Source organism: Carettochelys insculpta, chromosome 13, assembly GCF_033958435.1.
Source record: "Carettochelys insculpta isolate YL-2023 chromosome 13, ASM3395843v1, whole genome shotgun sequence".
Classification (NCBI taxonomy): Eukaryota; Metazoa; Chordata; order Testudines; family Carettochelyidae; genus Carettochelys; species Carettochelys insculpta.
Window position 1 is genome coordinate 33,603,973 of NC_134149.1, and position 144,179 is coordinate 33,748,151.

Below are 144,179 nucleotides of genomic sequence, written 5' to 3' on the forward strand. Positions count from 1 at the left end.
CCGGAGGGCCAGGAGTGAGAGGGGGGTGGGGTGCACCTTCTCACAAGACCCGGTGCAGGTAGATGTGAGCAGTGGGTGGCAAGGCGGCCTTCACCTCCTTGAGTACGTGCCGGGGAGAATGTAGGTTGGAGAGCCCCATGCGCCAGGCGAGCGGCGGGGACTCCATCCAGTCTCCCTGGTCGTAGTCCAGGAGGTCTCCAACCCTGGTGATTCTACCGAGGACCAGCCTCCTGCACACTGTGGGGGACTCCGCCGCCTGCACACAGAGGTACGGGTTGTGTAGCAGGGGCTCCACGAGGAGGTCTTCCCCTGCAGTGGCCCCTAGAGACCTGGAGACTGAGAGCAGCTGCCAGGTGTGGAAGAGGTCCTGTTGGAAGGCCGGCAGCTCCGAGAGATCTCGCAGATGGCCTCTTAAAGGCAAATAAAGGAGCTGCTGGTCGTATCGGAGCCCTCGGAAGCGATGGAGGAAAGCACGTGCCAGGGTGCTCCATGCCGGACTATCTGCACTATTGCTGTTAAGGAGTCCCTGCAGGGCCCAGAGGTGGAAAACATGGACCTGAGTGCGTAGGCAGGTCAGGCCCTGCCCTCCCTCCTCCGGGGGGAGATGAAGAACCCCTGCAGGGACCCAACGCAGTCCTGGCCAAAAGAACTCCAGAACTACCTTCTAGAGGTTGGCCAGGAAACCCGGGGGTGGGACAAGGGTGTTGAGACGGTGCCAGAGCATGGACAGGACTAGTTGGTTAAGCACCAGTGCCCTCCCCTGTAGGGTGAGGCACTGGAGCAGCCCCGCCCACCTCCGCAACTGCTTAGCCATCCTACCCTCTAAACCCTGCCAGTTTTCTGGTGGAGAGAGATGCGTGGCAGATAGAAAGACGCCTAGATAGGATAGTGGACCCGCACTCCACCGAAAGGCCTGAAGCGCGGGTGGGAGGTGGCCTGCCTGTCACCTAGCCCCAGCCACCAGGCCAGAGCTCTTGACCCAGTTCACCTGGGCAGAGGAGGCTGCCAAGTAAATGGCTTGGCAGGCCTCCAACCACACCAGGTCACCTGGGTCCTGGACTACGAGAAGTACGTTGTCAGTGTATGCTGACAGAACCAGCTGCTGCTCTGGCTCATGGAGCACCCACCCTGTCAACCTTCATCAGAGGAGAAGGAGGAAGGGCTCGATGGGCAGAGCGTTGAGCTGGCCTGACAGCGGGCAGCCTTGACGCACCCCTCACCCAAAGCTGACTGGAGCGGTCAGGATCCAGTTGAGCTTGAGCAGACACTCTAAGGCAGTGTACAGCACCCGGAGAAACCCGATAAAATGGGGTCTGAAGCCGAAGGCCTGCAGAGTGCCTAGGAGATACCCGTGGTCCACCCTGTCGAATGTCTTCTCCTGATCCAGGGACAGGAGGGCGAACGACAGACCATCCCTACATCCGAGCTCCAAGAGATCCCGGACCAGATAGAGGTTGTCAAAGATGGTGCGGCCTGGGACAGTGTAGGTCTGGTCGGGGTGGACCACGTCCTGCAGCACGAACCCCAAGCATGACAGGAGATGGCTTTAGCGATAATTTTGTAGGCCGTGCTGAGGAGCGAGATGGGACGCCAGTTCCGAAGGTCACGGAGGTCCCCCTTTTGGGGCAGCAGGGTGAGGATGGCCTGCCTGCATGACAGGGGTAGGACCCCGCTTTGCAAGGACTCGGCCCAGACGCTGAGCAGGTCTGGACCGAGGACGTCCCAAAACACGCGGTAGAACTCCATGGTCAGCCCGTCCATGCCTGGGGATTTCTTGGTGGGTATGAGACGGAGGGCTTCCGAGAGCTCAGCCAGAGTGAGAGGAAGTTCTAGCTGGTCCCGGTCGCCAGTGCTGACTGAAGGGAGTTGGTCCCAAAGCACTCTGCAGGCATCAGCGTCGGTCGGATCCGGGGAGAAAAGGGTGGCGTAGAAGGCGCGAGCCCTCTCGCGCATCTCCGCTGGATCCGTAAGAGGGGTGCCATCCTCCGCAAGGAGGCAGAGGATATTTTTCTTGGCACCCCTCTTTTTCTCCAGGGCGTAGAAGAAGCAGGAGCTGTGGTCCATCTCCCGAAGGAGCTAGATCCGCGACCTCACAAAGGCCCTCTGTGCCCGAAGGGTGTCAAGGGCCCTGAGCTTGTCCTGCTTCTCCCGGTACATGCTGCAGAGGGATGGATCTCTGGGGCTGGCGGCCAGATTCCTCTCCAGCTCAAGAATCTCCCGCTCCAGCTGTCCTATCAATGCATCCCGCCGCTGGCTGGCCCCCCGGGTATAGTCACGGCAGAAGAGCCGCCCGCACACCTTTCCCAGATCCCACCACCGCTGCGCCGAGGGAAAGGCACACTGTTGCCCACGCCAGGCCAGCCAGAACTCCCGGAAGGATGTCACGAAACCCACATCCTCCAGAAGCTTGTTATTAAAATGCAAGTAGGCCAACCCCCACTTTCCCGGCGAGAGGGAAGCCTTCACGGCCACTAAGTGGTGGTCCGAGAAGGGGGCCGGCTGCACGCTGGAGGAGTGGGCCCGTGAGAAATGGTGGTGAGGGATGTAGATACGGTCCAACTGGGAGTGCATGGGTTTGTGGCCCACCACCCGGACGTAGGCAAGGACGGTGTCCTCAGCCGGGTGGTGGCTGCACCAGATGTCCACCAGGGAGCGATGATTGATAAGCTTCCTGAGGATGTCCGCAGTGGCTGGGCACTGCTCTGTCCCCATACGGTCCCGTTCCTTGAGGGTGCAGTCGAAATCCCCACTGTGGACCAGGCACTCACGAGGATCAATGGAGTCAAGGAAGGCCACCGCCTGCTGGAAGAAGGATGTTCTCTCTGGGCCGTATGTTGGGGCGTAGATGTTGACGAGGTGGAGGGGCAGCCCCTCCACCCGTACCTGGAGAGACAGCAGGTGGCCTGGCATGACCTCAACATTCCCCAGCACCTCAGGCTGCAGGGCTGGGGAGAACAGGGTAACCACCCCGGCCCGGTGGGCCGAGAGGTGACTAAGGTGGACCCCGTCTCCCCACTCCAGCCACCAGCTGGCTTTGGCGGCTGGAATAGTGTGGGTCTCCTGGAGGAAGGTGACCGCTTACACCCCCTCTCAGAGGAAGGAGAGCACCCAGCACCTGCGGAGACCCGACCCGCAGCCCCTGGTGTTCAAGGTGGCAAAGATGATCGGCGGCATTTAGAGGGCTGGGGAGGATCCTCGCTGGAGGGAATGCCAGCGGTCCCTGTGGGGCCACGCAGCAAGCCGTGGCCGACGCGATAGGTTATTAGGGCATCACAGAAGTCACGGGCCCGTTGGTAGGCCATGGAGTCCCTCCTCCCGGTCCCCTTGCCCTCCTTCAGAAGGGCCCTCACGGACTCAAGGATGAGATGGAAGTCACCCCAGCGCTGGAGGGCAAGAACTACTTTGTTCTTGGAGCTGCGAACATCCTCCAAGAACTCGCGCATCTTGTCCGCCAGTGCGTGGGGTGCTGAGGCCTTGGGGTCCTGAGTGCCCCTCGGCCTCGTATCCTTTTGGGCTCCGCAGCCAGCAGGGAAGGTCATGCAGTGGCTGGGGCTTGGTTTTTGGGAGGGCTAGGGGTGGCGGAGGGAGAGCAGCCCCAGAGGTGCTGGGAAAGGGCGAGACAAAGGGGGCCTCCCAAGGGATTGCGGCCTTGGGAGCAGTTATGAGCAGACGAGGGTCGAGGGGAGGTACAGGAAGAATAGGGATGGGGACAAAGGTGATGAATGTATTGGGGGGAGGGTGAGTGTCGTGGAGAGAAGGGGGAGGGGGTGGGGGAGAGAGAGGAGGAGGAGGGTCTGGAGGGGGTTGGGGCGCAGTTTCTGGGATGGGACTTTGACTGGAAGAGGGGGTGGAAGTGGGGGTATGAGTAAGAGGGGTGTGGGGAGGGGGGCTTTTCCAGGCGGCATGAGGGGAGGGGGGGATAAGGGCGAGGTGCCATTGCATCTAACAGCAGGCACCAATAAGGTGGAGGGGTCGGCGTTGGGGTTTTCGATACCCGGGGGGCAGGGTACGAGGGGAACACAAATCCTTCCAGGATATCTGGGGGCAGGACAGCTACAGCCGGGAGGTGATCCTTAGATGAGGTGGGGTGGTGGTTGCACCCTGTGACATCCCAGAAAAATGGAGGCTAATGGTTGGGGGATCGCTGGCAGGTGGGGAGAGAGAAGGTGAGGGGGGCGGCTGGGAGTGGGTGGCTGGCCCACAGGCCTCTAGCAGCAGACCCTCTACATCCAGAGCAGCTGGTGTAAGGTCTAGGGCCTCAACTTCCTGCGAGAGGAGGGCGAGGCCGAGGCTCATCTCCTCCAGACACCCCGCAACAGTGGTCTGGGCAGCTGCTGGAGGGCTGTCGGAGGAGGGCACAGGCTCAGGACAAGCCCCCTCTGCCCCTTTGGGCTTGGGCTCCAGGACAGGAGGGGCGATATTCTCCATTGCCGTCACGGCGGCCTCAGTCACCCCCAGCAGATGGTCAGTAGCCAGGGGTTCAGCAGATGGATCAGGGCTGGCAGCTCTCTTTCATGCTTTGTGTGGCACATCCACCCCGTCCTCTGATAGGGTGGAGTGTCAGGTGCGTGCGCTTCTTTTCTTGCGCTTCCCCCTTACCAATACCCAGTCCTCCAGATAGGTGGGCTCAGTGGTGGAGGAGGAAGGACCAGGGGATGGAGGCAACGAGGAGGGAGGGAAGGAGAAGGAGGACAGGACAGCATGGGAAAGGGATGCCCCCCCCGGGGTGGGCCCTGTCTGGGTCCTGCCACCGGCCCTGCCTCCCTCTCCTCCACAGACCTGGCTTGAATGTCCGCTTGGGCGCTGGCGCCTGCTTCTTCTTGCCCCTCACCATGTGCCTGGACATCCTCTGACACCCGAGCAGCGATGGTTCCTTCTGGGGTGGGAAAAGGAGGGGCAGTTCCAGGGCCTGTCACGGTCGGGGTGTCACTGGTCGTGTGGCTGGCAAAAGGGTGGGGCTCTGTGAGTCTCTGAGTCAGCACAGATCCGCCAGGAAGCGCAGGGTCCCACAGAGGCTGACAAGGGACTTTGTCACAATATATACACATCTATCTGAGTGAGCACATGTGCATTCTTGCAAAAGGCATTACTCTGAAGCCTGACTTAGTATTTTTGTAATTACATGTGCAAACAGGAAGCTATGAAATGTGGGGAGGGTTGGCATCTCTTCATGGGCATCTTTTTGCATTTCTCATTTTGAAAGCTATGGTAATGTGTGCATTTTTGATGTGCATCAGAACAACCATCTGCTGATTTTTCTTAACATCTTGGGCCTAGCTAACATGTTTGAGACTTTTAGAAATTCTTCACTAAAAAGCACAAGAGGAAGATAGAAAACATGTCTCAGATTACAACAAGAAGTCCTGTGGCACCTTATAGACTAACAGATATTCTGGAGCATAAGCTTTCCTGAGCTTTGGGTCTTTGTCCACGGAGGCTTATACTCCAAAATATCTGTTAGTCTATAAGGTGTCACAGGACTTTTTGTTGTTTTTGCAGATACAGACTAACACAGCTATCACTCTGATACATGTCTGAGATACACACCTCGGACTAGCTAATAGTCCAGTGGTCAAGGCATATCCCTGGTGTGTGGGAAATCAAGATCCAAATTACATGTCACACATACTTTTTTATGACAAATGAATTACATAATAATAAAAAAACCTTTACCTAAAGCAAAATAGGTAAAATAGGTATTCTTTTCACACATAGGAGGTAGCTTTGCTGAATGCTACTATTCAGGAAGGTTTTCAATTTACTCTTTAAATCAGATTCCAACATGCGAGATTCTAAATGCTTTCTGACTAAACAAGCTGTCTTTCTCTTTCCTCTTAACAGAATATTTTTCCTTAAAATTGTTATTGAATGGGATAGCCCAAACTGTTATTTCTGTATCCAGGGAAAGGTGTCACCATGGTTGTTGTACTTCCATGGTCAGTACAAACTAGTTTATCAATGTCTTTCTCTTATCATAATAGAATTTCATTGTCCTGTCACGTGTCTCTTTGTCCCTGGCCCCCCAGCCATAAATAAAAATAAACCTGACCTACATGAATAATTGAGTTTGACACCACTGTCCTAGTCCATTACATTAACATTGCATTCGTGGGCAAAAGGGAGCTTTGTTCAGATAGTGCACAATCTCACCAGGCCTCTATACATATTAGATACATTTTACTCATAAAATGTGCATATTTTAGGGCTTTTTTAAAAAGTCTCCAAGTCTTTTTGTTCCTGAACTTGTAATTACTATTGTTCTGTTTTTTCCAAAAATTCAGTAAGAACACCTCATAATCCAGGCACCTGTAATGTGCCCAATACATTTGTTATATATTATTATTTCAGGATGGCTACACTTAACTGAGCAGCCTAGATATTAGCTACTTGTTCAACATATGACTGTTTTTAAAAACACCTAGGTAAATCTAAGACTACTAGTCCCTTTTTGAAAATATCCTTAATGTATTATTTTGGTCAAATGATCCTGCCCAACTTGTGTCACGTATAGATTCATGGAGGCTTTGAAGAGCACAGGGATAGCCTGCAACCAGTTTGCTCCTACAGCTTCCATTAACCATGCCCTGTTTTTTCTCTCCCCAATAACTCTGTAGAGCCTACCAATGCTCTGGAACTGAGGCACTTCCATGCGGTGATATGTGAGGTAGAGGGAGGAGGACAGTGACAGAGGTGGTCAATCAGCCATCCCCTACAAATCAGTGAAGTTTGTGGAAGGTTTGGGATTATGGGAGGGTTTGTTGACCTCCAGACACTGTGTCCTGTGAGGGCCAGTATTACTTTGGAACTGTACTTTTAGCTACATCTTGTGTGGGGAGAAAGGTCCATCAGCCCTCCTCATTGTCTCCTGAGCTGAGCTTGCTCCACTATTTCCCCGCTATTTCTCTGTTCCCAGTTTCCATATCACCGCTATCTCTCTCCCTTTCTCTGTATAAATATAGATCTGGAGAGAGAGACTCCTGTATCTCTTACTTCTCTTCATCTGCTTTCTCATCCCCCTCATCCCCTGTCATATTTTAATATCCATTGTGTACCTCACATCAACATCCATGGCTCTTCAACAGTCTCTTGTTCACATCTCTCTTCTTTCAGCTGTGTCAAGACTTGTGACTATTCACTTTAAATAATTCAAATTAAACTGGTGCTAAAGACTCATCTATTTCCTCCTTTGGTTCTTTGTCTTTGTAGTAACTGCTAAAATCTTTGGCAGGCACAATGATTAGAGAGATGAATGTGAAGGGTAGAAATTGACCTCACAGGATATTAAAATAATACCAAAAAAAAAAAAAAATATATATATATACATAGTCTACCAAGGTCAACTGATTTATTATTTCCTGAACAACCCAAAAAATGAATTTGAACTTGGGTTTCCTACCTCCTAACAGATCTCCCTAAACAACAGGCTATTGGCTTCTTTATAGCATTTAGGATCTGCATGTTTTTATGACAAAATTTCAATAGGTCACTGTTTTATCTCAATGCAGAATGGGAAGATTTTTGAAACATGATTTTTTATGGGAGCACAAAATTGTTTCCAAACCAGCTTTAAGTAATAGTTTAACTAAGTAGAGTCCTTGCTATTTGGTGTTCAAATATTTATGAGTGAGAGAGAGCCAAGAACTTACAACATTTAGACTTTATAGCTTCCTCCAAATATGCTGCTGTGTCTCATCAAGAACTTCCACTGCCTCACTGGGAAGCATATTCCAGAATGTAATAATTTCAGTGTCGGGAAGTTTTTTCCTATTATCATACCTGAATCTCCTTTGCTGAAGATTGTCAATTACTTTTTCTCCCGTCTTTGGTGTATATGAAGAAAAACTCATCACTATTCTCTTAACGTAGGGGTGGTGAAACTTTATTTTGGGTTGGGAGCCACTGACCCACAGACAAAGCAGATGAAGGCCACAAATGAGTGAGAAGAAAAAAATCCCTCTCACTGATCTGACTCTCAAGTGAGAAGGATGTGGCCCCTGTCTGAATCAGGCAGAAAAAACACTCTCACCTCTCTTCCCTCAGTCTCCAGCCCTATGGGTAGTGGAGAAGAAGGGGAAGGGAGGCACTAATGCTCAAGACTTACTCCAGGGGCCAGATTAACTGTTCTTGGGGCCAGGGGCAAGTGGACTTTTTGATGTGGGGCTAACATAAGGGGTTCACTGTGCAGGAGGGGCTACTGGGAGTGGGCTGAGGGGTAACAATATGGGGTCTGGTTGAGAGGAAGGATGTAGAAGTGGGGAGGTCTGGGCAGGTGGTAAGGTGCAGGAGCAGATGGGAGTGAGGGTGCAGGATCTGAGTGGGATGTAGGGTGCAGGAGAGAGCTTTGGGTTAAGGGCAGGAGAAGGGTATGGATGTGGGCACCTACCTGGTACCGCTCCGGAGGGCATCTCTGCTCACCGCTGTTTTGCAGCCAGTGGGATTGGTGGGAGACAGTAACTGCATGGAACACTGTCCTACAGTATGCTTGAGCCATTTCCTCCCCTCACCAGGCAGAACCTGTGGGTCACATCCAGCCCCTGCTAGCTTTGATCAGCCTGCATAGTATGGGGCTCTCCCCTCCACCACTGCAGGGAGCCAGCACCAGCTTTCCTGCCACACAGCCACCTGCATGGCTGGAACACCGGCTTATCCCACTGCAGGGGTTGTGGGGCTGAATCTCAAGCCTCGAAGGCCAAATCAAGGCAAGCGCGGGACTGGATCTGTCCTGTGGGTTGTAAATTTTCCACCTCTGTCTTAACATATTTAAGTATTGTTACCGAGACCTTTCTCCAGTTTTCTTTTCTCAAGATTAAACAAGTCCAGGTTTTTAACCTTCCCTTACAGGTCAGGTTTTCTAAATCTCCCTTCCCCATTGTTGTTGCTTTCTGCTGGACTGTTCAAGCTGTCCGCACCTTTCAAAGTTTATCTCCAAGATTTGGGCTCAGTACTCCAACTGAGGCCTCATGGTACACATGGTACAGTAGGACAAAGTCTCTGTCTTACTTAAAATTTCTGTTAGGAGACCCCAGAATGATGTTAGTCTTTTTTCCACAACTACATCATAGTGTTCACTCACAATCAGTTAGTGATTCACTGTTACCCTCACATCAATTTCAGCAGTAGTACCTATCATCCAGTTATTCCTCATTTTATTGTTGTGCATTTGAGTTTTCCTTTGGAACTCTATTTTAACTTGCTGATTTCAGACAAATTCTCCAACTTTTCAAATTTGTTTTGAACTCTAATCCAGTCATACATAGTGCTCGTACGCCCTCCCAATATTGTGTCATCTTCAGACTTTTTAAGTACACTCTCAACTCCATTATCCAAATCTCTGAAGAAAATATCATCAGGGGCTAACCCCTGTGGGATTCCAATATACACACTCCCTCTTTGACACTGAAATAATAAAGATTAATTAAAACTTATCTGGTAGTTGGAAATGTCCATAGTAATATACTTGAGACTAATCTGCCATCCAACCATCAGGTACCTATCTCCACCCACGTATTTCAAATAGCACCAGGGGACATTTTCTCCTTGGTATATATAGGAGAAATTTTTCATGGGCGGAAAACATGCTTGCATAAATCTCACACACCTGCTAATAAAATAGGATTCTACTAGCATACCAAACATTTACCATACTGGAAAGGCCAAAATGACCCCTCTTCTCCCACTGTTCTGACTTTAGTCATAATATCTTTAAAGGCTCAGGCTATTTTGATGAAATTAGTTTTGAAGTAACCAAACTATCCTTTTAAGCAGCAAGTAGATGAACTTACTATCAGTTTTCAGAGATACAGAGTCATTTATTTGATCCATACATTTTAGCCAGGCTTTCCTTGTGATGAATGGATTCATGCTCTACATTTTCTACTACGCAATAGATGGCCTATGATGGCCTGCATGTAGGGTGTCCATTATCTGACCACTACAACAACAAAATACATCCATCGAGAAAAAGTGACAGACTGAAAACAAGGGATTCATTGGGCAAATGTACCAGAGAGTCATCAGTATTTGGACAACCTTCCTTAAAAATTACATAATGTTTTGCCTCTATCAAATCTGTTCTTCTTTAAAAAGATCAGCTCTTTATTTTAAAGGACACACATCCTGAATTTCCTTGTTTATATCTCTGGTTATGTCTGCAAGCAGCAGTTGGTTTACACAGTTACTACCTGATTTCTGTTTTCTAGTATCAACTACAGTACACAGACAGCAGTATGCAGAAGGACATTTGTTACATTTATGTCAGTTTTCATCTGAAAAGACATCTGTGCACTCACAGTATTTACTACCAATGTTGGTCCTTTGTTCAGAAGAGGCAGAGTAGGTGGAAGTTACTTTATGCTGTTCCATTAAGGAAGTACGGATTGGATACATGGATTATAAAATGCATAAAAAGCTTGCTTGGCAGTCGGGTCCAATGGGTAATGGTGAATGGCTCCATATCTGGATGGCGGTTGGTTTCAAGTGAAGTGCCACAAGCCTTGGTTCTGGGGCTGGTGTTCCTCAACATCTTTATTAATGACCTGGATGAGGGACTGGAAGTAGACAGTTGGAGGGTAGAGATAGGATCCAGAACAACCTGGATATATTGCAGGATTCAGCCAAAAGATATCTGATGCAGTTCAACAAGGAGAAGTGTAGAGTCCTACACATGAGATGGAAGAATCCCAAGCATTGTTATAGGCTGGGGACCGACTGGCTCAGCAGCAGTACATTGGAAAGGGACCTAGGGGTTAAGGTAGATGAAAAGCTGGATATGAGTAAACAGTGTGCCCTTGTAGCCAAGAAGGCCAATGGTATACAGGGGTGCATTAGGAGGAGCATTTCAAGCACATCTAGAGAGGTTATTGTTCCCCTCTATTTGGCACTGGTGAGGCCACATCTGGGGTATTGTGTCCAGTTTTGGGCACCCCAGTATAGAAAGGATGTGGATGTGCTGGAACGGGTTCAGTGGAGGGCAACAAAAATGATTAAGGGGCTGGAGCACATAACCTATGAGGAGAGGCTGAGGGATTGGGCTTATTTAGTTCTCAGAAGAGAAGACTGAGGTATGATCTAATAGCAGCCTTCAACTTCATGAAGTGGTGCTCTGAAAAGGATGGAGAGAATTGTTCTCAGTGGTGACAGAAAGCAGAAGAATGGGTAATGGTCTGAAGTTACAGAAGGAGAGGAGTAGGTTGGATATTAGGAAAAATACTTCACCTGGAGGATGGTGAAGCACTGGAATGAGTTGATTACGGAGGTGGTAGAATCTCCATCCCTGGAGGTTTTTAAGTCCTGGCTTGACATAGTCATGGTTGGGATGACTTAGTTGGGGTTGATCCTGCTTGGGGCAGGGGATGGACTCAATGACTTCTTGAGATCCCTTCCAGCTCTGTGTTTCTATGGTTCTATGACATCCCATAAGAAGGACAGATCATCTGGCCACTTCATTATCTGGCGGCTCAGGGCTCTTCAGGTGGCTTGTGAGTGAGGAAAGACATTCAAAGACTTGCCACTGATGGGCAAGAGAAATGACTGGTGGTGAAGTGAGGATCACAAGCTCCCAAGCTGTTTCAACAAAGGCCGCCTAAAAAGTGAGAAGCAGGACTGGACAGAAACTATCATGAGTATTCCTATGGGGAGTGACTCAGAACTAAGATCATAGAAGAGACATCTTTCTTAATAGCTCCCTACTTCCTACACAGCAGATTTATCAATTCTCTCTCAGGCTGCTTTCTTCTGATAGTAATAAAAATCTTGGCTACGTCTACACTAGGACACTACGGCTACGTCTACACGTGCACCCAACTTCGAAATAGCTTATTTCGATGTTGCGACATCGAAATAGGCTATTTCGATGAATAACGTCTACACGTCCTCCAGGGCTGGCAACGTCGATGTTCAACTTCGACGTTGCTCAGCCCAACATCGAAATAGGCACAACGAGGGAACGTCTACACGGCAAAGTAGCACACATCGAAATAAGGGAGCCAGGCACAGCTGCAGACAGGGTCACGGGGCGGACTCAACAGCAAGCCGCTCCCTTAAAGGGCCCCTCCCAGACACACTTTCATTAAACAGTGCAAGATACACAGAGCCAACAACTAGTTGCAGACCCTGTATATGCAGCACGGACCCCCAGCTGCAGCAGCAGCAGCCAGAAGCCCTGGGCTAAGGGCTGCTGCCCACGGTGACCACAGAGCCCCGCAAGGGCTGGAGAGAGAGTATCTCTCAACCCCCCAGCTGATGGCCGCCATGGAGGACCCCGCTATTTCGATGTTGCGGGACGCGGATCGTCTACACGTCCCTACTTCGATGTTGAACGTCGAAGTAGGGCGCTATTCCCATCCGCTCATGGGGTTAGCGACTTCGACGTCTCGCCGCCTAACGTCGATTTCAACTTCGAAATAGCGCCCAACACGTGTAGACGTGACGGGCGCTATTTCGAAGTTACTGCCGCTACTTCGAAGTAGCGTGCACGTGTAGACGCAGCCTATGTCGAAGTAGCCTATTTCGAAGTAAGAACATTGAAATATGCTACTTCAACGATTATCGTCTACACGTCCTCCAGGGCTGGTGACATCAATGTTCAACATCTAAGTAGCGCCGGGCAAAGTTGAAAGGAACCGCCCTGGAAGGAAATGCAGAGCGTGAACACACACAAGCCCCCTCTTTCTAAATAAGGGCCCAAGAAAGCCCACGGATGGGGTCACAGAGCAGACTAGCCCTTCCAGGGCAGCTGCAAGCTGCTCCCTTAAAGGGCCCCTCCCGGCCTGCACTGCACAAGCAGCCCTGCATTAGTGATACAAGCCTTACAGACCTCGAGCCCACAGACATGGATGTCCAGCAGCAGCAGGAAGCCCTCCAAGCTGCCTCCCAAGGAGCAGGAGCCCTGCTAGATGCTGCCTGGGCAGTCGCCCAGCAGCTTCTGGAATGGGAGCCCTCCCCAAGGGCACCAGGAGACGCCCCAGACCATCGGGCCCTCCTGCCCCACCCCCGCCAGGTGCCCCGCAGACTCTGGAGCTACCCCCCCAGCACTGAGTGGTAGGAGCCCCTGGTTATGGGGGAATGGAATGATGAACAGTGACTGCAGAACTTCCTCACGAGCCAGCAGACCTTCATGGAGCTCTGCCAGTGGCTCACCCCCGCACTGAGGCACCACCACACTCGGATGCGGCGTGCTCTCCCCGTTGAGAAGAGGGTCGCAATAGCTGGCCACTTCAGACAGCTTCCACTCAGTGGGCCAGCAGTTTGGAGTGGGAAGGGCCACAGTCGGGGCTATCCTCATGGAGGTAAGGAGGTCTGGGTCTGAACCGCCTGGGGAGGGAGGCCTGAGAAGGGGATCCTGGGTGAGGGGGGCCCTGGTGAGGGGGGGCCTGGGTGAGAAGGGCTTGAGGAGGGGTGCCTGGGTGAGGGGGAGCCTGAGGAGGGGGACTGTGGTGAGGGGGACCTGAGGAGGGGGGCCTGGGTGAGGGGGTCACACTCTGCAAACCCTCGCAGGCACCCATGTTCCCTCTCCACAGGTGGTGCGTGCACTCAATGCCCTGCTGCTGAAGAGGGTCATCCGAGTTGGGGACGTGGACGCAGCCGTCGAGGGATTCGCTGCCATGGGATTCCCCAACTGCTTTGGAGCCCTCAATGGGACCCACATCCCCATCTGTGCCCCAGACCACAGTGGTGGCCGCTATATCAACAGGAAGGGCTACCAATCTGTGGTCCTGCAGGCCATAGTGGACAGCTGTGGCCACTTCCAGGATGTATACTTGGGCTGGCCCGGCTGTACCCATGACGCACGTGTTTTCTGGAATTCGGGACTATGCCGCCAACTGCAGGCAGAGACCTACATCCCCCAGAGGGAGATCCCTCTGGGGGATACCACCACCATACCCCTCTGCATTGTGGGGGATGTGGCTTACCACCTCCAGCCCTGGTTTATGCGTCCCTATACAGGCCACCTTAATGCTAGCCAGGAGGACTACAATGCCCGACTCAACCATGCCCACCAAGTGGTCGAGCGGGCCTTCAGGCGCCTGAAGAGCGGCTGGCGTTGCCTCCTGGCACGCCTAGATCTGGGCCTCCAGAGCATCCCCAAGGTTGCGGGTGCCTGCTGCACGCTCCACAACCTGGTGGAAAGCAAAGGGGAGGCCTTCGTGCAGGGCTGGGCACTGGAGGCTGAAACAGCCTACCCCCAGCCAGCCACTGCCCTGAGCCGCCAGGCCCACCAGGATGGGGTCTGGGTCCGGGAGGCCCTGAGGGAACACTTTGACCAGGGGGCCTAGTGAGCGACACCCAGGCCATCCCTGCACCCCGCCCCAGCACCGAAACCCCACCCTCACCAAAAGCACATGGGACACAGTTTTTTTTGAAAAATAAAACTGTCATTATTTACATAACCAAAAATTTCACCTCTTTTCGGCATATATAAACCAAATAAAACAGAATAATTGAAAATAACTATATACAGGTGGGGACATCTATAATAAACTATGTCAACTATAAATAACTATATACAAGGGCAGGGACAACTATATACAGGGGCAGACGAGGGCAGGCCACACAGCGGCCCATCATTCCGGGTCGGGGGTGGAAGGATGCGACCCCGGCGCATTCGGGTGGCCAGTCCCCCCGAGTCGGGGTCCCCAGCGAGGCTGGCTGGGAGCTGGGAGGATGGGGAGGTATGGTCAAGGCAGGTCATCAGCCGGGTCATTGGCCCCGGGTGGCTCCTGCCCTGAGGAGCTGGTGGGTAGGGCAACAGACGGGACAGTGGGTGGGGTGGCAGGAGGGGAAGCAGGTGGGACATCAGGTGGGGCAGCAGGCGGGACAGCGGGGAGGGCAGCACGGAGGTCATCGGGGGGAGGTGGCCAAACAGGCCACCAGCTCCTCAAAAGTGTCGGCCACCCAGTTGAAGGTGACCATAAACTCCCACCAGGCCTCCCGGTGCCAGGTGGCCTCCTGCTCCTCAAATTGGAGTCTCCGCTCCATGATGTCTGCTTGGCACTGGGTGGCAGCAGCCACCTCCACATAATGTGTGCTGCGGGGGTGGGACCGTCCCGGTGCAGGCAGCGACCCTGGGCGTTGGTGGTCTGGTGGTCTCGGGGGGCTGTCTGGGACCACAGATGGTGTGGCTGCAGAAATAGGGGGAAGGCAGGCTGTGAGTACCCAGCCCTGACGCATGGCCCACCCCCCACCCCCCAAGGGCCTGTGGTCCCCCCCATTCCCCATTGGTGCGTGCAGTGATCCTGTGGGTGGCCCCTTCTAGTGGTCCACCCCCTCACCTCCCACCAGGGGTGGGGCACAGCATTGTCCATGGGTGGAGGTGCTGCTGGACACTGGTGGCTGTGGCGTTATCCCTGGGCCGTGGTCTGCCCAGGCCATGGCAGGCTGGGGTCTTATGGGGATGTGGAGGGCCCCCAATCAAGTGGTGCCCCTGCTCCATGCTCAAAGGGTCTGTGCCCTGTGGAGTATGTACCCAACAGTGCACTGCCAGGATCAGGAGAGGCCCATCTAGCAGACACCCAGCTGGAGCTGCGGGATGGTATGTCCAGCATGAGCTCCCCCTCCTAGCTGGACCACTTGGTGGCCAGGGTGGAGGGTCCCGGCTCTAGCCCGGGGGGTGCAGGGCTGGCCTCCAGACCCAACTCTGGCTCCGAGGCCTGCTGGGGCTCGTCGGCTGTGGTGTCAAGGGTGGCTGGGGTGAGGAGGTGCCCCAGGGGCCCAGGATAGCCCTGAGTTCCCGGTAATAGGGGCAAGTGGTGGGGGCAGCCCCAGACCAGCTGGCCAAGTCCCAGGCCTGGGCGTAACCCTGCTGCAACTCATTGACCTTACTCCTGACATGGTCAGGAGTGCGGGCAGGGTGACCCCAGACAGCCAGGCCCTTGGCCAGCTGGGTGAACACTTCTGCATTCCACCGCTTGCTCCTCATGATATGCAGCACCTCCTCCTCACCCCAGAGCCCCAGCAGGTGACGGAGTTCAGCGTCAGTCCAGGAGGGACACCACTTCCTAACCCACCAGCTGGAGGACTGGGAGCCCTGGGATGGCCCGGAGGGGAAGCTCTGGGGGAGCTCGGGAGGCTGGCTCACTGCCATGATGGTGTCCGTCTGGCCTGTGCAGGGGCACCTCGTGGCACAGCTGCTGCCTGCACAGTGTCAGCTTCCTGCCACGGGGTTTCTGGGTCCATGCAGCTTTAAGAACCACTGGGTGCAGAGATCATAGAGCCCTGCAGGGGCTGGACAGCATGTCTCTGCCTAACAGCTGATTGCCGCCATGATGGACCCCGCTATTTTGAAGTAGCGGTACATGGATTGTCTACAGATACCCTACTTCGATGTTGAACATCGAAGTAGGGCTCTATTCCCATCTTCGGATGGGAATAGCAATTTTGACATCTCGCTGCTTAACGTCGATTTGAACATTGAACTAGCACACGGTGTGTGTAGACGTGACGTGTGCTATTTTTGACATTGTGCTGGCTACTTCGAAGTAGCTGGCTAATGTAAACGCACCCCTTGTGTTGTGGTTATTTGCTCTTCAAATGTCACCAAATTTGCTCTTCAGATTCTACTCCCATTTCCAGTTTTCCTTTTACTTCCCTACTTTATGTTCCTTTATATCATATTAACTTAGATTACATTTCAACTTGTCTGAAGCACATGGTTTTGGGACCACAGTTTTTCCAGTATCTCGTTTGTTTCAGGATATACAGAGACTGTAACTCTTTTATGGAATGTTTTTGTAACAGCTATTTTGAATCTCAGGTTTTCAATTTCTTGCCTTTTGATGTTAGAATACTTTTAATTAGCTCCATTGTTATTTTTTAAATCCTTCCTTCTCAGGTTTAATGTCACAGTGTTAATTTTTTGCCTTAATCCCTCTTCTGCAGATAATAAACTAGATGTTGGTTATTTAAAACACAGTCTGATTTTGTTTTGTTCTGTTTTGCTTTTTTTATTTTCTTTTAAATGTTTGTGGGGAAAGCAGTGGGAAGAAATGCCTGAAATAATACATATTGTTCTTTGAGAGTAAAGTGAAAGAACAAAAACAGATGTGTGTGTGTGTGTGTAACCCACTTTTTTTAGAGTTCTCTAATATATCTTAATGATTTAAAATAGTTTATATTATTCTACAGTGTGTTCTTGGAATACCAAACCATTTGCGCAATAGGCTTTGAAATAAATACATGTGTGCTGACATAACTGTAACAAAATGAGTAAGGAAACACAATCTTACTTAACCTCTTGAAGTACAAAATGCCACTGATATTCTGCAGCTATTGCAGAGTTTATTCAGCCTAGGGTATGTCTACACTAGTGTAATATTGGAATTTTTTCCAGGCACTTCTGAGAGAGCCAAATCAGAGCTGACACGACGTGCTGCCTTTTGGACGGTGATGGTAGGATTTAAATGAGGATAGGTGGTTGGAAGGGTGTGTCGCCGAGGACCGAAGCCCTCGGGGTCCGAGGACCCGCCAAACCCAACTGCGACCCCATGTGCGGTGTTAGGCGAGAGCGCCGCCCTGGGAAGAAGCACCTGACCCTGCCCAAAGGGGCCACCCAGGGGGATGGAACTGACAGAGACGGAGAGAGCGAAAGTGAATGGAAGAGTCCAAGACAATGGGTTGCTAGGGCAAACAAACTTACTATGTTATTAAATATAACTTTCTATTAATACTAATATATTTATATATATTACATTATAATATATTATATTATAGTGTATTCAAACTACTTTAACCTATTATACTATACCCCTATATACATATATACGTCGATTAAGTAGAGTGGGTAATGGAGATGGGTGTTCAGATTCTCAAGCCACAGGTGGCTGGGAGTGGGGGCTGCCGGCAATTTCATCCAAAGTCAGCCCCTTTGAACCCCAGCCCTTTCCTGAGGGGTCTTTGCCCCCACCGGGTGAAATATAAAGAAACTCCAAAATAATAAATAATAAATAACTAAAAATTCCACGGGTAGGGGCGCTACTCCCTGCCTGCTATAGTAGCAAGGGAACTTGAACAACAAGGTTAGGACAGGGTAATCAATAGTACTTATCTATATATTAATTAGCTATACTAATTATCTATATCCTAATTACTTAACCATAATACTAATAATGCTACTTAATATAAACATTAATATTTATAATTATATTACAGAAAGGAACCTGGCCTGGGCCTTTAGGCCCAGCCTATATACAGGTAAGTAAAAGATGTCAAGTCTGGTAGTCTTTATTTAGGGAAAATGGTCAAGTCCAGTAGTCAATTTAGGTAAATGGTCTAGTCCAGTGTTTGGAATAGTTAATAATGACGTGGCTGGTGGTCAGTCAGGTAAGTTAGAATGGCGGAGGTGGTGTTACCGCAGATGAGATGGTCTGGATAGGTATGGCAGGAGCTGAGGCTGGGGAGCGCTGATGCTATGGTCCGAGCGGCGATGGTGGTGTAAGGTGGCAGACCCCTGGTTGCGCCGCCGGGCACGCAGTACCCCCTACCGAGGTGGGGAGCCAGTTTGCCACCCGGCGGCCTGGCCAAAGGATCTGCTTGCTGCTCCTAGACGTAAGCGCAGGGCTAGAGAGCGTTGAGGCGCTTGGGCGATGGCGCCGCTTCACGGCTTAGCTGCCCTTGAGGCGAGCTGCGCTGCAGTGTTCAGCTCTGAGCGGTGCCACCCAAAGGGCAGGCGCTGCAGTGAGAGCAGCTCTTCGCTCTTTATTGAGCTAGCCTCAGGATCAGCGGACGCTTTTCAGCCAGCGCTCTCCCGTGTAGGGTCTGTAGAATCCTTGTCTCAATACCCCACAGCTGCAGACTGAGCTGTCAGCCCAGAATTTATAGAGAGTCCTCATGATTATGTATGAGCTCATTATAATATTCATGATTCTATGCTGGGGTTTTCAACCAGGTCCTCCTTTCGGCCGAAGGTTCTGGAAACCCTTCCTCCTCGGCCAATCGGAGGACTCCATTTTGAACCTGGCTTCATGGATCATTCATGAGTTCAGGTTACCGGGAAAACCAACTGACTCGGAGTGACCGTTGCAGGGGGCTGCTAAATGGCAGCCTATGTGACTTTAGATTTTTCATGTGCCTGCATTGATGTCTAATGGCAAAAGGCTTGCTTCCCCTGACCCACGGGGGCAATGATGCCTAAGGGATAGATGGAAACATCCCTGACAAGAGCAAATTGCTTAAAGCAGGGCTACTTACAGCCCAAGACTGGGGGTCCTGCACAATAAGGTACAACAAACCATTCATGAAGAGCACTTCTTTTGCCAAACTGGCCAGCAAGAAATCACACAGTCAATTCTCTTGCATACTCTGGCTTCTCTTGTGCCACAACTAGGATCCCTACTTACACAGATGAGAGATTATGTAATACAATCTCACCAAATCTGAACAGGTTCTTTCAGTCCCAAAGGCCAAGCTACCTTCCCAGGTCTACATGATATACCTCAGATCCTACCCAAAAGAACATGCTGTGCCAATCCTTCAGAATCTAAAATCTAATGCTTTATTAATAAACAAGAAAGACAGAATAGGGTGGATATAATATTATTAAAGCAAACAAATTAAATACATCAGTCACAAAGTTCTTGATGCAGGCCTGCAGCAGTGGTGCAATAAGCTGCTATCTTAAACTTCTCTAGCATAAATCCTTTGTTAGGATGGGTCAGAAATCTTCTGGGCTCAGTTCCTAGCAGGTATATTCCTGAAATGATGAGGTGGACGGAAGACAAAGATGGAAGAGCTCTCAGGGTCCTCTTGTTCATGTGAAGGAAATTCTATTGGTCCTATTTGTGTGAAAGCATGTCTGAGAAGAAGACTGTCACATAAGCAGGTCACTTGTCTTTGTCCTGTTCAGGCAACTTACCAGCGCCTGTCTCCTGGGTTACACGTCCACCACCAAAATCCTCAGATGTGGATTGGATGCATGTACTGAAACCATAAAATAGTATCCACTGATGTGGTCTTGTGAAGTTTGGACCATGGTTGGTCAGGGGCCTTGCCTTGCACGTAACAGGGGATTCTACCCGCACTATAAAAGCACTGAATATCCCTAGAGAGCAATACCATCATGTCAAGTATCTTGAGTATCGGGTGATGATCTACATCTGAAGTGCTATTATAGCCATTTGAGAAATCATGTCTTATTTTTGATAAACATTTGTTTAATATTTGTGAGAACAGTGCAAATTATGAAAGTACCTGACTGAACCAAACTAAACCCATCAACCCTGTTTATTTTATTGATAGAATGGGAGAGGAAGATGTGAGAAAGTGAAGAAGCTACATTTACCTCCCGGTGCTGTTCCAGCAAAACCAAGGATTTTTATTTAGGCTTCTCAACTTGTATCCATCCAACAAAAAGTGAGGAAAAAAAACCAAACAAAAAACCAGTCTCTAAGTTTCCAGGTCCTTGTAGCTCCCTGTAACTTAAAATTTGAGCAGACTCTCTCAATGGGCCTTACTCTTTTGTATCCTTCCCTTTTTCAACATACCCAGACCCCTGGAAGAACCAATGAGCCTTACAACATGTCCTGAAATTTAGGAGGCTCGTTAATTAATGGAAGATGGGGATTCCTGGTCTAAGTTTTGTTGTATGAACTGAATACGCATTTATTTGTGCTTCTGTGGGCACATAGAGGCTGCAACCTTGACGAAATCCCCCTTGAACTCACAGGCACAATGATATTTATTGGTCAAAGAATGTGGGTGTTCAATAGCTTTTGCAATGGGAAGCAGCCTTTATACAATATGCAACCAAAGCTAAAAAAAAGCCCTTCAAAACTGTATTAGATATCAGTTAAATACAATAGCTGACTTTAAGTTTACATGCTGGGAAAATGTCCATTTCTTGCTTGTGCATTCACATAAAGTCTTCTTAGCAGAATTTTTCTTATGTTTTGCTGGTAATGTCACATATCTACCATGAGGGAGAGGAAATTTTTGTTAAATTGGTCCTACTATTAGGACAGAGATAAAAAAATATGGTACACAGAGGAAAAGAAAAAATACAAAAGAATAGGGGGCGCATGGACAGTTATATCATGACACCTCTGGATCTTCTCTCACTACCGGGGGTTGTGTTTGCAGCTGGCTGACTTGCTTTGGTTTCTTCCCCGCTGAATTTCTCTGTCACCAGAAGGCCGCTGCTCATGCTGCTCCATCCTGCCTTCCCAATTACAACAAGTGTATAAGAAAGTTGAATCAGTTCCAAAACTGGCCAGGCTTTCTTGCTGCTGGTTATACAGAAGGATAAAAGGCTGGGAGAGAGACTAAGGGTGAAGTGGTATGTTAAGGAAGAGATGGCACTGTAAACTCTTTCATATCTAGCTTTGTATTACCAAGAATTCTGAAATAACTGGTATTTTAATCATAAATAAATTTTAGTTACTTTTTCCATAAATTCAGTATAGTGAACATAAATATAAACAAAGACAGCAAATAAAGGAGAAGTTTACAGTTATACTACTGTTGTTGGTAAATAAAGTACTCTGCATACTTTTTTGTTTGTTACTTACAATCTAATTTTATTTTTTTCAGTATGCATTGCTAGGTATAACTTTCCATCATCCAGAATATTTGAATATCCAGCAACACTTCCGCTCACCCCACCCATGCCTGTCCCAGGGCTGCTGGACATGAAAGAGGTTGCAGTAATAATGTTACAGCTTATTTCCTAGATATCATTTGAGACTCACCAACCTAGGAAATGGTGGCGTAATTTTTCAGGTACAATAAAAACTCTTCATAGTGAAAAAATACTTGTCTGCAACAGGAAAGCAGAAGCAAGAATTCAACAAGCCTATGAGATAAGCAAAGATGTCAGGGGATAATTTCCTGGTATATGATAAGATTTCATATGCCCTTTACATTACAGTTGATCAGATCCAGATTAATGCTGCTGCTACTGATTCCTTAGCTGTCTTACCTCATCAATCGCAGGTCCCTGTAATAAAAGGAGACTTCATGGACAAAGCCACGGAACTGTCTTGAGGGCCACCATATATCAATATATCTTGGCAAAAATTCCTCATTCTATCATACAAGGTCAGAGGCAGCATAGTCCATTGGCTGTAAAATAATTTCCTGAGAGCTGTCTGAAATCCATCTAGTTCCATTAATCTCTGAGGGTGGCTCATCCTATCCCTTCCTCTGCACTGACAGGAGAGCTGAACCCTGACACTGAGACATCTGCCAGTGTGACAGATGATGGTTCTAGTGAGGACAAAGCTTTTTTTCCCCTTTAATATGCACATAAAGCACCACAATGCATTTCTATATCCTGCTTGTTTACTAGCTGGTTTACGAGAGCTTGTTTTGAGGGGAGCTGGACAAAGCTCTAGCAGGTCATCCATACAACAAGGGGGTAGAAGAAGTGTCTGGTTGCACATACACTCCTAATTATAAGAGAACTTTTTCTCATTGTTCGCTACGTACCTAGGAGATGTACTTCTTGGGTGGGCAGAGCAGCAAAGAGAGAACTGCACTTTTTAAGATTTTCTTCTGGCTGTGTCTACACTTGCACATGCTTGAAAAATCAACCACCATCTCAGCTTTGCACCAAATTTTGTGCCAAGTGAGGTGTGAATTGAAACCTTGTAGTTTGCTGAATCTGTTTATACTGCGCATATGTGTGTATCATTTCATATGTTGAGTTACAAGTATTGGGTCTATGCTGCTGGTTCAAATTTTAGTTTCTGGGATACAACAAGAGGGGCAGCATGGCAAACTATTGTTCCAAGTCAAGTGAAGAGGTACTTGACAGAAAAAGGTCCTTTGCCAGTGGTGGCAAGAGAAACCCTCTGAGATTCAGGGCTTCATAGACCAGGGTGACTTGAGAAGCTCCCTTCAAGCAATAAAAGCTATATATAGGCCAAGTTTCCAAGGCCCAACCCCTTCGTGTTCCCAGGATGGCTCCAACCTTCTCAAAGCGTCATTAAACGAGGCTGGAAGGAGAACTTTGAAAGCCTACTAAATCACAAATCCACAGCCTCTGAAGATCCCATTGAATTTATTCTACAATGCTCAGCAGTGGAACTTTTTGATGATTGCCCATTTTCTTAGGAAGACCAATGTGCCTCAATTCAGGCAAAACAATGCACGACTGCAGGCCCAGACAGCATCCCAGCTGAAGGCTTTTTAAACTATCAGAATATTGCTCCAGCTAAAATTTTGCCAACTCCCCAGCAAAAGCTAGACCTTGAAAAAAAAATCCATCTGACTTCAAGAACACCAATGTTGTTATAATATTCAGGAAATAGGATAAATCTTTGTATGGGAACTATAGAGATCTTGCTTTCCTTTCCATCACAGGGAAGATTCTTGCCTGGATCCTATTAAACCACTGGGGGCATGTAGGCCTGACACATCCCTCCTGAAGCAAGCACTCCTCTCTCAGTAAAGTTAAGGAAGAAGGGCTCTCAGAAGGGTAGTGGAAGCATTTCAAAGACATACTGAAAGAACCCCTTATAAAGGAAAACATCAGCCCAACAAACTGGGAGGTGCTGTGAACAAAACATATTGGTGCCACACCATACACCAAGTCACGGCTCAGCTGTGAGGAGAAAAGACATGCTTATGAGATTGAGAAGTGACAAAGGAGGAAAGAGAGGGCACAATATCCAAGCCAACTACTATGCCACCTCTAAGATTACATTTGTCACTTCTGTGGGAAAAGCTTCAGAGGCGCTTAAAAACTCATTGGTGAATTCTTTGTTAGATATCATCCTCATATTGAGGGATAGGGAAAGAAAGAAAGAATTGAGAATTTTACTATAGTCATTCACAGTGCCTTTATTTGTTTAAAAGAAAAGTGGTGCTGGTTCCCAGCCAGCTCCAAATCCCTCCTGTTCAGACAATGCCATGGCTGGGGGCTGCCGAGGTGCCAGTACCAAGTACTGTCATAAAAAATGCACAAATCATTCAGCTTTAAATGGGAGTGTCACATATGCAATGTAGTGCAAAAAGCAAAAAGAAAATCACTTTAATCACTGAATTGACAACGCTCAGTTTTGGCCTTGTTCTGGTGACTACATAATAGTGTAAAAACTCCTCCTCCTCCCCAGATCAGAGATAGAGGGGTAGAGATTTTTATATATAACTCTTTGTCTCGATAGATTTTCGAACACTGCATGTGAAATATCCTGTCTGCAATTGAACAAAGGGGCTTTCACAAACCTCTTCAAAGTAATTCTCCTTTTGGGGAGCTACTTAATGTTCCTCATTGCATGCATGAGTCCTTGGAACGTCTTTCCATCTGACTCTATGTTGCTCTCCATGGCTACGTCTACACGTGCCCCAAACTTCGAAATACCCACGCAAATGGCCATTTCGAAGTTTGGAGCACGTGTAGACACAGCCCATATGCGGCATTAAGACTAACTGTAGGTACTTATGGCACAAAAATATGGCGATGTGTTAAACTAAATAGAGCATCCATGTTACATGCTGGGTCATGTCACTAGGCATAACCTTCATCTGCTTCCTGAAATTGCTGGTTTACATGATTTAGTTGTGCCCAGGTAGTAGCCATTATCCTTTCAGTCTTCAGGCTGTGACTGTATCATCTATTGAGTGCACTAGTCCTGTTTTTCTCAGCTTCCCTCCTTTTAAAATTGTAGCTTTTAACAATATGAAGGTAATAGTCATTCAAGAGGTACTCCGAGAGAAGTTATTGCAGCAAACACAATGGATTAGTAAGCTCTGAGATTGCTCTGCAGCCTAACAATAAGGTCAAAAGATTGGAAGATGAGTTCTATTTGCCATAGATTCCAACACAAAGTCAATTTTCTTGGGGAGGAGAATTTAACTTGATAACTCTTTAACTACGTGTATTTAACAACTGTACTTTGCCAGATGTAAGATACTGCAGCATATCTGCATGTCCTGAGTCCACTGTCATCCAAATGCTTCCATTTCATTAAAAACTTCCCCCTTAAAAAGCTGTGAGCTAAGGAGTTAAAAATAACAACCCTTATTGAGAGTCCAGCAATGACATTCATTCATTGTGCATCACAATTAACAAACCTGGTATTGCTACAGTGAGGGACATGATAAAGTAGAGCTGGGCTAGCAAGGACAGGTAAATGCAACAGTGCAGACAGTTTGCCATTTTAGACGCATGATCAATGTAGAAAAATCATAAGATCTAGGAAAAAATAAGTATGACCACTCCCACAGCTAGCTTCTAACCAAACATTTCAACAGTGTTCAAACTGGATACACTTGAGCATGTTCCTAGTACCCGCTACTGTTTTCCATCCCTTCTGATGCACTTCAGAACCCCCTCTCCTTTTTTTTTTTTGGTCAAATGGTTGGACGCTCTGTAAGCAAGTGCAGCATTTGCATACTCTCCTTAGAGGCAGAATTCCAACCCTTCCCTTTCTGCAAAATAAGCACTCATCCTCCTCAACTATTCAAATCTTGTGGTCCCACCTGAATCTCAATGAACAGTAATCCAAGTCACCTCTTGGAATGACTTCTCCCCACATCCACTCCATACTAGGAAAAGCTTCCTTACCTCAGATCCCATCTATCATTAAAAACATCTCTAAGTTCTCTTGGGAGTGCACATTGTACCTTGTACACAAGCTATAGAAAGCTCAGAATGTGCACACAATTGTGGAAGTCTGGGGTCACAGTTAGGAGAATGGACTAACCAATAAGAATGGTGAGGTTAATTGCATCAGATCTGGAGTGAACAGACTAGTTTCACATACCAGACTATATAAAGATGATTGCATTGTTAAACTTCCACTCTGAACAGAGCAGAGATCTTGCATTATGAATAAAAACATATGACCTAGTCTATCCAACTAAATTTATCGTTGTACAATTTACATATTTAGAATGTAACCTACATTATACAGACGATAAAGGAAATTATTTGAAATAACATGTTCCATACAAACACTAGAAGTGTTAACAATCTGCTTTACAATTATGACTGTGGTACTCTATTATTTATTTTAAAAACAATTTCTTAATTCATCTTATTTATCCCATTTACTTATATTATAGTTTATTATGTGGCATAAGTAATAAATGATGTAATTCTTCCAGAGTTAATATTTTCTTCCTTGTGTACTATAGTCTTAGAGAACCACAGGATTATTACAAATGACAAGACCTTAACTAGCTCCATTATCTATACTGTTTTCTGTGAAAAATATGATAGCATTTTGCATTTTGGAATGTTTCTACTGTCTAACCCTATCCATACATTCTAATGTATTGGATTTTGTTACTGAATAATGGGATTTAGAATTAAAAGCAGCAGTGATACAAGGGTTTTTATATATAAACATTTTGCAAATTATAGTCTCTTTGAAATTAATACCGTATCAGCTAAAAACCAGTAGACTAGAGAGCAGAAAGAAAGAATGCAGTGCACTGCAAAAACCATAATAGAAGTACACAAAATAATGCATAAATTGAGTGCTCCAATTTATCCTCTTTTATAAGACAAATGCAATGATAAATAGAACTGATTTCAATTTCAAACCAATTCAAATACATCCATCGAACTCATCAGAAGACCTCATTGAGTCCAAGAGCTCAATGTGATAGATAGTAAGATTTTACCCCACACCCACCTCATCCACAGTTTCACAGAATCATAGGGTTGGGAATGATCTCCAGAGGTCATCAAGCCCAGCCCCCTGCTGAAAGCAGGACCAGTCCTAACTAAATGAACCCAGCCAGGATGTTATCAAGACAAGACATTAAAACCTTTAGGGATGGAAATTCTACCATCTCCCTAGGTAACCCATTCCAGATCTTTACCACTCTCCTAGTGAAACAGTTTTATTTCCCTAATATCCAGCCTCAATTTCCCCCACTGCAACTTAAGACCATTGGCCATGTCTACCCTGAAACAAAACTTCGAAATGGCCATGCAAATGGCTATTTCAAAGATTATTAATGAGGCACTGAAATGCATATTCAGTGCCTCATTAGCATGCCGCCAGCCACGGCTCATCAAAATTTCTGTGTTTCACTGCTGTGCATCTCAACCAGACGGGGGTCCTTTTCGAAAGGACCCCGCCAACTTCAAAATCTCCTTATTCCCATCTACTGATAGGAATAAGTGGATTTCGAAGTTCCCAGGGTCTTTTTGAAAAGGACCCCTGTCTGGACGAGCAGCACGGCAGTGAAACGTGGCAATTTCACAGTCAGCAGCATGCTAATGAGGTGTTGAATATGCCTTTCAGCACCTCATCAGTAATCTTCAAAATGCATGGCCATTTTGAAGTTTTGTTTCTGTGTAGACATAGTCATTGTGTCTTTTTCTGAAGTCTGTCTCTACTGACATCAGCCTCTGTCAATCCTCTTTGGAACCTCCCTTGATGTAGTTAAAGGCTGCTATCATATCTCCCATCACTTTTCTCTTCTGCAAACAAAATGAGCTCTAATCCCTCAGCCTCTCCTCATAGGTCACCTGTTCCAGCCCCCTAATAATTTTTTGTTGACCTCCATTGGATCCACTCCAATGCATTCACATCCTTTCTGTAGTAGGGGGTGGGGGCAGAATTGGCTGCAATGCTCCAGATGTGGCCTCACCAATGCTGAATAAAAATAAATAATCACATCCCTAGATATGCTGAAAATGCTCCTACCAATGCACCCCAGCATACTGTCAAGCTTTTTGACTACAGTGGCACAGTGCTTGGTGTACAACATAGCATTGCTTAGTATTCATATGCTCTAAGTGTAGGATTCTTCACTTGTCCTTATTGAACCTAATCAGATTTATTTTGGTCCAGTCCTCCAATTTGTCTGTCTCCCTGGACTACCATTACTTTCCAACATCTCAACCTCTCCCCCAGTTTAGTTTCATACACAGACTTGCTGAGGGTGCAATCTATCCTCTCTTCCAGGTCATTAAAGAAGATGTTGAACAAGATTGGCCCGAGGACTGACCCTTAGGGTGCCTGGCTTGATACCAGTTGCCAACCAGACATCAAGCTGCTGATCACAACCCACTGAGCCCAAAGATCTAACCAGCTTTTTATCCACTTTTCAGCCCATGTATCCAATCTGTACTCCTTTAACATGCTGGCAAGGATACTATGGAAGACTGTAGCTTTATCAGGTATTATGAAAATAATTCCATTAATATAAACTCATGCCTCAAGGCAAAAGCCAAACACTAACTGACATGAGGGAACTTCACTGTGAGCAAGCTTTCCCATATCAGTCCCATGTGAGGTATTGGCATCTAGTAGACAGTATGTGTAACCAGATCAATCAATAGCGAACTGGAGTATCCTATCTGTGTGAAGTTAAAAAACATTTAAATGAGAGCTACAGTGATCCAAAAGTTCTTGTGCTTATCAGCTGTCATGGGAATATGTGGAATTGTTCACGTCAGCATGCTCGTCATTTAACTACACTCCCAAGTAAGGCACTTTTGATAGTTACAATAAAACCATTCCAAGAAAGGATTTCCCTGTCTTTGATATTTACCCTTGTCACTAGATCAGATTAGATGGGTGTGTAACATCTGCAATCCAAATGTATGCTAATACCACCCCACTCCTTGCCAGGGCCATAAAGCAAGGCCTCTGGCAACTGTACAGCTAGATTGCAGCACTTACAGACACAGTAAGAAGGGCATGGCCCTATAAGCCTTGGGCTGCTAGAATGGTCCCTTGGGCTACTAGCAGCTGTTCTGATTTGTCTAAGCAGCCACCTGGCATATAGGTGCCTCAGGATCAGGGGAACAGAAACCCACTTCTGCTCCTGCCCCTCCTGAACTAACACATACTGCCTAGCTACAGGAAAGAATCAGGGACACAGAGCCAATAGCCAAGGCCATGTGACCACAACCAAGTAACCCAGCTCACAATTAAAAAAGAAAAAAAGAGAGAATGGAAAATTGTCATCTGATTACTCCTTTCCTCTGCCCTCCACCACACCCACACACACACACACATATGCAAACATGCAAAGGTGCAGTAGGAAAACTCAGAAACTTACAGTTTCACACATTTGTTTCAGTTTCATAAACTTCTTATGATGACCAGAATGCACTATTGTGAGAAACCATGAATTGAATATGCACTATCTGCAACTTCTCAGGATAGACACTATATCCATTCATCACCATGTTCAATGTGTTAACATTTGTACAGCACCTAGCCCAGTTGTGTTCAGGCTTATGTCTGGCTTCTATGCAATATGAGAATACACATAATAATGACTCTATTTATGTGCCTTTTAGACTGAAAGGTCTCGAGGACAGAACCTTTCTAATTTTCTGTGTTAATGCGGTGCCCACTACGAGGCTCTGATATGTAGACCTGTAATATAAAATGTAAAACAAACAATAATATAAAATAAAATAAAATATTTGCAAATTCCTAACCTCAAATGCAGACATAATAAAATATCTGATTATAATTATTATAATCAAAACTAATCTAGAACTAAATTTAAATTGATGTCCATTTCCAAAGCTTTTTGTGAAAGTAAAATTCACAATGAAAATATGATTTTAGATAATATACTATTTGTACCACAAAAGTTAATTTCCCAGTTAATATACCTCTGAGGTATAAAAGGGAAAGAAATTAAACTTTCTAAACAAAAAAGCTATGTCTACACTGGGATGCTACATTGACATAGTTTATTTTGATGTAGCAAAATTGAAATAAGCTATTTCGACGAATAGCATCCACACATCCTCCACGGCTGGTGCCATCAACGTTCAACGTCGACGTTGGACAGCACTACATCAAAATAGGCACTGCAGGGGAGCGTCTACACACAAAAGCGGCCCAAATCAAAATAAGGGTGCCAGGAACAGCTGCAGACAGGGTCACAGGGCGGACTAGCACTTCCGGGGCAACAGCAAGCCGCTCCCTTAAAGGGCCCCTCCCAGACACACTCAGCCTTCACAGCATGCAGTCTGCAGAGCCACAAGCACACACACCCCATGAAGCACCATGGACCCCCAGCAGCAGCAGCAGCGGCAGCCAGAGGCCCACACACCCGCCCCTGGAGGACCAGTGGCTGCCCTGCTCAGTGCCATGCAGGAGGCAGCTGACCATCTTTTATTTGAGGAAGATGAGCTGCCCCCAGGGGATAAGGAAGCAACCCCAGACCTTGCTGCCCTCCCAGCTCCCCCCGCCGCACATGCCGCCTGCTGTGGAGATACCCCACGAGCACGGACTGGTGGGAGCAGCTGGTGCTCGGCGAGTGGGACAATGACCGCTGGCTCCAGAACTTCTGAATGAGCTGGCAGACATTCCTGGAGCCCTGCCAGTGGCTCACCCCTGCCTTACGGCACCAGGACACCCCCATGCGACGTGCCCTCACTGTAGAGAAACGGATCGGCATTGATGTCTGGAAGCTGGCCACTCCAGACAGCCACCGATCCGTAGGGAAGCAGTTCAGGGTGGGCAAGGCCACCGTCGGGGCTGTGCTCATGGAGGTAAGAGGACCCGGGGTGGAGCCCTGGGGGGAGGGGGGGAGCCCTGGGGGGGAGGGCCAGACACACCCTGCACACCCCTCACCGGTGCTCTCTCATGTCCTTCCCCTGCAGGTCATCCACGCAATCAATGCCCTGCTCCTCCACAGGCTCATGCGGCTTGGGGACCTGGATGCTGCCATCGCAGGGTTTGCTCGCCTGGACTTCCCAAATTGCTTTGGGGCTCTAGATGGGACCCATATCCCCATCCATGCCCCAGAGCATAGAGGAGGATGCTTCCTGAATAGGAAGGGATACCATTCCGTGGTCCTCCAGGCCTTGGTGGACAGCCGGGGCCGCCTCTTGGACATTTATGTTGGCTGGCCTGGCAGCACCCACTATGCCTGGGTGTTCAGAAATTCGGGCCTGTGCCGCCGGTTGGAGGTGGGGACCTACATCCCCCAGCGGGAGACACCACCATGCCCTTCTGCCTCATTGCAGACATGGCGTACACCCTCTGGCCCTGGCTCATGCACCCCTACACAGGCCATGTCACAGCCAGCCAGGAGTGGTTCAACACGCACTTGAACCATGCGCGCCAGGTGGTTGAGCGCACTTTCGGCCGCCTCAAAGGGCGCTGGAGGTATCTCCTCACCCGCCTGGATGCAGGGCTCACCAACATCCCCCACGTTGTGGGCGCATGCAGCGCACTCCACAACCTGGTGGAGAGCAAGGGAGAGGCCTTCTTCCAGGGCTGGGCTGTGGAAGCTGGCAGGGCTGACGTCCAGCCACCCGCTGCCCTCAGTCATCGGGTCAACCCTGAGGGGATCCGGGTCCAGGAGGCCCTGCGGGCCCATTTTGACCAGGCTGCGGGGTGAACGCTGGCAGGGACAGCTGCAGGTAAGCCACCCACTGAACCCCCCATACTCCACAACACTCCCTGCCCCCACTCCCACACCACAGAGAACCCAAGAGCACCCCCCCACACACTTCTGTGCAATAAATGGAATTTTTTTTTAAACAAAACCATGCAACCTGTATTAATTATTAAAAGAAGAAGGGGGAGACTATGTACATGGGGGGGAGGTACAAAACGGGATAAAACAAAAACTATTTACTAGGATGGGGGGGATATGTCCAAAGGAGGGGGCCCTGGGGGGGCAACATCCTCGGCCATGCACCCCCTATTGTCCTGCACCTGGTGGGGGGGGGCGCGACCCACGTCTCAGCCGGAGGCCCTGTCGAGGCTGGGTGGGGGCCGGGAGAATCGACAGATAGGGCCGGGCGGAGTCTGGAGGCCCATGGTCCTCCTCAGCGGCAGGCCCCAGGACGTCGGATGTGGAGGGACAGCAGGCGGAGCGGCGGGGTGGGGGGGAAGTGCCGTGCAATGTCCTCAAAGGTGCGCATGAAGGCCCCCCAAGCCTCCTGCTGCGAGGCCAGTGCTCACTCCTGGAGATGGAGCCGCTGCTCCTTCACCTGCAGGTGCCACTCAGACACCTCCAGCTCGCACTGGAGGGTGGCGAGCAGCTGGGGGTCCGTGGACACCCATGGATGGCTCTGCCACTGTTGGGCTTGTCCTGGGGCTGGTCCATGCTCCATTAGTCTGGGCCCCGGCCCATGGCCCTTGTCCCCTCACCCCTCTGCTGCTGGTTCCCCATTCCTATCCCCTGGAGATGCTGATGATGACGATGGGTGTCCACCCCCCCGCTCCCCCCATCCCCAGGGATGGGGCATGGCACTGTCCTGCTGGCTGACAGGGGCTGATGGACTCTTCTGAGGGAAATGCCACTGCTGTCCTTGGGGCCATGGTCATCTGGGTGTGTGGAGGGCCCTGGTCATGTCTCTTGTCCCCACCCCTTAACCCCAGGGGTCTGCACCAGGGGGGTACATACCTGACGGTCCGCTCCCACGGTCAAGGGACACCCATCGGGAGGATGCCCTGCTGGAGCTGTGGGAGGGGAGGCCAATTTGGAGCCCCCCGTCGCTGGAGGACTACTCCTCCTCCTCCTCCGGTGTCCCAGGGGTGGGCTCCTGGGGGATCCCCTGGGGTGCAGGACTGGCCTCCGGAGCAGACTTTGTCTGCGGGGCCTGCTGGGGCTCGTCACCCGAGGTGTCAAGGGTGGCCGGGGGGGAGGAGGTGTACCGGGGCCCAGGATGGCCCTGAGCTCCCTGTAAAATGGGCAAGTGGCAGGGGCAGCCCCAGATCGGCTGGCTGTGGCCCGGGCCCGGGCGTAACCCTGCCGCAGCTCCTTTACCTTACTCCTGACATGGTCAGGAGTGCGGGCAGGGTGACCCCGGGCAGCCATGCCCTCAGCCAGCTGAGCGAACGCATCCACGTTCCACCTCTTGCTCCCCATTACCTGGAGCACCTCCTCCAGAGCCCCAGGAGGTCCCGGATCTCGGCCTCCGTCCAGGAGGGGCCCCGCTGCCTCTTCCCCCACTGGCTGGAAGGCTGGGAGCCCTGGCTCCCCTTTGGGAGGTGCCCTGTGGGCGCTTGGGGGGCTGGCTGGATGCCATGGGTGCAGGGTGGTGGGTTGGGGCTCTGGGAGGAGGTGCAGGCTGTGCACGTGGCTGTGCTGCTGCCTGCACGCGCTGTCAGCTTCCTGCACAGGAACTCAGGGGGTGGGGAGCCTTAAGGGGCTGCTGCACACGGTGACCATAGAGCTCAGGGGCTGGAGAGAGCGTCTCTCAACCCCTCAGCTGATGGCCGCCATGGAGGGCCCCACTATTTTGATGTTGTGGGACACGGATCGTCTACACGTGCCCTACTTCGACTTTCAGCATTGAAGTAGGGCGCTATTCCCATCTCCTGATGAGGATAGCGACTTTGATGTCTCGCCGCCTTACGTCGATTTCAACTTCGAAATAGCGCTCGGCCTGTGTAGACGTGGCGGGTGCTATGTCGAAGTTGGCACAGCTATTTCAAAAGAGCCAGCTAGTGTAGACGTGGCTAAAGATACCAACAGTAGGAGTAGGAGGTTTAACTTCCCAGATTTAAAACATGTTGCATAGCACTCACATTTGAACAACTGGTAGAATGATTTCAAAAAGACGGGTAAGTGATCTGAAGAGGATAACCTGGGGTGGGGGTTGGGAGGTTTTTAAAATTTCTTTTCTTCAAGGTATTTATTCATTTGTTGAAATTGTAGGAGCAAATATCTAAAACTTCAGACCCTTGAGATTACAAAGGAAATGTGAGTAACTTCTATGTTTGAGTAAATTCTGAAGTCAAATTTATATTTCCTTAGAAAGGGTTTGTAGTGGTCAATTGCAGAAGAACTTTATACATGAAACCTTAGGGGTGATGTGGTCCACCCCACCCCATGTCTAATGAGCCAGGAACAAGCCTCAGGGGAAAACAACCAAACAAGATAAGCAGTGGCATAGTAACAGAACAATTTGTAGAGATAAGAGGAAGGGCACAAACGTGCAACAGTCTTGTATGATGAGATGTGGTAAACGTAAGCAGGGTTGAAGAACAAGAAGTAACAGAATCAATAATAGATCAATAACTGGCAGCTAAGTAAATACTGTAAATGATAATGAGTGACCTTACAGAACTTTATAACGAAGCAGAAAAACTGAACAGAACCATCACAGAAACCACAGCAATTTGGACATCACCGATGGGCCACGGCTCCAGTGCCACAGAAAGCTAGAAAACTCCCTCTTATCTGCAGCCGATGGAGGCCCCCAGCTTGCCAAAGGGACGTGAGATTCCGCTTTCCTATCATGCATTTGCTTTTTGGTTAAGGCTTTATTGCTAAAGCCAGTCAGGGCATTAAACTGCTTGTGTTTAACAGATATCTTGTCAGGGTGTTTTGTACTCAGAGAACTCAGTGTCCAACCTGAGATAAGTTTTGACTGCAAAAGGGCTGCATTGTGGAAAAAATCTGATTTTCATAATTTCTAGTGAAAAAATAGTGGGGTATTCTTCATGAACCTACAATCAATCAGGACTGTATGAGGGATTCCTTTATATGAAAAAAAACAAAAACAAAAAAAAAACCTCCAGTATGGTCTTGGTAGAGAGAATCATTACCTATTATTTTGTGTTGTGTCATATGAATATTTGGGACCTGTTCCAAAGACAGTGAAGACAACAGAAATCTTTTTTATTTTATTTTATATGTTCCGCATCTAACCTTTAATGAGATTGAATTAGAATAAAATCTTAGAATGTCTAAACAGTTTTGTTATTTATCAAATAGCCAACTAAAACTCAAACACCAAATGTGAGCCAAAGGTTTTCTGTGCAACTCTGCTACTGTAATGGAAATGCACTGCTATCATTAGAGTACGGGATTTCATTATAGTTTATTGGAAATGGGGGTAAGAAATGTGCTGCAACATTATTGCTATGGATCTGAACCAGATTAAAAAAGTAAAAATAATCTGTATACCATCTCATTGAATGTGAAAACTTTTTGGTAAAACTTGCTGGAACTCTCTAAGTATACAGTAGACTATCATTTGAGAACTCTATGTTACTTTTAATCTTTGCTATCTGGTAAAGGACTGTAATGAAGACAAGATCTTCTTTGTGCTGTACAGTAAGGGCTCTAGGAAGCACAGCAGTATCACATTTCTTGTATATTCTGTACAGGACTCACTTCTTGCTAGGTAGAAATAAGCCCAGGACAAGGTAGTCAGAGGCTGCACCTACACTGAATAGTAAAAATTTTGTTACCTCATTGCGTGCTTGGTTTTGGTTCATTATAAAGACCAAGGCTAGGTCTACACTGGCCGTGGAAGACTGAATGCAGAATATCGATCTTCTGGGGTGCCGTTTCGCACATGTGCAAAACAGCATGTTCCAAGGTCAATGTCAACCCCGGAACTCCTTGTGAGCCTCGAGGATTAAGGAATGTTGGTGGGAGGAGTGCTCCCATCGACATTCTGCAGTGAGGACAGCGACCAAGTCGATGGATGCAAAATTGATTTTAGGCACACAATTGGTATACCTAAAATTGCATAGCAGCCATTGACATTCCCGGTAAGTGTAGGCACAGCCATAATGTAGGAACGGGAGGCACAGGGTGCTGCATAACTCAGTGAGAAGTAACACTGAAACAGCTGCTAAGGTGCCTCTGCAACTGAAAGTAATTCCCCACCCCCCCTTCCCAGGGACTCGGAGAAAACTGAGTATGCCTAGATTTAGTTCAAACAGTAATTCAAACTGTACATAAAAGCCACAGGGGCAAATAAACTGGAGAATGATCAAAACCAGGGCTCTGTTCTTAGCAGTGGCAGACGCAGAAACCCTTCAATTTTACAACTCTCTCTATACAGACAGTGGGAAGAGGGTGGGGAGGAGAGAGAGAAAAGATTCGCAGAAGTAAGAAAAATATTGGAGAATCATTCTGTCCCTAGGGAAAAAAGTTTCCCATGAAAGATGAACATTCCTGATGGGAACACAAAATTCAGAGAGACTCTTTCAATCTATGATAAAGTCAGGACAGACTTTTTAGTTTTAAATTTCTGACAAAGTCCTCCACTGTTTCCTCTTCAGTTAACGTGGGATGTAACCAATAGCAGAGATTTATACTCTCTGGCTGCATTTAAACTAGTAAGTTCCTTTTCTAAGATCAGGCCCTTTTTCAAAATAACATGTGGCGCATCTACCCACAAAATGAACTCTTTAGATCCAAAATCGAAAGAATGTGGTTCTTCTTCCAGAAGTCCTCTTCCTCTCCTGACCAGGAAGAGCATCTCCTTTTAAAAGCTTCTTTTGAAAAAAAAGTGTGTGTGGACGCTCTACGGGCCCATTTTTCAAAGGAACAGTCCTCATAGGCTTCATCTACTTTACAGATATCTTTCAAAAGAAGCCCTTTTGGAAGGTCTCTTTCGAAGGAACCTCTTTCAAAAGAGTGCATGAAGACACAAAAAAGCTGATCAAAAGAGTGATCTGCTTTTCTGAAAGAAAGCATCCACACAGCCCCTGCTCTTTCAAAGGAATAGGCTGGGGATCGATAAATCAGATATCATGAGGACTGCTCTTTGGAAAGACGGGCCCTGCAGACCATCTACATGTTTTCTTTTGAAAGAAGTTTTCAAAAGGGGGCACTCTTCCTGAAATGGGACTGGAAGAGTGCTTTTGAAAGGAGTGCCACATTCTTTCAATTTACCTTTGAAAGAACACTTTTTGTGTGCAGATGCTCCATGGGATCTTTCAAAAGCGCCCCCTTCTTTCAAAAGCCTGTTGAAAGAAATTGCTAGTGTAGACACAGCCATGGCACTGGATTTTTTGATCCCTGCCCATTCTTCTATTCTTCTGAAACAACTCCTCAGGTGCTTGTCAGGTCAGGTAGAAGTTTTGATCTGAGACAGAGTGAAATGGAGGAGACTTGCAGATGACCTATGCTCCACTCAGAGTACAAGGGTTTAAGTAAGTATGGTTGCACGCATTCCTCGTCTTTGGGACTGGAACCACTTTCTCCTTCATCAATCACCCCATCTTTGCACATCTGCAAAACATCAGGGAAAATAAGCCATGCAGCTTGAAGTCATATGGCTCTACAGATAATCTTGTGAACACGATGAAAGTTTTCTTTGACTGAAAAGCATGTCATTTGGGATGTTTCACTCACACTCTGAAATTCGCGTTAAATGAAGCTTTATTCCAAACAGCCAAAGAATATAAATTACCTAGTACCTACATTCTAGAATTCTTTATATAATGCTTTCTATTCTTGGAAATCATGTTATTCATATTCTTCATACTTCAGAATCTGGAGATACTGATTTGTAACATCAAATATCTATATGTACGGTGAAAAATTCAGGGGTGAGCAAACTTTTCATATCAGGTCCCCCTTTCGTCCCTACAATTAGCAGGGTTCCCCCAGCCTATGTAATGTAATCCAAACCAATGGAAATTTCAGTTGTGTTCATGTGAAACAAAAACTTTTTGGCAGGAGTAAGAAAATATGTATGTTGAACATGAAAACTTTATTAATCATGATATAAATAGGAATATACATACACACAAACAGTAACATATTTTAACATTTCACGTGAGATGGATGAGCCTGAGACCCAGCAGCCAATCATGCTGCATCACCCTTATGAAATTTCAGGCCACTCCTGATGCCTGAAAATTTAAGGCATAAGGGATTGGCAACAGAAGGGGGTCAAGCCGGCAGAGGCACATCCACACAACTTGTTTACTGCTGGCAGCACTCTCTGCTGACAGTGACATCTTGCGCGGGTATGCTAATTAGCACATTGATTATGTTAATGAGCAGCCATTTGCAATTACAAGACTGCTTATTAGCATGGAGCTTCTGGCAGTCCAGTTCCATTTAGACGCACCCAATGTGACTTGGGAACCTATGCACCTGTCAGGATCTGGACCCTAAATTCCATCCGTTCAGACACTTTTAAAAATCTCACTTGCTGAAAATCTGGCCCATAGTGTCGTAACTGGAATCCAGGAAAGGTAATCAGGCAGTAGGGAAATGACTATATTACTCTCCAATCTATGCAGTAAACAATGATTAAATCACCAATAAAATATGTATTTTACAATGTATATGACCTGATGTTGATCAAGTTTATATATTGGTTCATCTCATGTTTTCAATCACACACAAGGTATTAACTATAAATATTGATTCACCACTTTATAAAATAATTATTTGCGTTAGTTACAAATCTAAGTTTTTTATTACTCTCTCAAATATGTCAAATGGAGTTTTAATTGGGAAGTAATTATATTTTGCCTTATACAGCCTTTGTTGATTTCATAAGCTTATTGCTAATCCTTTGGTGATTTCTCACCTGATATAGAAATAGCATATCTAATTAATCAAGTTGTGTAATAACAAATCTCCTGTTTAGAGGTACAATAATTAGATAGGGAAAATGTTAGAAAATCAAGAAAATGATTCCCCAAGGTGGAGAGATTGTGGGTTCGACTTGAAAGGAGGATATGCATTTTGCAAAGTTGATTAATTAGTTTCAAGAAGGTCTCAGAAGGTTTGCGACTTTGAAGTATGTAATCAGTTTGCAAAAACATTTCTGAGCTACAAAGATACCTTGTACCAACTTGCAAAATATTATCTGTGGCAAAACACAACATTTGCTTTGCTTTATGAAAAACCTGTTTCCACTTTTGGAGATGCTGTATGATAAATTCTGGCACGCTCGGTGATTTTCTATCTGTGATTCATTTGGCAAGACAGAAATATGGAAGAAATGTGCCTTCAATTTACGTACCTGATCCACACAGCTTCAGCTGCAGCTTCTGAGAGCAAGGAAGATGCTATTTCAAGTGAGAAGTCTACTTGGGAGACAGTAATAAATCACAAGTTAAATGTGTGGCCACTCACCAGTGTGAGTTTTATTAAGTGTCTGGAAAATTTGAAAATCTGCTTTATTAAGTGAGGATTTTAAAATCCCATTTTGACAGCTGTAGTAAAACTGGGCAGGCCAGTTTTTGTTTTTAAATAAATTATCTGAAACTGACAACCACAGCAAACTATTGACCAGAAATCCGTGGGCAGAGATGCAGTGGCATCATCCTGAAAATATGATGCTGCCATACACTAGCAATTATGCAAAATGTCTGCATTTCACAAATGAAAGGAAACTGTGGTATCTCACTTGAGGGGAGAGGAGTAGAAGGGAGGACTTAGAGTCATTAAAATATTTAGTCAGATTAAAATGTGGCTAGAAGTTGTTAGAGCACAGAATGTCTCCACAGGATTTTTCTTTTTTAAAGCCCAGAAAATTATGAAGACAACTGGAACAAAACCGAGGCTGAGGATACTATAGGTATGTTCTGACTTTTCAACCTCTTACTTCTCAAGATGTGTATTCAGTGCTTTTTTTTTGGGCCAGTATATGCTGGTACGGTGTACTGGCACTTCAACTGCCCCAGCAACGGTTGGCGGGGGTCCCCGGTCTAACTACTGGCTCCTCTTTTTTTACAAAACCAGCACTGTTTGTATCAGCTTGTTGGCACATAGACTCACATTTCTAACTGATAATAAAAATTTCTAATAAAGCAATTCCTCCCTCCCCAAACACACATACCAAGTAAGCTTTACATAGATTTGTTAATACATATTAAGCATATGGGAATAGAGCAACATATATAAAGGGCCTGGGGAAGCCTCCTCCGTTGTGGCACTCACAACCAGGAGTTCCAGTTCCTTTTGTATCACTGGGCCCAAGGGCAATTTCCCCTCTGCCTCTGGGCCTGATCTTCTGTTAATCCTTCTGGCTACTGTAAGCGATCATCTTAAACTTTATACAATTGCAAAGGTGGCTTTCTAACTTCATTCTTTAAAAACACCACATTTTCCCTTTTCTCTCCTGTTTTGGGCCTGTCATTCAGTAAGAGCCCAGAGTCCAACCTTCTTGTTTGCACTATTAATTGTTTTAATATTTTCAATACCACTTTTTGGAGTACTGTCAGATATATGAAAAATACATACTTCTCTCCATGTGTCGTTCTTGTGGACTGTCTGCATTACTCTCTGTCTCTCCTTTTAATAGTGGTCTAACATGTCAATCTCAATATTTCAGATCTTCTATCCTCTCTACAACCATAGACTGACTTTACCTGCTTCTCACCCCCTGGTTGTATTGACCCATATTGCCCACACTTCTTACCAGGTGTAATGTCTGTCTCGCCAAGTAGTCCTATTGCACTGCATTATGTTACAATACATTTACAACTGCAGCGTTGTCATGTTCTATGTTTTTGTTGTGAATCAGGAAATAATTAGTGAGTGTAAAATCCTGGTACCTAGAGACAAATTGCTGTGGAATAATCTGATCGTTCTTGTTTAATTTTCTAGCACTTCTGGTTGCAGAGAAAAAGCTTGAAAATGTGACTCTCTAACGGCTGAAAAAGAAAGAAAAAAACAAGGAAAATTAATGCTTCGTAAGCCAAAGTTATGATTTTTGTAGGCCCAACTCATGAATTTTTTGTATGTTTACAGTTAGCAATATTGCAGCTCCCTAGCTATAAGGGGCAATATGTCTTCCCATATGTATTTTCAAGATCAAGCCCTATTTTGGCATGTTCTATTCCAATACCATCTTCCTGGAGTTACAGCCCTAAAGCATCTATATTGCATACAACACAGTTTTAGTTGTCACCCCTTTTGCCACTCGAATTCTAAAAATGGCCCTTTGACAGAATTGGTTAATTTATTGAATATTTATTTATTCCAATATAGAGGCATTTGGGTCTGTATATTACATAACCCTTGTAAAAATCAGGCATTCTTACTTTAGTACTGCCGTTAAATGCTTCCTCTATTTTACCTCTGACACGTATATACCCCTTGACTTTCCCTGTCACATTGCTTGGAACAGCTGTGCTCTTGATAAATCTGGTTAGAAATTAGTTTAGATGTGATAATATTCATCTTGTTTGCTAATTTTAAACCTCCTCTCAATTTAGTCATCTCTTCATTCAACTATTCCTTATCCTCTCTTACTGGTAATTACAGTAACCACTAGCAGCTGGCATAATTAATTTATTTATCATTATCTTAGAAATGGACCTGCGCTGCAGAATTCCGAGATAGTTGAGAATTCTTGCTGAACTTGAGATTGAGAAGAAGAGGGTATAAATATGTTAGCATTAATAAACAAATAGGATTTTTTTTTAATTTCTGGCAGAGAAATTTACTTATATGTGGTAAATTCATAAACTTGCCCCCTCCCTGGGATTTGTTTGTGTTTAAAACAGTCATGACCAGCAACCAAAGTAAAGTTCAATTAAAACAATCTCTGTATGATGTGCTATTCCTAGCATTCCTCCTGCTAAACTGTTGAGCTCACATCCTATATATTCTGCAGAGAACTGCTCATGCATTTCTTATTTCTCAGTGAAGTAAACATCCACTTATATCATTGAATCAGAGAACCTAGAGGATATACCTCACAGATTCAACACCCACTAATGGGGTAGATTGTTTAGTCATACGTTGCCAGTCTCTTAAATTATCCTTCATTTGCTGATAATGTACCAATTCAGTAACAAAGAGTACTTATTTTTCTTGCTCCCTAAACAATGCCTCTGAAAAAATGATTGACTGATGGCATGTGCTAGATCGTAAAATTACATTCATTTGCCTAATTGCATAATGATTTCTTTTAAACACATCTTCCAATATTTGAAGTAGGTATACAGGGGAAAACAAAGAAAGAATTCCTATTTAGAACACAGAATGATGCACAGATGCTTCTATGAAACTGTAGAGAGATATTTATTTAGGTGGCACTGATTTACCTGATAGCTGGTAAAAATGAGATGGTGGGAATGAAGGAAAGAAGAACAGAAGAGATGCTTATTGCTTCTCTCTATCTAGAGTCCTGCAGGATCTCTGCTGTGAAGATAAAAGTCCAAGGCTAGATTATGTTTTCCATGGCTCTGTTCTATTTGGTGTAAGGAGTTCATATTTCCCTATGCTAAACAAGGGACACCTCAAACTCAAGTGAGTTCCATAGCAATCAGTCAAAACTATGCACTAGTTAGACAAAACTCTAGGGCCCAGGGAGGAGAGGCAGGAGTAGCTTTGGTATAGGCACAGAATAACTTTTGCTTTGGGGGACAGAGGCCAGTAAGGCTCAAGCCAGATCCTTATGATAAGTCAAGGGAGGGAATGCCACCTCCATGATGTGATTCACCTCAGCAGGCTACGTAGTTGGTCTTGGCAGTGGCAGGAGTGTGGGGGAGGTGCAACCAAAAATTATAACTCAAATGTGGGGGATTCAGCTCAAAATTGAAAACACCTAAGGGTCCAGGGAGGGGATAGCTAGGGGCTGTGGGAAGGCTGCAGGTGGCTTAGGATACAGGAGGTGGGACGTAGGGGTTTTGTGCCAGGAAGTCTCCCCTGCCATCCCTGTTTCCTGAGGTCTCTGCCACCCATGGAACCAGTCCCCAGTGACTTTTACCACCTGTGTGACAGCTGAGGAGCAGCTTTTGTAAAGGTATGGTTCTATGCTTTTTTTTTAAACAGATTTCCAAATGGGATCAAAGAAAGGAGTCCCATTCACATATATTTTATCTTTTAAGGTGATATATTTCTTATCTTTTTCCTCCCCTAATTGGCTTTGTAATATTGGAGTGATGTTTTCATGGTTTACAAAAATGCTAATCTAGCACTAACAGAGACATATAACACATGCGACCTACACTATATTGATTTAGATAATAATTCATCATAAACTAATTAAAACTGTCTTTTTCTTTTTTAATTATTGGTCTCTGATGATATTAGATGAAGGCAACATATTTCTCAATCAGTTGACAAGACCGAACTCTCTGGCACCAGTGATAGCCGTTATATACTTGGTTTCAATTTTATTTTAAAATTATGCTGGAGAAAGCACTTATGAAATGCCTTGAAGAAAATAAAATATAAAAGTAGAGAACATCTGCTGATATTGATTCTGTGAATCTGAAACTTTATGAAACCAGAGACGGGATGCATTTGACAAGCATTTTTCTGGAACACTTTCAGATTTAAGCAAACAACATCTGTTAATATTGATTTTTGGGTTACATTGAAATTTTCAGAAGAATTACAATCAGTGGGTGATTGAAAAGTGAGTTGTGTTTCCATATAAATTAGAAGGCCAAATGCAAAAAAAAAAAAAAAAAAAAAAGTCTGCTTTCCTTGCTACTTTACATGGTATGTGAAAACTATTCTTCACTTTAAACAGAAATACAAATAGAAATCTAAATAAAAACAAATGGAGGATTTTGTTTTAAGGAAAATAGGCAACTAAACTATCAGGAAATATGTTAGAGTTAACACCAACAATAAATATATCAAAGCTGCCAAGAAATTATTCTGACATAGGAATTCTTTTTCTTAACTTCTCATAAGTGGATCCAAAGCTGTATTATATTTGAAAAAAATGTTTGGTGTCTAGAGAATAGAAACCAGCATTTTCAATGAAGAATAAAGTTTAAAAACAAAACAAAACAAAAAACAAATAACCCCCCACGCCCATCCCCCCAAAAAACAGACTGGTTTCAGATCTTACCAATTTCAGAAACTTGTTAGTCTGCCTCTCCACTGACCTGTACACTGTGCAATCATTTATACCAGTAAAAAGTGCATATGATATAATAGCAAATGAGAAATACAGAACTTTTCATTTCTTTTGTGCTGTTATAAACGATTACCCAAGTGCAGTGAAACTAGAACCTGTATGTTGACGCTGTAGTTCATTTACCTCCTCTATCTCCTCCATTCTCTTCAACTGAAAAAAAAACAACAAAAAAACAAAACCTCTATGGTCTGAAGAAGTGGGTCTGTCCCACAAAAGCTCACCTAATAAACTATTTTGCTAATCTTTAAAGTGCTACTTGACTGCTTTTTTTTTGATAGTGTATAGACTAGCACGGCTTCCTCTCCCTTACTTTAAAGTTCAGAACTTTAAAGGATATCACAGGTTACAGGGAGAAATATTGGAAGGCTCCCAGGATGCCAGTCTTTATGCTCATGGATGAAGCACTAGCACCAGTTGCAGCACCCCTGTAAATAGTTTTCCTAGAAAAGAGCCAGTTTAATTTTAGAAACATGGAGTCCTTCATCCCCCAAATTATTACCCAACTCATTGTAGGTGAAAAAAAAATTAGTGGAGAATTCATAATAGAATGAGCTTACTTCTCAGTTCTATTAATATTGGAATTTAAAATCAAGTAAATGAAATTAATTTAGTTTATATTTACTTAAATACACATCACATAAATGTCAACAACAAATTTTGTCATTAATATTTTCCATCAGAATTTGCAGACTGTAGTGCCTATTTTTCCACAATATATAAAGTAGAATTTTATTCTGTGCAACACAAAATATGAACATGACAAGTGCTACACTTAGGACATAAGTATCCCAAACACTGTTACTGACTGTCTAAGCAGCAATTTTGCAGAAAAGAACCTGGGATTACAGTGGATGAGAAGCTGAACATGGGTTAACAGCGTTCCTTGTAGGCATGAAGGTTAACAGCATATTGGACTGCATTACGAGGAGCATTGCCAGCAGATCTAGGGAAATAATTATTTTCCTTTATTCAACATTGGTGAGGCCACATCTGGAATATTGTGCCAAGCTCTGCCCTCCCCCCATACAAAAAGGGTGCACTGGTGAATGGTGTCCTCCTTTCATGGACTAGGAGTTTACCACTGTACTCATGCTCTTAGGCCTCTTAGCTGCATTCAGTATGGTCAGCTGCAATGGCAATCATAGGAAAAGCCCTAAAATCATAGCACACCTTTCAGAGGGTGACGACTGGCAACTATGTCTCTGCCACCTGTGTATTCCCCTGTTAAATCACACTCAAACTCATAACTGTCCTATGCGAGGCCTACATAAAATGACTGGCAGAAAGTCTACACTCTGGACTCCTCAGAGTGGACTCCACTCTCAAACTTATGTAGATAAGATACAGTTCTAGTTACCATTGCTACCATAGGCAATGTTTCCAATTAGTCCAATATCTAGCCGCATAGGACGTGAATAATGTTGGTAGGCAGAGAAGAACTTTGTACACCCTGACCTTCCTGCAGTTCTTGCTCCAACAAAGATCTGTGACCCAAATCATCAAGAACTCTTCAAACTTGGACTATGTCTACACGAGCAGCATTTCCCGGCAAAACTGGGCTTTTATCAGGAAAAACTGCGGAGCATCAATACACAAAATTAGCTTTGCCAACAAAACCCGACACTTCTGCTGGTAGCATTATACCACTTCCCGTTCAGGTATAGCACCTCTCTGGACAGTGTCCTGTCAAGAAAACAGCCTTGTACAGGCTTCAGGGACCCTTTTGTCAATGGAGGAGTCCTCCATGCTGCCAGCAAGCTGCAATTGCCCTCCCTCAATCGTGGCTCTATGGCTTTTAAAAACACAGAGAGCACTCAGAAGCCCCATGCAGGAAGAACATGTGTCCAGCACCACACCCTGGCAGCCACTCCCTGCATTTTAAAAATATGCCTCAGGCTGCCTGAGACCCCCCGGGCCCTAAAAAGACTTTGAAAAGGGATCTCAGGACCCACCCCAGAGCACCAGGTAGTGGGCCTCTTCCTGGTTCAGCCTCGAGCTCCAGGACCTGCTGTCCCTCTGGGGCAATGAGCTGGTCTTGTTGAACCCCAGCGCAAAGTGCAACAATGCCCCAGGCTACATCCATATCAATGGACCCTGGTGGATCACAGCCACCCTGCCTGCACTCTGGAGCAGGTGTGGGCCAAGGTGAAAGAGCTCCACCAGAGCTACATGTGTACCTGGGGCATATGGCATACATCAGGGGCTGGGACAACCACCTGCCCCTCTTTTGAGGAGCTGCACCACCTCCTTGGGGGTGACAACACACGTAGACATGAGACAGTGGACACTGGGGAGCAGCCCCCCCCATTGGAGATGGCACCCCAGGAGCTGGGAACCCCACCAGAGCCATCCAACCCAAAATCCACCCAGGAGACCCTCAACATTGCCCTGTATTTGGACCCCTCCAGTGCCATGATATTGGCATGGGCATCTCCAAACCTGTTCATGGGACCATCCAATGAGTACCCCATGGATTGCTTGCCCCTGGGCTGTGGAGGACAAGTGAGACAAGCCACAAGCCTTGCCAGGACAGCTTACCCCTCCCTCTCACTTCTCTCCCTCTTGCCTCCCATGTCCCTTCCTCCCCCCCATGCAGATTCTGTGGCTCAAAGGTGACTTACCTGGATACATATGGCCCCTACAGTAGACCTCCTGATGCCGAAATGGGGGCCCACAGAATGGTAGTTGCCAGGGGTGACCAGCTTCCACAAAGCAATGATGACCCACTTCTCAAGGAGGAGGGCGGGCTGCATGTTGGTGTCCTGTCATTGGAGGGTTGGGGTGAGCCAGGTGCACAGCTAGAGAAAGGTCTCCTTGCACATCCAGAAGTTCTGTCACCATTGGGGTCTTCCCATTGCCCTATGACGAGCTGGTCCCACCAATCAGAGCTGGTGGGATACTGCCAGACCTATCTGAGCAACCAAGGGTGCAAAGGCAGGTGGACACAGGGGTACTGCAGGCATAGTCCATGGGCTGACTGTCAGGCTCCTCCCCCCAGATGTGGTGGAACAGACCAGTCAGATCAGGGCCAGGGCCAGTAGCAACTGAGCCTCAATCAAGGGTAAGCCTAGGGGCTCCTTTGGCATGCTAGCAGTTTGGAGCAAACTGCTTCTCTCTCAAACAGCTAGGGAGCCCTTCAATGGCTTTGCTGTCCCTCCAGAAGGTATGCAAGGCCTGGCATGGGTAGGAAGCGTGGGTGGGGGGCAGCACTTTAAGGGCACATGGGGCCAGTGGTCCCAGAAGGGCTTGCCTTCCATGCAAGCCTCTCTTCTGGTGTTTCATCAGCTGGTTCTGTTGACAGAGCAGCTGGATCATGTGGTCACTTTCTGTCGACAAATCAAAAGATCGATCTGCTTTTATGTGTAGATGTGATCTGTCAACAGATATTTTGCCAGGAATTCTCTTCCAACAGTGACTTTGGTCAAGAGAGGCTTCTCGTGTAGACATAGCCTTATAAGTTTGAGATTTCTTCCTGATATTGGTCAGTCACCTAGTCCTGACCAGAAAAATCACTTTTTACTATCTATAGCTGGCTAGGTATATGTGCTCATCTGACGACTACATAGGTTATTCATACCATTGTTACTTTAAGATTGGTTTCTTGTAACACAATATATCTCAGTTTGCCAGGATCAGAGCGATGAAGTTGCAACTAATACTCTTACTGGATATTGAGTATATAATCTCTGTACTCACCTCAGTTCAGTTCCTCCTATAGAGCATAAGATTTCTTTCATTTCTTTCATTATTTTAAAAACCCTTTGCTGTCCTCCCTCAACTATTCTGTTCTACAGGTTAATGAATGGGCTGTTTAATTAGTTCAGGATTTAGGCTTTCTTGGCAGCTGTCCTGCCACGGAAGAATTAGCAACTGCAATAATCACGAATAGTCATAGATCTCTCCCCTTCTAGGATCTGATGCAAAACAAACAAAATCCAAAAAACTTCATCACAATTTATTCTACCACAAAGCAACACTTAACTCATTAGCCAAAACCTACTGGTGTTCATATAAAGAAAAACAATTGAAAATAAAAAGAAATGAAAAACATAGTAAGGAAGAGTAGCAAAGAAACTAACTTTTCATTGCTTGTATTTTTTAAAAACTTCAGAAGATATTTGGATGCTATGAGGGGTTATGATTTGAGAACCCAATGAATTCCACTAAAATTGAATGGCTCTTTGGCACCATAAGGAAAATGAATTGATGGTTTGTGGCCACCTCCTAGCAATTCAGTGTCCACACCACAAAACGCTCCTTTGTAATTGGTACTAATTGTCACACTTGTCAACATTCTCCTAAGAAAGGCCATGCATCAGGTGACTAACTGGCTATCAAGGCAGTCCCTCTGACTCAGGATTAAGTCTCAAAACCATGGATACCTCAAGAAGCCATGTTTCTTGTCACAAAACTGCAGGGGCATCATTTTTCAGCTACTGCCACAGATTCAGAAGAGAGGACTCCACAAGGAAAACATCTCCCACAGGATTACCAGCCACCATGAAAATCCCAAACTGTCCCATACACACCCTTTGAAAAGGCTCTCCTCACCCAAAAAGGAGCAGTTACTTCCAATCAGAAAAATCATGATGAAGAATAAAATAAGAGAAATCAAAATAACGCTTTCCTGAGAGAACATGGTGTGTGCCTATCCCCTTACTGTGCTTCTAGAAAGAGATAGTCGCTTAGCTGAACATAAGGAGAGTACTTAGAAAGCCAAAGGACCAGAGCACTGAGCACACACATGTAGCTGCTCTCTCTCTCTTACTTTATGACCTGAATACAGGAATTTTATGATGAAGCATTTTAGATAATTTTTTATATTTTAATTAGGATTGTGTTTTTAAAATGGCATGAATATGATTCATAGGCATTTAGCTGTGTGCATAGTGTAACCCTCCTCTCAAGCAAAGTGCATCTGGCCCCAGTATACAGCCTGATCAAATTCAAGTTGAAAGGAAAAGGAGAGTAACATTGTTTACATAGAGTCTACTGGACTTTAGTAAGTTTAAATGCTTTTGTTTAGTCCTTTATGGAAATTAATATAACAATTTATCTAAAAAGCAAGATGTCAAACTTTTTGTGTACTCCACGCTTTCCTTTTGGCTCAAGAACAGTGAAAAGAACATATTTAGTATAATTAAAACATTGTGTTGTCGATTCTATTTTCACAAACCACTCACTTGAAATGACATTTTGAAAAGTTAGCCAAAACCTTTAAGGTGAGCCCAGTACATGTGCACTGAGTCCTTATATAGATGTCTTTTCCCTGCCCCAGAGACAATGTTGAAGTGGTTTCAGAATAAGAGGAGGAAGATGATTAGTGGACATGCAGAGTGAGCCTATGCAATTAGCTTCCAATCTGGCTCCTATCATTATCTATGCACTACTAATAAGTGAAAGCGGTCGACAGGAGGAATTATTGTCTGAGAGCATTTAGATATGTAACAAAATTGATTAAGAGCCAAAATCCATACAAATGCTGTCTGGCCCAGGCTCAAACCTGTGCAAAGCTGGCCAGATCCTGAAAAAAGTAATGTTCTTTGGCACTACTCAGTGTGAAAGCCAGATGGACTTTTTATTGAATTCGGCCCATATTCTTTTAAGGATGAAACATATTTCAAATTGTTACTCCAAGCTGCCATCTATTCAACTGGCATAACTTAGCATACTCTGAGCAAAAGATAAGGCTGATAATAAGACAAGAGGTACTGTACAGGTAGACAAGTTATTTGTATCTATCTGAAATTTCTGCTCAATCTAGTAGAACATCAAGTATTTGAATCGCCAACAGGTGTCTTGTTCCATGATGAGTGTGGAAGTCAGAGGTGTTAACTGTTTTAGTGCAAGTTGCTAACAAATAAATAATGATCACACTCATAAGAGAAACAATAATAGTTTCCATATAGATGGCACTTGGTTCAAACTGATTTAAGAAGACATCAACTAATGACACTTTACAGTCCCATGAAGAAGTTTCAAAGAGCAGTCCATCTCCCTTTGAAATTGGCAGCAAAAAGTGCAATGACTTCAGTGTAATTTAGATTGAGTGGTACATAGAGCTGGTTAAAAAAATTAAATGCAAAAAAAAAAAAAAACACCTCTAGCTTTCAGAGACAACCTGAGCTGAGCTGCTTTATATATATGTTTGATGCATCTTCCTTGAATATGTAAGAAGGACCTATTTCTGTTACATTCTTATCAAAGGATACTACTGTAGTTAAGCTTGTAGTTAAGGGGCCTAGGGGATATGGTGGATGAAAGGCTGATATAAGTAAACTGTGTGCCCTTGTAGCCAAGAAGGCTAACGGCATATTAGGGTGCATTAAGAGGAGCACTGCAAGCAGATCTAGAGAAGTGGTCATTACCTTCTGTTCAGCACTGGTGATGCCACATCTTGAAAATTGTGTCAGTTATGGGCCCCCCAGTATAGAAAGGATGTGGATGTGCTGGAGCAGGTTTAGCAGAGGGCAACAAGAATGATTAAGGGGCTGGAGCACATGACCTATGAGGAGACACTGAGGGATTTGGGTTTATTTACAGAAGAGAAGACTGAGGGGTGATTTAATAGCAGCCTTCAACTTCCTGAAGGGGTGCTCTAAAGAGGATGGAAAGAAACTGTTCTCAGTGGTGACAGATGGCAGACCAAGGAGCAATGGTCTGAAGTTACAGAAGAAGAGGAGTAGGCTGGATATTAGGAAAAACTACTTCACCAAGAGGATGGTGAAGCACTGGAATGTGTTGCCTAGAGAGATGGTGAATTCTCAGTCCCAAGAGGTTTTTAAGTCCCAGCTTGACAAGGTCCTAGCTGGGATGACTTAGTTGGGGTTGATCCTGCTTTAAGCAGAGGGCTGGACCAGATGACCTCCTGAGGTCCCTTACAGCTCTGTGATTCTATGATTGTGGGAACTGTGATAATTGGAGTGTTACAATCTCTATATTCCAATAATTAGACTATTTTAAATTATTTTAAATAGATTAGAATCTGGAAAGATGATACATTGAAGAGACTCGTGGATTCTCTGAAGATGCACAATTTGAAAACCTTTCCAGTGCCTTGACTCAGACTTATGTGGTTCCAATGATCTTGCTAACTATACCAGGCATTTCAACTCCTAGTAGTTGCACCCACACCAGACAAGTGAAAGGACAGGGACCAAAAGAAAAGCAGTCCATTGGTCCTCCAAGCTTGATATTGAGCAATAGGCCAAAAAAAACATCTTCTTGGGAAAGTTAAATAACAAACTCTTAAAAATGTAGCCATAACAATAAGCAGCATGACAGACAGGAATGGTGGAGCATTGTTTGTGCCCAAAGTAATACCTGATGGCACAGGAAGGATTTAGAGATTTAGACTCTGATCACCACTTTATCTTACAAGATTTTTTCCTGTGGCAGACATCTACAGTATAGGGGAATCTCAAGAAGACAGTTCACTTGTAGGTTTTTAATTAATGTAAATGTTAATTTTCTCTAGCTTGAAGTCATTAAATAATTATTTGAGGATTTCAATAACTCAGCCATAGGTTAGGGGTCTCTTACAGGTTCAGAAGGGTGAGGTTCTGTAGCCTGCAATGTGCGGGAGGCCAGACTAGATCATCACAATGGTCTCTTTTTACCTTGAAGTCTATGAGTTCCAGTTCCCTGATCCTGAGAGCTGGTTCCAGCACAGAGGTTAATTAGAGATGCTACTAGGCAGGATGTGAGGTCCTCAGTAGAGCTGTCATACCCCCCAACTGTGACATGCCCACTACACTAGGGGTGCATGGAGGCACAGATCCACATGTAGCACAGTTATTCTCAGCAAAGAGTTCCTTGTAACAAAGGAATTCTCTGTGCTAGGCATTTGCAGCAAGAGGGCAGCTCCAGATGCTCTGTCCATTCCAATGGCTTTGGTCCCAGAAGTCCTGGCAGCTCCAGCAGCTGCAGATCTGGTGGTGGCTACAGCAGCTCTGGTAAATCATTGACACTGATTTAAAATGGAGGGCTGAGAGGCCTGGCAGTGCTTGGCTGTTGAGGATTGTTGACCCAGGTGAAAGGTAGCAAGATATGTAGGTATATAATTTTGGGAAGGCTAGCCAATCTGACTTAAAGTTGAAGATTATAGGTTCACACTTCCCCTGAGTTAAAGGTGAGATCTGAGGCAAAGACTCAGGCCAAAGCCGGAGATGAGTTTTTGGGATTCCCAGTCATAATGATCTTAACAATACCTGTGCTTTATTTAAGAGTACAATAATACATATGCAGCACTTAACCATAACACTACAATAAAAATATATTGTGGTTAGTACTTAGATTACAATCAAAGATCTTACTTAACAATATTACTAAGCAATACCTATTTTTTTACTGATTAATCTTATGGTTTTATCCTATGTCTAGCAAACAGGATGCAATACTCACTGACTTCTTTTGAACTCTTTAGAAGCAGAGACCAGCTCGCCTCCACCTGTCGAAAGGGAGTTATTGCAGTGGTTCAGAAAAGGAAGAAGTTAGCTAAGAGTTCTAAGAAATAACAAGAGTAGAATATAACAAAGAGAGACAGAGAGAGAAAGAGAGAGAGAGTTGGGGTGATAGGCACCCCATCGGTACGGATCCGTCTGGCACAGCTTCACATGCGTCGTGTTGGGTGTTTGTTACGTGCCTTCTGTTCTCCCACAGGCTTGTTTTATACCCTTTTTCCCTTGTGTTGACTAAATTAGGGTCTGACATAATTGAATCTTGAATACCTATGGAGACCCCTGTATGTATGATGACCTATTCTATTCATCCTGTTTTTCTCGAAACAGAGTTTAAAAGGGAAAGTCCCATCTTAGCCCTTTTACCTGAATATATCGGATGACCTTTTATTCTTTCCCATAAGTGAGAGAAGGTTTGGGTGTATTTTGCTATTTCACAAGTGTTTTTAGATGGCCGAGGCTGAAATGACGCACCAGTACTGACCTGACCTTAAGCCTACTTATAAAAAGATAATTTGCCCAAGCTTTCCCCACTCATGCCCTACTTACTGGGCAGGCCCCTTGCGTTTCTGCTGACAGGAGAGAAGGTAAGCATAGATTCTTCTAGGCCTCAATTAGCCAAACTATCATGGCTTCCTTATATCTACCCTAGTTCTAATACTATAAGATAAGCACAGGCAATAGGAGTGGGAGGGCATTCATTAAGGGAGGGCATGGGCTGTGGCAAATATGGAAGGAAAACAACCACAAGTGTGGTGATCTTCGACTTTCTATTGGACATCAGTGATATAGACAATACAAATCACAGAAGGTCTGCCTACACTGCACACATGCAACTAAGCCATACCTGAGCTAGATTTAATTTACCTAGCACAAGTAACAATAACAGCAATGCAGTGGAGGCATAGAGTTCATCATGGGCTAGTTACTCAAATAAATATTCTAAGTCCAGGTGACCTTGTAAAACCTGCTCTGAACCCCTGGTGCCGAGGCTTCACTATTGCCAATGCCCAGTGTTCGTTTGTTTGTTTGGTTGGTTGGTTGTTTTCCTGGCAGGATGCAGGGGGTGGTGTTCCAACACCTTTTTTCCCCAGCACCACCATTTTGAAAGCTGGCTGGGCAGGGTGGCTACAAGTCACAAGAGGCTCATTAATGAGACATTTGCAGCTCCCACCCTGCCTGCTGGCTGAAAGATTAGCATTCAATTTAACTGGTGTATCAGCCAGCAGGAGGCTCTGAAACCAATTAAATTGAGGCCTATTGTTCCAGCTCAGCAGGGTGCTGGGAGCAGCTCTTGCCACACTATAGATGTGGGGTGGGGAGGGCAGCCATGCGCAAGAGATAATGGTCACATGCAGAGTTCCTATGAAAGGTAAGTGGGATTTGGAGCCTGGCAGGGTAAGCCTGGGGTGGTATGCAGCCTGGAAGAGAAAGCCTGGGGGTAGTTTGTGGCACAGACAGAGCCAGGAGCTGTCAGGGCACAAAGTTCCACTAGCGGCCCAAGCCCCAGCCAGGGAACCCCAGTGTAGCTAGCTGGAGAGTTCCCAGCAGCACTGGGGCCAGGATACACAAAGGCAGGCTAAGCCTGTGGGTGGGTGGGGAGTTGGAGAAGGCACGGTTGAGGGAGGCAGTTACGCCTGATGGGGAGAGAGAGAATTCCAGGATTTTTTATTAGAAAAAAAGCTCTACCAAGGCCCAAGGCATATAAACGAAGTATGCCTCCACTAGGTGCCATCACAATTTGCAATTGCAGTGTTGGCACACATAAAGGGAGAGAAATATTACCAATGAAGAAATAAAGCATGTACCTATAGACTACTGGTCTGCCTGCCTGCCTAGCTTTGCAAAAGCATGTAGGAAAGAATGATCCGTAACAACAAACTGCCTTTCCTTGGTCAGGAATTGTTGTTCTATTTTTTTTTAAACTGAATCAGATGTGGGATAGTTAAAATAAAAGATGTCTTTAGGGTGAAGGGGGGGGAATGCACAGTTTCTGAAATAAGACTAGTTCTGTGAAGCCAAAAACAAAAACAAAATACTAAAAAGAGAGTTTTCAAAAGCCTGGGACTCCATGACATTCACTAACAAGTAGAGCTGCTTGGGAAGTTTTAACAGAGCTGCTTTCAGCAGCAGAAAAAATGCTTTATGAAGCCATGTCATTTTCACCCAATTTCATTCAGGGAAATATGGTAAAACATTCCAAAGATGTTGAAATGTTTGGGAATAAAATGTTTTGATTTTTCATTTTGAAATGAGTTCACTTTAGATGTTTAAAAAGTCTGGGTTGCTCTCTGTATTAACAGAAATGAAGCATTGTGATTTTATTAAAATGAAATGTCTCAAGGGACCTGAAACAAACATCTCCATGGATTTTCTTTCACAGTGAATTTCAGAATTTACAAGCTTCATTCCTAATCACAATTATACATGCCAAAATCTTGAAATATTTCACAAAATGGAAGAGTAAAACTGTGCAGGATGAATAACAAGTTTAACAGGAAGTGTATGCAATTGGCATTTAGATGTATATAGAGGGCACTGGGTAACTCTCACAGATTAATACATAATGAAGTGGGTATTGTGGCAGTTGACAGATTTATGAAGTGTGCTTAATGAAGATATGTACAGTGATTTAATTCTCTTGTATTCTTTTTTTACATCTTCCCTTTAGGCTTGCAATAAAGCTGAATCCTTCTTCAGGAAAATGAAGCTGTTTGGACCCTATTCTCTCCTGTTTTGTTGTGTTAAATCATGGAACATCTTAATTTATATATCTCCATCCCCCCTCTTGCCACTACCTGCCATATACATTATCCAGCAATAACTTCTTTGTGTGTTATATGCTTTGGGAAACACTGATAGAAATCTTCTATGCTCAGACTTGATAACCTGTCTTTATACAACATACAACTTCTGAATACCACATAGAATCAATTTTAATATTTTCAGATAACCTTCTAGGCATCAAAGGGCAGAATCCATTGATTTTGGAGAAACTGGAGAACTGGAAGGAAAAATAGCTGACACACAAAGGCCCTTGTATTTCTCCAGCAGGTCTATCATCTTTAACCAATTCCATAATTGTCTATAGATCAAAGAATGAGATGACAGCAGCCATTAACACTTTGCAGTAGAGTGGAGTAACAGAAACAATCAAAGTCCCACTAGAGCATATAATGCTGGTGACCTCTGTGGGTTTCTCTACATACCAAGTAAGTCAGTGTCAGTTGACTTGGGTTTGCAGAGCTCAAGCTTCAGGGTTGTATAATTGCAGTGAACATCACAAAATCATAGGGCTGGAACAGAGCTCAGGAGGTCATCCAAATTCCCCCCTCACGTAAATAGTTCCCTTCAATGTTGTTCATTAAACAAAAGTTTTATTCAGAGGTGCACTTGTTTTCTATATATACACATACATACACAGTTTCATTTTCCCAAACCCCTGTATTCTGTGTGCTCATGTGGGGGGGGGTACGATGTGGCAAGTGGGGGGAGTGTGTGGGGTGTTGCGGAGAGTATGTGGGATGCCCACCAGGGTAGCCACAGCGGCGCTTACTGGAGCCTTTGCTCAAGTACCACCACAGAGCTTCCTGGATGTGGATCCTGTCCTGGACGGCCTGGTGGCTAGGGGTGGTGGCTGGCTGGGGGTAGCCCGTGCTGGCCACAACCACCCACTCCTGCACATAGGTATCTCCCTTACTCTCCACGATGTTGTGGAGTGTGCAGCAGGCACCCACGACCTGGGGGACATTGAGGACACTCACATCCAGGTGAGCAAGGAAGCAGTGCCACAGCCTCTTCTGGCTGCCAAAAGTGTGCTCGACCACCTGGTGGGCATGTCTGAGCTGCCCATTGGACCGCTCCTGGCTGGTGGTGACGTAGCCCATGTATGGCTACATGAGCCAGGGCTGGAGCTGATAAGTGGCGCTGGCCACCAGGAAAAGGGGCACGGAGGTGTCCCTCAGTGGGATCTCCCTCTGGGAGATGTAAGTCCCCGCCTCCAGCTGGCTACACAGGCCCAAGTTGTGGAAGACCCATGTGTCATGGGTGCAGCTGGGCCAACCCATATATATGTTCTGGAACCAACCCTACATGTCCACCATGGCCTGCAGGAGAAAATGGAATGGTAGCTGTTCCACTTGATGTATTCTCCTCTGCTGTGCTCCGGGGCGCGGATGGGGATGTGGGTCCTGTAGAGGGGCACCAAAGCAATTTGGGAACCCCAGCCTGGCAAAACCCATGATGGTTGTGTCCAAGTCTCTGATGTGGACAACACTGTGCAGAAGTGGGATGTTCAGAGCATGGACCACCTCCAGGGAGGGACATAAGCACCTGTGAGGGTGTGCAGGGTGACCCTGGCCCACCCTGGCTCCCTACCCTTAGCCTCCCCTCCCTGGTGCCCACCCCCATGTGGGTGTATGCCTGGGCCTCCTTAACTCCATGATGACGGCCCCAATGGTGGCCTTGCCCACACCAAACTGCTGTCCAACAGAGCAGTAGCTGTCAGGAGTGGCCAGCTTCCAGACAGCCATCACAATCCTCTTCCCACTGGGGTGGGCACACCACATGCACGTGTCCTGGTGTCTCAGGGTGGGGGGTCAGCCACTGGCAGATCTCCAAGAAGGTCTTCCACCTCATCCAGAAGTTCCAGAGCCACAAGTCATCATCTGACTCCCCGATGGCAAGTCCCTCCCACCACTTGGAACTGAGGGGAGTGGCTCCAGAGCTGGTGAGGCAGCAGGGCCCAGTGGTCTGGTGCATCCCCTTCTGCCCATGGGGAGGGCTCCCTTGTCATCAGCTGCTGGGTGGCCACTCATGCTATGGCTAGCAGGACACCTGCTCAGCCAGTGGCGGCCAGCAGGATGTCGAGCTCTTGCTGGGGCTGCTCTGTGTCCATTCCTGCAGACACTGTGCTTGTGGCAACTCCACAGGCCTTGTGCTGTGCACGCTAAGTGTGTTTGGGAGGGGCCCTTTAAAGGAGCAGCTTGCTGTGGCTCAGGAAGGGCTTGTCCGTCCTGAGACTCTGTTCGCAGCCTTTCCTGTCCCCTTATTTCTATAGGGTCCGCTTGTATGTGTAGATGCTCTCTTCCTGTGTCCGTGGCAGCTCCTTTCAATGTGCCACATTGCTATTTTGATGTTGTACATCGACGGTGCCAGCCCCGGCGTGTGTGTAGATGCTATGCATCTAAGTCGAGTCTTTTGATGTCCCTACTTTGAAAGACGCTACTTTGAAGTGGCGCTCTAGTGTAGACATAGCTATTATAAGATACAGTCAAATACAGAACTAAAAACTGGAAGGAAATGTTGTTTGAAAAGGAAAACAAGGAAATATTTCAAAACATTTTATCAGATTTTTGGATGCTATCACAAGATCCTTCCCTTTCAGAAACTAAATGTTGGCAAAAATCAACATGAGTTTGCAGAGCATATGGATTAGACTGGAAAATGGTACTGCTCCCTCTTACATCTTTTCTTTTCTAACACTTAACCTCCAATAGGTGGTTCTGCAGTTATATACCTACATATGATGTTGAACAAGTTTCTATGACCTTCCTTAACAATTCCCCTTAGATACAAAATCTCCCTTTAGAACAAGATTTTGGGTTGAAACAGCATCTTCTTTTTGAATAGGCATTTACTCAAGCTTTTAATTCTGAAAACTCCTGAAATAAAGCCATGTTTTCCCCCAGCAATAGATGGCTCAGATGGCTTGGAATACTGAGGTATGAGATTTCAGCTTCTCAATTTAGAATTTTATCTTTCATTTTTATTTCTTCCTCAATGGCTTACTGATTAACATCAGCTAATTTATGAGGTGGTAGCATTTATATTTGTATTTTGGTAAATAAGCATTCATATTTATCTTGCACAAGCCACCCAGCAAATGAAAACTGATGTACATACGAGAAAAGGAGCAGATTCTTTAAGACTAGCACTAATACTGCTAGAAAGAGATAGACAAATGCTATCAACAATATGCAAAGTAACCTTGCAACAAAAGGTTTTATTGTAGTGCAGTTATATACATGACAGTGTATGAAATTCATTTATAGCAGCCACTGAAAATAATTTTCTTTATATGAATGTTGTGATTTTCAATGTTGTTTATAAACAGATTTATACTAACAGTTCTGTCTGACTCACCTATTTAAAAATTCCTTCTTACACTAATTAAAGTATTTTCAGGGCTATTTTCTCATTCTGTTGTAAAAAAAAGATGCACAAGAAGTGTCTTATGATGTAATTTGCAGAAGATAGCTTTTTCATAGAAACATTGTGTTCCTTTTTGAACACTATTTTAGTACTCCAGGCTTGCTGTTTGAAGGAACATGCATGTAAATTCTGCTATTCAACATTAATGTGTTGTTATAGCTAATGTTCCTAGTAAGTTATCAAAGACTGTTGTGTGTGACATACTCAGGGTACAGTCTTGACCAGTAATTAGCTATATCATCCCTGCCCTCTAACCCAGAATGTCCTTTACACTACTTTGATGGTCTTTCTTCCACCATTGGATTGCATAATGTTGTCATCTTTCCTATCTTGATGGATTGGATGTCATTTGCAACCATGGTGTCCAGTCCGGGGGAGTTGGCAGCCCTGCATAAAAACAGTCCTATATAAACAACCTCTACCATATAAGTCACTGGTACTGTGTATATGGTCCTGCACATTAGGGCTTTCAATAGCTGCAGCTGCACTTAAAGTGATCATTGCATACCTCTGATCCCCAACTTTCTGCAGAAATGTATGCCTTGCGCTGACCAGACTTCTCATGGACAATACAAGCTCACAGAAAGTCTGTAATTTATAAAAGTAATATGTACAAATCCTGCTATCCCAAATGTAGTTTCCCAAACACATTAATTCAACCATATTGGTTTATAAAATAAATCATATAGCAAGTTGATTAAATGCAAAGAAATAGATTTAAATGAGTAGAAGTAATGAGACATAAAAATCAGAAATGGTTACATGAGGCATAAAGATAACTATGACTACTTTAACTATGGTAAATTCATATTAAAGTTTATTTAAGAACATTATCTCAATAGTCTAGTCTTGCTGTCTGAACATTTATGCCAGGATCCTAAAAGCATAATGGCTGTTTCTTTCATTCCTCCTGGTGTACCCAATCAAAGGACAGAATGAGAAAGGAAGAGAAAGAATGTTTTAGGATCTTTGCCCTTCATTTTTAGTAGCATCAGTTCACCCATCGGTGCCAACCCATGCAGCACCCACGTGGAAAAATAGTGGATGCAGAGTACCCTCCTGTGCCAAGGTTCCCTCCCTTCATTTTCTCTCTCCCTCTGTGCTTCTCATGTGCCAGAGGGCCTTGCACTTAACAACTCCTTCATTCTCAGATGTATTGGAGTGCTCTAAACAACTGACTCATGGCATTCAAGCTCTGGGAGGAATGGGGAGGGACTGAAGAGTGGGGTGTGCTCAAGGGAGGAGGTGGGGAAACATGGTGGGAATAGAGTTGGGGCTGAAAGATGCAGGTGGAGTTGTGGGTGAAGGGGTGGAGTGGGGAGAGGGCCTAGATTGGCGGGCAGATTCAGCAATCCCTAGCAAAAATAAGAAGCTGATGTCTATGAATCCCTCTATTAGAAAACATTTCCAGCTGAGATTCAGGAGCTCCCTTTGTGCTTGGTGAATCTGTTTACTAAATCAATGCAAATTAAGAAGAGCACATGTTCTTTTGTTTGAGACTACCCTCTTTTAGATTACATATATTATCTCAGTACACTCACACCTAGATAGTGTTCCACAGAATAGCATATGTTTAAGTTTATTGTGGAGCAAAAGCAGTAAACAATTAAAATTGAGCTTCCATCCCCAGTTATAAAACGTAATTCATCCTCCTATCCTACAAAATCCCCAAGGGGAAAAGGAAATTAAAAAAAAATGAACCTCACCCTGCTTAAAATCTGGGAAGTATGTTATGTGTCTAGTGGACATTCTGTATTCCAACTATAACCGCATTTGAGAATATTTGGCAAGTTATTTTTGAGATGTGATAGAGTTTATTGTTTTTAATATAGTCTGAAAAAATTGTGTAATTTTATCGTGTGTAAAAAATTCATACTTCAGATTAGCTTTAATGGAAAGAGCTTGGTGAAATCTAATGCACATAATCAAATAAATATGAGCTGCTGAAAATCATGTGACAATTCTTCAGTGCTGAATAAAGTATTATCGGAATCTAACTAAAGATCACTGGCATTTCCAATGGCCCTTCAGAAATTCCACATGGTTCCTCAGGCCTCACAAAATTCACTCAGCCACTAGCTCAGGGGTCATAACCATTCTGAGGTAGAGTGCTGAAATTTGACTTTTTGACCTCTGTGTATGGTCCGAGTGTTGGTGATACTTTTTAAAGACTCTAATAGTTCTGTTTATAACAGCCTCATCAATAAATAAAGATGTGTAAGTGGTGGTTGGTAGCATTTTGTTAATCCACAGGTGGTATGGCTTTGGTCAAGCTCCGACTGTATGGGGGTGGAGGGGCAGGGCTGAGATCCTGCCTCGCATGCCAATGAAAATTGGTTTGCGTGCCACTCTTGGCACTCATGCCTGCGGTTGCTGACTCCTGCACTAGCTCAATTGCAAAGCACTTCCTTAGATCTACAGGAGACTCATTTTGCAGATGTTCCGAACTGTATACCCAGTCTTGTGTTTCAGAGCCTTTTATGTTTAATTCTGAATTACTTGACCTTTCTAACATTTATCTTCTGGTAACTCAAAGGTCTGTTACATATGAGGTAACACACAGCAGATCTTAAACTGAGGGTCAGTGTTCCCAAGTGGGTCACAACCACATTTTAATGGGTCAATAAGTCTCAGACTGGCTGGATGTAGCTGGGGTGAAGCCATGGGGCTCAGACTTTATTAACACCCCCCCACACACACACCCCTCAAGATTCTCTGGTATTTTTTGTTGTCAGAAGTTGATCCCAGTGCAATGGAATTTAGGAGCCCTGGAGCTAAACCAAATTAAATCTGTTGGGGTTCTCAATAATTAAGATGATTTTGCTGGTCACAGAAACATACACTCAGGTTAAGGAAGTTGTGTTCCTTTAAAGTGAAGAATTAAAGCTGAGTGAAATGCCATTAAAAATGCAAAGTGAAAATACTGATCAATGACAGTGTAACCAACTACTCCACTAAAGAACCCAAAATATTGCTCAATCATTCAAATTACCCACAGTTTAAATAAATATCAGTCTTCTTGCACTCTCTGTATATTTAGGCCTGCCTTAAAGGCAAATCATTGTGATGAAGTCAGTCCTGTTCCTGGGCCTCTGGCCTCTATTCCGTCCAGTAGGCCCACTCAAGGGCCCACTCAAGGGCCCAGTTGCAATCACTGGGGAGAGGGGTGGTCTGGGGGGAACCTGTCCCCACCCATTCATGCTGGGTTCCAGCTCAGGGACCCTGTGTGACTGCTAGTGGGAGAATCTGACTCCCTTAGTCCTTGGCACAGCAGCTCTCCTCCCTGGGCCACTTCCCCAGACAAGTCCCCTTCTCCAGGCTGCAGCAGTTGTGGGTCTACACTTTCGACCCATTGAAGCTCCTCACTCTCCCTCTGCGGTCTCTGATGTTCCTGTTGCTCTCTTCTCCTCCTCTCAAGCCTGCTCTATCCTACTACTCTGGTCTCCTTGCATCTCTCCACTCACATCTCATACTCTCTCCCCTACCCTTCCCACTGTGAAGGGTTTTTAAAGTCCTCTTATTAGCCCAGTCATGGAGTCAACTGGCCCCAGTTAGGCTGAGCCATCTCCCACCCAGCTGCCCGTGATTGTCCTGCAGGGCTTCTGTTTGGGCTCCCTATTAGGGGTCCTCCACCCTGGCCCTGCCACACCATCTTTAATTCAAAGATACCTGAATCCGTTTAGAAATGCATTGAGGAGGAAATGCTGTGATGGTGAATTTTAGATGCAAAAGTGGTTAGGTGGGATATTCTCCTTTCTTTTCACATTCCTCCATAAAATACACTTCCAGATGGTGAAGGGACTATCAGAGTCATATGTGCCTACAGGAAAAAAAATGTGGTATTCAGCAAATGAAATGGCTCCTACTGCATCCTTGGATGAATACATATCCTCTGTCAGGTATGTCAGAAGTGGTTTTTAAGAATTGGGAAGCCAACAGCAACACGTACTAGCAGAGTGGACCACACAGGAAGAATTGCTTCTTGGTTGGTCTATGATCTTCTAGGATGACATCTGCTTCCTGGCAGCTCTTTGCTCTCTTTCTTTTATGAGTGTACCCTGATACCCATATATCCCACAGGCTTAGGGGAGAATGGGGTATTACCTAAATGATGTAAATTCTAACATAACCATCCATTTCTATTCCTAATTAGCTCCCCTCTGAATGTGTTTACGAAGAGAGGAACATATGGGATTACTCTTTTTTCCCAGTGCAAATGTTGTAAGACTCATTAAGTCCTATTCTTAAAAAAATCTGCAAACTGTCACAATCACATATACACCAACAAGACATTAAGATGTATCTATTTGTGACAAAGTTCCTAACATAAACGTCAATAAAAATTTGATACATTGAATATGATGCAAACAAAATACAAAACTCTAGATATGATCAAAAATATATTTCAAATATTCTTGACATTTTTGTGAATCATGAATTACGATTGACTTCTACTTTTTATTTTAATCTTCCTAAATAATAGACTCTTCATTGCATAACATGTCATTATTATTAGTGATGGAAATTAAAAGACATTAGGGCTATGTCTACACTAGCCCCAAACTTCAAAATGGCCATGCAAATGGCCATTTAGAAGTTTACTAATGAAGCGCTGAAATGCATATTCAGCGCTTCATTAGCATGTGGGCGGCCGCGGCACTTCGAAATTGACGCGCCTCGCCCCCGCGCGGCTTGTCCCGACGGGGCTTCTTTTCCTTTTTCCCATGAGCAGATGGGAATAAGGGGACTTCGAAGTAGGCAGTGTCCTTTTGAAAAGGAGCCCCATTGGGACGAGCCGCGCGGTAGCGAGGTGTGTCAATTTCGAAGTGCTGTGGCCGCCCGCATGCTAATGAAGCGCTGAATATGCATTTCAGCACTTCATTAGTAAACTTCAAAATGGCCATTTGCGTGGCCATTTCGAAGTTTGGGGCTAGTGTAGACATGGCCTAGGAGACTTTAGGAATCAAACTTGATAACTAGCAAAGATTGTCATGAAATCTTTAGTATGTGAAATAAAACCACCAGGGAATGACCACAGGATGAAAAGCATGGACCTCATGCTGCTCCCACTGAAGTCATTGGCTTTACTCCACTTGGGCCATGTCTACTCTAGCCCAAAACTTTGAAATGGCCATGCAAATGGCCATTTTGAAGTTTACTAATGTAGCGCTAAAATACATATTCAGCGCCTCATTAGAATGTGGGGGGCCACAGCATTTAGAAATTGATGTGGCTTGTCACCGCGCGGCTCATCCAGACAGGGCTCCTTTTCTAAAGGACCCTGGCAACTTCGAAGTCCCCTTATTCCTACCAGCAGACAAGAATAAGGGGATTTCGAAGTTGCCAAGGTCCTTTCGAAAAGGAGCCCAGTCTGGACGAGCTGCGCAGCGAGGAGCCGTGTCAATTTAGAAGTGCCATGGACGCCCGCGTTCTAATGAGGCGCTGAATATGTATTTCAGTGCTTCACTAGTAAACTTTGAAATGGCCTTTTGCATAGCCATTTCGAAGTTTTGGGCTAGTGTAGACATAGCCTTGGCTTCAATAGGAGACAGTCTTAGAAGAATGTGTTGTGTTGATTTCCTTTTCTGCTACTGTTCATTTTTTGACAAACTCCATTTTCTAACAGTTTCTTATCTTTTTCACAATATGAAACAGAATAGCTGGTCGTGCAAGTTAACAAAATGTAGCTTTTTCTTCAACTGGGGGAAAATTCTCATGAGTAGAGGGTAATTTTGCCACTTTCTATTGACTTGTCAGTGTCTTCAAAAAGGGGCAAATACTGAGATAATGACATTGGCGGAATTCACAGTGAAGTCCAATCAATCAGGCTGCTTCTACACATGCCACCTCCCATCAGAGGTGGCACGGTAATGAGGTAATTTGAAGCAGGCTAATGAGGTGCTAATGTGCATATTCATCAACTCATTAGCATAATGGTGGCCACAAAAATGTCAAAGTGCAAACTTCGAATTGCAGATTGACAGCGTAGGCAGGGCAGCTTTGAAATAAGCACCCCTTTTCGACATTTCCTTACTCCCACAGAACTAGATCAGAATAAGGGAATGTCAATGTGGGGCACTTATTTTGAAGCTGCTCCCATCTTCACTGTCAATCTGCACTTCGAAGTTTGAAAATCAAAATTCATGCAGCCGCTATTATCCTAATGAAGTGCTGAATATATATGTTAGCACCTCATTAGCCTGCAATGAATTGCCTCATTATCATGCCACCGCCAATGGGAAGTGGCATGTGTAGAAGCAGTCTCAGTGACATATATCACTTTTATTTTTAGAGACCATGTGCTACTGGATCTCACGCAAAGTTTATCTTGGAAGGCCATATCTGTGTGATACAATTTGTCTACAAAACCAGAAAATTAATGTGCATGTAGTGTGATGCATCAGAGCACAGAGGCTGTATCTACTCTTGCATTCGTCTTTCAAAAGAGGCATGCAAATGATGTGAATAAAATGCAAATGAGGTGCCAAATTGCATATCTGACCCCTCATTTGCATATCCTTATTTCGAAATAGCTTCTTTCAAAAGAAGAAAACCAGGTAGACACTGCTCTTTCGAAAGTAAACCCCATCTTTGAAAGAATCTTTTCTCCCTTTTTTAATGGGAAGAAGGATTCTTTTGAAGATGGGGTTTACTTTCGAAAGAGCAGTGTCTACACTGTTTTTCTTCTTGGCTGTGTCTACACGGGCACAATGAGCAGGATAAGGGAATTTCAAAAGGTGCAGGGTCCTTTTCGAAAGTACCCCCCTGTAGCCACACCAAGCCGCACACTTTCGAAAGCAACGTTTTCAAAGTGCCATTGCTGGAAGCGTCCTAATGCTAATGAAGTGCTGAATATTCAGTTCAGCGCCTCATTAGTAATCTTCGAAATGGCCATTAGCATGGCTATTTCAAAGATTTGTGCCCGTGTGGACACACCCCTTTGGAAAGAAGCAATTTTGAAACAAGAATATGCAAATGAAGGGTCTGATATGCAAATTAGCACCGCATTTGCATTTTCAATTTGCCTCATTTACATACATCTTTCAGAACAGGAAGGGAAGTGCAGACACAGCCAGAGAGAAAAAGAAAAAAGTAAGCTGTGTATTTTCCTTCTTTTTCATATAGACTTGAAAACTTGGTGCACTCTTCTATTTCTGAATAGAATGCTGAGAGTGAATTGTCTGAAGGCATGTTACAATCATACACAAATAATACATTTGGGTTCCTTAATTTTTTATAATGTTATTCGCTAAAGAAACAGGCAAGCTTCACAGATTACAAACAGGGATCGACAGAAAGTAGCCAGAGGTGAACAAAGAACAGGATGACTGACACCCAAACTTGGATCAAAAGGCTGATCCATTGCAAAGAAGAAATTATATTCATTGCATAAAAATGTATGTAATGAGAGCTCAACTGGTAAAATGTAAATCAATGTATATGCTGGATAGAAAGTGGATCTGTTTAATTAATGACTGAGAAGACAGACTATTTCAATAGTGAGCGAACAACCATGCTATCTGGGTCTTGATCAAAGAGATTCAGGATCTAAAGGGTCAGGGAGTAAGAAATAGTTAATTGTATTTTAACATCCCAGACTCAAGGGTGAGTTTGGTCCTAGAAACATATTATTTATCCTCTTGGTAGAGCACAGAGACCTTGCACTATAAATTCCCCAGCAATGAGTTTGCTAGTTAAACCACATGATGTAAAATCACTATCACAGGTAAATTTAATTTATCTTTAACAAGATGTCTACTCTTGTTAGCAGCAAGTGTTGGGAAAAAAGCTTTTAAATCAGAGATTACACAGGCAAAGGGGGCAATTTCCCAGGTCCCAGCATTTCAAAAGGGCTCAGGGCTCCTGGCCACCGCTGCTGCTACTGTGACAGAAGTAGCAGACAGAGCTCTGGTGCCTCTAAAACACTCACAGAACATTGCACAGCATGTTCCGGGTGGCTCCAAAGGCTGCTGGGGCAGGGGGCAGGGGGCAGGGCATGTGGTACACTCCGAGCAGCCTTGAAAAAAAAAAAAGTGTGGTTGTAAGAGTGAGAGAGGGAGGCCAGGCAAGGCAGGGGTTAAACAAGGCCTGTTGGCTCAGTCAGCAGCCAGTGTCAGGCCTGGAGGGGTATAAAAGGAAGGAAGCCAGCCCAGTTCGGGGCTGACCAGCCAAGAGGCAGGAGCTGGCTCTGAGGCAGCAGGCTCCAAGCCAGAGCTGCCACCTGGTCAGCCGACGGAGGGTGCAGCCCAGGACGCTCCCCCAGGCACTGAGGGGAGTTCAGAACCCTTCCCACCCCCCCGGAGCCCCTCTCCCGCCAAAGGGGGAACTAGATTCTCAGGGCCATGGACTTTTGGGTGGGGCTGAAGATGCACCCAACTTGCCCTGGTCGGGGGCCCAGCCACTAGGCCACCTGGTCCCAGGTGCGAACCGCTAACAGCGGTCTTAGCTTCAATTAATTAAATCCTAGAGAAAACAAAGCAATATGCAGTTTTCTCATGTGTTAACAGGTTACAGACAAATTGCTCTAGGATTCTCAGTTTGAAAAAGTAAGCACACTTACAACACCCACTTTTCTCCTCATGACTGTCACAGATCAGGACATCTGTACCTGTATTGCCGTCTTCCCGACCCCATGGTCCAGCAAAAGTATCCACTCTAGCCTTCAGAATCTCCTAACCATCACCTCTCTTTGGGAAGAGAAACATACCACACTCCTTTCTGACCAGGGCATTCCCAGAATGCATAGTTCCCTGACCATACTGTGACATCCCAGCAAGGGTCTCTCCCTAAACAGGTTGCTTAGTTATTTTCTATTCACAGAATAACTACGCAGAGTCATAAGATACTGCACACTTCTTCCTGCACAAAACTATTTTATTCTTAAGGTAAAACAACAATGGACAAAACATATGACAACAATAGATTGTAAGCACATGCAAGAAGTCTCCCCAGTCCTAATATGTGGTCTGGCAGAACCAGCTTTTAAAACCTCACCTAAGGTGTCTCCTCATTGTTTCAAGTTCACCACAGCTCCAGCTCAGAACTGCAGTAGGCCCAATCCTTCTAACCTTTCCCTCCCTGGACTAAGGGTCCTGTTCAGTCACTGGATCACGAAAACATTCCTGAGTCTGCTTAAAAGCTGGCTATTCATTAAAAAAAAATTCCTTTGTTGGTCCCCAGATAATCCAGTGCAAACTACTATATGCAAACCAGTTTGGTGTGGTTTCATATAGCTGATTACCACAGCAATTACATCTGCATTCCAGATTTACCAACAACCTCACAGTAACACAAAAAATTGGACCCCAAAAGTTATAGCACTAAATGCAGTTGGTCCATGATATTCTGTTAGCCGGTGGCCGGGTAAAGTGCGGTGAGGTACCAACTATGCCCTTGTTATCATCCAAGTTTAAAACTACAAGAGCAGAGAGCTTGTCGCTGCAAGCAGTCAAGACAGGCTGACGGATTCCACTGGGTCCTAAGCAACCCAGTTTTTTACTGTTACAGCAGGCAGCTCCTAGCACTCTCACCCACGGCCAGGCTGTAGTAACCAAACGGTTAAAGTTCTTTTTGTTGTGCCGGCTGTGTTGCAGTGACAAAAGGGTTAACAAAATGGTTAGGCTTGGATCTTAACTAGTTACAAGTTTATTTAAGCTACAGTTATAAGCGTGCGGTTACAAAAGGCTATTGTTTACTTCTTATATGCTAGCAAAGTACAGGTGTTAACAAGTTACGTTACAATCCAATACAAAGATATCTGTTACCATCTAACACAATGATATCTTGACACTAGTTACAGAGCTCTAATACTTTAGCTGTGCACAAAAAAGTCAGAGACCTAGCATGGGTGTATCTTACCCTCTCTGCGTCTCTTGATACCAGCGTAGCCAAGCTGGATCAGTCACTCAATTCCACGGAAAGACGAACACGAGGTTGGGCGTCCCCAGCTGTGGACCTCGGGACGCAATCACCTGACCCGACCAGCAGGTAGTTGGTGGAATGCACTCAAAGTTAGAGTTCTGCTGGACCCATCTTTTATACCCCTTTTGGGTTACGTATTCTCTTTCTTATCTATGGTGCCAGATCATACTGGTCTGTCTTTGTGACGCCAGTTTGTTACAAGGGCATTTCTTACTTAGTTTGCACTTGTAAGACAGGAGATAAGCAATTTAGGAGTACAGGACAGTCTTTCTGTGTGGGTGGGGCACTTCCCCTTCTGGGATGGTTGTGTGCATGTGTGCATCATATCGATCAATGCCAGCTGGGGTGATTTCTTGAGGGTCCCCCCCCCTCATGTTGACAGTCTGGCCTGTTAGCCTTCTAGCTGTACTTTCTGCTTCTCAGGGTCACGATAAGCTAGCATATCTGGGCCTCAATGAGGGCATCAAAGACTGCGCTGTCAGCAGCCATTTCCGTGCCCTGTGTGATCCTCAGTGGGGGGGGGGGCAGCGAGCAAGCTGGCTTGTAAGGGGGAGACTCTGTCTGGCTACATTCCACCCCCTGATGCACCACACTACATCCCAGAACGCAAGGTGGTGGTGATGCCAGCACCTTTTGCCCTCCTTGGGGGAAGTCTAAAAGTGCCCAATGATCCGATCAGTACGTGGGGAATCGCGGAACTAGCTAGGATCACTTGTCAGCTCCATGTATCGGATTTGCGTGGAGGAGATAGCCACATCAATTAGTCTCCTAACGATGCACAGTGTTATGCAAAACACAACTACTATGATAAGAACAATCAAAATAGTGGTTACAATAGAATGCAGGAATGGAGTAAGAGAAAATTCTAATTGTTGAGCTAACCATTTTAACCATGAGATAGTTACAGCATGTAAGATTTTAACTGCATCTTTGATGGCAGATACATCCTGTTTAATCTGTTCCGAGTGTTTACCTAAAAGCAGCAAGATTGGTTAATTACAGCACAAACTCTTCCTTGTTGGGCCAGTACTGCATACTTCGAGACCCACCCATCCCTTGCTGACACTCAGACAGAGAACAATTAGACAGGAAGGCAGATGAGAATTATGGTCTAATCCAGAAAGTTCAAACCGGTTACCTCTACCCACACCAGCGTGGGTGGGAGGACGGGACAGAAGGGCCCAGCTTAACCTTGGAACTTCCTTGCACGCGATGGCTTCCACTCCGAGGAATTACAAGCAAGACATTCAGTTCCACCCTCCTGGCTACATATTGCAAGATACTCTCAGACTGCCATTGTTCCTCAGATTTCCGCTATCCAGACATATATCACTGTCTGTAGTTACAGAGCCTTATGGCTGTTCTACCTGGGAAAGTTACACCATACCTATTTAAACCATTGTAGTTATACTAAAACAACAATCTACATGAATACTCTCATTTTAATATATGCAAAGGGGAATCTTTCTGGTCACTTTGGGAAGCAGATTAAACTAAACAGGAAAAAAAACCACTCCAATTCTAGAACAAGCATGTGCAAATAGGGGAATTAAACCACTCTGACTATACCAGTATAACTATAGCAGGAAAAGTCTGTCATAGCCAGGTTGAATTGTTGAGGAGAGGAAGCCACAGGCTCTCAGGACTGAGATGGCATGTTCCTATGGCAGCTACTGAAAGCAGCATTAACTTGGCTTCAGCTCCTCTCCCACCTGCCAAGAGAGGAATTAACTGTGTAGCCAAGAAGATTCAGTTAATGGCAAAAATACCTCCTGAAGGATCTGTGTTGCAGTAGAAGAGAGTGATCTTAGGATGGATGCAGATTGGCAAGTTATCTCTAGCATAACCAGGTACACACCTGGTTTCACTGTGTACCCTGTGGAAAACTGGGATCCAACAACCCTTCCCACTGTGAATTTTGAAGAATTTGCATCAGAGAAAAATGTTAGAAGTTCTGAGAACTTTCTGCCTCTTCTCATCTTCCCTGCAACAAGGGAGCATTCAGCATGACCTTCTCTAACTGCAGAGAGCCTAGTATCAGAGGGGTTCCACTGTTAGTTTGTATCCCCCAAAACAAAGAGAAATCCTGTTGCACCTTATAGACTAACAGATTTATTGGAGCACAAGCTTTTGTGGGCAAATACGAAGTGGGTCTTTGCCCATGAAAGCTTATGCTCCAATAAATCTGTTGGTCTATAAGGTGCCACTGGACTTCTTGTTATTTTTCCAGGAGCCTGAATGCTTTGGGATAATTCTGCTGACTCCTGTAGCCTTATTACATTCATTGACTTGTCTTTGCTGTATGCAGTAATAATGCAAGGAGAGTACTGGCCTGTATCACGTAACATATAGGCTTGAGTAGTTAGCATAAGGCTTGAGGCATAGGAATTTTGTCACAGATAAGTGATCACCCCTAAATTTGGGGGAAATGGGAATAGAATGTGAAGGGGGGAGTTTGTCCATCCTGTTGTCAGCCAACTACAAAAATGTTAGCTACATCAGTGTTTGGAAACCTTTTGAACATCCGTAGCTATCTGGCCACAAAAGTGCCATGGCAATGAATAGATGTGTGAGACAATAAATTGAGATTATTAATATACTAACAGATAGAAGGGGCCCTCAACATTTGTAGGGTGTAGAAACAAAAACAAGGAAGAGGGAAGTAAATATAAGTGCTCAAAATCTCCCTCATCCCCAGGCCCTGCCTCCCACTCCAGACCTTCCCACAACCCCCGCCTGACTTCTGCCTGCTGCTGCTCAACCCCTGTTCTGTCCACACTCCACACTGTCCCTAAGCCTCTGCCATGTCTCTTTCCATGCCTTTCCCCACGCACAGGACATCCTTCCTCCTCCCCCTCTCTACCAGAGCATCTGGATGCTGCAGAATTGCGGGTTGATGGCTAGAATGGAGAGCAGAGGAGCTCAGCAGAACTGCTGGCTGGCAGAAGGTGCTAGGGGTAGAAGACTAGAAAGGGGAGCTTGACTGCTGGTGGGTGCTGAGCAACCCCTAATTTTTCCCCTTTGGTGCTCCAGCCTTTGAGCACCCATTGAGTCGGCACCTATGGGAGCAACCTTAATGGAATATGAACTAGACATAGTGGCATCAGCATTTTTATAAAAGTTTCATCCCGTCCTGTGCAGTTAGAAGGGAGATGCAGCCATTGGAAAGTGCCAGAATAATGGCCACTAGTGATGGTGGTGAGGAAGTTTACAACTTTACAGGCTGTTCAGTAAGGGACTGTGAGTGTGCCTGTCCATATGTACTTTCTGTATTAGCTTTATCGAAATTACAGCGTTGCAGTGATTGTGATGTCACTGAATGTATTCATAAATTATTGTGTGTAGAGAAGAGTTCAGAGAGTGTGAGTGTTGCAACATACACACTGGGTTTCCCAACTGTATAGCAATGATAATATTACTGGGCCTGCTACGGGGACCAGACCCTGGCTACGTCTACACGTGCAGCCAACATCGAAGTAGCTTATTTCGATGTTGCGACATCGAAATAGTCTATTTCGATGAATAACGTCTACACGTCCTCCAGGGCCGGCAACGTCGATGTTCAACTTCGACGTTGCTCAGCCCAACATCGAAATAGGCGCAGCGAGGGAACGTCTACACGTCAAAGTAGCACACATCGAAATAGGGATGCCAGGCACAGCTGCAGGCAGGGTCACAGGGCGGACTCAACAGCAAGCCGCTCCCTTAAAGGGCCCCTCCCAGACACAGTTGCACTAAACAACACAAGATACACAGAGCTGACAACTGGTTGCAGACCCTGTGCCTGCAGCATAGATCCCCAGCTGCCGCAGAAGCAGCCAGAAGCCCTGGGCTAAGAGCTGCTGCCCACGGTGACCATAGAGCCCCGCAGGGGCTGGAGAGAGAGCATCTCTCAACCCCCCAGCTGATGGCCGCCATGGAGGACACAGCAATTTCGAGGTTGCGGGACACGGATCGTCTACACGGTCCCTACTTCGACGTTGAACGTCGAAGTAGGGCGCTATTCCTATCTCCTCATGAGGTTAGCGACTTCGACGTCTCGCCGCCTAACGTCGAAGTTAACTTCGAAATAGCGCCTGACGTGTGTAGACGCGACGGGCGCTATTTCGAAGTTGGTGCCGCTACTTCGAAGTAGCGTGCACGTGTAGACGCAGCTCCTGTGAACCCTTAAAGTGATAACTGGAAATTCTTAAGTAATCAGTATAATTAATATCTAAACTTCATATCAGGCTTCAGATTTGGGAAACTTCATATCAGGCTTCAGATTTGGGACCTCAGACAGGGCCCCAAGGGACACGTCGGAGCAACAGTGCAACTCCAGAATTATACTGAAGTAAGAAGTCCTTGTTCTTTTGCTGAAACAGACTAACATGGCCACCTCTCTGAAATCTGTCATCACTGAAGTAAGAGGAGAATGAAGCTTTCTGGCAGGGGGAGGCAGAGGTGGTGTAAGTCAAAGAGGACAGATTCTTATCTGACATCAACTAGCCTAGCTCTAGTGAAGTCAAGCTAGCATCACCTAAGATTCTGCCTTCCCGTGAATAAGAAAAGACAGCAATATAATCAAAAGGGAAAAGTGAAAAATTTGGCAGATACAATGAAAATTAATTCAGTGTTTTCTAGCCTGTATGCAGCCACATTGTAATGCATTACCACTGACCAGAAAGTCTGAGTAACAAGTATAAACATTAGTTAATATACAAGCAAACATGGATTTTCATAATTTTATGAGCAGGATTTTCATTTTTAGATATGATCTTGAAACAATGAACAGAACTATTGTGGGACAAGCTGAGAAAATGTGCTGGGTCGTGAGTGGGCTATGTTATTAAAAAAAAAAAGAGAAAGTGCCAATTTTTGCATTATTCTCTGGAAGACCAAAACTGCCAACAAATCAGACATTAAAAATCACGTGGGTTCCAGCAGAGTATAGTACTGATGGTACAGACTTTCCTGCCTTTTGCCATAAATGTCTTGAACATATACCCTCTGTAGATTTTGGACAAGAAGGAGAGAAGGGCTGCTAGCAGAAGGTCTGAACAGCCTTTTGTTAACAAGGATTATGGGTTGCCGTTTCTCCATACAAATTCTTTTGGGAAGACTGTAGCTGCTCCACAATCAGTGAGCTTTGTGTTTTGTGGTATGCTTAGCAGAAGACCTTCTGTTTTCCTCTGCTTTTTACTTGACTGCCTGAGTAAGCTCCCTTTGAAGTAGGAAAAATACATCCATGTGTGTTGTTTGCCAGTCTTTGCAGTTTAATTACTTTGATCTGGGGACTCGTCATTGTTAGGTTTATTACACATTTGGGTTTTATCTGTGGAAACTTTAAATGTGCTTGGAATCTCAGAGAACTCTGTGCTCTACCAAGGCCACAGAGAAAAAGGGAAACTGTGAAGAGAAAACCAACGGTCTCACAAGGAAAATCATACATCTGCTTGAGATCATCTGGCTTTTAGTCCTGTTCTGTGGTCAGTGAGTACTGGACGAACTCACTTGATGCTTTAATGCTTGCTGGGGTCATAAAGTTAAGTGAAATCTAAATCATTTGTTTAGAATGAATAAGGTATTTGCCTCTTTACACATTTTAGGGGTTTTTTTTTCATATCTAACACATGCATTGATTCATTTTTATTTGCCAGCTAAAAGATTAAGTTGAGAAGGAGAAATGATCTTTACTGTGTGACAGGCCATTGTTTCTACAACTGTTTACAGGGAAACAGTGAGTAGAAGATCACATGGACTTTCTTGGGGTTAAATCTCAGCTTCCCACTACAGACTAACAGATAGATGCCTGAAAGGTGTTGCAATCAACAGTCATGTTGCTTTGGCGGGCAATGTTTTCAGTGTGCAGCACCCACAGAACAACGTGAAGCCCTGTTGCTCAGAAGTTTGACCCATACCTTCTTGCATGGATATTAGGAGCAGAGTAGGGGCCATATAAGGACGTTTCTGAGTAAAGAAAACCCTGTTTAGGAGATGACACTCCATTTAAGTGGAGATGTGCTGTGACCTTTGGAGGAAATAATTCAAACCCAGGTCTACATGGAACTCTCTGGATTCATTCCTCAGTGTTTCTCTGTGAAACCACCAAAATATAAATGACAGTTTCCCTGATTCCTCTCTTCTATGAGTTTTTTAAAAGAAGAACATATCAAAAGAGAACTGAGTTCATGTAGAATCATGCTGTCAGCAAGAAGTCTAAGAGTTACCTGCCTTGGATTACAGTGAAATTTTTCTTATATTTTGCATCACTACAATGAGAAAGAATTTGAAAACTTTCCTCTCTCTGAATATCACTTATCTTTTCTTCTCCCTTCCTCATCTTTGTGATGAAATTGGAATGTGGGGGAAATGTTTGTACTCTGTGGGCTTGCATTCATGTGTCTTTCCTTAAATTATTTACAAATCCAGTGAGAATCCTGTCATTACTAGATAATATGTTTTTAAAAAGTCATTCTGTCCTCTGAAGCGTAAGCTGCTTCTCTGTGCATGCATCAGAAAAGCCTTCTAGTGCATCTTGTGCTATCAGAGAGGAGGGAGTCATGACAGGGATATGTAGAAATTCAGGATTTTTTTCCTCATCAGGATTACTAAGGCTATGTCTACACTAGTACGCCCCTTTCAAAAGAGGATGCTAATGAAACACTTCGGGATATGTTAATAACCAAATAGGAATAAGGGGATTTCGAAGTGTGCAGGGTCCTTTCAAAACAGACCCCATATAAATAAGCCATGCACAATCGAAAGTGGCACTTTCAAAGTGCCATGGCCACCATTATGCTAATGAGGCACTACATATTCATTGAAGCACCTCATTAGCATGTCCTGAAATTTCTCATTAGCATCCCCCTTTCGAAAGGGGAGTGCTAGGGTAGACGTAGCCTAAGTCTGTAATATTGAAGAAGAAGAAGAATATTGTCATTTATATAGCACTTTTCGTGCTAGCTGGGTCTACACTTCAGAGTTTTGTCAACAGAAGAGGCCTTCTGTCAACAGAACAAGGGAGCATGCACACTACAAATGCACTCTGTCAAGAATCTGTTGACAGGATTCAGCAGTTTTCCTGGCAGACCTCTGTCTTGATCATAAAAGGCACAGTGCCTCTGTCAACAGATTCTGTCAATGAAAAAATAGTATAGACACTTTGTGAGGCCATCTGTCGACAGAGAGGGCTTCTGGTCCACCAGGCTGCCCTGTTTGCCGAGCTTCCAGTTGGTTGTTCTGTCGACAGAGGGCTGGGCAGTCTGGCCACTCTCTGTCGACAGAGGGTGTTAATGGGCGAGTCTATATTAGGTGTGAATGTGGTGTGTAGACAGTGGTTCTGTTGGAAAATATCTGTCAACAGTGACTTCTGCCAACAGAACTCTGTCGTGTAAACACAGCTTTAGAGGTGAGCTATGGATAAGTTTCAATTGAGTTTTCAACATGATTTCTGCCATCACTAGGTCAGGTCCAGCAACAAAAGCTGAATAATAAACACCTTTATTGTTGGGGGGCATTCAGATGTGGATCCAGACTTTGCAGTTTTAAGTCCATATTTACTTTGATTCTAGCATTATTAAAATGGCTTAATGTAGCTGAAAAACAAGAAGCCGTTATTCACCCACAATTGAAATACCGAAAGGCTGTAGAGTGTCAGCCTTTAGATAATCCTCATCACTACCTAACAATTCATAAGAGAAAGTGAAGGCTATGCTTTGCCCAAGTGACGCTGAAGTGAGTTGTTCCTGGCAGGCGAGCAGCACACAGTTAGTGGGAATTTTGGCATGATACCCAGGCTAGAGCTTTAAATAGTCATGAAATTATTTGAATTTTATGCATGGTGTATAAAATATATTTATTGTTAGCAACCACAGCTGTAAAAACCTTGTTCTTCAACATCTTTAGTAACACAATAACCCGTATCACTATAACTGGAACTAGTCTCATAGTCTGTAGCAAATTTATTTATTGGGTATTGAGCTGAGACTTACCCATGAAAGTTAATAAATAAATACATAAATAAATAAATTTGTTCGTCTTTAAGGCGCCACAGGGCTGCTTTTTTTGTATAACAGGAACTGTTCATTGCTGACTTGTAGGAGAATTGCTGCCAGCTACGTCACCAGCACCACTTTTTGAAGGACCTGGGTTTCCCAGAATGTTTTCTGTCCATATAATCAGCCAACCATTTCTAAGATCACATTTTAACACAGCTGAAGTTGCTAATCACAGTGGGGGATCCAGATGTTATTATTGCTATCCCCACTAAGAGCAAGAACATGTTGAATGCACATCACATGATGCTCAGACATCTGTGGCATCTGTTGGAAACATGCAATAGAACAGAATAATGCCATAAAACCCCAAACTTTTTGAGCACTCTTGAAGAGAACTCTCCAAAATTCAGAGAGAGACAGATGAGGGAATATGCTGAAAAATCAAGTTGTGATTCCAGGGAAGCCGTAAGTGTCCTGAATCTTCACTGAAGTCAATACAGTAAACCCTCAATTTAACAGACTAATCTGTTAATCTGTTAAAACTAATCTGAGGGGAAGGGGTGTCTGTTAATGCCTAAAATCTGTTATATCCAAATGATTATACCATATGATGATGAACTTACCTTCCCAGCCCATCACTAACTCCTGTCCTCCCGCTTCCCTTTACTGCCTCCTGCCCCATTCTTCCACTCACACCTCCATCTCCCTCTCCCACGTACCAGAAGAGGAGCTGAATACCAGCTTGGCTCCTTCCGCATCCTGCAGCTCTCAGCACTGCGATTCCTCCAGCCCCTGACCCCAATCCACCCATGCAAAGGCCACCCCTGCCTGCTGGCGGGCAGCAACCTCTGACACCATGGCTACTGCTCAGCGCCATTGCAGACAGAGGCAGCCAGGTGCCAACATGTTCCCCATACATGGGGCCGGGGCAGGAGAGCTCCTGCGCACCACCGCAGCCCCTGCCCAACTTCTCCACCCCTGGTGGCCCCAGCTTTTCTGGCAGCTCCTCCAGCCCCAGCAGCAGCTCTGATGGGTGGGTGAGGCTGGCAGACAGTGTCCATTATTTCCACAGTCCGTTATACCAAGGTCCGTTAAATGGAGGGTTTATTGTAAAAGTTGAATGCACACTGTGTGAGAAGAGTCACAAGGTAGGCAACGTTTTAGTGCTGTATAGAACACTTGTGCAGAACAAATTAAAAGCAGAAACTAAACTTCTCAAAGCGTAAACTGAACTATTCACCAGTCTCACAGGCGGCTGAGATAGCAATCTGACTCCTTTCCACAAGGCACAGGAAGTAGCCAGGCATAAACTATATCATATTAGTTTAATTACACTACATGATACTAACAATAAAATGGTAAATTATTTTTTTTCCATGTGAAGTTACCTTTGGTGTCATGCTCATATTCTCTGTAATCTATAATCAAATTTGTATTTGGAGTGACATTTCTTACACACATGATATTTTTGTGGTACTTCTAATCTACCCCATATCAATCAAATATTGAATATTTCATGAGAGTCTGTCCTTATGAGATTTCTAGTCTGATGATGTTTAGCTAAGTATCCATGCTTTTGAAAGCTTATCTACAACAAGAGTTTTGAGGTTGATGTACCACTTCTATTCTGTAATAAAACATTCTGTGTGTATGTCTGGAAAGCTTTAAAAGTTATACAAAACCACAATGTAACAGGGCTTTGTTTAAACTGTGGGCAGTACAATAGTGGTTCTTCCATATAAACTACATCCCTAGCACTTCAGGGTTAAAAATACCAAGTTAAAACAAATAGTAGTATATTAGAGAAAAATAGACAAGGCACAAGAGAAACGTTTTTAGCTGAGAGCAGAAAACAGATGGAAAGCTGATGAGGCAGAGCGATGCCATCTTGAGACTTTTTCAAGGCACTCATGTGGTTGGCACAAGGTTAGGGCCCTATCCTGCAAGGTGCTGAACACTTCTGTGGTGTTAAGTTCCTCCAGATTCCATGGGGGTGATTGTTAGAGGGAGCAGGGAATGTACTAAAATTTGAGAAAATGTTTAAGAAATTAATTTTGCTGCTGTGCCTTGACGGCAACTTACAGAAAATATAAAACGGATCTTTACCTTTGAAACATCCACGGGTCAGAGGAGTGCAGCACATCCATCCTACATTTCCATAGTCCAGATCTGTGTTCCCTGTAAGCTGTACCCTAGGGCAACCACACAGGAGAGATACATGTGCCACACAGTTGATTAGCAGAGCTCATCCAGCCAGCAGCTGTGTTCTTCCCGCGCCCCTGCTTTTCAGCCACATTGCCCCCTTCAACTGCTCCTGGGACCCTCCTGCTGCTTTTCAAAGTGTGGGGGTAGCGGTGGAAGAAGAGGAGCATACTGATGCCAGGGTGTTTCCCAGGGCTGTCCCCCAGCCCAGTACCCCATCTCCACAGAACATGGTGGGGGAACAGGGATCAGCGCTTGCAGCACCTCTGAGATCCGATCAGGCCTTTGGAGCAAGCGAATGCCTTAAAAGCCAGTGCACTATCACTCAGCGACTTTCCCAGCAGCCAGAACACACAACTACTGTCTGTCAGTCTCTCTCTCTCTCTCTCTCACACACACACACACTTTGCCTCTCTCCCTTTCCCTATCCATGTACCCCATCTCCAGAGAGCAGGGCAGGGGGATGTGGGACATGGTTCAGACGGAGGAGAATTTTCAGTGAGTGTCTTAAATATACAGCAGATGGGCATCTCTCAGAAACTTTTCCAGAAACCAGCATATGGGCGCACACACACACACACGTCTGTATCCCACCCTTTCGTCTGTGGCACAGTATTTCTATCATACAGTTGCTATTGTTTTTACTGCTTGCTAGTTTCTGCAATGCACATATGTTCTCTGTAATTTTATTGTTTCAAATTGTTTCATATTAAGTTTTTTGACTGGTCTATGCAGTTCATAATTTTTATTTCTTTATGTTGTGAGTTCTAAAATGTCTAACTTCTCTTGGCTAGAATAACTATTCCTCTTTGTAACTTTTAAAAATATGTATCTTGGGTTTTTTTATTCCTATTGTTGATTCAAACCCATGTCATCTTGGTGCACAAAATAAAATTTATTTTGTGCATAGGTGGACAATTTCAGAGGAAACTCTGAACTCGATTTGTAATGATCATACCAGCTTCCCTTCTAAGAGGCAAACATCTACCACTATAGTTTTTTTTTTTTTTCTGGTAATAGGACTGTTGAGTTAACATCTTAGCTGAATTGAAAGAAAGGGAAGAGGACTCTTTTCATCTTATTAAAAAATGAGGATTCATCAGAAATACCTCATGGTCCAATGTATGGAAGCAGTTTTGTTTAGAATGGAATCAAAGCAGCAGTCCTGAATCTCCATATTTATGCTCCCTCATTCTGACCTGCTGCACACCTCTTTATTTCTCCCAGTCCAGCCACAGATAGAGATGTCTAACCAATTGGAAACTGTCTGTATTTCAAAGTACAGCCCGTGTATGTTTCATATAGCTCACCTTTGTTATTTTTATGCATGTTGGGCTGATCACTTTTTAAAAAGAGAATGGTATGATTACAGAGTGTTACACAGAGTGCGCAATAAGAACCAGCCTCTGGGCATGCTGTACAATCCTTGCTGCATCAGATGTTGCACTGCAAGATGGAGGGATGCACGCCAGCATTTATTCAAAGGAAGATATTGCCCTTTTGACTTTAACTCTCATAATATGAAAAAAGGGGGAGTGCTTAAAAGGCCACCTACATATCATTATTTATTAAAATATTTTAGATACTAAGACTATACAAAATATTTTTAGACATGGGTAAGAAATTCACACAGAAAATGATTGAACAGACCTACAACTACCATCATGTAACTTCCACTGAAACCAATAGAATGCCTGTTTAAAAATCAATATGAATATGACACTTCCCATACGATGCTGCCAGGTTCAGAGAAACCCCGAAAGTCACTAAACACTCTGAAACTTCAGAGGATATAGGGCTCTAATCTCCGCATCCAAAGAATAGCACAATACTGAAAGCAGCAATGCTAGCACTTTTATAGCCAATGACAAAAGCACTTCCTGCAACTGTTATACATTACAAGACAGGTTTTCAACTGTCAGTTGTGTTCCCCACACCCCACAAGGAGGTGAGTAGCAATGCTGCTTGGCTCAAGGCAGCCCTGACAGGGTTCAGGAAAGGACTGCCACCTCCACCCCAACTCACCTGAGTGGGACACCTGTGCATCAGTATCAGCTGTTCTGACTTCTCCCAGCAGCCTGCACACCCAGCACTGGCTCCACCTCCAGAGACTGTCACATGGACTTTCCACTGCCGTGAAGATTCAAGAGAGGAAGAACAAGGAACAGGTTTTGGCCCTGCCTCAGTGCTACAGCCTGACTTTAAGGTAAATGCAACTGCTGCGGAAGAAGTCTTGCCTGGACCATGGGTAAGTCTTTGTGCTTAAGAAACTGACAGGTGCAGGAAATTTAATCAAAACTAAGTCAAGGTCTCTGTTAGGTTTATAACTGGGCTATCGAGCCTGCTTTTGCATGTGTCTTTTTATTGAATTGCATCTCAAAGAGGGAGCTTAGTTCAAAATGTTTAAAACCATTGCTTTGCAATTATTTATTCTCAGGTTTAACACTAAAGCAACAGGACAAGGTGGCATTTCCTTGGCAATTTTGTTTCACTTTCAACCCCCACCCTCCCCTACACACACTCTCCATGTTGATGTCTCCAGAGAAATGTGTCCATTAGTATTGTAACTGAAGTACCACTCCAGCGCAACAAGCTGCTTCTCAGTTTGCCCCTGAGAAGGCCTGAATTGTGTTGCCTTTTTTTCAGGAGACTGAGAAAGCACATAGAAAAATGTCTAAGGGGTATAAAAGAAAGGTACCACTGATATATTGCACTGAGATTAGAAGCAGATGGAAATAAACTGTCAAAAAATATGACCAGGGTAAAATACATGCATTAATTTTCTAGTACTCAAGTTTTAGAACCATTCACACCACTTACTCTAGAGCAATATTTAATACATTATTCTCTCCTTTCGTAAAAAATGGTTTGAGATATTATTGTCACAAGTGAGATATGTTGCTATACTCAGCAAGGACAGTCAGCATTAGTTTGCACATAACGAACATCCCCACTCACTCATGTTGCAATTAGTCACTTTAGCACGTTCTCATAAATTAGGCGCTGCAACCTTTTCCAACTGAGATGTTTTCCCTGCAGAGTTCAGCCTTCCACTCAGCAAGGGGCACTGAAGTTGGGCATTTACTACAATGAAAAGCAATTTCTGTTATGGAGCGAGAAACTGGCTTTTGTGTGTACACCAATAGAAAAATAAAACAAGAATTAAATTATTGAGGAAAAAAAATGGAGACTTTTTTTATCCAGAGAATAGGACATTTTATGTAGTTTAAAATATCTCCTATGCTAAAACACACACACACACATCCAATAAAACACACAGAAAATAAAACACATTAATGAGTATGGTCCATATTCTCAGCAGGAGTAAATTGGCATGGCTCTATTAAGGATACAGGAACTATGTCAATTTACAGTACTTAAGCTTCTGATGCTACAGATATAAAAGGAAAAGCAGCGAAGAGAATTGAGGGGGATGTGCGTCTACCTCTTTATAATGTACAGTTTATTTTAACTTTATATTATTAGATCATTGCTCAATCTACCAATTTCAATTACATATGAGATCACAAGATGTTTATCCTTAATTGTCAAGTAGTTAAGATTAAAGTTTTGACCCCTGGACACAGAGGTCTACAGTGAAAGATATGACACAGTCTGCATACTCTGTCATATTTTTCTTTCTAAGCAGCAATAAGAACAAGATTCAGAAGGCATGGTTGACATCTATTTCAAGAGAATTTGTTTCATAATTTGTATTAGGTATGTTAAACAGTTAACCAATAAGTGTGCCAATAAGCATGAGGCTTACTGGTAGATGAATAAACCAGCCCTTGCCATTACCTGGGCGAGTGACCAGGTCAGAGCTGCGCTGACCACGGAGTGGCTTCCAGGCTGGGCAATGGGATTTCAGGGCCACAGAAGGCCTGCAGTAACCCATGTCCGCTGTAGGATCTCACAGCTGCAGTGGGAACAGTAGCAGGAACTATGGCCATAGTGAGGTTGATAAGGTTAAACTGTTATGTGCTACCATTTTACCTGTTAACCGTGTAGCATTCCTAATTTGTAGATGTTTGGTGTTCATGGACATTCATCAGGAATTGCAGCATAACATCACATTGTACCAGACATAACATTTCTGGGCTATGTCTACACTAGCCCCCGCCTTCCGGAAGGGGGATGCCAATGAGACACTTTGGCAGATGCTAATGAGACACTTCCATGAATATGCAGCACCTCATTAGCATAATGCTGGCCACAGAGATTTGAAAGTGCTGCTTTCAAATCGTGTGCTGTCCGTGTAGACGGGGCCTTTTGAAAGGACCCCCCAGTCTTTGAAAACTTCTTATTCCTAAAACAAAAGTGGCACTTTTGAATCACTATGTCTAGCATTATGCTAATGAGGCACTGCATATTCATAGCCCTGGAGAGGAAAACAGGGAAGATAATTCCTGCAGTCTGCAACATCTCTTTGTAATGAGTCTTTTCAAATTACTGTATTTATCATATAATATATTACCTTTGTGGAGGTGATTAGGGCCTTTAATTTATGAAAAGTGATGTACATTATCAGCACTATTTGAATTAGAAATTGCACTTTAAAGAGCAGTTCTGTATGTTGGGATTTTAGAGATGTTATTACCCCTAATTATCCCTATGAGAATTCCAACAGGACACAGATAGCAAAGCCCAGAGGATCCTGCTGGACACTGAACACCAGAAAGTCTCTACCTTCACTCCGGAAGCAATGGTGATAGGCCCATATACCATGCTGTATGGAATAACCCTGCACCATGGTAAGCATTTCCATGAATTTGTCAAAAATCAAAAATGGCTACTCTTACCCCCAAAATGCACTTTCATGTCAGTAATACAATTTCAAAGGGGTGTGTATGCTGTTTGCTCTATCACTCCTAGTAGAGCCAGTAGAAACATTATAGTAAATCCTTACACGATTTATTGAAAAAATGTAGGGTAATTAGTGTAATTTTTCATTGTTATTACTTTTGTCACTGACTCACTTTTTGCGCACAAGAATATAATTTTTGCACTCCTTTAATTTCAGACTGTGTATACCCAGGAGTAGCAAGAAGAAAAATTGAAGGCTCCGTGATTACAAACTTTCCCTCCTCTGAGTCAAGCACCTAGTCATTATTGTATTTAGAGGATGGTTGCAGTGTCAGTGAAATCAGGGAGCTTCTTCTGACTCTGGTTCTCAGGTTGGCTTCGCACGAGCGTCCCCTAAGCTCTTCCAGTTGGTACAGTTCCCAATGACCCATCTGCCAGCTGGGTATGAGACAGCAATGTGTTCTGACCATGTGCCCTGTCCACTCTCAGCTCATGCTTGCTATGCCTATGGGGGAATGGAAAGGTCTAAGAACATGGGCATAGCAGCTGGGGTCTCCCTCACACTGAGGATTTTCCTGGAAAGGTAATGCAAAAAGTCAGCATTGCAAGGCTGAAGGGGAGCATGCAGACGATCTAGCCCAGTGAAAATGGAGCAATTCCACTTTTATTATTGGGGGCAGGTGAAAAAGCTTGTTTCTGTATGGTGTAGGAGAAATCACTTAATGTTCTTTTCCTGTAAGCAGCCAAAGGTCAATGTATTAATGTTTGCATTTATTTGTGTCTCATGTGAGGCCTGAACATTGCCTAAATGTCATTCATTTCGTTTTCAATAAAGAAAACTCGTACTTAACAGAAATCTCTGGTATTTAGAGATGTCAATCTTAAAATATATTTTCTCACTTGAAATATAGTCCACTCCATCCAGGAAGATGCAATGTACATCAGAAGTTTTGAGAAGCATAAGAAAAGTTACAGCAGCCACAATTAAATGCCTGCTGTTTTAATTTTTTTCACCCTTCTAAAAATGCAATTCCATCTATTTTGGAGAAAAAAAATATAACCTTTATGCACATCTTATATTATGATTTGAATGAGCAATTATAGTAGGTGGGCTCATTAAGAATAGGTCTACTCAGAAAGCATGTAGGAAGTGAAAGTACTTTGATCATGCTTGACAATATAATTAGCATTTTCAGAGAAGGAAACCTGGGAAATGAGCAAAAAATATGTTTATGCTATAGTATCCAAAACAACAGTGTGCACTATATTAGTACACCCATGTGTTTGTATTTATATAACATATATACACCTAATTTTTATCTTATGTAGTCTTGTTTTACAATATATTTGTGACTGCATATATACATAGACACATGTACAACTATTATATATACATGTTCACATTATTGTAACACGAAATAGCTGTGTCTACACGTGCACGCTACTTCGAAGTAGCGGCACTAACTTCGAAATAGCACCCGTCACGGCTACACACGCCGGGCGCTATTTCGAAGTTAACTTCGACGTTAGGCGGCGAGACGTCGAAGTCGCTAACCCCATGAGGGGATAGGAATAGCGCCCTACTTCGACATTCAACGTCGAAGTAGGGACCGTGTAGTCGTTGCGCGTCCCGCAACTTCAAAATAGCGGGGTCCGCCATGGCGGCCATCAGCTGAGGGGTTGAGAGATGCTCTCTCTCCAGCCCCTGCGGGGCTCTATGGTCACCGTGGGCAGCAGCCCTTAGCCCAGGGCTTCTGGCTGCTGCTGCGGCAGCTGGGGATCCATGCTGCAGGCACAGGGTCTGCAACCAGTTGTCGGCTCTGTGGATCTTGTGTTGTTTCGTGCAACTGTGTCTGGGAGGGGCCCTTTAAGGGAGCGGCTTGCTGTTGAGTCCGCCCTATGACCCTGTCTGCAGCTGTGCCTGGCACCCTTATTTCGATGTGTGCTACTTTGGCGTGTAGACGTTCCCTCGCAGCGCCTATTTCGATGTGGTGCCGCGCAACGTCGAAGTTGAACATCGATGTTGCCAGCCCTGGAGGACGTGTAGACGTTACTCATCGAAATAGCCTATTTCGATGTTGCTACATCGAAATAAGCTATTTCGATGTAGGCTTCATGTGTAGACGTAGCCCAAGAGTGTGAGACAGATAATACTCAGGAAGGTGGTGTGTGACCTAAGTTTTTTTATTGAAATAAACTACAGTGATCATATTTTGTTCCTTAGTTGAAAAAATCTGCATCACTATTTTGTAACAATAGTAGTTGCCCCTGTAATGAAATAACGGATGAAATCTTCTTTTGAAAAAAGCTGTGTGGCTTGACCTGATCACAGTGTATAATCACAGAGTGGAAATCACATCCCTTTTCCTGACCACACAGTAATGAAGAGCTAGATGTCCCTCAAAATTACATTAAAATAGCAAAGATACAGTTGTCTCTTTGATTTCCTAATCAATCATCTGGAGATTTAGTGGTCATTTACTGGAAGAAGAGCATACAAAATAAGAACCAGTTCTGGTGATTTGCAAGAAGAAGAAGGTGGTAATACAAATGTGTTTGCACATTACAGCCAATGTTACTGTACACAGTATTAATACCCTCTGGGTGCCTCTACACGCAAGGAACTAACTTCAAAGTGAACTTGAAGTTAGGCACTACATCAAAGTAGCCAGATGAGAGTCCACACATATTTCCCTTACTTCAAAGTTAAGCAGAAAAGTTAACTTTGAAGTAGGGAGCCCAACTTCGAAGTCCTTACTCTATTCCCAGGAATGGAGTAGTGCCCTGCTTTGAAGTTTAACTTCAAAGTAGGGTGTGTGTAGATGCTCAACTTAGAAGCTATTTTTGTAGCATAGACACAGCCTAAGGCTGTGGCCACACTTGGCCAAACCTTCAAAATGGCCATGCTAATGGCCAAATAGAAGAATACTAATGAGGCACTGAACTGAATATTCAGCACCTCATTAGCATTCTCAAGCTTCCAACCAGTGCAGCTACATGGGGGTCCTTTCCTAAAAGAGCCCCCACATTTCAAAATCCCCTTATTCCACTCAGCTGATAAGGGGATTTCAAAATGTGTGGAGTTCTTTTGAAAAGGACCCCCATTAGCCATGCTGAGACACGCCTGTTTGAAAGCAGGGCTTTTGAAGCACCACAGCCAGAAGTATGTGAATGCGAATGAGGCACTGAATATTCAGTTTAGCGCCTCATTAATATTCTTTGATTTGGCCATTAGCAGGACCATTTCAAAGATTTGGCCAAGTGTGGCCACAGCCTAAGTGTTTCATCCATCCATCCATTGCTGCTGTTACCACAGTGACAATGTCTGTCCCTATATTTTGCTATTTTAATCAGACTCTTGGAAAATAAATGAAACTAATCATTTCTGGTGGATAGCTGGGAGTTCTCGTTTTCAACCTGCTCTTCTGTAGCCAGACAAATGTCTCCCCCCATTACAAGCCAGCTTGCTGCCCCTCCTGAGGTGCCCCACAAGCACACAGGGCACGGAACAGCTGCTGACGGCACAGTCTTTGATGCCTCTCACAGAGGCCCAGATGTGCTGGCTCATCATGACCCTGAGGAACTGAAAACACAGATAGAGGGCTAGCAGGCTAACCGTTAACGAAGGGCCTCAGAGAACTGCCCTGGCTAGCATTGATGGAATGATGCGCCCACACAGCCATCCCAGAAGAGAAATCTCCACCCTTGTAAAAGAATGTCCTGTACTCCCAAATGCTTTATCTCCTGTCTTACAAGCGCAAATTAAGTAAGAATTGTCCTTGTAAAAACTGGCATCACAAAAGACAGACCAGTACAATCTGGCACCATAGATAAGAAAGAGAATACGTGACCCAAGGGGTATAAATATGGACCCAGCAGCACACTGGCTCTGAGTGCATTCCCACCAACAACCTGCTGGTCAGGTCAGGTGATTGCCTCCCAAGGTCCGCAACTGGGGACGCCCAACCTCGTATTCGTCTTTCCGCGGAATTGAGTGACCAATCCTGGCTTGGCTACGCTGGTATTGAGAGACGCAAGGAGGGTAAGATGTACCCACATTAAGATCTCCTTTTGGTGTACACAGTTAAAGAATTAGAGCTCTATAGATAGATGTCATTGTATTGAGATGTCGTTGTATTGGATTGTAACGTAACCTGTTAACACCTGTACTCTGCTAGCGTATAAGAAGCAGACAATAGCCTTTTGTAACCGCACGCTTATAACTGTAGCTTAATAAACTTGTAACTAGTTAAGATCTAAGCCTGACTGCTGTTACTCTTTGTCACTGCAACACAGCTGGCAAATCAAAAGAACTTTAACCGTTTGGTTACCACAGCCTGGCCATAGGTGAGAGTGCTAGGAGCCCAGCGCTCTAGCAGTTAAAGACTCTGATGGTAACAAGGGCATAGTTGGTACCTCACCGCACATTACCCGGCCACCGGCTAACATCTTCCCCTTTGTCTAGTTTGGTACCTGTTACTAGGCTAAAGCTACTCCCACAGCTTTTTTAGAATCAGATGGCAGGCCCATAGGTGGGGGAGGAGGGGTAACCCCTGCATCATCCTGCCCCTTCCCTGGTCTCCCCCTACACCCGACTCCTTGCTCCTCCCACAATCAGTCTGGCCAGGGTTTACCTGGGGCAAGGGATGGGTAGCAGCAGCTGCCATAGGGGATCACCTCCACTCTTCCCACTCCAGCCACCCACAAAGTGGAGTTCTGCAGTCCGGGAGGCAGCAGGGAAGTTCTGCATGGTAAATATGGGCGTGGGAGGAGGCCAAGTGGAAGCAATCCCTTCTGGGGCTGCTGCCTCCCCTGCCAAAGGTAATGCTCACCCTCCTGGGCCAAGCCTCAGAAGCATATTCAGGCCAAGCAGTGTTAGGGAGGGGTCCTTGGCCCAGAGGGGTGAGGTGTTCAGAGGGAGGAGTGGGGTAGGGTGTTTTGAGCTGTGTGGGGTGGCGTGTATCGGCCAAGCAGGGAGTGGGGAGTTCTTTGGCTCAAGCAGAGATGAGGTGGTAATGTTCTTAGGCCGAGTGGGAAGATGGGGTGCTCAGGCTCAGGGTGTGTGTGTATTTGGGCCAATGAAGACGGAAGTTGGAGCCTTTGTGGGGAGAGTGGTTCAGTCTGAGTGGGGATAGGGTGGGAGGGGAGACAGGGTGTGGGGGTCCTTTGGACCTAGAGGGAGTTGGGTTGGGGGTGCAAACCAGGTAAGGCCCTGCCACTGCTGCTGCAGCTCCAAGGCTGCAGACTCAGGATTTCTGGCTCTGTGACAGCCCATTAAGATAACCTGGTCCCAAGGTCATTCCCTGTACTCCACCCCACACACTGTACCCTCACCGCCATGCCCAACCCTGCATCCTGTACCTCCCCACCTACAGGCCTTGCCCTGTTCCCCCCATGAACCCTAATGACTTCCTCTGGGCCCCTCATATGCCCCATTCTTTACTCCTGAACTCCAGACATCCATAGCACCCTACCCTAACTTCTGCACCCCACACTTGCAATCCCGTTCCCCGAGCCCCTTATGAACCCCAATCCTGATTCCTGCACTTCCCCATCCCAAGCACCCTGCCCTTACTTCTTTACCCCTACACGCTCCAGTCCTGTATCCTGAGCACCTCCTGCACCTCCACAACCCAGCCCTCTGCTCTGAGCCTCCCGTTCTCCATCTCATCATTTTTTGAGTATTTCTAATTGACTAGTAGATTTGTTTAGCATCATAATTTTTCCTGGTTTAACTAAGATGTGGGTGGATAATATTCATTTTGGTGTGTTCACTTCCAAGGTCGTGCTGTCTGGAGGGCAGAGCCAGCTGGAGAGCCAGGGAGGTGATTCATATTTACCAAAAAAGTACCCCTGGCTCGGAAATTCCTGCATATGGGCTTGGTTGGGATGAAGAAAAGTAAACCCATGTGGACTGCCAGAAATGTGGGGTTTGCCTCAGATTCAAGCTCAGAAGACTCTTCAGCAACAGAAAAGCTCTAATTTTGTCCTTCACCCTCCTACACTGTGACTTCAGGTTTTGGAATCAAGTTAAATGGAACCTAATTCTATGCCTTTTTCCATCACTTCTTTTGAAAGTGCAGGCACAAATTGCTATACAGATTCGTCTCATTGCCACTGATGTTGCAAGGTTAAAATCCTTTAAAAGGACAAAAATGAAGCTTGGATCACATTATTAAATTATTCACAATAATCTCCAGAAGTTATGTATTCGCCATTACCAGCACCTATCAGTGAGATGGAATTGTTAGTCAATGTTGATAGGACAAGAATTAGTAGAATATAATACCACAACTAATTTATAATTGGTGGCAGATACCCTTTTAGCAATGTGTATTACATTTTTATGAAGATACACTGTATCCTCTTCCCTGTTTACTTGTCCACTAGTTCTCATGTACTATTGTTCTAATCTCTTTCTCTCTCACTTTGAATCCTGTTTTTAATATAAATTTATATCTTTCCCTCTCCTGGTTTACTGTGCATGAAGCAATCCTAGCAAACTTACTTCAAAAGGTTTTAGTGATACTCAGTGACAATAGGACTGTTCAGTGTACACAGGGAGATGAAACTTTTATTAGGTTCATAATGTAGAAGATATAAAAATATTTATTTGAAATGATGTTGACACTTTATAAATTCACCCTTATGACTACTGGAGCTATGAGAACTATATTAACTATGACACAGGGAGCATGGGATTTACAGAAGACACCTCAGAATCAGCATCATAGCCTACAATTCTTGATAGTCAAGATCTTCTTACATATTTTTTATCAAAAATGATTCCTTTGAATCATGTTCTACCCTTATGTACTAGTGTGCTTTTTTTTTTTAATCTGCTGCTTTCCTAAAGCAAATGGCTTTATCATATTGTGGCATACAGCTATATTCTTCCGGAGGGATTTTGAAACTGCAATGCCTGGGAGCTTCCCTAACTGAATCTTACCTGCATATAAATCATTTTCTATTCTTCCAGAAAAAGCTAATGAAAATGTTTCCTGGCAGAATCCAAATACATGGGAGGCCAATTCTTCTCCTCTGGAGAAAGATGGAACAAATGCAGGAAGTGTCTCAGCTTTGTGTTCCTGAAGGTTTGGACTGTGCAGCAGGAAAAGCAGTCAGTGGGGCTGTCTACACTTGCATTCCTCTTTTGAAAGAAGCATGCAAATGAGGGAAATCAAAAATGGAAATGAGATCCAGATTTATATATTTCACACCTCAGTTGCATATTCTGCTTTTGAAAAATCTCCTTTCGAAAGACGAAAAGCAGTGTGGACACAGCTCTTTTGAAAATAAACCCCATCTTCGAAAGATCCCTTCTTCCCTTTTTTTTATAGATTCTTTCGAAGATGGGGTTTACTTTCGAAAGAGCCACATCTACACTGCTTTTACTCTTTCAAACGGGGAACATGCAAATTTGGTTCAAGATATGCAAATTCATGCCTCATTTGAATTTTGAATCCCCTCATTTGCATGTCTCTTTTGAAAAAGGAATGCAAGTGTAGACCCACCTTGCGAGTTTGTAGGGAAGGTGTAAGTTAAAGCAGTCACTGTCCCACAAGATGGATTTTAGGTAATTTATTTGTAAAGGTAGAAGAAAATGCTAATTGAAGACTGATCAAAATAGGCAAAACAAATTCCCATCCCACAGCAGTGCTCAGACCAATTTGTAAATCATTCCCTGAAATGCTTTTGTCCCTCCTTCTAAAGCTTCCCTAGCTTTTCTCCCCACTCCAAAACATCCTGTATGATCCCAGCAAGCAGTGGTGGGTTCCTTTTTGCCCTGTGTTCTCATTCCTTCTCCTCCCAAGCCTCACACCTCCACCTTCCACAACTTTGAGTTCTTCTCCCACACTCCCCTGCTTTCCCAGGAAAAATCCCATTTCCGAAATCTTTCTCAATGCCTGATACTGCTCCACTTCAGGCAGCAATGGGAGTGGCTGATGCATCTGAGCCAACTCCCATTGTGTGGGGAGGATGATGAACTGGTGAGGGGGTGCTGCTGTTTTATCAGCCTGGCAGCCTGCTTCCTGCAGCCCAGCGCTTTAACACTTCTAGGAGCCAGTTCCATTGCTGGAATTGCTTGGGCTAAATTCACAGAGCATTCTAGGACAGCTGTCAGTTAGGCTACGCCTACATGGCTATGTCTACACTAGCCCCAAACTTTGAAATGGCCACGCAAATGGCCATTTCAAAGTTTACTAATGAAGCGCTGAAATTCATATTCAGTACTTCATTAGCATGTGGGCAGCCACAGCACTTTGAAATTGACGCGCCTCACCGCCGCGCAGCTCGTCCCGATGGGGCTCCTTTTTGAAAGGACCCCGTCTACTTCGAAGTCCCCTAATCTCCATCTGCTCACGGGAAAAGGGGACTTCGAAGTAGGCGGCGTCCTTTCGAAAAGGAGCCCCGTCTGGATGAGACACGTGGCGGCGAGCCGCGTCAATTTCGAAGTGCCGTGGCCACCCACATACTAATGAAGTGCTGAATATGCATTTCAGCACTTCATTAGTAAACTTCGAAATAGCCATTTGTGTGGCCATTTCGAAGTTTGGGGCTAGTGTAGACATGGCCCATTAGAAGCATCTGTTGACAGTAACATCTGTCAACAGTTGTGTCAACAGAAACTTGGTTGACATAGTGTATCTATGCACAAAAGCAGATGGACAGAGCAAATCCACTCTGTTGACAGACAGCAGCCAGACTGCCCTGCCCTCTGTTGACTGAACAGTTGACCGGACGCTCTGCAATCAGGGCTGCACAGTGAACCAGAATCCCTCTTTATTGACAGAAGTATCTGCACTGCACTTCTGTTGACAGAACACTGTAGACAGAAGCATTATTACTCAAATTTTTGAGGGATAACACTGTTGGGACATGTGCAGAGCTCTGTCAGACTCTGTTGATAGAATGTTTTATGTGTGTAGACACTCCCTGAGTTATGTCAACAGAAGGCCTGGCTGCATCTGCACTGTCCCCTTCCTTTCAAAAGGAGCATGATAATGAAGAAGTTCAGAAGATGATAACGAGGCACTTCCATGAATATGCAGTGCTTCATTAGCAAAATGGTGGCTGTGCACAATTCAAAAGTGCCATTTTCAGAATGCACACCCCATTAGAATCTTCCAAACTCCCTCATTAACATGCTCCTTTCGAAAGAGAGGGGACAGTGTAGATGCAGCCTCTTAGTATGCAGTGTTTTCAGATAGCTCCAACTCTGCTGCTACATGCCAGACCTATCAGCTTCATCCACCTCTGCTCTCATTCCCCTGTCACACAGATGTCCCCATTAATGACTATGAAAATAAAACTAAGCTGGATATTCACCACTCATCTCATGAGTACAGTAGGAGAAGAAATTTCTTGTTACAACTGATCAGCCCAGCAGTTTTCAAGAATTTAATATTTCCTTTTAAAATGGGTTTATATTATTTTGAAGGTGGCATATAGAAGTCCAGCTCATGGAACAAGCCCCATTATGCTAGGCACTGACCAATAGAACAAAAAAAGGTGACCCTCATTCCTATCTATTCTATAAAATTAAAATACATTTGGAGGGATGCAACATACAAATGAGCTGCCTACATGTATTGTTAGTTCCTATGTGCACATTAAATATATTCATTTATAGTTCAGGTCATTGGCCCTAAAATGATGTGAATTGATAAGAATAGATACATAGACATTGTGAGGAAAACAAACACTATACAGGGGGTCCTTGTGATAAATTGCTTCACTATAGCTGTGTCTACACGAGCACGCTACTTCGAAGTAGCGGCACTAACTTTGAAATAGCGCCCGTCATGGCTACACGCGTCGGGCGCTATTTTGAAGTTAACTTTGACGTTAGGTGGCGAGACGTCGAAGTCGCTATCCTCATCAGGAGATGGGGATAGCGCCCTACTTCGACATTCAACGTCGAAGTAGGGACCGTGTAGTCATTGCGCGTCCCGCAACTTCGAAATAGAAGGGTCCGCCATGGCGGCCATCAGCTGAGGGGTTGAGAGACGCTCTCTCTCCAGCCCCTGCGGGGCTCTATGGTCACCGTGGGCAGCAGCCCTTAGCCCAGGGCTTCTGGCTGCTGCTGCGGCAGCTGGGGATCCATGCTGCAGGCACAGGGTCTGCAACCAGTTGTCGGCTCTGGGTATCTTGTGTTGTTTAGTGCAACTGTGTCTGGGAGGGGCCCTTTAAGGGAGTGGCTTGCTGTTGAGTCCGCCCTGTGACCCTGTCTGCAGCTGTGCCTGGCACCCTTATTTCGATGTGTGCTACTTTGGCGTGTAGACGTTCCCTCGCAGCGCCTATTTCGATGTGGTGCCGCGCAACGTCGAAGTTGAACATCGACATTGCCAGCCCTGGAGGACGTGTAGACGTTATTCATCTAAATAGCCTATTTTGATGTTGCTACATCGAAATAAGCTACTTCGATGTAGGCTTCACGTGTAGACGTAGCCTATAAGTCGTTTCACATATACATAATTAATTAATTCAGGAAAGCTGATTCATTATGGATGCGTCTACACTAGCTGGCTACTTCAAAGTAGCCAGCACAACATCAAAATAGTACGTGTCGTGCCTACACTCACCGTGCGCCGTTTCGGTGTTGAAATCGACGTTAGGTGGCCAGACACCAAAATTGCTATTCCTATCTGAAGATGGGAATAGCGCCCTACTTTGACATTCAGCATCGAAGTAGGGCATGAGTGCACAATCTGCATCCTGCTACGTCGAAATAGCGGGGTCCTCCATGGCGGCCTTCAGCTGAGGGGTTGAGAGACTCTCTGTCCAGCCCCTGCGGGGCTCTATGGTCACTGCATGCAGTAGCTCTTAGCCCAGGGCTTCCGGCTGCTGCTGCGGCTTGGGGTCCATGCTGTGTGCACGGGGTCTGCAACTGGTTGTTGGTTCTGTGGATCTCGTGCTGTGCAGGCTGAGTGTGTCCGGGAGGGGCCCTTTAAGGGAGCGGCTTGGTGCTTTGTTGGCCCCTTATTTCAACGGGGAGCGCTTGTGTGTGTGGACACTCCGCATTTCCTTCTGGGGTGACTCCTTTCAACGTTCTCCATCTCTACTTCAATGTTGAACGTCAATGGCACAAGCCCTGAAGGATGTGTAGACAATACACACCGAAGTAGCCTATTTCGATGTTCTTATGTTGAAATAGGCTACTTCAACGTAGTGTGCTAGTGTAAACGTAGCCCATAAGTCACACTAATCTGCACTTACATTGTTTAGGGGCCAAGGGACCAAAAGCTAGGAACATAGAGAAGCTTAGTGGTGGCAGGCGGTGTACTGCAGGGGCTCTGGATGGGAGCCCTGACGTTACAGGGGACTGGCGGGGAGCTGTAGGGAGCTGGGAGTAGTTGGAGGAAGCTGGAAGGTAGCTGGGCGGGAAGCCATGGGGTCAGGCGGGGAGTGGCGAGGACAGGTGGGGAGCAGGCAAGCTGTGTGGAGCTGCAGGCAGCCAGTGAGGAACAGGTAGGGGACTGGTGGGGAACTGTGGGACACCAGTGAGGACTGGCTGGTAGCTGGCAGTGAGGCAGTGGGGACTCGTGTGGAGACTGGGGGATTGGTGGGAAGCTGGCTTCTCTTTTTCTATCTATCTATCTATCTATCTATCTATCTATTATTATTTATTATTTATTATTTTATTTACTTATTTATTTTTTCTTTATGTTTATTTTGTATTTCTATTTTATTTCTATTTATTATTTGTGTGGGTTATAGGTATATTATATGTACCACATATGTGTGAACTGTATGTGTTGGGAACATATGTCAAGCTAATTACATTATTCCTTATGAATATTAATTCACCTTTATAAGTCGTTTCGCCAGAGGTTACATTATTTAGGAATGTAACCTGTACTTATAACGAGGACCCACTGTGCAATAATCAGGACTATCCAAATCAAAAAACCTTTCCCAGATCCCACTGAAAATAGAATCTCTCCATTTCCACTCCCATTCACTCACCCCTCTCCCTACCACTCACCACAGAAGAACTTGGGAAATCTGATCTTGCTGCGCAACTAGAAGGCTGACAGAATCAGAGAACTAGTAAGGAAAGCAAATGTCCTTCACACTAAACCACACTGCTGTTGATTTAAGCATCCCAGCTGATCTCAGCTTCCACAGCAGCAAATGAGGAAATATATAATTTCTGAAACATCCAACACTTTACCCAGCAGCTGAAATAAATAGGAAACGTGTAAGTCCCATAGCACAGCAAGAATATACACAAGAGATGGAGAGATGTTTGCATGCCAGGATGCATGCTGATTATACTAAAGAAAACATCCCAATCACCTTTTCAGAATATGCTTGTGGAATTCAAAGTGGCCAAGAGCTCAGAACATAACAAAAAGCTGAAGAAATATAAACAGGCTGAGGAAGAACTTTGATCCAAAATAGGAGCTTAAATTGTCCATCAAGAATAAAAAACACCATGGCTCAGCAAAAATGAATAGCAATTATATGCTTGTTGTGAGCTCAGCAGGTTTCAGGCAATGCTCTCCATAAAAGATTATGTTTAAATATATTATGCACACTCACAGAGGTTTCATTTCTTTGGTTCACAGGGTGATTCAAAATAAAAGCATTTTATACTCTTTTTCTCACCTATGGAGTAGTTGTGAAACTTCAGCTGGTTACAGCATTTTCACTCACTCTGAAGAACTTCGACGGGCTTCATGGGGCACATTCTTGAAAGATGCACAAGAACTTAACCACATGACTCTCATTATGCCACTTTTTCCACCCAAGAAGCCTCATTCTTAACATATGCTTCATTAACCTCCCATAAGCAAGAGCTCCAACGATGCTGTACCTACATAGAGCAGCTTTAGTTTAGCAGGGCTTTACCTGAACATTAATACAAATTTTCTCAGCTGGGTAGGTGAAAAAAAATTAAAAATAAGTTTACCTAAATAGAAATCTTTCCTCCACACACATGCACCACTTCATTCTCCCCACACCTCACCTCAAAAACATAAAAGAGAGCATCTGAAACCTATGTCTAATAAGCCTTGCTTAGGCTACAGGAATAATAGACCCTCTGAATGTTTCCTGCATCCCTGGTTCACCACAAAAACAAGAAGTTCTGTGGCACCTTATAGAGTAAGAGACGCATCTGACAAAGTGGGTCTTTGCCCACGAAAGCTTATGCTCCAATATGTCTGTTAGTCTATAAGGTGCCACAGAGGCTGTGTACTCTGATCAGTCATTTGCTACTTTAATGCATGGCCACATTTAGAAAGACAGCTAGTTTTGTACTTAACATACTGATTCTTAGTCCAGTGCAAATCAAGAAATCCATCCACTGAAGTTGCACTTGGGAGTACAGTTAGCTGCGAAAAACAAGTTCACATGAATATATTCAAAACTGTTGTTTCATTCTATCCTGTCTTTTTCAAACAAATCTTTATCCCTGAATGGTACTAAATAAATTCCTACCTGTTTCTGATTTTTGTCCCTCTTTTCCTTTAGTTTATTTGGTCCACTGAGGGCAAGTAAAACCAGTTTCACTAGAGTAAAACAGACTTCAGAGTTACACTGATGTATCAAAGACCAGAATCAGCCTTCTTACATTATAACTATAGTTTATGTTCAAAATAAATATGATCTACTTCACCTCAAATGCATTTGCCTTGGATTTCAACATTTGTTTCTATTCAGTGTGATTTATGGTTTTAATACTAATTTCAAGTGCTGGAAAAGAGGCACTTTTTATGCAATTGTAGGTATAAAAACAAAGAAGAAAATAACAGAGCACAAAACCCAGGGCTGCATTACTTTCCTTGCTGCTTTACTCGGGTTATAAAATATTTTCAAGGTAGTATCCAAATATGAAAGTAGGTTATATGATGCTGGAAGTACGTAGTGTGGCTTGTGAATGCAAGTACGTGTGTATTTGTGGAACCAAATTCCCATGTGAAATGTTAATGCCATATTCTTCTCAGTCCCTTCACATGACAGGCAGCACACCTGACTTTGCTATGTGCAATGTGCGTGCATGCGCATGCACACACACACACACACACACACCTTAATCTTTTTAAATTTTGTGAAGTATCGGCTTGCATATTGAACTGCTTCAAATCTAAATTTCCTTACATTTCTATCAAGAACCTCATTGCAGTAAAATTATATATGTCCCAATTAAATAATAAACACGGTTTACAAAACAATAACGTGTGTTTAATGGTAAAAAGAGGTGTTTATAAATTTGGTTGTACTTTAGTTGTTGTCTTGAAATTAAAGAATAAAAGAAGCTTTAGGTTAAAAAGCTCCTCTCCCACTTGAAAGTTAGGGGTAGTTCCTTGTTACCAGTGGAAATAAACTCTGTTTATTACCTACTATACTCTCTAACAGTAGATCATATATTATTTCCTATTCTCCTGTTTTCTGTATCCACACATTTTAATGCCTGATTGGATGGTATAATCTGTAAAAACAAACCATTCCTCCCATTTGAACAAAATTCCAGATGAGTACTGTTGTTGAACACATTCGATAAATGATCAAGAAAATGACTGAGAATTTAATACACAGTTGATAAATATGCAGAATAAGATTCTGATGTGCTTAGTCAAGGTGAATAGTTAGTGTTACACCAGTGTGAAGTGAAAATGGACAAGTGGTGTAGGGGGGGTCACATACCATATAGTATCTGCAATAAATATCAGGACCTGGCTTGAGTAAACATGGGCTACATCTACACTTGAAGCCAACATCGAAATAGCTTATTTCGATGAATAACGTCTACACGTCCTCCAGGGCTGGCAACGTCGATGTTCAACTTCGACGTTGCGCGGCACCACATCGAAATAGGCGCTGCGAGGGAACGTCTACACGCCAAAGTAGCACACATCGAAATAAGGGTGCCAGGCACAGCTGCAGACAGGGTCACAGGGCGGACTCAACAGCAAGCCGCTCCCTTAAAGGGCCCCTCCCAGACACAGTTGCACTAAACAACACAAGATACCCAGAGCCGACAACTGGTTGCAGACCCTGTGCCTGCAGCATGGATCCCCAGCTGCCGCAGCAGCAGCCAGAAGCCCTGGGCTAAGGGCTGCTGCCCACGGTGACCATAGAGCCCCGCAGGGGCTGGAGAGAGAGCATCTCTCAACCCCCCAGCTAATGGCCGCCATGGAGGACCGTGCAATTTCGACGTTGCGGGACGCAGATTGTCTACAAGGTCCCTACTTCGAAGTTGGACGTCGAAGTAGGGCGCTATTCCGATCCCCTCATGAGGTTAGCGACTTCGACGTCTCGCCGCCTAACGTCGAAGTTAACTTCGAAATAGCGCCCGACGCGTGTAGCCGCGACGGGTGCTATTTTGAAGTTAGTGCCGCTACTTTGAAGTAGCGTGCACGTGTAGACACAGCTATGGAGAGTTTAATAGGTGTATAACCCGGACTTTCCTCAGAGATTCATACCCTATGGTCCTTAGCCAAAATTCTTTCTGAGTTTAACAGAAAAAAAATGAAAAACATCCTGGAAGCACCAAAGAAAAGAGCATTTATTAAATAGTTAATACACACCTCAGTGGTAGATGTTCACTAACAGTCACAGGAACATACCAGAATGTACAGTGCCAGAGTTGTTAATGAGTCAGAGTTGTGACCCCCACCTTGTAATCTGAATTATTTGTCTTGAAAATAAAGATGTTAACTTAAAAAAAAATAAAACAATACAACAAGCAATTTTCATGAGGCTGGTAATTTAGAGCCTAATTGTCATAACACCGCCCACATTTGGGAATCTAAGATAGAAGGCTGGCTGTGACAAAACTGAATTTTCATTCTTGAGCATAAAATCCCAAACCATAAAGGAAACATTGTGGGGAGAAGAAAATGTATATTTGTGCTCTTGAATGACCCCTCTCCCCGTTTCTGGCAGAGTGTAGTGTAATGTTGAAAGGCTCTACATAAAGCTGCACTGAAAGCTCTTAAATCACAGAGCAAGTCACCACCCTGATATCAAGGCATTGTGAGAAGTGGGAGTGACCTCTTCTTCAGATCTGGCTATTGATTAGTGCCTCCCTTGTGGGCAATTTCACCATGTGAAGAAAGAACAGAACATCCTTCAGGCAATGGTGCCTTATTTCAGGAATTAATATTCTTTTGAAATACTGACTATTGTAATGGTCTCTTCCTTGCTCCCCTTCTTCCTCTGGTTGAGACACACATGCACATACAGCATATTGTTTTTATTATAATTTGTAACCCTTTCACTCTGTAGTGCAACATGACTATGTTAAAGGGTAACTCTATCCTTGTTCCTGTGAGTTGCGTGTGTGACTGCAGGGGCTGGAGAATTAGAATGATCAATCTGAGATCCACTAAGGCAGACAACTGAGGGGATCCTGGAAAGATCTCTCAATCTACAACTCCTTCAAAGAGGAGACTGTGCTCCCCTCAGTTCTCTATCCTGAGGGTGAGAGGATGCAAGGATATGGCCTCATAGGGATGAGATGCTCTGTTAATAGCATTAGCCTCATAGAAACACTGAGGCCATCCTCTGCTTCTCTTACACAAGTGTGCTGTGTGGTGGAGACAAGCGAATATGCAAATATTTCCTGAGTTTCTTGACCCTTCCACACTCCATACAGAACACAGGCAAATTTTGCCTTATGGGGCTTAAATGTATTCCCCAACAAATCATGGTCCTTAGTTCCCCAACCCTGAACACATGAAACATTCTGCTTCCAGGCATAATTCATAGAAAAATAGAAATACATGATGTACTTGTACATTGAGACTACCCTGTGGTTCAAAAATACCATCTTAGTTGATCTTTTTTTTAAAAAAAGAAGTAAATAAGTTAAACACACAAATGAATCAATGAGTAAAATACTTCCTTTGTTTCAATAATCAACACCATTTCTTTTTTTCTGAATTATTTTTTGGTCCTATAAAGAAATATCGTACATAAGTTAGGCTTTGAGGCAATCTAGTTTGTCGATCCAGTTTTATGAACGTTTCACCAGTTTGGCAGATATTGTTCTACTTGATATCCATTTCCCTCTCACGGACACTAAAGAAAAATCCACTTCAGACACTGGAATTACATTTTATTGCTTTTGTGTGCCCTTTATGAAATACTATGCAGTGGTTACAGACAGTGCTATTTCCTGATCACTTTATTTTGGGTAAGTCCTTCTTTCAAGTTCCACAGTAAATGAGAGATTTTTTTTGACATATAACACTGTATAGTTCTTCAAATCCTGAAATGTTTTTAAATTATTTTATGTTATATATATGTATATATATAAAACATATAAATAACATATAACATAAAATATATATTTAAATGTATGAGTTGACAAGCAAAACTACTAGCCAAGCTACTGTAGGAGATTGAGTGACAACCAACACAATCTGAAATCAGATAAAAGGGGATTTGTGATGGGTCTGAAACTTATGAGCAAGGTAAAGAATAAATCTGTTTTTGTGAGTTACTTTCTTTAAGGAAAAAAAACATTTGGAGTGTATTTCATCTAGGAGCTGTCAAAATAATAGCTTTGTGATGTGAATTCAGAACATAAAAGAGTTCTATTAGCAATCAACAAGAGACAAGAGATAAAGCAATCTTTGCATAGCACAGTTTTGTTATCAGACATACTTGTTTTACTCCTTGAGATTGTTCTAATTCCATAAAATTTACATAAATAGGCCTGCAGTCCTAATTTTGACTATGAAAGTATTCAAAAGGTTTCAATTTTTGTGATTAGTGGAAAACTTTACAGCTCAGAAATGTTAGGCAAGAGTTATAGGCAATCTTCAGGTTCCAATGGTACAGTTTTCACATAAAACATCACAGAGAAAAAAGTGAGCAGCCCAGCTAATACTGCCAGAAACCTCAAAACTAAAAGATAAGTAGAGAACTGCTCTGAATGGCTGTGTCTACACGTGCCCCAAACTTCGAAATGGCCATGCAAATGGCCATTTCGAAGTTTACTAATGAAGCGCTGAAATGCATATTCAGCGCTTCATTAGCATGCGGGCGGCAGCGGCGCTTCGAAATTGCCGCGCCTTGCCGCCGCGCGGTGCGTCCAGACGGGGCTCCTTTTCGAAAGGACGCCACCTTCTTCGAAGTGCTCTTATTCCCATGGCCCAATTGCATGGCCATTTCGAAGTTTGGGGCACGTGTAGACACGGCCAATGTGATATGTTGTATCCCGGTTTTGCAGTGTAGGATTCTCAGTTTGAGGTAATTTTAGATCCTCAACTGTCTGATGACTGTATTACAGCAGTGGCCCAATCAGGCTTTCTGGTCCATGTGTGGCCAACAGATTGGAGCCTTTCCTTTCAGTTGAAGCTTTTGCTTCCATTATCCATCAGTGTTAGACTTTTGCATGGTACTCACTCTGGAACTACACTTAAAATGCACTCAGAGATTGAAACTAGCACAGAACTCCCTTGGGCTCCCAGCATATGTTTATGGTACAGTGCATGGTCAGTGTTAGTGGGACTCAGGTCAGCTGACCTGTGATAGGGAAGCCCAGACTCAAGCATGTACATTCTATTTTAAGATTGTTTTATTGTGTTTCAATCTCGGTCTCTAGAATTCAAACTGTGGTGTGGAGACCAGAGTCAAAGGCTGGGTGTGTCCTGGCAGCGGAAGATTGAATGCTTACATTCGATCTTCTGGGATGCCATTTTGCACATGTGTTAAACGGCACCTTCTAGGGTCAATGGTGACCTGAAACTTATTTTGAGTGGCATGGTATTAAGGAAGGTTGATGGGAGGAGCACTGCCTGTTGACCTTCTGCCATGAAGACAGGCACAGAAGTCAACAGCTGCAAAGTCCATTTTTGGTACACAATTGGTGTACCAAAAATTGCATAGCAGCCATCAACCTTTCAGGTAAGTGTAGATGCAGCCAAAGTAACCATGCCCCAGATTCCCTAGTGCTGCTCCCATAACATGTGACCAATCCAGACCTACCACCAGGATCCAGGATGCACTGTGAGACAAGTTTACTGCCCACTTTGTACATTATCAGGAAAGAACCTCTTTTGCACACAGCCTGATCAGTTCTTTCTGCATTGCAAATCCACCATGCTCTCTGCTAGTGTGTTTACAGATCAGTGATCAGAAAAGAATGATTAAAGGTGACCTGAGATGCTTTCCTTCACAAGGAAAATGGCTTTAATTTCTGATAGGGTGGATTGCAGAATATTGTGATAGATAGAGCTAAGGAAGTTATTTCATGAAATTATGGGATACTTCCAGCTGACTTCCTGGACCTAAGTAAAGCGGAATTGTGTCTACACTTCAAAACAAAAGGAATTGAACTTTGGGTCCTGGCTTAATTTGAGTTCATACACTCAAGTCCTACAGAGTCCTGAGATTCTAAATTCAAACCCTGGGTTAGCACTATTGCAATGTAGATGCAAGCATGGTTAGGCTGCAATCCAGGCTAAGGCATTGCAGTGTAGATATACCTCAGTGAGAACAGGAGAGAATCCAGGATTTGCATTGGATGCCCTGGTCTCCTGGAGATTTAATGTGTTGACCGTAAATCCCTAGATGTCCAGGTATTAGCTTGTCTGAGGGACTGCCTCTCTTACTGTGCCATACTGTGGTCAACAAGGATAGTCAGACTGGGGCCTCACAATAAAGGATAAAGGACAAATTTGCAGGAACTTTTCTGTGATCTGCAATTTGCTCTTCTGTGGTTTGAAACAATCTGAATATCGTGATCTTCCAGGCACTCTGCAAGAGATACCAGTTGTCCAGTGATTTGGGGAAGGTAGGGGATGATGTTTTCCATAAAGATAACGTTTTGTTTTTTTTTTAATAAAAAAAAGCTTCTGTAAGAGGCTTGGGTATGCAGGTTTTTTACATTTGATTTACGCTGAAATGAAATAAAGAATACTTACAAAATTACTGAGCTGAAGTCTGACAATCAGCTACTTGCTGACAGTAGGGACTGTGTAGCAGCAGAGTTTCCCCAAAATCTACTCACCATGACCAGCCAGCAGATTGTAAGTCACCCTTCCAAGTGCACTTTTCAGGATGTCATGCACACCAGATGCAAGATACAGGTGGCACTAGTGGGGATGCTCCTTGCCCTTGCATGGGGTTCTGTCACAGGCAGCCAGCCATGATAGAGCTCCCCACTTCTGGACATTCAGCAGTGTATTTTTATTTAGGTCCCACCTGAAAAGAAAATCCAGGTGCAAATATCAACCACGACAGGGAGAATCATGCTAAAGCCATTGAGGCACATCTACTCAAGCAGTCCAACAATTTCAGAACAACTTCACAGCATCAATCAGTATTCATAATCTGTACATAGATTCTACAAGTCAACTTATATCAACAACAAGGGAGAGGTCCAAGCACTCATAGGCCACGTATACACTACCAAGTTCTTTTGAAAGATTTTTTGAAGGAATAGGCTTTTTTGAAAGATCCTGCAGAGCATCTATACACAAAACATACTCTTTTGAAAGAAAACTGACAGAACTCTGCTCTTCTTTTGGAAGCACTTTTCAGCTCTTGGATCAGGAAAAGTGCCTCCTTCTGAAAGAATCTTTTGGAAAAAAAAAACCAAGTGTATATGTTCCATGGGCAGCTCTTTTGAAAGAGCAGACTTGCGTGGCACTGGTCAGCTTGCATGTGGGGATGACCTGTCCAGTACAAGCGGAGGTCTATGTTTTCCCTGCCCAGCTGCTTTTAAAGGACCCAGAAACCTGCAGAGACCCAGAAACCCCATGGCGGGGAGCTGAGAGCTAAGAGGCAGCAAGGAGGGAAGCCCCATAGCCCCACGTCTTCACAGCCACTCCTGTGGTGACTGGATCCATGACGTTGGCCAGCCAGCTGCCACACAAGCCACAGGAACCCCCAAGGAGCCAGCTGAAGGGTCACAGGAGCCTGCCCAGGGTCCCAAATGGAGGGCCCTCTCCAGGACAGAGCCAGAGCTCTGGGACCTCCTGGAGTTCTGGCATGAGGAAGAGGTCTTCCCAAACACTATCTTCAGCATACCCCTGCCTATACCTGGATGGTCACTGGCCTGGCTGCTCAAGGCCACCCTGCCTGGATCACTGACCAAGTTCATAGCAAGGTCAAGGAGCTGAGGCAGCCCTATATGTGGGCCTGGTACAGTGCCAGGTGGTCAGGGCAGGCACAGCTGGCCATATTACCAGGAGCTGCATGGTCTCCTTGCTAGAGAGGACAGCTCCCCACTCACGTGGTAGCCCTGGAGTCCCTGCCACACCAGAGTGGGAGCTGGGTCTGGATAGGGATAAGCCATCCAGGCCAGATCACCAGAACCAGACCCACAGTCTAAGGTCCCATCCAAAGATGACTCCATGGATAAGACCCTCTTGATCATCACGCCCTCTGGCTCTTCCAGCCAAGCACCCTCAAGCTGAGCATCCCCCAACTTCCCTGAGGGACCCTTAGGTAAGTGCCTGATGCATCACATTTCCCTCTCCTACCATGCCCTGAGGTGACCTGGGCACACAGTCATGGCTGCAGGTGACACCTAGCACCTGCACCCCTGGGCTGCATCATGACTTGCATGCATGAGGGGGGTGGTGGGAAGGTCTGGGCTGCATCCAACATGTCCACCACACATGTGGGGACCCTCCCCTGTGCCTGGCTGACCCGTCCACCGACAAGCCCATTCCTGGTGGTGGGGGTCGGGGGCAGAGGGCCCTGAACATTCAGCCCCATCCACAAGACGTTATGCAAGCCATGTTCAGCCAGGCCCACCATGCAGGGCAAACATACCACTGCTCCTGGCATATCCACATCCCTCAGCCCAGGATTGGGGACAGCTGCCCATGGGGTACAGGAGGCACAGTAACCAGGGTAGGGCTGTGGGACTGATGTGCCATCTCTCTCCACTCCTTCCTTTCCAGTTGTGTCATTTGAGGGCAGGACGAGACCCAGTACAAGCCCAGGTCCAGCCAGCCTCCAAGTCTGGGAAGGGCAGCGAAGAAGGCTGAGCCACCCCCACCATCAGCACCTGGGTGGGTCCACAGACAGAGGGCATGTCACTGCAGATAGGAGGTTGAGGCTGCCACCTATTTGGCTACTCTCCACAACCAGAATGCCCTGGGGGAGTGGCAACTGGCACTGGAGGAGGCTGACGTGGCCTGGCAGTGGGAGGCATAGATGGAGGTGGTTGGTATGCTGTGCACAGCCTTCACTGAGTGGCTTGCCCCTTCCCACTTCTACCCACTGCCCCGTCACCCCCCACTGCCCCGCCCATTGCCCCCCATGCCCTCTCTGCCCTGCTTCCTTCTGATCTCCTCCTTGCTACCTTATGCAGTCTTGCAGTCTGGATCATGGCCAGGCTTAGCCCCAGTGAAACAGTACCCCCCACTGCCCCATTGAGATTGAGCCTGCTGCTCCTGCCCCATGCCCCTACCTCCCTGTGCCCCCAGACCCTTCCCAACCCTGATAGGGATCCCACACCCAGGGCAGGAGGGGCTTCCACCACAGCCATGGCTCACCCCCTCAGAGGACTGACTCCCCCACCCACCTCCAAGCTCTGGTGCCTTCACCACCTGTCCCATCACACCCCCAATGTATATAGTTCCCCACTGTTTATAGGTCTTGGGCCTTTGTTCTTTTTCACAAAGTTACACATAGTTTATTTATATTGTCCTACAGGTTCTATTGGGTTTGTATACATTGGTTTTAGTTCCCTAAGTTCTAGGTGTTGTATATATACTTTCCTTACTTTTGGGAACACTCCCATGTCCATCATTATTAAGGGAAATGAGGTGAAGGGTGGATAGGTAGGAGGGGTTGTGGGGCTGGGGGCCAGGGGACCCCGCAGGGGGTGTCCAGGTTTCATGTGAAATGGGGTTCCAGTTGGAGTATTTTGCAGAAGTCAAATATATATTCTTATGGCAAACAAAGTCACTCACTTCAATAAAGGCAAATTAGAAAGTAATTAGTTTAACAACTAAAAACACATATCATGACCGTATCCTGCCTCTGAATGGCTATGTTTCCCAGCATATATCACACAAAGCTTAGTGTAATTAAACTGGTAGTGTCACATCAAAGAAGAGAGAAGTTAAAAAAAATGTCTGAAGAGAAAGAGTGAAGAGCTGCATCAAGGATAATGTGTGAAGACAGAGCATCCAGCTCCATCTTTCTTTGCACCAAATAATGTCATTATCCCTTCAGTGCCAGGAACACAGCACTCATTCACAATTATCTTCAAGAGAAACAAAAATTAAACAAACAATGATTCAGTCTTCATCTCTCCAAAGCCCAGCCTGTGCAAACCAGATATAACAAGCACAACAGTAAGCTGCACTAATTTGTCTTGACCATATATTAGTGTCTAATTACAACCATCTTGATTTCCAAATTGATGCAAATGAAATGCATTGTTATTTAAAGATGCGAAGCTATAGAGGGTGCTATGTCCTGTTTTAAACAAAAGTTGGCTAAAAACATCATTTACTCTAGCTTGAAGCAACACATTAGGATGAAAAAGATCAGACTATTGGTTCTATAGCTGTGCACCAGGATATTTTTGACATTTGAGTGACTGTGTGTATGCATCATTAAACAAGGCCCTTAATAAATCTCCCAAGCATTCCAACTTGAAGGTGAATTTAGACAGGTGATCTTGGTTCTGAAAAGGTTCGCTGTTCTGTAACACCAATAGCTGTTAGGCCTGATAAACTCACTATTCCACCAAACATTTTGTTTTCATATAATTTACCCAGAAAGGGTTATGTGAGGTATTTTATAGAGTGTTCATAGTACTAATCCTTGTAATCATTGTATGACATATGCAGGTAATACTTGCACAGAAAATATGCTTAAATCGAACTTATGTCCTGGGCAAGGCTGACAAGGTGGCTTTGCAAGATAGGAAGATGTGGAATCACTTATCTCCCAAGTTATCTATTGTAAGTTAAGCATTGTAAAGGTATACAAAAGACACACAAGTTACATATGATAAAATAGGTCTATGAGCAGAAGGTGAGAGCATGAAAGAGACAGGATTATGGAGAACATCCGGGAGCCAACACCCCAGAATGGAAACCACTGAGAAGAATAAGGGTCTTTGGGATATAAGAAGGCATTGGGCCCTTCCTATCATGCATTTGAGGAGGTAACCAGGCAATTTGCTTATAACCATGAAAACAAGATCCCAATTAATCTCAGTGGAAATGTAAGAAAAACTATAGGTCAGAATGCGTTTTAACCAATGTTAGCTTGTTAGAGTTGTTTTACTTTAGCAGAAGTATGTTATACTTTTGTTTTATTTACATCCTTTTGTTATTACTCCCCTTCTTCACAATCGCTGAAAATCTTAACTTTTGATAATAAACTTAGATATACTTTCGCTATGAATAGATTGGAGAGCTGTGTTGTTCTATTGGAGCAGTTGTTAGGTTGACTAAGATCAGTTTATGTTTGCTTACTATCCGCTGGGAGCAGTGCACCTGGTAATTATTGTGAGTGGCTAGGGACTTGAGCTGGACACTAAAGGACTATGTTTACACTGACCCTAACTGTCAGCAGCAGTAGTATGCAAATAGGCGGTCTTGAAAATCATTGGGCTGGAAGAGACTTCAGGAGCTCCAGCCCCCTGCTTCAGGCAGGATCAACACCAACTAAGTTATCCCACCCAGGACTTTGTCAAGCTGGGACTTAAAAACCTCTAGGGATGGAGAATCTACCACATCTTTAGGCAAGGCATTTCTGTGCTTCACCACCCTCCAGATGAAGTAGTTTTTCCTAATACCCAACCTACTCCTCTCCTTCTGTAACTTCAGACTATTGCTCCTTGTTCTAGTATATGATATCACTGAGAACAGTTTCTTACCATCCTCTTTAGAGCTCCCCTTCTGGAAGTTGAAGGCTGCTATTAAACCACCCTTCAGTCTTCTCTTCTGTGAACTAAGCAAGCCCAAATCTCTCAGCCTCTCCTCATAGGTCATAGGCTCCAGCACCTTAATCATTTTTGTTGCCCTCTGCTGAACTCTTACAGCACATTCACATCCTTTTTATACCGGGGGGCCCAAAACTGGACACAATATTCCAGATGTGACCTTACCAGTGCCAAATAGAGGGGAACAACCGCTTCTATAGGTCTGCTCGAAATGCTCCTCCTAATGCACCCTAATATGCTGTTAGCCTTCTTGGCTTCAAGGGCACACTGTTTACTCATATCCAGCCTTTCATCCACCATAACCCCCAGGTCTCTTTCCACTGTACTTCTGCTTAGCCAGTCTATCCCCAGCCTATAACAATGCTTGGGATTCTTCCGTTCCAAATGCAGGACTCTACACTTCTCCTTGTTGAACCACATCAGATTTCTTTTGTCCCAATCCTCCAATTTATCCAGGTCACTCTGGATCCTGTCTCTACCCTCCAACATATCTACCTTTCTCACCAGCTTTGTGTCATCCGCAAACTTGCTGAAGGTGCATTCCAGTCCCTCATACAGGTCATTAATAAAGATGTTGAACAACACCAGCCCCAGAACCAAACTTTGCGGCACTCTGCTTCAAACCAACTGCCATCCAGATATTGAGCCATTGAACACTACCTGTTGGGCCCAACCGTTAAGCCAGCTTTCTATCCATCTTATAGTCCATGGATCCATTCCATATTTCCTTAATTTATTGACAAGAATATTGTAGGAGACTGTATCAAAAGCTTTGCTAAAGTTAAGGTATATCACATCCACTGACTTCTCCATGTCTACAGAGCCAGTTACCTCATCACAGAAGCTAATCAGATTGGTGAGGCAGGACTTGCCCTTGGTGAATGCAAATGGCTGCCTGGAAAATATCAGGCATAAGAGGCTGCCGACAAAGTGGGGGTTTCACCAGCAGAACCACAGTTACACAGCTTTTTTTGTACCAGCAGCAGCTTCTGCCGATGAATGAATATGCAAACAAGTAGCCATTTACATTTTCAAGACTGCCCACTTGCATCCTGCTGCTGGCGGTTTGGATCAGTGTAACCATAGCCCATGTGAATACTACTGGAGAGCTTGGGGGATGTGATACAGCAAATGTTTGCTTGCAAAGCAAAAGAGGGCAGGCAGAGCCCTGAGAAGTTTATTTAGGTGACTGACTGAGTGTTATATACCTGGAGCAAAATTTTAGCACCAGCCACTCTTTCTCTCTCCTTGGAGGCAAGTAATAACATATTCCTGACCTCCCTGAGAAAGTATAAGCCATACAAGTCTTTATGTTGCAAATACTTACGTATCTTCCAAACTTTACTATCCTGAGTAGTCACTAGTGACCTTTTCTGATTGAAGATACTTCATTTAAGATGCAGTTCAGCAAAACACTTGAGCATGTGCATGAATAGTAGCATATACTTTAGTCCCATTACTTATTGCTAATATTCCCTATATGGACTTTAACTGGTGTAGAAGACACAAGCTGGCCCTTGTCCCACACTGGGGAAACCTCATGCAGTTTATGTTGCATGCATCTTGTTAAAATTTTTATTTATGTGTTATTGCTGGAGTGGAGTATTAAGCTGGACATTCTGGACACATTCCAACACATGTGCCTTAGAACTAGTCTGCTTAAAACACTTTTTGTTTAACGGACATTTTTCCTTTAAAAGTTTACCATGTAGACCGGTAGTTATGTTCCATTCCCAGAAGCAGCCGGTTGCACTTCGACTTTGGGTGGAAAAGCTAGACAGACAGACAAACAACTGAGCACAACAAAATTAAAATAAAAGGAGGAGTATAAATTTGTTTTAGAAAATGTATGGCTAAGTGAATGCACAAAAAACAGAGAATTAATCATTTCTACTTGAAGTTTTCCAGTAAGCTTTGGCCCTGAGTACAAAGAAACCCTGCAAGGAGAAGTAACAAATAAGAGGAAATATAAGCATGTCCTAAATAATCATTTTGCTAACCAATTATTAAAGGGTACTGATGAATTAATGATCATTTAAAGTGACATATCTCAAGAAATTAAAGATGTGTAAGGAGTTATTAAACTTGTTCAACAGACTTGAAATTTTAACAGAATTTTGAGCATATTACTTTCTGGAAGATAATGGTAGGTGATTACTTATAATCAATGGACATTTTTAAATATGCAAACAATGTGGGATTCTGAATGCTTTTGACATGAGTGCTGATAACAATCTATATTTGTTGTTATTAAACCAACAACCTCAGACTTATTTCATCCATAGGAAAGTTCCAACAAATAAACTGCTGTGCTATGTGGATGTAATAGAAAGACGGTCACATTTAAAGGGAAGGCCAAGAGAAATCAACTGAACATTAGTTTCTGAGACATGAACAAGGATGGATGAGCCAACAGGAAAAGGTATATATGAAATTAAACTTGCAAGATATTCTAATGGTTCTAATTTTAAAAGCTGCCATCAAATCTTGATGGATAATGAAAGTGTGTCTGGTTAGATAAATTATAGGAATGACACTTTGGAGATGTAGAATGTACTTCCATCAATTAAGTGCTAGTACTGTGGTTCAACAATGAAGTGTGCTAATAAGTTCAGCTTTAACTGTATTCAGACCATGTGAAAAAATATTGAACAGTGGGGGTTCCATTTTGTAACTGCAAGTAAAGATCAAGAGATTTACTATTTCATTTAAGAATGTTAAAAGTGTGTTTAATTTCATGGGCCCATGCCAGTAAAACATAGAGCAGTCAAAGAGTTAGCTGGGAAACAATGGGCTTTGAAATGCTTCTTTGGGTAGATATATACTTAAGTTGTACAGAAGAGACACTGTGAATGATTCTTTAATGCAGTCAATACTGAACACAGCGTTTTTCATCAATGCTCAACTCATATGCTGTCAGTATTAAACACCACACATTTGTCAGGCCACAGAAAGGAAGGCTAAAGTCTATCCCTAAACAAATTTGTCCTGTCTTCTTGTTGCAGTTTGAAGGGAGTTGTTTTAACCTATTGCATCAATATAAAATGATTCTATCTTAAAAAAAATATGCCTTGGTTTTATGCCCTTTCATATAAATCCCCAAATGGACGTGTGTCTGAGGTGGAAGAAGGTGCCCATTCTGTGAACCCGCCCAGTGAAAGATGTCCTCAGGAGAGGATTCCTGGGTAGAGGCATTCTCTGGTAGCATGGAACATCATGTAATGTTGCCTTTGCGAAAACAGTTTCTCACTTGCGCTTGAGCTCTTGTCAAGGCTTAAGGATCTCTCTTTAAAAAAGCAGAACAGACAAAGTTTGTGAACAGCAGATCTGCAAGTTGCAGGCCTCCTGACCCAGGGATGTGCAACAAGCATCTCTGAGGGAACTCCTTATTACAATTGAGCTACCCAGTTGTAGAGCTCTTTGAAGTGATATTTCTGTCTCTGAGGGCATTAATTTCTCTTCTGGACTCTGCTAAATCGTTTCAGGCGATGAGAGTTTAAATTTGAAGTGCATAAAAGTACTTCTAAAAAACAACTGCCAAAGGTATGAACTCGAATCCAGTATTAGGTATTCTGGAAACATTTCTTGTGGAAGGACTGTCATTATATGAGGATTGTGAACCTCTCTCTGTCTGCTATGTCTCTGTCTCAATTACACCTTCAGACACAAGCCCCAGTTTCCTCCTTTGGTTTCCAGTCTGAGTCTAGGGGCAGGGGCGTTTGACATGGTGTGAGCATTTGCTGAATTGAAGCAGCAGAGTGCACTACCCAAACAGAGCTTTTGAAAGTTGATGTGGTTCAGTGTCTTGCCACAGTCAGGATGTACCATGTAAGGCACAATGTTAAATGGCAGTTTTCAATTTAGACAGTTCCAAATGCAATTTCATGGGACTATTGAAAAACATCTTTCTGGCCGCTTGCTGCACTTTTACGGACTTGATCTAAACAACGGAATTGCTAATGCTGTAAAATGGCTCTAAAATTTTGTACAATGGGTAAGTGTCAGGTCATCTACATATATGGATCTTTGCCCACTGCAATCATGATACATATAAAAATGAAAACTCTGACTAGTTTTCTGCAATAGCTTTGAATGGTGGGCCCATGTCATGTCTGCTACCTACTAGTTATGCTTCAGAATCACTTCTTTGCAATAGGGCACCTTCCAATTTCAATATGCACTGTTTATTTCTGCTCTTCAGGTGTATTTTTGCTTGAACAAAGGTTCAGTATTGCACTCTTCACCCATCTGCTTTCATCATGCCAGGTGACTTTGTAATTTGGGTTTAGCATCCTTTGGGGCTTGGTGAACTTCTACTTTCCGTAGCTTTAGTAAGTATTGGCTTGGTTGTGCCCGTTGAACCTTTTTAATCCAGCACTGTCTCATCTGGCAACATCTGTAATCCAGCATGATTTCAGTTAGCTCAAGGTCCACTTACCATAGGCATGGCCAAATTTCCCGTGTTTCCACAAAGTTTATTTACAATGCCCAGTTCTGGCTTTCAGTCTTGTGTGTTGTTATTTAGCACTAATTTATCCCCGATTGTATTCTAAGGGCTCAGTAAGTGATGAAGTGTTGGTGATGCTGCTAGATGATATTGACTTCCTGTGATTCCGTACATTCTAGTCCAGCACACTCAAAACCTGAGTAGTACTGAACCAGAGAGAGATTCAGCCTGTACTTACATTTCCTTCTGCAGCATCATTAATTATATTTAGATGGATCAATGCTGATTCTCTGTGGAGGATTTACTGTTAATGATTAAATTCTGCTCCTTCTTCGTCATTCAGTTTCTAATCCATGCTACACAGTATTTTAATGCTGTTGGTATTGATACAATTCCTTTATAAGATTATTAAGTGGCAGTAAATTGAATGCAGTGCTGCTATCCAAGGTCCCTTTAACCTATCTAGCATACTCTGTCTTTACATCATAGGATTGGTAAGAAGTATCTGCTTTGACTGCTGCTCCCTAAACTTGAGAATGATGAATCGGAACACAGGATTGGTGGAGTAAGGGCCTGGATAAAGACAAATGACTGGACACATCAGCATTCATTCATAAAATCATAGGATTTGAAGACACCTCAGGAGAATATCAGTTCAGCTCCCTGCTCAAAGCAGCACCAATCCCTGCTAAATCATTCCAGTCAGGAGTTTATCAAGATGGGAATTAAAAGCCTATAGGGATGGAGATTCCACCACCACTCTAGATAATCTTTTCCAGTGTTTCACCACCCTCCTAGTGAAATAATTTTTCCTAATATCCAACATAGACCTCATCCACTGAAATTTGAGACCATTGCTCCTCATTCTGTCAACTGTCATTCACTACTGAAATAGCCTCTGCCCATTCTCTTCATAACCCCCTTCAGGTAGTTGAAGGCGGCTATCAAGGCCTCCTCTCCCATTTTTCTCTTCTGTAGATTAAATAAGCCCAAATCCTTCAGCCTCTCCTCATTAGCCACGTGCTCCAGCCCCCTCATCATTTCGTTGCCCTCTGCTCAACAATCTCCAGTGCATCCACATACTTTTGGTAATGGGAGGCTCAGAATTGGAAACAATGTTCCAGATGTGGCCTCACTAGAACCAAATAAAGGGAAATAATCACTTGCTTAGACCTGCTGACAATGCTCCTACGAATGCAGCTCAGCATGCTGTTAGCCCTGTTGGCTCTACGGGCACTTTGTTGACTCATGTCCAGCTTCTCATCTATTGTAATGCCCAGGTCATTTTTTGCAAAACTGCCAGAACTGTTGATCCCCAACCTATAGCAGTCTGTAGGATTCTTATGTCTTAAGTTCAGGACTCTGCACTTGTCCTTGTTAAATCTGATCAGATTTCTTTTGGCTCTGTCTTACAATTTGTCTCTCTCTCTGTACCCTATCTCTACCTTCCAGCGCATGTACCTTTCCCCCAGCTTAATGTCATCCTTGAGTGTGCTGAGCATTCAATCCATCCCTCTGTCCAGCTCATTAATGAAGATGTTGAACAAAAGCAGTGTTAGGACCAGCCCTGGAGGGAATTCTGCTTGATACCAGTCACCAACCACACATTGAGCCATTGATCATAACCTGATGAGCCTGACAATCTCACCAGCTTTTTTGCCTATCTTACAGTCCATTTACCCAATCCATACTTCTTTAATTTGCTGGGAAGAACACTGTGAAAGACTGTATCAGAAGCTTTGCTAAATACCAGGTATATAATATGCACCACTTGCCCCACGTCTTCAGAGACAGTTACCTTGTCATAGAAGTCAGGGGGTTGGTCAGGCACAATTTGCCTTTGGTGGATCCATGTTGATTATTCCTGATCATGTTTGTCTGTCCCAAGAGCTTCCTTGAGGATCCCCTCCATGATTTTTCCAGGGACTGACAGATCTGTAGTTCCGCAGATTCTATTTCTTCCCTTCTTCCCCTTTTTAAAGATGGGCACTCTGTTTGCCTTTTTCCAATCCAATCCAGCCCCATGGATTTGTGTATGTCCCACTTTTCTAAATAGTTCTTCACCTGTTCTTTACCCTGAAGGGCTACGTGTACACGTGCACGCTACATCGAATTAGCTAATTTCGAAGCCTATTTCGATGAATAGCATCTACACGTCCTCCAGGGCCGGCAACGTCGATGTTCAACTTCGACGTTGCGCAGCCCAACATCGAAATAGGCACAGCGAGGGAACGTCTACACGCCAAAGTAGCACACATCGAAATAGGGATGCCAGGCACAGGTGCAGACAGGGTCACAGGGCAGACTAGCGCTTCCGGTGCAACAGCTAGCTGCTCCCTTAAAGGGCCCCTCCCAGACACACTCAGCCTGCACAGCACGCGGTCTGAGGAGCCATAGGCACACAGACCCCGGGTGCCACAGTCATGGACCCCCAGCAGCAGCAGCAGCGGCAGCAGCCAGAGGTCGACCCAGCCCTCCCATGCCATGCGGGAGGCAGCTGAGCACCTCCTTGCCACACAGGAGGAGAAGCCCCCAGGGCAGCAGGGCTCAACCCCTAACCCTGCAGTACCCCGCCCCCCCCCGCCTCACACGCCAGCGGCTGTGGAGCTACCCCACCAGCACCAACTGGTGGGAGCGGCTGGTGCTTGGGGAGTGGGACGACGACCGCTGGCTCAGGAACTTCAGGATGAGCCGGCAGACATTTCTGGAGCTGTGGCAGTGGCTCACCCCCGCACTCAGGCACCAGGACACCGCCTTGCGGCGTGCCCTCACAGTGCAGAAACGGGTCGGCATCGCTGTCTGGAAGCTGGCCACTCCAGACAGCTACCGATCCGTGGGGCAGCAGTTTGGTGTCAGCAAGGCCACTGTTGGGGCTGTCTTCATGGAGGTAAGAGAGCCCACGGTGGGGAGGGCAGGGCAGGGGAGGGGGGCCCGGGCAGAGGAGGGCAGGGGAGGGGAGGGGAGGCCAGGGCGGGGGAGGGCAGAGGAGGGCAGGGCAGGGCGGGGGGGCCAGGGCAGAGGAGGGCAGGGCCACGCACACCCTGCTCACCCCTCATTGGGGCTGTCCCATGTGCTTTCTCTGCAGGTTGTGCGTGCCATCAACGCCATGCTCCTGCACAGGCTCGTGAGGCTGGGGGACCCACATGCCACCATCGCGGCCTTTGCCACCGTGGGCTTCCCCAGCTGCTTCGGGGCTCTGGATGGGACTCACATCCCCATCCGCGCTCCGCATCACAGTGGAGGACGATACCTGAATCGAAAGGGCTACCATTCTGTCATCCTCCAGGCCTTGGTGGACAGCCGGGGACGTTTCCAGGACATTTACGTGGGCTGGCCTGGCAGCACCCACGACGCCCGGGTTTTCCGGAACTTGGGCCTGTGCCGCCGGCTGGAGGCGGGGACCTACATCCCCCAGTGGGAGATCCCTCTGGGGGACACCACCATGCCCTTCTGCGTCATCGCAGATGCGGCGTACCCCCTCCGGCCGTGGCTCATGCACCCCTACACGGGCCATCTCTCCGCTAGCCAGGAGCGCTTCAACGAGCGCCTGAAACATGCGCGCCAGGTGGTGGAGCGCTCATTTGGCCACCTGAAGGGACACTGGAGATGTCTCCTGACCCGCCTGAATGCAGGCCCCAACAACATCCCCCAGATTGTGGGTGCCTGCTGCGCCCTGCACAATTTGATGGAGAGCAAGGGGGTGACCTTTTTCCAGGGCTGGGCTGGGGAGGCCGGCAGGGCAGACGTCCAGCCACCTGCTGCCCCCAGTCGGCAGGTAGACCCCGAGGGGACCCGGGTCCGGGAGGCCCTGCGGGCCTACTTTGATGAAGAGGCTGCGGGGTGAACTCTGCCCAGGCCCCCTACTGCCCGCCCCTTCCTCCACCACAATCCTGCCCCAACACCTACACCATGGAGCACCCCACCGCACCCCCCTCCCACTTGTCCTGGACAAGTGACAGCACGCACTTGTGGCTGAACTTTAACTTCTTTTTTTGTTTCAGAACCATTTTTTTGGAACTGAAAATATTTGAACCAAAAACAAACTATGTACAAACATGTTGAAAAAAAGTAATATGTCCAAAAATAAAACAATACAAAGAAACAATTGTCCTGAATAATAAAAAGAAAACCAGGGAGGCTAAAGGGGAGAACTATTTACATGGGGGGACGGGGCAAACGGGGGGCAACAAATAAATAACAGGGTCCAACTATATACAAGGGGGGGGGCCACGTCCCGGGCCCCTCGCCCCTATAGCCCGGCACTGGGCGTTGGCGGCCAGGAGCCCTGCCGTGGTCACAGCCCTGTCCGGGGCTGGGTGGGGGCGGGCCGGACCAGAAGGTAGGATGGCCGGCGAGTCTCAGGTGGCTCCAGGTGTCCCTCGGCGCTATGGCCCTCGGCGGTGGGTGGCGCGGCGATGGCGGCCGGGACGGCGACGGGCGGAGCAGCTGGTGGTGGGGCTGCAGGAGCAGGCAGGGCGGGCGATGCGGCAGCCGGCGCGGCATTGGGGGCCAGGTAGTCCACCAAGTGGTTAAATGTCTCCACGTAGGCCCCCCATGCCTCCTGGCGCCAGGCCAGCGCCCACTCCTGCAGCTGCAGGTGCTGCTCCATGACCTCCAGCTGCCGACGGTGGATGGCCAGCAGCTGGGGGTCCATCGCCGTCGGCTGTTGGTGGCACGGGGTCCGCCGTCTAGCCCGCCGTGGGGCCGGTTGGTCCTCGGCCGAGGGGCTGCCCTGGAACGATGGTCCCGGAGGGCTCTCCGGGACGACTGATGCCTTGCCGGCGCTCTCTTCCGGTCCTTCTGATGGTGCAGGTGCAGGACACAGGAGAGGACGGGGGGAAGAAGAATGGAGACAGGCATTAGTGTGGGCCCCGAGCCGTGGCCTTTGTCCCCCCAGCCCTGTGCTGCAGGTTCCCCATCCCCGTCCCCAGGAGATGCTGCTGTGATGGATGGGGTTCAGGGGTCCCCCGGCCCTGCACCCCATCCCCTGGTGGGAGCGACTCTCACTTCACTCCGCAGGGTCTGACAGCAGGAGAGGTTTCTTAGGCCACAGATGCCCAGTTTCTCCCGGGAGTGACAGCACCAGCTGTCAGAAGAGACAGTCCTTCCAACCCGTCGTAGGGAGAAGACCCCAAGGGGCGCCCCTCTGGGATGCAGCTTTCCCCCTCCTCAGGCTGGCTGCCTTCCAGCTCTCCCTTCCCCTAGCGTCTACCTGTGGCCCCCGTCCTCGTCCCCCAATTCCAAGCCAGCTCAGCTCCTCCCTCCTCTTTGTTCAGGGCAGAGGTGTCACCTGCCAGCTGTAGCCCCAGGATCCTCCTTTGCCCCTGGGAGCTATTCGGCTCTTGTTGCTCATATGTAGCCTGAGTCTCCCTTTTGCACTCCCCCCAACTCCATCACATGCTGCTGCTGCAGGGTGTCCCACCCCTTCCTCCCAGGGGCCCCTCGAGGTTCCGCTCCCCCCTGGCCCGGGGATGGGGCATGGCACTGTCATGCGGGGTGGGGGGGGGCACGGGATGATGCAGTGCTGTGAGGGCCATGGCCCTGCTGTCCTTGGGGCCATGGCCATGTGAGCATGTGGGGGGCCCTGGACGCATATCTATTACCCCCCACCCCTCAAGCCCAGGGGTGTCCACCAGAGGGGGGTACCTACCTGTCAGTCCGCTCCCACGGTCCGGAGATCCCCCGGGGGCGGAGGCCCTGCTTCTGCTCCAGGATGGCAGGAGGAGGATCTGCAGCCTGGATTCTGCAGAGGAGGAGCCCCCCTCCTCCTCCTCCTCCTCCTCCTGCCATGATGTCCTGGGGGTGGCCTCCGGGGGGGGCCCCCGGGGTGCGGGGCTTGCCTCCAGGGCAGACTCCATCTGCAGGGCCTGCTGGGGCTCATCGGCCGAGGTGTCAAGGGTGGCCGGAGGGGAGGAGGTGTGCCGGGGGCCCAGGATGTCCCTGAGCTCCCTGTAAAAGGGGCAAGTGACGGGGGCGGCCCCAGATTGGCTGGCCGCATCCCGGGCCCGGGAGTAACCCTGCCGCAGCTCCTTCACCTTACTCCTGACGTTGAACGTCGAAGTAGGGCGCTATTCCTATCCCCTCATGAGGTTAGCGACTTCGATGTCTCGCCGCCTAACGTCGAAGTTAACTTCGAAATAGCGCCCGATGCGTGTAGCCGCGACGGGCGCTATTTCGAAGTTAGTGCTGCTACTTCGAAGTAGCGTGCACATGTAGACACGGCTAAGAACTGCCCACCTCCTCCATATTTTGTGCTGCCTAAAGCAACAATTTGGCCAATGTCCTTGTCTGTAAAGACAGAGACAAAAAAAGCTTTGAGTACTTAGCCTTTTTCCACATCATCATCTGTCACTAAGTTTCTTCCCCTAGTAAGTAACAGACCCAGGCCTTCCCTGACCACCTTCTTATTGCTAGCAGGCCTGTAGAAGCCTTTCTTGTTACCTTTCATATCTTTTACTAGCTGCAATTCCAACAGCACATTGGTCTTCCTGATTACAGCCCTCTGTGTTGGAGTACTATATTTATACTCTTCCCTAGCCATATCCTCAGGTTTAAGCTTCTTGTAAGCTTCCTTTTTGTGTTTAAGCTCACCAAAGATTTCCCTATTAAGACAAGCTGGTTGCCTTCTTTGATTTTCTTACCAAATATTGGGATGGTGTGTTCCTCTGCCTTCTGTAAGACTTCTTGAACATACAGCCAGCTGTCCTGGACTCCTGCCCCACTCATGCCCATCAGTTTCCTGAGGAAGTCAAAGTCTGATTTTCTGAACTCCTGAGTCCATATTCTGCTGCTGCTCTCCTTTCCTCTTTTGGCCAGGATTATGAGTTTGACCATCCCATGATCATTGCTGCTCAGAATTGCCACCTGCATTTACTTCCCTTACCAATGCCTCCATGGTTGTGAAGAGCAGGTCAAGCTGAGTATAGACCCTTGTCGGGTGCAAGAAGACATTGTAAAGGTTGAGAGTGCAGTCCGACCCCCCTGTGAATCCTCAGGAAAATCTAAACAGACCAGTCTGTGCAAGGTGAAAAGCTGCAAAATAACTGCCATGGGAACTACTGCAGAACAAGGCACGCTTGCCAAGACTTCAAGGCTACGCTGGCAGTAGGCCACAAGAGATAGTGATAAGGAATGCATAGGCAATTTTAGGCAATCTTATGTTAATGAGTTCAGCTTTATGAGCTAGTGTTAGGAGGCCCATTACAGAGCTTGTCCCTGAGCGAAGCTCCGACGTGTTGAGTTTTCCCCCACTGGTGACTGCGGCATCTCCGGGGCTCCCGTCGCGGGTGTCATGCGCTTTCAATAAACCAAATATAGCACTCGCCTTCTGGGTGCAGCCTAGTTTCTGGGGAACCCAAGCCTGGTTGGCTACAACTGGTGCAGCGAGCAGGGTTCTCCAGGTACGATGCCTTTTTGGTCAAAAGCGGGGGAAGCAGGGAAGCCAGCACTGTCCCTGCAGCGCATACCAGGATAGCCCTCAATGGAGCGATGGGGGCTGGTAGCGTGGATGGTGGCCTGTTGGGCAGCCCCGGCAGAGTGGCTGGAGTTGCGGGAGGCGGCAGGTGTGACACCGGTACAGGTAGAAGGGGCGTTGTGTTGGCTGTGGCTGAACCGCCAGCCAGGGACAGAAAAAAGGGCGGTGGGAGAGGTAGCATGGCTTTTCCGAAGTGCCCTCTGTGCCCTGGATGATGAGCTTCTCCGCTTGCAGAAGGCGCTGGCGGGGAAGGAGCAGGAATGTTGCGATTTGGCAGATGCACGGGTGATAGCACAGGAGGTGGTTACCTCGCAGTCCAAAAGGACGCAAGAGTTAACTCATTGTTGTGAGGTGTTGGCGGCGAGAGTGGCGAATCGGCAGCACGTGAAACTAGGGAAAGAACCGGTGTCAACGGCCCAAGTGCGTGTGGTCCTTGCGCTAGCCACTTGGGACCCTGAGACCTGGGATGGGAACATATGGAGCTCTTCCTCGTCTAAGGAGGAGGCGAAGGTGAACGGGGAGGCTGTGCAAACTGACCCGAGACAGGCGCGCCCCATTCGGGAGCTGAGGGCAGAAGGAGGTTGCTGCAATGAGGTCTGGCAAATGTTTAACACAAGTGAGTTGCAGGAAATGGTGAAGAGTTTTAAGCAGGAGCCAGGGAAGGGCTGTTGGCCTGGCTAGTGCGTGTATGGGACAACGCTGGCAACACTGTGTTGCTGCTGCTTGCGGAACTCCACCAGATGGGTGTGTTGTCCCAGGATTCACAGGTCAGGCAGGCGCTGCAGACTATGCAAGATCTTACTGATGCACAGGGAAACTCCATGGAAGCACCGTCCCTGTACCGCTGGTTAACTGTGGTGGTGGACCAGGTCTACCCCTCTCCGGGTGAACTGGAAGCACTGGTAAGGCCCTGGTGTACGATCCCAGAAGGGGTGAGTGCGCTGCGGCAGCTGGGCATGGCGTGGGCTGTGGCTTTCATTGACATGGGACCAGACGATATAGGAGTCCAAAAATCCATCAAGGCCACTCTGTTATGCCTTGCCCCCCTCGAGCTGAAGGCCTCCCTTATGGCCGTGGTCATGGCAGTGGGTGGGAATGTAGGTGACTTGTTTGGAACGTTGATGCAGTTAGAGGCTGTCATAGGTGTGAAAGCGGTCCGTGCCACAAAAGGAAAAGGTGGTTGGGCGGGAGCCCCTGGACAGCAGAAAGGGCGTGCTCGGGTGACCCGGAGAACGATATGAACGGACTTACTGAAGACAGGAGTCCCCTGTGAGGAGATCAATGGTTTGCCAACACTAGACTTGTACAAGCGTTGGTTACAGCTGCCGCCTACTCAACGGAGGGAGGATGTGGGTGCCTCCACGAGGGCAGGCGAGACTCAGGCACCACAGAAAGGTACAGGAGCTGGGGGGGGAGGACCAAGCCCAGTGCTCTGGTCGACTGGACCCTTCCCCCTAGGAAGTGACAGAGAGGCGGGTCCCCTGCGGTACGGGCTGTGGCGGTGCAACAGGTAGCAGGGGACTGGTGCCCATTCGTCCCATTAACCATCAAGTGGCCGCGGGGAGGGGAGCAGTATGTGCTACCTCTGTTAGACACTGGAGCCGAGGTGACCATTCTGCATTCTACCCAGACTGCAGGTCACGCGGTGGTCGTGCAGGGCCTCGGAGGAGCGAAGACCACCGCTTATTCAGTGGAGGTCACCCTCACGCTGGGGAAAGCCCCTCCCTTTCGGGCAACTGTGCTGGCTGCACCTTTGGGTGAATACATCATTGGAATGGATGTCTTGCGTGGCCGGTGTGTAGATACGCAGTATGGGCTGTTTGCCTTTGGACACCCCCGATACATTCGGGCAATCAGAACTGTGGAGTCCCTACTGCAGGGACATCCCAAATGGGACCCTGTGTGCATGCCGGTCCCCCAGACCCCGGTGTCAGTCAAGCAGTACCGCATTCCTGGTGGAGAGCACGAGATTAGTGACACTATTGCTGCATTGCTACAGGCGGAGTTTATTTGCCCCAAGCTGAGTGCCTTCAGCAGCCCCATCTGGCCAGTGAAGAAGCCGGATGGATCATGGCGCATGACAGTGGACTATCGAGAACTCAATAAGGTAATCCCGAAGCTAACAGCCATAGTTCCAGACATGGTTACCATCCTGGAGCGCATCACCGTGGTGGCCTTGCCGTGGCATGCAGTCATAGACCTGGCCAATGCATTTTTCTCTATTGACATTCATCCTGAGAGTCAAGAGCAGTTTGCCTTCACCTGGCTAACAAAGCAGTACACGTTTAGCATGTTACCACAGGGCTTTAAGCACTCCCCAACGATCCGGCCTAGTGTCGGCTACCACTACATCGACGATGTTATGATCTTGGGACCAGTTGAACTGACTGTTCAAGCTGCCCTGGACAGCGTTGTAACAGGTTTCCAAGAATGGGGGTGGGCTATTAACCCCAAGAAAGTGCAGGGGCCAGCCACCAGTGTGTTCTACTTGGGTTGTACTGTGGATGGGTACAGACAAATGCATTTCGCCGAAAGTGCGGCATATCAGCCAACCGTTTTCCACATCCTCATCTAAACAGCAGTTGCAAACCTTTCTGGGCCTTCTCGGTTTCTGGCATGATTTTATTCGGCACCTTGCTTTCCTTATGCGTCCTTTACAGGAGCTTGTGCGCAAAGCCACCCAGTGGAACTTGACAGAGAAGCATCAACGAGCCTTTGACCTCTGCAAAGAGGAGGTGGTGGCACGCGCCTGCCCTCACTGCACCGCTGCAGGGCCAACCATTTGAACTGGAGGTAACAACCATCAGCGACGTGGCGTCCTGAGGTCTATGGCAGCAGGTAGGAACCCAGCGAAAAGAACTTATCAGCTTCTGGTCATGAACCCTTCGCGGAGCCGAAGGTGGGTACACCCCCCTGGAAAAGCAGATCCTAGCAGTGTGTGGGCTTTGCAGAACACTGAGAAGGTCACAGGCATCGCCCCTGTTACTGTACAAACCCCGATCCCCTTAATGGGGTGGGTCACGTGTACTTCTGGACTGCTGTAGCAACAGCCTCAGGGTGGGGCCCACGTAGCAGTAACAGCTCCAACGTATGGGTAACATTGGCACAGACTGCCATCAATGCGTCTGCCTTTTATCTGCCCCACAGTATGGCCGTGGGACAGCTCATGGACGCATGCTTTATAGGTGTCAGTGCTACTCCTGCTCTCTTGCAAAACTATACCCTTTTGTGTAACTTTGCTTTCACTGCTCTCATATGCTGTTGTCAAGTCTGTTCCACAGGTGCACGCTGTGTTGCCAGAAGAGCATCAACCACCTCGCTTGATTCCTACTAGCCTCGGAATTCACAAAGGGGTCACGGGGATTAGTGTAGGGTGCGAGAAGACATTGTAAGGGTCAAGAGTGCAGTCCGACCCCTCTGTGAATCCTCAGGAAAATCTAAACAGACCAGCCTGTGCAAGGTGAAAAGCTGCAAAATAACTGCCATGGGAACTACTGCAGAACAAGGCGCTCTTGCCAAGACTTCAAGGCTATGCTGGCAGTAGGCCACAAGAGATAGTGATAAGGAATGCATAGGCAATTTTAGGCAATCTTATGTTAATGACTTGAGCTTTATCAGCTAGTGTTAGGAGGCCTGATACAGAGCCTCTCCCGAGCAAAGCTCCGACACATCGGGTTTTACCCCACTGGTGACTGCGGCGTCTCCAGCGCTCCTGTCGCGGGTGTCACGCGCTTTCAATAAACCAAACATAGCACTCGCCTTCTGGGTGCAGCCTTGTTTCTGGGGAACCCGAGCCTGGTTGGCTACACCCCTGGTTGGTTTCTTCAGCAGCTGCACCAGGAATTTGTCCTCAACATTCTCCAGAAAATTCCTGGATTGTCTGTGTATTGCAGGGTTAATCTCCCAGCAGATGTCTGTGTGATTGAAGTCCCTTGTTAGAAACAGGGCCTGTCATCTAGCTTCTTGCATTAATTGTAGGAAAAAAATCTCATCTACCTGATCCATCTGATTCAGTAATCTATAGTAGACAGCCAACACCACGCCACCCTTGTTACTCTCCACAGACTTTCAACAGGCTTTTCTCTTATTTTAGACTGGACCTCTGAGTAATCACACTGATCTCTAACCTACAGTGCATCTCTTCCACCTTCTCTCACTTGCCTGTCCTTCCTGAACAGTTTATACCCTTTCATAACAGTCCTCCAATCATATGAGTTGTCCCACCAAATCTCCACTATTCTAGTCACATTATAGTTTGACTGTGCCAGGACTTCCAGGTTTTACTGTTTGCATTCCAGGCTTCTTGCTTTCGGGTATCTACACCTAAGAAACAACCCGATTGCCTTGCTTTCTCAGTACTGTTCAGGGAACCTCCTCTGTTGCACCTTCCTCCTTGTGTTTCTTCCTAGTATGCTACTTCTCCACTTACCTCCTGGCTTAGGTCACCATCCCCTGATTGATATAGTTTTACACCCCCAGCTCTAGATTTGCAAGCCCATCCATGAAAATGCTCTTCCCAACACTCATTAGGTTGATCCCATATCTTCTCATCAATCCATCTGCCCTGAAGAAAAGAATCCAAATTCCTCTCTTCAACCCCACCTTGTGCAACCATGTGTTTACCTCCCAAATTCATAGATCTCTACCTAGGCCTTTTTCTTCTACAGGTAGGATTGATAACAGAACTTGTGCCTGAAACTCCTTGATCCGTCTTCCCAGTGCCACATAACCTGCAGTGATCCACTCAAGGTCATTCTTGGCAGTATCATTGGATCCCAAGTGGAGATGTAAGAATGGGTATCAGTCTGAGAGCTTGATCAGTCTTGGAAGACTCTTGGTCACATCCTGAATTCTAGCTCCAAGCAAGCAGCACACATCTCTAATTTCCCTGTCAGGCAGCAGATGGATGAGTCCATCCCTGTTAGGAGCAGGTCCATGATCACCACCACCTGTCGCCTCCTCTTGGGAGTGGTGGGCAAGGAATCCCCATCCCTCGGACAATGCATCCCATGCCTTCTGGTCAGTGTGGTCTCCTGCTTCCCCCAGAGGCCTCTTCCAAAGGATTCTCTATCATATTATCTGTAGAGAGAGACTGAAAAAGGATTACTTACCTCTGTCTGGTTTATCAATACCTGAGCTGCCTTTCTCCTTCTGGAGGTCACATTCTGCCAATTTTCTTGCTTGCTCTGCACTGCTGTCTCTAGTTCATCCACAAGCTGTGCCTGCAGCATCACATGCTGATTTCTGTCCAAAAGGTGTTAATCTTCTCTAATGGATCACAGGGTTGATATTTGAGCTTCTTGTCCTCTAAACTTCTCTTCTAGGGATCACTTTACACTTTGTGCAGACAAAGTCACTTCTATCCCTTCTATATCCTATGGACGTCACAACTGCTGATCTCTCACTATTCATACTGTGTTTGTTGAGTGACTCCTCAGTTGTACTTTCTTTGCCCTGAAGCACAGAAGAGAAAGGAGGGGAGGGAAAAAAAACACACCTCACAGCCTCTCTGAGGCTCCCCCAAGGCAAACTTGCAGAGTAACTCTCAGTTGGCTGCTCTGTTCGCAGCTCACTCTGTTCATTCTGTCTGCTGGTTTTATAAGGCTGAAGCAGGTGACCCAGCTCAGAACCTCAACAGCAAGCCAATAAACTGCAGCCTTAGCTGCAAGCCAATTAGTCACGCAAGGTCTACCTGGAACAAAGCATTCCCAATTCACATGTTTCAACCAGTCACACTTTTCCAGCTGCCAAACACACAGTCAAAAAGTCTCTTCAGCTAATGCCAGTTCAACAAAATGGTAACAGACAGGCACACAGATACTCACCCCACCAGCTCAGAACACAGACCCCTTAATGCCTCTTACATGCTTCCCAGGCTAACTCCAAATGTCTTGGAAAGAGAGGGGTTCTTCAGATTTGCATATCTCTCCTTCCTCCTAATTGCAGAAATTTGGGCGAGAGAGGGAGCAAGCTAGAAGAGATGATGGTGGTCCATTAGTTAGATAGTGGTAGATTGGGAGATAAGATATCCAAGATCAAGTCCCCTCCATGCCAAGGACCATCCACAGTGAAATTGCATCAATAGGACAGACTGAGGGAACTCAACACTGGAATACTCTTTAGCTACATGATGAGGACACTCACTGGAGTGGTGCAAAATTTCATTTCAAAACCTTCTGTTCGGTGGAGGCTGGGATTTGAACTGATGGTCTCTCCAAGTTCCAGTTAAATGCTCCAACCATTGGGCTAAAAGTTATGAAGGTGGCTCAAGCCTTTTGTTCTTCCCACCATTTGTTTTGCATAAGATCATGTGCCATGGCTTGATCCAAGAGGCAAGCTCTCAGTATGCTTATTGGAGAGGGCCCACAACTGTTTGAGGAGGGAGAAAGCCAGTCGCAGTTTGTGTGCTTCTTTGGGGCATAGGCACCGATACACTGGGAGTAGGACTGTAATGCCCACGATCAGAGGAGAATCCTCAGTTCCTAGGTGCTAAGTTCCTAGGATGCTTGGGGAAGTTGAGTGGGTTTTTTATGAGTGCCAGTGGGGACTGTCACTGTAAGTGCAAGTTTGAGGGTTAAATCCTTTTGTGAATCCATTTCAAGAAGTTTTCTTCCCTGGTAGCCTTACAATACTGGCTGGATTCCTAACCTAGTGTGTGTGTCGAGGGAGACACAATTCAGTGGTGGCCAGATTAAAATGTTCAGTTGTAAAGAACTTTGTCTGCTGCAAGTACAACTAAGAATGTCTCCTAAGAGTCAGTTCAAATATAACTCTTCTAATTTAGTAGTGACTGCTATTGGAAAATTGCAAATAATACCAGATCACAAGCAAGGCACAAGCAATTTCTTTCGGCCAAGCCACAGGTTCTCCACAGTATCATGTTGTAGGGTGCGAGAATACTTTGTAACGATCGAGAGTGCAGTCCGACCCCTCTGTGAATCCTCAGGAGAATCTAAACAGACCAGTCTGTGCAAGGTGAAAAGCTGCAAAACAACTAACCCTGCCATGGCAACAACTGCATACTAGGCACACTTGCCAAGACTTCAAGGCTACACTGGCAGTAGGCCACAAGAGATAGTGATAAGGAATGCATAGGCAATTTTAGGCAATCTTATGTTAATGAGTTGAGCTTTATCAGCTAGTGTCAGGAGGCCTGTTACAGAGCCTGTCTCCGAGCAAAGCTCCGATGCGTCGGGTTTTCCCCCACTGGTGACTGCGGCGTCTCCGGGGCACTCATCGCGGGTGTCAAGCGCTTTCAATAAACCAAATATAGCACTCGCCTTCTGGGTGCAGCCTCGTTTCTGGGGAACCCGAGCCTGGTTGGCTCCACATATACATTTCTGATTCTTGTAAAAATGCAACTTGGACACCCACAAAGATGATTTTTGAGGAACTATATTTTTGCCATTCAGGTATGTCCCAAAGCATCCTTCTGTATCACTTACTAGCTATGCTGATTTGTCAGTAATTGGTGGGTTGAGAGAGGAGAAAAACAGCATGCTGAGTCTTTAAAGGATTATTTCATATAAAACTCTTACCAAAGATAATATTGGGTTTGTAAGAGCCTTACACCACACACATAGTCAGCAAGCTCTCTGTGGCCATGGTGCTCACCTGGCTATGCACACAAGTGTAAATGCAATAGCCAGTTCAGAACTGCAGGGATTTAGGCATTAAGCACTCCATGCTGACTGTGGAACGGTGCCTTCAGGATTTTCTTAGGTAGGGTAAAAACTATAATTTCAACATCTTAAAAGTATATCATGCTAGTTCTATTTTTTGATAAAAGGCAGGGCTGCTTTGCAAAATCCCTTGACACTTGTGTTGTGTAATCAAGGGTGCCTTTCATTGTTTCTTCAAGTAGTTGACAGAAGGATATTCTTTTTCTCTTGTATTTATTTGCCATTGGGCTCATTGGTTTTGCCAATCAGATTGACTCATTCCATCTGGAATATGAAACAAATCTCTCTGGTGTCCTAGATTTCATAGTACATTTGGCATTTTGGATGCATAGGGATTCTTTGTGCTAGTGCAGCAACCAGCTGGATTTGTGAGATATTGCAGCTGAGGGGGGTACAGAGAGAGAGAGGGATGCACACATTCTCTCATTTCAAATATCCTTTAGGTTAAGGGAGAAGATACCTTGAGCTGGGAGTCTGTGTAAGTACTAAAGGTCACCATTGAGCTTCAACTTACTGCTGCTCTTATCTTTGTATAGTTTAAACCCCTATTATTGCCATGGCCTCGCAGTTCTTACTCAAGGGCAGATGAAAGTTCTTCTCTCCCTTGTCTGACAGATTACATAAGATCTCGTAAAATTTAGTCCTTCATTGAATGCAGGGCACTGGGCGAAGAGACCTGCTGAGGGCCCTTCCAGACCTACAATCTGATGATTCTCACAGAAGTAGTAATAGAACCAAATTCCTCTATACAACAGAGCTAGGTCTCACTCACTGGTCACACTGCTAGATCTATGTGCATGGCTCTCCCACCTGGAATTGTTGTTCTAATGCTCTACCAGCTTCCCCACCCAATGCCAGAAAAATAGTGAAGGAGAGTTGACACACTGTTCCTTGCTCTAAGCCAGTGTTCCCCAACTGTGGGGAGCATGCCCCTTGGGGATAGAGAGGAATGTTTGGGGAGGCACATGGGGGGGCAGCCATTCCCCACTGAAGGTAGGGAGGAAACATCAGCTAGCTCCACTTTGCCCCCAGCATCCACTCTGGTCCCAGACTGACTGCTACCCTGGCCCAAACTCCTTTGCATCTACTCTGCACTTATTCCTTCTCTGCCCCCAGGCCAGTTCCATCTCTAGACTCACCTCCTCCCCGACCCCAAGTTCTGTCTCCAGCTCCATCTTCAGGCGAAGATCTGCTGAGGAAGCTTTGGAAGTGCAGTTATGGAGGGTACAGACAGAAGCCACTACTAGTAAGGTGACACACAACAGAAAAGTTTGGCACCACAGTTTTAGGCAGTAGGGGACCCTGATGTTCCTGGGGACAGAATAGAATCCAGGAATCCCAGTCCCCGCCATTTAAATGCCCTAGATGCATAAGCCATGGCAAAGTGCATGTTGCATTTCTTACTTGTGGATGCACACGCTATATAAGACGTTTACTTCTTTAGCTGAAGTAGTAGAGCTCTGTGTGCCTTAGCTAGAGGGCTGAAGCAATTGCTAACCCATGTGGTGAGATTCTCTGATTCAATAATGGATTTTTTTTATGCAGCTGTTTCAACTAATTCAAACAACAAAATATATAAAAGCAGGTGGGATGCTTAAAACAATTACATTTTGTGCAATGCATAACAAAACACAGGTGTTCCATGATTTAGTTATTTGTCATACATGGTTGCACCCGTCATAGACTGGTGGCTGTGAAGGCAGAATGGTATATTATAGGTGACTTAATAAAATACATGGTTTAAGCACATAAAAAAGTATGTTGTAGCCTACAGCACTGGAGGACACAGGTGGTCTCTTGAGGATTCAATACATTGTTATGACATAAAATCCACTGGGATAAGTGCACAACATTACCACTGTGGTAGTTTCCACTGCAGACGATAATCTCTGTGAGGCTGGTTGGATGCCAGAGTCAGATATGAAATATTAAGTTGACAGACACTAGCAAAGAGGAGACAAGAGATATGATCCTTTTTGTAAGGAAACTTATTGCCAAGACCCTGGATCTTGAGTGAGATGATGTCTCAATATATACTGGAAATAAAGAGACAGTTGGCAGGGGTCTGGTGTTCACCCTGCTGGCTGCCTGTCATAGAGACAATATCATCAAAAGCATGTTGCATTGGGCAGGTGTGTGAAGCTGCTGGTTGTTTTCAGAATCTCACCAAAGCATCTTAGGTACAGAAGCTACCCGAGAAACTTTAAATACCAAGTGGTTGTAATTAGCTGCCTTTCGGTAAGAGCTCCCATTGACCATTCTGCTCTGACTGCTAACACTGAATCACTCCATCTGATGTGTTATACGTGATCCTCTCTCAGGTTTGAAGCTGTGGCCAATCTGGAGATGAATCACACACAATACTCCCAGTAGATGGAAAAACCTATCCGCAGACTTTGAGACAAAAGGCAGTGCAGCTTTTCTTCCTCTACCACAAGCAAGGGATGATGCTTCATCCTCTACTTCTCCATTAAATAGATGAATTTACACCCACAGAGCTCCCTTCTCACCGACTGGTTAAATGATGCCAGAAAGCATCTGAAATGGAAGACACAGAAATGCCTCCTGGCAGAAGAATTCTCTAGTAGTATAGTTCCTCAAGATCCTGCCAGTAGCTGGAGTAATGACCCTTGATGCAAATGGGTAGGTGTGCTCTAAAGCAGTGTTTCTTAAACTTTTTGAGACCACAAAACATCAAATATTTTTATGTTGAACACCTATGAAAATTTTCTTCAAAAAATTGTTGGACCAAACAACCCACTACCCCAAACAGCAACGTATGCTGAAAAAGCAAAAGGAAGTAATTTAGTCAGGTATCATAGCAAAGAACAAGTAATACTGAATCAGGTTTTAATCATGGAAAATATGTGCTTACAGTGTATTTTTCCAAACACTTGTGGCATACCTGCAAGTTCTTCCCATGTTCTGCGGATCATAGTTTAAGAGATGCTGTTCCAAAGGATCTGTCTCCGAATGAACATAACTTCCTGTTCAGAAAATACACAATACAGACACTTCCATAGAAAATATTTTAGAGGTACCTTAAAATCTTCCAAAATTTAAGAAACTGAATTGAGTATTACTGAATTTTCTAGCAATCGCTCCTGCCCCCCTCACAGCATTTCAAGTAGCTAAAATTAAGCAGGATAGGTCCAGTCTTCAGGTGGAGGGTTTGCAGGGAACAGAGCACAGATAATCAACAGGACAGGACTTGCTTTGGCTGCAGCCGGGATGTTTGTGGGTCAAAACAAGTTATTTTTGGGAGATAGTTGGGAAGATTGTCATTATTCCAGACAACTCATTTTATTCATTTTTGTATCAATTGTGGCAGAGTGGGGCCAGGAAAGCCTATTGGAAGGACGCATGGGTGGGTGGGCATAGCCCACCCATGCCTAAAAGGCCTCTCTCAGGGCAAGAGGGAACCCACTAAAAAGAAGCCACGGCCCCCAGTGAATACGGGGGACAATGAAAGAAAAAACAGGGATGGGAGTGAGGGTCAAAGGTTCAAAATGAGGGAACCGGAGGGGGACACTAAGCAGAGAACCCCGGACAGCACCCACCACTCCTCAAAACTGCCAAGGGAGTTGGTGGACGCTGCCCAGAGGAACTCTGCCTGGATTCGTGACCAGAGGGAGGAACGGAAGTAGGCCCACAGTCACAGGTCGCCCCCTCTGTCAGCCTCCTCTCCCTACTTTTGTAGATGGCCATTTTGGCCACGGCCAGGAGGAGGCTGACGAGGAGGTCCCGTGACTTCATGGGGCCGCAGATAGGGTGTGAGAGGATAAGGAGATGTGGGGAAAAATGCAGCTAGAACCTCAGGAGGAGGTTCTGGAGGAGCCAGAAGAGAGGCTGCAGCCTGGTGCACTCAACGTAAATATGCGCCAGGGTCTCCGTCATGCCGCAAAAGGCACAAGTGTCCGGGGTAGGGGTGAACCGCGCCAGGTACACACCCGTGCTCACCGCTCCATGAAGGATTCTCCAGATGATGTCCCCGGCAGAAGCCCCAATGCGAGGGGAGGCTGCAGTGAAAAAGAGTGCTGAGATGGAGCTGATGATCAGAGTTGGAGCAGCTGAGGAGTAGGCTGCCCTAAATCGATTAGGGCCAGCTGATCCCAGTCAGGGCTACCTTAATAAGCCCTTCTCCACTCAGGACAAGGTGAGGGTTGTTAAGGAGAGTTTGGAAGGTGAGTGAGGAAAAGGAAGGAGACTTAGAGAAACACCAAAGACTGCAGGAGAGGAGCCTGAGCAACCCTGGTGGACTGCCCTAGTCTGGAGGTGGGTGGGGGGCTGAAGTTCAACCAGAGACTGTGAGGAACTGGTCAGCTGGAAGAGCTAAACAAAGGAGGGTACTTACTGCCATGGCTACAACTAGTGGAAGGAGGTACCAGGGGGAGCTGTCTGGGGAAGTGGCCCAGGGAGAGGAGCTGTAGGGGCAAGACTGAAGGGAGTCAGCCCCCACTGGTAGTGGCCATCCAGGGTTCCTGGGCTGGAACCTGGAACAAGTGGATGGGGGCAAGGTTCTCCCCAAACTGCCCCCTTCCTCAAACAAGTGTAATGGGGTTCATGGAGTGGGGCCAATGGACTGAATGGAGGACCTGAGGCCCAGAAGTGAGACTGGCCCTGCCACATAATACAGGCTTCGTTGGTTTGGAGCTCTGAATATTTATTGCAAACACAGTAAATCTACAGTAGCTGCCAATTTTAAGTTACTTTTGGAATTTCCATCTGTTCTTTGATTTCTACATCCAGGACAGAGTTAAGGGCATATGAATCCCTAAAACTGCACATCTTTACAATTTTTTTAGAAAAATCTCTTGGTATGCAATTCTACAGCTTACCAAAGTTTTTGAAATGCATTTAATATACAGTAAGGTCTCAGAGTACTTGAGGGTTCTGTTCCGTGCCCCTCACAAAAAAACCTGAATTGTGCATAAGTGGGTGCTGAGCAGAGCTGAGGTGGGTTGAGCCAGGGCAGGGGGAGTGAGTTACCTTTTATTGATTACTTTTTGCTAACAGGCAACAACTGGCAATCGTGGTACAGGGTTTACTATAGGAATTGGGGTCAGACGTGTAACAGCTGGGTCGCGTACTCTGACTTCGCGTACTCTTATTGTATATTCAAGTTTTGTGATTTCTTAGAATCTTGGAATCCTAGAGCTGGAAGAGACCTCAGAAGGTCATCAAATCCACCCCACTACTCAAAGCAGGACCAACCCTAACTAAATCATTCCAGCCAGGACTTTATTAACCCCGCACTTAAAAACGTCTAGGGCTGGATATTTCACCACCACGCAATATAACACATTCCAGTGCTTCACCACCATACTAATGAACTAGTTTTTCCTAATATCCAGCCCTCACCTCCGCCACTGAAACTTAAATATTGCTCCTTGTTCTGCCATCTGTCACGCCTGAAAACAGCCTCTTTAGAGCCTCCCTTCAGGAAGTTGAAGGCTGCTATCAAGTCACTGCTCAGTCTTCTCTTCTGTAAACTAAATGAACCCAACCCACCCCAGGCTTAGCACCCACCCTCCACCAGCCTCCCATGGCCCCCAAGCCAACACTATGCTTAACTCTCCCCAACTGCCTCATACGTCATGTGCTCCAGCCCCCTAATCATTTTGGTCCAATCATCCTCCATTGGACCCCTCTAATGAATGAACATTCTTGCTGTACTGGGGGAGCCAGACCTGGACACAATACTCCAGCTGTGACCTCATCCATGCCAAATAAAGGGGAATTATCACTTCTCAAGATCTCCTGGAAATGCTCCCCTGAATGCACTCATTCAGCCTCTCATCTACTGTAATCCCCAGGTCCTTCTTCTCTTAAATTATCATATACATAAAGACTAATTCTGGCTTAATGAATAGTTGTCTATAAATGTTACTGATAACATCCGCTAATGCATATGTTTTATACCAAGAGAAAAATGTTCAACTCTTTGCAGCATATGGCTGAGTAGAGAGACACAGCATAGTCATCTTTAGCTAAGTTTGTGCAACCAGTATGACTTCCACGAACACAGCACCTCTAACCAGGAGTTCTCTGCCTAGAGTTATTTTGAAACACAGAAACCTTCCATTACAGCAGCACCATTTAATTCCAACAGAGTGACTTCAGACGTATCTACCACATAAAGGCTACGTCTACACGTGAAGCCTACTTCAAAGTAGCTTATTTCGATGTAGTGACATCGCGAAATAACGTCTACACGTCCTCCAGGGCTGGCAACGTCGATGTTCAACTCTGACGTTGCGCAGCACCACATCGAAATAGGCGCAGTGAGGGAAAGTCTACACTCCAAAGTAGCACACATCGAAATAAGGGTGCCAGGCACAGCTGCAGACAGGGTCACAGGGCGGACTCAACAGCAAGCCGCTCCGTTAAAGGGCCCCTCCCAGACATAGTTGCACTAAACAACACAAGATCCACAGAGCCGACAACTAGTTGCAGACCCTGTGCCTGCAGCATGGATCCCCAGCTGCCGCAGCAGCAGTCAGAAGTCCTGGGCTAAGGGCTGCTGCACACGATGACCATAGAGCCCCGCAGGGGCTGGAGAGAGAGGGTCTCTCAAGCCCTCAGCTGATGGCCGCCATGGCGGACCCTGCAATTTCGATGTTGCGGGACGGGCAACGACTACACGGTCCCTACTTCGACGTTGAACATCGAAGTAGGGCGCTATTCCCATCCCCTCATGGGGTTAGCGGCTTCGATGTCTCGCTGCCTAACGTCAATGTTAACTTCGAAATAGCGCCCTACACGTGTAGCCGTGATGGGCGCTATTTCGAAGTTAGTGCTGCTACTTCGAAGTAGCATGCACGTGTAGACATGGCTAAAAGAACAGAACAGTGCAACCTACACACCACATGAAGGAGCCTAAGAACTGAGAACACCTTTAATTGTGGATCCATTTTCAGTACCACAGAAGGTATTAAATCTGGCTTTTGAGCATCTGTGCTAGTAGAGAGCAGCTATCCACTAAACATCTTGGATTAGTGTCCATGTATAATTTATGACCTGTTTTCTTGAATAATGCTGCTACCACTATAATAGGCATACAGGATAAATTGCATGTACCAAATCAATTCTCTCCTTTCATCCTGTACAATTTAACAGGAGAGAGAGGATCTGAACTTAATCTACTAATCTCTTTAATTATGGGACATCTACTTAACACATCTGTTGAAAGACCATAACAGAAATTTAGCAAGGCAAATATATAGTATTAGAGTCCCACTGGAATTTGTTATTCAGGTTGACTATTTTACCTTCCAACGGACTTCTTACTGAGCTAATTCTACTGAACAGACTATCTCTCTGTAGCTAAATGGACTGCTTATTTAAAGAACTGGACTCTGATTACCAATAATTTATTATGGGCAGCAATGGGTACTACCAACAAATAACAACTGCACCATACTAATAAAGGATGCACGAAAAGACTTGCAATCACCTCCCCTGCCCACACAAGGACTACACCCTCTTGTAGACCCAGTGCTCAAAGTAACAAAATGTCTTCTCATGCTCCACTCTCTTGGAGCCAGAGAAATGGTTGCACTGTGAGCCCTGCAGGGAAGCAGCAAATTCCTGCCTGAGCTCCCTTAGCATGGTACAATGCCACAGGGTTCTTGACACCAGGATGTATGGCCTGGTAGAAGTGCCCTCCAGTTACTGGTGCAAAAAATTGAAGCAGATTACGAAGCTGACACTGTAGAAAGCTGTTTCTAGGTGGTTCATAGCTTTTTATATGGGCTGTGATACACATATTACACAGCCACACACATATGTACTCTATTGCCAACACCCGGAGATCAAACTGCATGAGTCAGTCACCCCAGAATCATCAGAATGACTGAGAAAAGAGGATTTTAAAACATAAAATCATGTTTTTCTCCCTGGCTATGTCTCCACTCCAGTGATCTGTCGACAGAAGACATTGTCAGAAGAGATCTTCCAACAAAACTTTTGGCAAGAGCATGTGTCCACACACAAAAGCTGATCTAAAAAGTGATCCCCTCTGTCGACAGAGAGTGGCCTGACTGCCCAGCTCTCTCTCAACAGAATGGCCAACCAGAAGCACAGCAAACAGGGCTGCCCGGTGACCCAGAAGCCTTGTCTGTCAACAGAGGGCCCCCCAGAGTCCCCACACAGCTTTTTTGTTGACAGATTCTATCAAGAAAGGTATTCTGCCTAACGGGGGAGAAGGGGAAAACTGTAAATGAGAGTGCCAAGTGTGTGTGGATGCTCTGCTAGGTTTGTCCACAAACCTTGGGTTTTGTTGGCAGAATTCTCGAGTGTAGACGTACACTATGACTTTTAAACTTCCTTTTACTCCTCTGCCAACTGTCCCCAGCCTTAAACGCACCACTCTGTGGGTGATAATTTCAGACTGATGTTTACAGAAATGCAAGCTTCTCTCTGGCTGCTCCCGTGGACTCTGTCCACCCCCTCATTGCTACTAAGAGACAGGAACTGCCATTTCCTATTACTGTCTTGTCTCTCACCACTCTTAGTTCATTTCCTTTGATAAAAGAAGGAGCACATGGTAAAGATTGAGAACCAGTGACCCAATTAATGCCTCCTGGTTCACACTTGCACATACAACTTCTATTGCTTTTAAGGGTTGATGAGATACCAAAGAACTTTGCAGTAACTTCTGCATTCTCAATATACCAGAATTGGGTGAAGAAGAAGATGTCAGCAGAGGGAGTTCTAGGCAAAAAAGACTTGTACATCGAATGCAACAGTAGAAGAGAAATATATTCTATCATGACATATGAATACATTTATGATTGTACAGCACTACAATAAGAGAACCGAAATATTCAGTACTATATATGGAATAACTGTTTACTTTTTGCTAACAGGCAACTAACTAGTAGACGCACCAATGGAGAATACAGGTAGGTATATATGTTCCTTGTTTTAGCAAATACTCATTAGTAAAGTACTTGTTAAACAGATGAGTGTATAACTACTTTCAACATAATTTTTTTAAAGAATATTTAATGAAGGAAGATTATGTAACACAGATCTCTAAAATACAGCAGTATAATACAGAGATCCAGGTTACATAATCTTCCTTCATTAAATATTCTTTAAAAAAGTTGTGTTGAAAGTTGTTATACACTCATCTGTTGTTTAACAAGTACTTTACGAATGAGTACTTGCTAAAACAAGTAACATATATGCTTACCTTTATTCACTATGGGTGCATCTACACTTGGCGGCTACTTTGAAGCAGCTGGCACAACGTCGAAATAGTATGCATCGCATCTACACTTGCTGTGTGATATTTCGATGTTGAAATCGACGTTAGGCAGTGAGATGTCAAAATCACTATTCCTAACCGAAGATGGGAATAGTGCCCTACTTCGACATTCAATGTCAAAGTAGGGTGTGTGTACACTATCTGCATCCTGCTACTTCCAAATAGCGGGGTCCTCCATAGCGGCCATCGACTTAGGGGTTGAGAGATGCTCTGTCCAGCCCCTGCGGGGCTCTGTGGTTGCTGCGTGCAGCAGCCCTTCGCCCAGGGCTTCTGGCTGCTCCTGCTGCTGCAGCTGGGGGTCCATGCTGCGTGCACAGGGTCTGCAACTGGTTGTCGGCTCTGTGAATCTCGTGCTGTGCAGGCCAAGTGTGTCTGGGAGGGGACATTTAAGGGAGCAGGTTTTTACACAAATTTTACACAAATGCTAGGAGTCTGTCTGATAAGATGGGTGAACTGGAGTACCTCATATCAAAGGAGGAAGTTGACATAATAGGCATCACAGAAACATGGTGGAATGAGGACAATCAGTGGGACACTATCATACCGGGATATAAATTATATCGGAAAGACAGAACAGGTCGTGCGGGTGGTGGAGTGGTACTATATGTGAAGGATAATATAGAATCAAATGAAGCAAAAATCCTAAAGGAATCAAAATGTTCCATAGAATCATTATGGATAATAATTCATTCCTCTAATATGAATATGGCATTAGGAATATATTACCAACCACCTAACCAGGACAGTGATAGTGATGCTGAAATGTTAAGAGAGATTAGAGAGGCTATCAAAATAAAAAACACAGTAATAATAGGAGATTTCAATTATACCCATATTGCTTGGGTACATGTCACCACAGGACGGGATTCAGAGATTAAATTTCTTGATGCCTTAAATGACTGCTTCTTGGAGCAGCTAGGACAGGAACCCACAAGGGGAGAGTCAATTCTCGATCTAGTCCTGACTGGAACGCAGGATCTGGTCCAAGAGGTAACTGCTACTGGACCGCTTGGAAATAGTGACCACAATATAATAACTTTTAATATTCCTGTGTTGGGAAGAACACCACAGCGGTCAAACACTCTGGCATTTAATTTCAAAAAGGGGAATTACACTAAAATGAGGAAGCTAGTTAAACAGAAACTAAAAGGTAGAGTAACTAAACTAAAATCCCTGGAAGCTGCATGGAAACTGTTTAAAGACACCATACGAGAGGCCCAACTTAAATGTATACCCCAAATAAAAAAACAGAGTAAGAGACCTACCAAAGAACCACCATGGCTTAACAGCCATATTAAAAAGGCAGTGAGAGAGAAAAGGGCAGCTTTTAAAAAGTGGAAGTCAAATCCTAGTGAGGAAAATAGAAAGGAACACAAATACTCCCAAATTAAGTGTCATAATGTAGTAAGAAAAGCCAAAAAAGATTTTGAGGAACAGCTACCCAAAAATTCACAAAACGATAGTAAAATGTTTTTTAAATACATTAGAAGCAGGAAGCCCGCTAAAAAAGCAGTGGGGCCGTTGGACGATAAAGATATAAAAGGAAAGATCAAGGAAGACAGTGCCATTGCGGAGCGATTAAATGATTTCTTTGCTTCAGTCTTCATGGCTGAGGATGTTACAGAGGTTCCTAAATCTGAGCCAGCCTTTTTAGGTGACAAATCTGAGGAACTCTCCCAGATTGAAGTGACATTAGAGGAGGTTTTGGAGTTAATTGATAAGCTGAATAGTAACAAGTCTCCAGGACCAGACGGTATTCACCCAAGGGTTCTGAAAGAACTCAAATGTGAAATTGCGGAGTTATTAACAGTGGTTTGTAACCTATCCTTTAAATCCGCTTCGGTACCCAATGACTGGAAGACGGCCAATATAACGCCAATATTTAAAAAAGGCTCTAGAGGAGACCCTGGCAATTATAGACCGATAAGTCTAACATCAGTGCCAGGCAAATTAGTAGAAACAATAGTAAAGAATAAAATTGCAAGGCACGTAGAAGAGCACGAATTGTTGGGCAAAAGTCAGCATAGTTTCTGCAGAGGGAAGTCGTGTCTAACTAATCTATTAGAATTCTTTGAAGGGGTTAATAAACATGCAGACAAGGGGCACCCAGTGGACATAATATACTTAGATTTCCAGAAAGCCTTTGACACGGTCCCATACCAAAGCCTTTTATGTAAATTAGGCGGTCATGGGATAGGAGGAAAGATCCTTTCATGGATCGGGAATTGGTTACAAGACAGAAAACAAGGGTTGGAATAAATGGTAAATTTTCACAATGGAGGGGGGTAACTAGTGGTTTTCCCCAGGGGTCAGTCCTGGGACCGATCCTGTTCAACTTGTTCATCAATGATCTAGAAAATGAGGTAAGCAGTGAGGTGGCAAAGTTTGCAGATGACACCAAGTTGTTCAGGACAGTCAAAACCAAAAGGGATTGTGAAGAACTACAAAAAGATCTCAGCAAACTGAGTGATTGGGCAGCAAAATGGCAAATGAAATTTAATGTGGGTAAGTGTAAGGTAGTGCACATTGGAAAAAATAACCCAAATTACACGTACAACATGATGGGGTCAAATTTAGCTACGACAGATCAGGAAAGGGATCTTGGAGTTATAGTGGATAGTTCTCTGAAGACATCCACGCAGTGTGCAGCGGCAGTTAGTAAAGTAAATAGGATGTTAGGAATTATTAAAAAAGGGATAGATAATAAGACAAAAGATATCATACTTCCCCTATATAAAACTATGGCACGCCCACATCTTGAGTACTGCGTGCAGATGTGGTCTCCTCACCTCAAAAACGATATATTGGCTTTAGAAAAGGTTCAGAAAAGGGCGACTAAGATGATTAGGGGTTTGGAACGGGTCCCATATGGGGAGAGGCTAGAGACACTGGGACTTTTCAGTCTGGAAAAGAGGCAATTGAGGGGCGATATGATAGAGGTATATAAAATCATGAATGGTGTGGAGAAAGTGAATATAGAAAAATTATTTACCTTTTCCCGTAATACAAGAACTAGGGGACACCAAATGAAATTGATGGGTAGTAGGTTCAAAACTAATAAAAGGAAATTTTTCTTCACACAGCGCACAGTCAACTTGTGGAACTCCTTGCCGGAGGAGGCTGTGAAGGCCAGGACTCTATTAGGGTTTAAAAAAGAGCTTGATAAATTTTTGCAGGTTAGGTCCATAAATGGCTATTAGCCAGGGTAAAGTATGGTGCCCTAGCCTTCAGTACAAGGGCAGGAGATGGATGGCAGGAGATAAATCACTTGATCATTGTCTTCTGTTCTCCTTCTCTGGGGCACCTGGCATTGGCCACTGTTGGCAGATGTGATACTGGGCTGGATGGACCTTTGGTCTGACCCAGTATGGCCATTCTTATGTTCTTAGGTTGGGGCTTTGCTGGCCCCTTATTTCAACGGGGAGTGCTTGTGTGTGTGGACGCTCCGCACTTCCTTCCGGGGCGGCTCCTTTCGAAGTTCTCCATCGCTGCTTCGACATTGAACATCAATGGCACCAGCCCTGGAGGATGTGTAGACGATACGCATTGAAGTAGCCTGTTTCGATGTTCTTACATCAAAGTAGGCTACTTCGATGTAGTGTGCTAGTGTAGACATAGCCTATATGAGTGAACTTCCCCTACTTATATGAGTGTCCCTGGCCAGCCCCATGGCTAGAGCAGACCCAGCCATGGAGTCCCAGGCAGGGGGCGGGGAGACCCGCAACCCCCAACTGGAGCTTTCTCTTTCCCTTCCCTCAGATATTCAGCTCTCTGACAGCTCTTAGGCTGGGGGAAGAGAGGGAGAAGGCTCTTAGCCTGGTTTCCTCCCCTGCTATGGTGGGAATGTGAAACTGACCAGCCATGAGCTGATCAGTTTCCTGGCCCCGCAAGCCATAGGGAGACTGGAACCAGCCTGCCCTTGGTTCCCAGCTCCTTCCACTCTGGAAGGCAGGAAACTGACCAGCCCTGGTGGTTCCTGGATCCACTCCCTTTGCAGGAAAATTCAAGTTATGCAGGGGTTGCAGGAGCAATCCTGGGTAACTCAAGGGTTTACTGTATTAGTGTCCCCCCCTCCACTGACCTCACCCTCAGCCATGTTTTAACTCTCCCCAAGGTCTCAAACTGCCCCCAGCCTTAAACCCCCCCTCAGCAGCCACAAACCACCCCCAGCCTTAGAGCCCCCCCAACAGCCCCAAACTGCCTCCAGGCTTACACTCACCCAGCAGCCCCAAACTTCCCCCCATTCTTAGGCCCTGCTTCTATCCCTCAACAGCCCCAGACTTAGACACTCCTCCTTCCGCAGCCTCTTCACCGGCGCTGCTAGCCTGGGTGGCTCCCCCAGCCCTCCTGCTCCCAGCTATTAACTCAAATGTTAAGGTTTCAGCACCTAGGCATAAGGTAATTGATATCCCTGGTGACAGAGATAGCTGCTATCTCCAGTAGCTGTCTCTATTGATAGATATCTTCCTGAGGCCGCAGTGTTCGGAAACTGCAAATGGCTTCTTTTGGGAACGGCCCAGCTAGCAACCTTTAACAAATCTAATGGGACCCATTTTGGGTCCTGACCCATAAATTGGGAATCCCTCTCTACATGCAAACACTACTTCCTATTTCTGGTGTCAAACTATTCAAATACATCAGAAAAGTACCTAAACTTAACTGGCTTATCAAAACAAAAAGCAGTCAAGTAGCACTTTAAAGACTAGCAAAATAGTTTATTAGGTGAGCTTTCATGGGACAGACCCACTTCTTCAGACCATAGCTAGACCAGAACAGACTGAAGAAGTGGGTCTGTCCCACGAAAGCTCACCTAATAAACCATTTGCTAGTCTTTAAAGTGCTACTTGACTGCTTTTTGTTTTGATAGTGTATAGACTAGCACGGATTCCTCTTTGTTACTATTCAACTGGCTTATGTTAAGTTACAAGCACTTGGAATGAATTGGAGACTTTTACATGTATTTTGATGGGAATTTAGTCTTAGTCTCATGAGTTTTCACCTGTGAGTAGAAGTTTGGGAACCAATTGTGCTTGTCTAGCGAGTGATCAGTGTATTCCAAACGTAGCCACTATATTACATTGTGGCTTATGCCTTCTTCCTGATATTGCTACTTGGACATGATGGGTCTTGTTTTCAAGGGTGAGGGGCTGCAGGATGTTGTAATCTTAGTACTTTCACCGAGGGCAACTCCATTGTGCCTGAAACACAAGAATAATACTGTTTCTTGCAAGGTATGTAAAACCCAGTACACAAAAAACAATGTACACGTACACAAACCCACAGAAAGTAAATTATGCCTGAAAATAGAAAATAGGGGAGCTTAACTGGAAAGAGGAAAAGAATATCTGGAAAAGGAAGGGTTAGTATTGAGTAAGAAGAACTAAAATAAACTGAAACAGGAATACATTTCCTGGGGAGGTTGTGGAATCTCCATCAGTGGAGATTTGTAAGCACAGGACAAACAACAGTCAGGAATGATCCAGATGGTGCCTGGACATGTCATGAGTGCAGGGGTCTGAACTTGATGACTTTTCAAGGTTCCTTGCAGTTCTATAATTCTATAATTCCATGATACCATTCATAGTGGCCTCAATTGGGGTTTCCAGTCCATTCTGAATTAACTATTGATATAGTAGCAATCATTCCCCTTCCCTTCTCATATGCAACAAGTCCACACAACTGAATGTTAATACACTTCCAGTAGTAAAATGAATTGTTAAGATGACTGTAACTAACAGATGAGTAAATAATTCACACAGGAAATATTGTGAAAGTGCAGGTAAGGAGTTCCTTACCTGCATTCATTATTCAGACTTACTGATCACATTATTTCTGGGCTGTGATACTTTGTTTTGTTTGGTTTTCAGTTCTGTGTACTGTTCCTGTGTTGTTCTAAGTATTCTGCATCTGGAGTTTGAGTATTTAGAATTTTAGCTATATTGATTTTCTGAATCATTAAATAAATCATATAAGATTCTTTCCATTCACTTGATCCAAGTGAATGTTATAGTCCAGTTGCTGGAGCCATGTGTGGGGCCAGGCACCCTGCTTGAGCCTCAGGGGGCCAGATGCTCATGGGCAGGCACCCACCCCTCAGGCAGCCCTGGCCACCTATGACTAGGCACCCCCAGACAGAGGGGCCCTGCAGCTTTTCAGCCAGGGCCGGTGAGTGGCAGGTCTTTCTTTCTTTCTTTCCTTTCTTTCTTTCTTTCTTTAAAAAGGGTTTCTGTGGGTGTGTTGTTTTGGGGAGTGCTTTGTGGGGGAAGTTGGGGTGGGACTGGGGTTGGGGGAGCCTGTGGAGAGGGGAAGTAAACCCTCACATTTAAGGGACTATGGTGAAGAATAGACAGTCCTATTAGTCCATTAAATGGAGGGTTTACTGTACTAGCGGGAGCCAGGAAATTAACCAGGGCTGTTGGTCCTCCCAGGCTGATGCACCCAGGAAACTGACAGTGCTGCTGCTACTGGCTGTGAATGTGGGGCTCAGGAAACTGTGGGAAAGGTTCCCACAATGCATTGCTGCAACAGTTGATGTTTGTTAATTTCAGTGTGGAAGCAATGTGTTGAATTTGTTGGGAGCCTGTGGGAAGTGAGGATACTCAGAATCGAATTTAGAAAAAACAGCATTAGAAAATCGATTTGAATAAATTCAAATTTATCTTGTAGTGTCGACGGAGCCATAGTTCTGCTCCTTTAAACATACAAGATGGTACTGAAAACTGCTACAGATTTCTGGCAGGTAGTTAAAAAGCAATGTTCTTTCCTTACCCTCCACAACATTTCTATCATTCTTTCACAGTGTTTACCCCAATACTGAAATTGATCCAATCCTATTTCACAAACCCAATGTCCTTTTCAGTGCCCCTCAATTCAGCAGTGTCTAGCTTACCCGAGCTACTGATAAAACAACTGCAGTGAAAAACAAGAAGGAACACAAAAGTTTAAAATACTGATTTCACCACTGAATCCATACACAGAATCTACCTCAAGGTTCCAGAGATGCTTATTATCTTTTGACCCTTATTGACACAGAACTAGAAGAATGGTTGAGTTTATTGCAGCAGCAGCAGCAGCAGCAAATCTTTGTTTTGCTTCAAAAACGCTATTGTTCTGTAAAACAGAATGACAGGTATATTCCTGTCAGTAATTGTTCCATGTGGAGCAACAACATGGGTTTCTTCTGACCCAGATTTTACCTGGCTGTTCAAAAGTAACATAGGAAGAAAGCAAACCACAGGAAACACCCACTGCTTCCACCTCTGTGCAGTGGTCAGGCACAGTTGCAGCCCTTGGATTCCCTACACAAAGATACCTCCATAGGCTCCTCCTTCCATTCAAGAGTCCCCAAAGGTGGGGTCAGAT